Source organism: Peromyscus eremicus, chromosome 16_21, assembly GCF_949786415.1.
Source record: "Peromyscus eremicus chromosome 16_21, PerEre_H2_v1, whole genome shotgun sequence".
Lineage (NCBI taxonomy): Eukaryota > Metazoa > Chordata > Mammalia > Rodentia > Cricetidae > Peromyscus > Peromyscus eremicus.
The window spans coordinates 7,865,291-8,007,333 of NC_081432.1; the positions used below are offsets into that span (position 1 = coordinate 7,865,291).

The 142,043-nt window shown below is 50.5% G+C and overlaps 3 protein-coding genes and 1 long non-coding RNA gene across 5 annotated transcripts in view; 2 read left to right on the forward strand and 2 right to left on the reverse strand.

The window, feature by feature from the left end:
• The first annotated feature begins 1,112 nt into the window (after positions 1–1,112).
• Positions 1,113–91,664, forward strand: Pde9a (phosphodiesterase 9A). The gene is made up of 19 exons (XM_059244070.1): positions 1,113–1,252; positions 30,874–30,944; positions 33,005–33,082; positions 37,310–37,353; positions 62,481–62,535; positions 63,186–63,256; positions 68,345–68,429; positions 72,796–72,874; positions 74,195–74,269; positions 78,610–78,696; positions 79,500–79,604; positions 79,793–79,875; positions 81,114–81,270; positions 82,205–82,318; positions 85,952–86,056; positions 86,703–86,831; positions 87,794–87,889; positions 89,371–89,488; positions 91,432–91,664. The coding sequence occupies exons 1-18, from the start codon at positions 1,184–1,186 to the stop codon at positions 89,470–89,472; spliced, it is 1,605 nt and encodes a 534-aa protein (XP_059100053.1). The 5' UTR covers positions 1,113–1,183; the 3' UTR covers positions 89,473–89,488; positions 91,432–91,664.
• Positions 91,665–114,483: 22,819 nt separating this feature from the next.
• On the reverse strand, positions 114,484–131,817 carry Wdr4 (WD repeat domain 4). Of its 2 annotated transcripts, XM_059282233.1 has the most exons (11): positions 131,648–131,817; positions 130,308–130,373; positions 129,538–129,681; positions 122,777–122,933; positions 122,078–122,190; positions 119,882–119,942; positions 119,285–119,383; positions 118,439–118,503; positions 117,399–117,582; positions 116,757–116,826; positions 114,484–115,342 (listed from the first exon to the last, which is right to left on the reverse strand). In XM_059282233.1, the coding sequence occupies exons 1-11, from the start codon at positions 131,734–131,736 to the stop codon at positions 115,152–115,154; spliced, it is 1,239 nt and encodes a 412-aa protein (XP_059138216.1). In that variant the 5' UTR covers positions 131,737–131,817; the 3' UTR covers positions 114,484–115,151. The 2 variants fall into 2 exon arrangements, with proteins under 2 accessions (XP_059138216.1, XP_059138215.1); XM_059282232.1 differs by lacking the exon at positions 131,648–131,817 and having other exon boundaries at positions 129,590–129,681; positions 130,308–130,326.
• Positions 131,818–137,185: 5,368 nt separating this feature from the next.
• Ndufv3 (NADH:ubiquinone oxidoreductase subunit V3) overlaps positions 137,186–142,043 on the forward strand; it is an 11,191-nt gene continuing 6,333 nt past the window's right edge. The window contains exons 1-2 of the mRNA XM_059282037.1: positions 137,186–137,316; positions 138,563–138,683. Coding sequence (XP_059138020.1) covers positions 137,275–137,316; positions 138,563–138,683 — 163 coding nt within the window. The 5' untranslated portion in view covers positions 137,186–137,274. The remainder of the gene's footprint in view (positions 137,317–138,562; positions 138,684–142,043) is intronic.
• The window catches only part of LOC131926533 (uncharacterized), a 13,063-nt gene continuing 12,546 nt past the window's right edge, over positions 141,527–142,043 (reverse strand). Inside the window, exon 3 of the long non-coding RNA XR_009383510.1 lies at positions 141,527–142,043. This exon is cut by the window's right edge and continues 320 nt beyond it. This is a non-coding gene — a long non-coding RNA (uncharacterized LOC131926533).

Here is a 142,043-nt window from a genome sequence, read left to right on the forward strand (position 1 = left end):
ACTGGGCAATCTTCCCTCAGCTTAAAGGGGAGAATTTAGGCTCCACCTTCAACTCCAGGTGCCAGGGAAGCCGCCTTCCCGGCCCTTCCAGGAATGCACAGCCAGCTGGGGGAAGGAACTTTCCCCACTTCCGATTCAAATTAAGTGAGGGTGGCCGTTACCGCAGGGCGGGGAGGCTGGTTTCCCAGCACCATGGGTCCCGGTCACAGCTCTCAGCCCAAGGACTGTTGGGGACTGAGTGACCATGTGTGTAGGGGTGATCTCTGATTAAGCTAAAGGGTAACGTGGACATGTACGAAGAGGACACTTAGAAACAGGCTGTCACAGGGACAGGAATCAAAGGGAAGATGGGGCTTGCCTTCCCGTGGGAAAAGAGATGAAGGAGAGGGGAGGAGCAAGAGAAGATAGGGAGGGGAGGGGAGGGGAGGGGAGAGCAGGGGTGAGGAGAGGGAGACAGGATGCTCGGGCAGGGACAGGAGGTGGGAGAGAGACTGAAGGGGGAGAAGAGGGGAAGGAAGTGACCGGAATGAGTGAGGAGGGAGGAGAGGAGGAAAGGGGAGGGACAGAGATGAAAGCGGGGGAGGGCAGAGGGAGGTGGGGGAGTGAGAAGGGATGGTGAGTAAGGGGGAGGGGAACCTAGGTGAGGAAGGGTGAGTCTGGGATGAGGAAGAGGGAAGAGGAGAGGAGGGAGGGAGGAGGCAGGGGAAGAAAGAAGGGGGTGAGAAAGAGAGGTAGAGGAAGGTGGGCAGAGGGAGCAGGAGGGGGCGGAGTGGGGGGGGGGAGCGGAGAGCCGGGGAAACAGGAATAATGGGGGAAAGGCTGGGAGGGAGGAGGCAGAGATGAGAAGGGGAGGAGGAGAAAGGGAGTGGGAGAGGGGAAAGGAGACAGAGTGAGTGAGGAGGGGGAGAGGCGGGAGGGAGGAGCCCTGGTGAGAAAGGAGGAGGACGGACAAGGGGAGAGATTGAAGAAGGGACGGGAGGGGAGGGGAGGGGAGGGGAGGGGCTGGAAGGGCGGGGCGGGCCGGCGCCGTGGGAGGAGGGGCGTGCGGAGGCCGCGAGCGGCTGGCTCTGGTTGGCTGGCCGCCCCCGCCCCTCCCCCGCCCCTCCCCCCGCCCCCGCCCTCCCGGCGCGGTGGCCGCGGAGAGAAAGTAAGGTGAAAAAGTCCAAGTGCAGCTGCGGGCGCGATGGGGGCCGGCTCCTCAAGCTACCGGCCCAAGGCCATCTACCTGGACATCGATGGACGCATCCAGAAGGTACCCCGCCCCTCCTCTGCGGCCTCCGTGAGCCCTAGTAAGCGCAGGTGTCCCCACTGCGGGCTCCGAGCCCACGGACGGAGCTGATCCTGGCGGCCCGCCGTGCGCGCAGGGCCCCGGGAGGCTCGGCGGCCGGCCGGTGCAGACCCGCGGGGCAGGTCCCAGGTGGACGGCGACAGTCGCGGGGGGGGGGGGGGGATCCTGCCGCTGGGCTCTGTGGCCTCGCGGGGACTGAGAGACCCGCTTTCGGCTCTGCTGTACACTGCCCTCCCAACCAACTTGAGCCACGGAGAGGGGTTCGCCACGGACCCCTTTTGTCCGTGGCCCCTCCCCTTCTAAAGACCCTTCTTTGGGCACAGAGTGCCCTTGACTTCTATTGATATTGATAAAGGGACAATGGCTAAGCTCGGGGGTGGGGGGCGCACGGGGTGGGGGGGGGGGAAGGGTCTCATTAGCTCCCCCTAAAGTGCTTGTGGAAAAGCCCATTGTGGGGAAATTGCTCCCGGACCTCAGCTGGAAGCCAGGCAGCTTGCTGTAGACCTGGCCAAGGAAGGCAAGGAGGGATGCCTGGTGGATACGGGCCTCCGTTCTCAGGTGTGTCCTCTTGGCTGATTGGCTTCATCAGTAAGAGAAACCTGCCCTCCGCCCTCAGCCTGATGCTGGAAAAATGGGAAGTACCATCCCTCTCCTAGGTGGCCCCTTTGATTAGGCTGAGTGACTTGGAATGGGCTGGGAAGCAAGCGTCAGTGGTCGGCCTCTTGAGCAGGATGGGCAGGTGCAGGTTCAGATGCAGGACCAGATAGATCCCAGTTCCTGACTCCTGGAGCACAGCTCCTGAGATGTAACAACCTCCTCTTCCTCCCAGAGGAAGGAAGGGCTCTACTGGGTGCCTTCCTACTACAGCCCATTTGAGCACACAAACACGTGCACATAGGTACATGCAGGCATAAACTCCACACGGCCAAATGTGTGCATGCATGTGTATACAGTGTGTATACAAAGCACATATCTGTACACATGCATTTTTTCTCTACCCCACCAAATGAGAATTTTTGTTGTTGTTGTTGTTTTAGATTTTGGTGCAAAGGATGGGCTTTATGCATGCCAGGCAGACACTGTTATTAAGCTACATTGGTGGCCTTCTTTTATCCCTTTAAAGAGGAAAGATGAGGTGTCACCTGGCCAGCCGTGGCAGGTTCTTCCTCAAATCTTCCCACAGGTCCTCAAAGAGCAGCTAGCTTGGCAACTGGTGGAAAGTAGAAGAAAGGGTTAGGAGGGCCCAAGTAAGTTCTGGGTCTGCCAGGCTGGTCTGTCACTGTGGGTAAGGTGGGCTTTCCCAGTGGACATACCTGAAGTTGAGTGACCTCTAGAAAGGTCAGCCACAAGCCAACCCTGGAGTGGGTGGAGGCAGGCACCTGCACTAGGCTAGAAGGTCATGGCTTTGGGTGGAGGGAGACCTGACGTTGAGTGCTGGCTTGGCCACTCTGGGCTTCTCTGGCTGGCATCCTCGTCTGTGAAGGGATCACCAGATCTGCTTTATAGACTGTAATGAGAAGTAAATGAGAGATATAAACAGTGCCTGGAACATCGCAGAACACAAGAGGCATTATCCTCCCTGTCTCTGCCTGCTCATAAACATCCTTGCATTCACACCACGGGGCAGAGGCTGGTGGAGCAAGGGGGCCTCCACCCTGCCACTGCGGTCAGCCCATCACTGATCCTGGGCACCCTGTCATTAGCACCAGGTGCTGAGGTGAACCTTTAGCCTGGTGAGAACCAGGCCTTCGGGTTTCCTGGTGTGTGAGTGTTCACATCTCGGGCTCCACGCCCTGAAGCCCTGCACCCATCCACACTGCTGAGACCTGTACACTAGCCCAGAATATTTCCTCTTCCTAGACACTGGGCATATCTGAAAGTTCCCAGCGTGCAATCATTTCTGGTTTGCATTTACCCATTTAATCTCCTCTTCATAGGAGGTCAAGGAACAAACCACTATTACTTCCCAGGAAAAGGCTTGAGCCCTGGGGATGAGATAAGGCATTTGTCGATTTCTGCCACGGCAGTCATCACTCTTGGTGAGGGGCTTGCCCATGACTCCTGTGTTATCTCAGCCCTTTATCCCTCTTGCCACCAACTCCTGGCCATCTCAGCTTCAGGCAGACATGGGAGGGGACCACATTGCTAACACTGGCGTTTGCTGGTATTAGGGAGAAGAACCTCTTGTTCTTACCAGGGTGGGAGTCAAAGGCACTAGAGAAGCAGTGTGGCCGCTGCTCAGCGCTGCCTTTTGTGCATAGAGATGATCCCAAGTGCAGACAATTCCAAGTGTGCACAATACCCGGCTTTCTATAATGGGAATGCAGTGAGAATTTGGGGGAGTCTGGCTTCTATCTCTGGGACATTTCATGTAGAAGATCAGAGGGCTCAGGGGGGCTTGTCCTCCCAAACCCTATGCAAAATCTGTAGGGCCCCTGGTGGGACCCCACGTGTCCCCAAGGTCCCACTCTTCAGGACCTCCACTTCCCACCTCTGCTTTGGTTAGGTGCTTCAACCTGTGTCTGTTTGCTCAGCTTTTAAGTGGGAACAAGAGTGGGCTTGCTGTTGTGAGGGCTAGACAGATGAGGTAGATCAGGTAGCCAGTGAGCCATGCACTAAAGCTGGATGCTAGAGGCTAGGGGCCAGCATGACCAAGATGATACTGAGGCACGTCATTAGCCTGTGTGAGCAATCACAGCCCTTCTGGTCTGGGGATGGGAAACTCACCAATGGTAGGTACCCTAAGTTATTTCCAGCTGGCTGAGATGTTACAGAGGGACATGGTGGGGTCTGTGCTATTGGTGGAGCCTCAACCATTGGCTTCCTTCCTCTGTGACGGTAGGGAAGGCTCCCATCCTGCAGACCTGGAAGCCTTTAGGACAGACTGGGTTAGAATTTTCCCAATGGGCAGTGTTGCCTGTCCAGCCACGTCTCTATATTCCTGTCCCGTGGTTCCTCCACTTGCCAGGATGCACAGATGGGGACCAGGAGGTCCTCAAGTAGGCCATTAAAGAAGCAGGGAGTTGGGAGCCGGATCTGCTCTCTAGAAACTCAGCCCCCTCCATCTTTACTCTGAGGACCTTCCTATGTCCTTTCATAGCTTATTCACTGGGGCGGGGGGAGGGGGAGCGAGTCGTGCCCCCAGACTTCAGTCCTTGGTCCTTTATCTTATCTATGGGGGAGGAGAGCTCTGAGCTTACCCACTTAGGGATGACCAGCATGCGACATTCATATTGGGGAGCCAGAGGGTCCCTGCCTGGTAGCTCGGCCAGGCCTGGGTTTGCAGACTTGTAAGGAAAGCATAAAAAGCCTTCCAGGCCTCCGGTCAACCAGCCTTGGGTTGATTGAAAAGCCAGTAGCTGGGTAAAGGGGAAGCCTGGGAGCCTTTGTTGGAGCCTGGCCCTGGTCTAGTAAGTGCCTCCCCTCAGCCACTCTAAGCTGCCTGTGGCTTTGTTCCAGCCCATCTCCACAGCTGGAACCCAGGTCTTACTATGGAAACAGGCACTTGAGTTTTGCTGAGCTGTTTCTGTTCTAAATGGGAAAAGCCACAGGGCACAGCATCATGAGGAAGCTGGTCAGTGTCCCTGTTTGAAATGGTTTGTCTCTGTGGATGTGGCTGCCTGGCCTTGGTTCTGTTGGAACCCAGAGCTCAAGGTACCCAGGCCTGCTTGGGGCTTCTCACCACAGTCCTGGGCTCCACCTAGCCTGGTCCTATTGTGCCATTGTGGACCTGCCAGATTCTGACCTGCTGTCTCCACTTTGAGGATGTCCTCTCTGGTATAGCCCTCTGCACTGAGAGTCCTCAGCCCTGCATGCCCTGCTCGGTTGCTCACTGGGACTGAGGCTCCCTTCTCTCTGCTTCTCTGGTATCCTCTGCCCTGCCTGTGCCTTTTACAGCTGCCCAAGGCCCTCAAGAACTCCACCTTCTTTCCTAGCCTGTGCCTCCATCTCTTCAATGGTTCCACCTTCTACTGTTTGAAGAATGCTCCTGCCTCAGCTTTGTCCTATGATGAGGATAGGACCTCCTACAGTGTCCCCTGGTTCAATGGCCTTGTCCTGCCCTAGAATAGCCTGTCTTGCCCTTTCACTTTGGAACAGTTGGGCCTGCCCATCCAGGCACAGTGGCTATACTGCCTCTGTGGAGCCGCCTCCCACTCATACCCACATGCTTCTTATGGCCGGACGATCTGGTTCCGTCCTGTGGGTTCTGGCTTCACTGCCCTCTCCCTCCTCAGACCAGGTTCAGCGGCTCCCCTTGGCTATCTTCAGCAGTTCCAGAACAATCCATTTGTCTTCCTATGATAGGTTTATAACTTATACCCTTTAAATAAATATGGGCATGGCTCCCTGAGTGCAGTGAGCTAGAAGAAAGGGGTGTCCTCATCTTCCAGGAGCCCAGTGTGGAGCTAGGGAGGGGGAGGGATTGGGGGCAGGGGCCATTTGAATGCCAACTCTGTGTCCATCCTGACCAGTGGCCTGAGATAGCTCCTGGGGCTCTGCCAGGATCAGAGCTGGTTGTGAAGATAAGCAAGATCACCCCAACTTTCAGTTTCTTTCAAAATAAGCAAGCCACTGTTAAGGGCCTGATGGGACACCACAGTGGGAATATCCTAAGAGGACCTTAGAGGGTCGCTGAGGAATCAGGGAGCAGGCTTGATCCCAGCTTGACGCCGTCACGAAGTGACTGACTGCTGACAGTCTGCAGTCCTTTGGAAACATTGGTGCTGCCCCGAGGCACAGAGATGGCTCTGCTCTTGGAGGATGCAGAGCACTGTCCCTGGTCCCTTGCAGTGTTTGATTCTGCCCTTGCTGCCTGGAAGATGGTGGCCTCGCTTGGCTGCTGTTGCTGTGGTGAGCACCATGACCCAAAGCAGCCTGGGGAGGAAAGGGTTCATTTGGTTTCTGCTTTGGGTCCCAGTCCGTCAGGGAGGGAAGTTGTAGCGAGAACTGAAGCAGAAAACTAGGGAGAAATGCAGCTTTCTGGTTCACCTCCTCTGCCTCATGCTCTGCCTTCCGAGAGCCGGGATTAAAGGCATGCACCGTCACACACCGCTCTGCCACTTCCCTATACAAGCCAGACCCATCTGCCCCGGGGTCACTGCCCACGGTGGGCTGAGCCCTCCTCCCATGTCAATCAACAATCAGGACCATTCCCCAGAGACACAGCTGCAGGCCAGTACGATCTGGCTGTCCCTTGAGACTCCCTCTTCCCAGGTGACTCTTGGTTGTGTCAGGTTGACAGTCACTCACCAGGCAAGATGTGAAAGTCACTTCCTCCTCCAGAGAAGTAGGGAGGTGGTGGCATTCCCACAGAGGGACTCTGCAGAGGCTGGCGACTCGTGGGGCAACTGGGCACCTGGGAAACTCGGTGGTGTCCAGCTGCTCCTCAGGCCAGGGTGGCCTCGTTCCTCAATACCTTCCACACCCCAGACCTGACAGCTTTGTGGTCCCAGAAGAAGCCGTGGCAGGTGCCACCTTGCCACTCATCTTGTAGTTCTCCCACATCCACTGAGTCTGACCCAAAGCAGCCGTGAACAGGAAGACAGGACCATCTCTGACTTACAGGAGCTACACTTACTGGGACTAACTCATGCTCAGAGCCAAGGGGCTGGAGACCTCACCAGAGTGCATTGTGAGTGAGGGCCCGTCTGGCCTCAGAAATGTTTAGAACACAGCTCTCGTCATTGGGGGAGTCCAGCAAGGGCACAGGAAGGGCATGGAGTCCTGGCAGTTCCCTGGAACTGACATGCAAATGAGAGATGATGTGGGCATGGTCTCAGTGCCAACAATGGGAGCACCTCGGGGCATCCCAGCTGGACTCTGCTCATATGGTTTACTGCCTGAGTGAGTGGCAGGCATGCCCCATGGCCTCTCGTTTCACGGAAAAAGCCCCCTCCCATTCAGTCACCAGACTGCCAGTAACCTAGCAAGCCACACCCCTGATCGATGAAGTGGGGTGGGGGGGACGCATCTTTGATAAGGAGGACTGACTGAGTCACCAGGGAAGCACCTCCTTGCAGGGTCCTTGTCTGGACGGACTGCTTTGTATTGCCTCATTTCAAGGCCTGCCCTGAGTATAGGGCTCCAGCTTCATAGGAGTCCAGCTGCAGCCTGGTAATTCCATCCACAGAAAACATAGTCTGTGACCTGACTGATACAAGGGCCTGAAATGTGACTATGACTTCTGATAGCCCACAGCATTGTAGATTACCCTGAGTGCAGGCAGCTGGTGCTCACATTGGAGGCACAGGGAGTGTGCAGTAGCATGTAGCCCCTCTCTCTCACCCTGCACACCTCTACACCTCTTCTCCAGTCACACACTGGGAACATTTGTCCCAAACAGAAACTCCCTGTTACAAATTTTTTTTTTTTTTTTTGCCCTTTAGACTGGCCATCTAATTTTTAAAATTGTGATAAGCTATATATAACATGGTTAAATGCACGGCTCAGCAGCCCTAAGATAGCTCACAGTGCCATGTAGCCAGCACGTCCATTCTCTACTAGCACTTTCTCTAGCAAAAAGGAAGCTTGGTGGTCTCCGTTAAACACCGACTCTCCACCTTCTCCTGGCCTAGGTTCCCTCTTCAAACACCCAGTCTCCATGAATTTAGCTACAGTTGGGATCTCATCCAGGTGAATCTTGCAGTATGTGTTCTTTTCCTGACTTCTTTCACTTGGCACAGTGTCCTGCTGGGCTATGGTGGGTGTCAAGACTACTTCCTCTTTAGGGCTAAGTAGTAGCCACCACATAGATAGATCACAGCGTGCCAGTGTCCCCCATCGGAGGGGACAGTCAGGGACCCTACCTGGTGTTCTCCAGCCTCCTGTTAGATCCTCATTTGCTTCCTAGTACACACAGGGTCAGCCTGGGACTTACATATGGAGAAGGCCCTGCAGTGCGTCGGACGGGAGGGTAGATGCGGCTCTGAGGACACACGGCCCATCCCCTGGCACTCTGATGTCACAGTTGAGAGCACAGATGGAGATGTTCCTTTACCTTTTTTGCTGTGCGGCTTTGCTGGACACATTTTTGCCCTCTCGGTGTCTTAGAATCTCCATCAGTGAGGGAACAGGAGAAAAGGGAATATCTGTCCGTGCTTTGGGGACATTAGACTTGCTTGCTTGTGTTGCCTGTTCTCATGGCTGGCCCTCGGAAGGTGTGTCTAAGTGTCCCTATTTTTACTTGTTTATTATTTGTTTATCTGTGCCATACATTTAAGGAGATCCAATCTCCATGCCTGGTTGAGAGCAACCCCTGTCCGTCATCTCACTCTGGTTTGGTGAGTGGCTCCGGTATCCCTTTTGCCACGTGTCCAGGCTCACTCTGGGGAATGAAGGATCTTTCAATGCTGCTCTGCCAGGGGCTTTTGGTTCAGTAACGCCTGTCCTGGCTTAGGACAGTCCACTCTCCTCTACTCCATTGGTGGCCGGGTGGCCATAAGGGTCTCTTATTCTGCTTGAAGGGAGGACAGCTCGGCCATAGGCTCAGGTGGAACAAGACACACCATTGCGGCTCCCTGGCTGTGGGTTTCGGTTTCATTCCTTTGTGTCGCAGACTGAAAGCGTTGCCTGGGGCCTAGTGATGACTCCAAAGGCCAAGCCAGCCTGGCTGTGAAAGGGGCTGTGTGGAAAGTTTGGGAAAACAAGAGCCCACTTGTGGAGTGGGGGAGGTTGGAAGGTGTGTTTAGCCCAGGACTCTGACATGTGGACTGCCTGCTTGTTCCTCCAAGGTGGTTTGAGCTGACAGTCTAGAAGTCACCAGAACAAGTGTCCAGGTGTAGCCACCTGGGCCTGTTTGCAGTCAGGCAGCCAGATGCATATAGCTGTTTTATTTATTTATTTAATAAAGAGATCATTGATGGTAACTAGTCACTCAGGCTGTCTCCCATGCCGTCTTTCTCTGCAGAATCTTTTCAAACTTCTCTAGCCTCACACCCAGCCAGTAAGGTGGCCCTTGGCATTACTGCCTAGGGAGTTTCAGTCTCTCCACCTGGAACTCACATTCCTAATGAGCCATGGCCGGAAAGGCTGGATTTCAGGACACAGTTCCAGCCTGCTGCCTGGAGCGGTGTCGTGCGGGTCTTGCAGGGCTCCGTTAAGCTTAAGCTGTGCTTAAAGTCTCAACATCAGTGATTGTGTATGCTTGGACATATCTGAGACTGCTGTGAGAGCCGAGGGCGTCACTGCTGCTAACTGACAGGAAAGCTGCAGCTTCGAGCCGGTGACTGTGGAGCCAGCCAGCGACCACACTGCCACTGGGAGTCTGTACTAATTACCTTTCTGTTGCTTTGATAAAACACCATGACCAAGGCAACTTATACAAAGCAGAGTTTATTTGACTTACAGATCCAGGGAGCTGAGAGTCCATTATGGAGGAGAGGTGTAGAGGCAAGCGGCGGACACGGTGGCAGGAACCAGACGCTGAGCGCTCACACCTTGAACTGCGATCACAAAGGAGAGACACAAACTAGGAGTCGTGCAGGGCCCTGAACTTCAAAAGTCGTGCTGTTGACATAACTCCTCCAGCAAAGTCATACCCCCTAAGTCTCCCCACGCAGCTCCACTAACTGGGGACCAAGTGTTCCAACACCCAAGATTATGGATGACTATCTTATTTAAACCACCACAGAGTCTATGGGACAAGTTCTCCCCTGGCCCCCATGTCTAGGCTGAGCCGCATGAAGCCAGTGTGAGAGGTGATGTCTGTACCATCATGGTCAGGGCCGATGGAGTGGTTCGGGGACTCGGGTGCAGGGAGGGGACCCGAGAGGCAGCACAGGTGGATCAGTTCCTTATCGACTGCTGTGACAGAACACAGCAGCTTAGAGGAGAAGAGGGCTTGTCTTAGCTCACCGTTTCAGAGGGGTTACAGTTCATCGAGCTGGGGAAGTTGTGAGGCCGGCCTGGTGGTCAAGAGCAGAGACAGCACATTTCATCCACACACAGGAAGCAGAGACAGGAAATGGGGCCAAGCCACAAAACCTCAAAGCCCACCCTGGTGACACACTTCCTCCAGCAAGGCTCCGCCCCCTAATGGTTCCATAACCTTCCTAAACAGTACCACCCATCAAGGACCAAGTGTTCACATATGTGAGCCTGTGGGGATGTTTCTCATTCAGACCACCACAGTAGGGTGTTTGGGGCAGCACAGGCACGTGGGAGCAGGTAGACATGGTGGGCAGAGGCTCTGTACAGGTGACAGTCACAGCATGGGGAGCAGAGGCCAGCCCCTCATTGGATAAGTGCACTCACACATAACACACCACATACACCACACATCACATAAACACAAATGACATCTTCATACCTCATATGTGCACCACCACATAGGTGTATGCCACACACATCACATAAATACTCCTTTTTCATATATCATCTATACCACATACCATGAACATATACCATATATACCTTCCCATCACACATTGTGCACACACACAGGTCTCACACACACTCATACACTACCCAATACACATGTCACATAAATTATGTATGCTACATATGACATAAATACAGGCCTCATCTTAATACCTCATACAAACATACCTCACACAAATCACACATTACATACACACACATACATATACACATTGACACACATATGTACAGACTCACACTACATACATCCACATACAAATCACACACTCATGTACGCATACACACATAGTACATATACATACTTCCTCTCTGAGTGTCAGACTTCACTTCTGGAAGCAAACACTGTGGATCCATGGCTCCAATTGAGTGATGTAAGCTCTAGGCATGGGCTAGATTATGTCCCTCAGGGACATCTTTGGGCTCTTCACAGGCCATGTTGTCTTCACAGGCCATGTGATATGGGTGGACATGTCAGTGACCCTGGCCTCGGTAGGGCACAGGGCCATACCTGCAGGGGACAGTGCACCACTGAGTGGAAATCCTCCCTGGACAAGTGTTGAGGCAAGTGTAAGGTGAACTGAGCCACAGCAGCGAGCCCGGAGTGTGCATGGGCCAATTGCCCAAGTGAGGCCTGACCCGGCAGCTGGCTTTCCCTGCCAGGCCCTTCCCAGTTCCTTTCACTCAGCCCACACCCCACCTCTGCTCAACCCCAGGGTCCCCCCTCCTGGCTGCTTCCTCCAGCCATGACCCTAGGGCCCTTCCCTAGGCAGCCCTGTGGGTGGACATAGGCATACCCTATGTCCAGTCACCAGGTGCCATACTGGCCAGGTCACCTCACCCTTGGATGCGGTTCTCACTCACTTCCAAACGTACAGCTGCCAGAGTCAGGCACCAGGCACACCTAGAGATGTCTGCTGGGTTGATTCAGCTCACCTTTGAGAAAGCCATGCTCTTGGTGAGTAGTGAGAATTCTCCAACCGCCAGAAGCCATCAGACACCGCATGAGCTCCTCTTTCTATTGAGGGTAGGCAATGTAGATCTCAAGAAAAAGAGTCCCCAGTCCAGGGTGGTGCACATGGCCCAAGAGAAGTGCAGATAGCTTCCACAGGGTCCTCAGGCTCTGAGGTCTAAGCCATGTCTTTCCAAAGTGGGGAGAAAGTGAGAGGGAGGAGGGGAGACGGTGCTTGCGCCCCACAAGTGTGCTAACCACTCCTGTCATGGGGTGCCGTTTTTCCACCAGGACCCCAGTGGCAGCACAAGGTACACAGAGTTTCTGACCGCTCCCCATATGGGTGGGGGGGGGGGTGAGGGACCACAGACTAGTTTCCCCAGAACTCTCCCAACTCACAGACTGTGGAGGGGAGCATGCAGTACTGGCCCAGCAGGACTGTAAACCAGGTTCCAGGAAGCACAAGGATTGACCTAGATTGCCTTCAGCCTCCAGAGTCCCTTACTTAGAGTGCATCGCCATGTCAGCGCGTCCCCAACAGGGGGCTTCAGCATAGAAACTGAGTCCTGGAGGTTGAAGGTCCAAGGTCATAGTGTCTCGGGGCTGGTTCCTCCTGCGGCCTCTTTCCTTGGATTGTAAGCAGTATGTCCCTGTGTCCTTACATAGACATCCTTCTCTATGTGTGTATCTGTGTCCTGGTTGTCTCATAGAAGGGTACAGTTGTGTTAGATCTCCCCAACATTCTCACCATGACAGTTTTAATTCCATCATCTGTCTCTGGGTCATTGATCTAAAGTACTGGGAGTGCCAGAGTTTGAGGGGGACACAGTTCAGTCCCCAGTGTCTACTTAGAGAAATAGAAACAAACATTTACCTCTCCATCTTCCAGAGGCTGGAGTCATAAGTGACAAAGAGGAAGGAAAGGGCACAGGTCACCAGGGTCATTGTGGTCTGAGAGGTTCATGGTGTCTACAAGCCGCCCCTCCCCCGCCATCCATGATGGCTTCCCTGCTGTCCTGTGGCTCAGGCTGCCCATGTCTGTTTCTCCCTATATTGGGACCTATGCCTTCCTACCCAGGACCTCTCCCTATGTAGACTTGGTCTCTCTACCCTCTTGGCTCAGGGAGGGCCCGATAAGGAACATGCAAATACCTAGAATGTTTTGTAGCTTAGACAGGCCAAGAAAGTTCTGGGGAGCCCCCACCCCCCAGATACATACTAGCCTATGGGTCTATCTATTCAGATACCAAATCTGTAGTGAAGGGGGACCATCCTCTGGTGTCAAAAGGGACAGTTGTCATAGCTCCTGGTGGGTGGGATGGGAAAGAAAGGATGGACCAGTATGGACACTGTCCTTAGCTGGACAGATGGGTAGAGTACTTCAAGGGGGTTTTTAATTATTCTGAAAGCAATACACAGTAATGCCAGCTATATGGGCAAAGGGTGGCATGGGAGGAACCCACTCCACTCACAGCCATCACTGGAAGGAAAGCTCTGTCTGCTTCTCAGATATGTCTTGGGACCTCTGATCATGGGAGTTTCTGGTCTGAGGTCTTAGGCCCTCAGCTCCCAGCAAGTGTCCCTTACCAGCCACACAGCAGCCTTCTTCAGAGCCTCATGGCACCACCTCCCTGCATCCTCCTGGTTCCCCTTCTCTGACCATCTTCCGTGCTACTTGGCCTTCTCTCAACCCCAAGGGGATCATAAAGACTGTCTGCCTCTGCTCTGGGCTCATTGAGTTAACAGCCCTTCCCACTGTGGCTCTGATGGAATCTCTCTTCTAGATCATTCCCACTGGAGCTGGTAATGACAGAATCCATTGCTTCCCATCATCCCCAGCCTTCTATCGCAGTGACAGAATGCCTCAGAGCAGCTTCTAAGGAGGAAAGTTTCTGGAGGTTGCCGTGGTGATCACTGAGCCCCATCACTTTGAGCCTATGCAGAGGCAGGGCATGATGGTTGGGAGCATGTGGTAGGGTGGGGCAGAGCTGCTCGCCTCCTGGAGGGCAGGAGGCAGAGAACAGCCAGAGAAGAAGCTGGAGTCCCAGTGTCCCCATCAAGGGCATACCCCCCAATGACCTTCCACCAGTGAGGTCACATCTGCTGAAGGTTCTGCCACCTCCTGATGCCTTCGTCAGCTGGGGACAAGCCTTCAGCCAGTGGCCAACACTTCAAAGCCACAGCGTGTTCCGAGGTCTCAAAGCTCTCTGTTGACTGTCTGTTGGAGGAGGACCACACAGAGGAGTGTCTGCCCTTGTCAGACCTTCCATTTTCCATCCTCAGCCTTTCTCACTTTCTCATCTTCTTGCAGCTCCGTTCTTGGGTGCTGTCTTGAAGCCAGGATTATAGGGGACCCCTGGTGGGAGAAGGCCACCAGATTGTTATCAGAGGAGTCCCAGAAATGTCCCTCCACAAACCCATCCTATGCCTTGAGCTCTGCACAGCCTTTTTAAAAAAGTCTTTTGGTCTCTTTTTCTCTCTCTCCACTTAACTCCTATGATCCATTATTTATAGCTGTGACACATCGGCTTCAGACGAGAGAAGTGTTAAAAAAAAAAAAAAAAAGCAAAGCGACCCAGAGCTTTGACAGGAAAGATGAGTGTATCACACACCACAGACAAACCCAAGCCCAGGAGCCCGACACCGGCATGGATACAAGCAAGGACACAGATCATAGAGTCTGCCAGTGGTCAGGCAATCTGGGAAGCTAGAGGAGGTTCAAGGGGTCGGAGTACCCTTGCCCTGCTGCCCAAGGAGGGATTCCCATAGATGTCAGGCTCTTCTACCTCCTCTCTCTCACGCTGTTCCCACCAGGCTCATAACAGCCCTCACGGGGAGTGGCCAGCTCTGGCTCCTGAGCCTCTGCAGGCTCCCTGTGTATCCCTCTCATTGGCTCTGGTCTTTAGTGCACGCCTGTCTTATCCTCAGAACTTTGTCACCTGCAGAAAGGATTCCAGCCTTCTTAGAGTCAGGACTTGAAGTTAATCCGCATGGTCCTGGTTATGATCCCCTGGCTTTAACACAACAGAAATTCTCAATCTCCCTGGACCTGAGCCAAGGTATCACCAGGGCTGTGCTGCCTCTGAAATCCCTGCAAAAGCCTTTTGTACCTCACCAGCTCATGGAAGCCGCCAGTATCCCTCTGCAATAGCTTCATGCCTCCCATCTTCAAAGCCAGTATGTTCAAATGCCTGCTTCATATCATCATCTTTTCATGTCAGTCTCTGTCTACCTCTCTGTATAAGGACTCTTGGGATAACCCCCAAGTAATCCAGGACTGCCTCATTTCAGAAATACATCTGCAGAGACTTGGTCATGGAGGGAACGTTGTTGGATGCCAGGATTAGGAGGACATTAGTGCAGATGAGGGTGTGGCTCAGGCCTTGGGCATGTGGTTGTAAACACCGACCTCTGCTTGGCTCCTACCACTTCCAGTGACTCCGAGGGTTCCCGTTGTAGCCACGTAGATTCAAGCCCCCAAGAATCCACCCATTGTCTGAAGCTGAGGGCATGGGACCAGGAACCCTGATATTAGGCTCCTTTTGCAGTATAGTTGGGTCTTTCTAGGGTGAAGTATTCCCTCTGGGCCAGGTGGGAGTCCAACATCCTAGGCTCAGGGAAGAACTTGGAAGCAGGTGGAGTTGGCATCAGGAAGTCTTGGGATGCCACCTCAGAACTACGTCTTCCATCAGCTGGGTTAGTGAGCCTTGTGGTTTGGATATGAGTCTTCAAAGGCCCATGTGTTGGAGACTTGGTCCCCAGCCTGGGATATCCTCGAGAGGTGGAGGGGTCATGAGGAGGTGTAGTCTAATGGGGGGTATTTAGGTCATTGGGTGTGTGTGCTCTCAAAGGAGATGTTGGGAACCTAGTACCCCCGTCTTTCTTCCCTTCATGTGATAGCCACAAGGAGAGAGCAGTGACGAGCCTGTCTGTCCTGCGAGCATACCGCCTCACTGCTGGCCAGCTGCAGGCTAGAACCTCTAAACCGTGAGTCAAAGCATATGTCCCCTTTGTAAGCTGGCGGTCCTGGACCTTTGCTCCAGGAAGGGAAAGCTGGCTCACACAGTGGCCTTGCTAGATCTTTTATTTCCTGACCTCTCTGGGGATGGGGGTTTCTGGAGCAGGATGGGGCCACTACTCTTTGTATATGCAGAACATCAGCTCCTGATCTAGGCAACTCTGGACCTCGAAAGCACCATGGGGTTGCTTAGCTGTCATTGCAGGAGTCACTGGACAACATTTCTGCGGCACATCACTCAGTCTTGTAGATTGCCCTTCATTTCTTTCCCTAGCCCTTGCTGTGTGGCTCTGAGGAAGTAACTTAACTCTCTGAGCCTTAGAATCTGCAAAATTGGAGTATCCAGCCTGGAGGGGTACTTTAGGGATCAGAAGTAGCATGTGTGTTAGTAAATGGTAAGAAGAGGAGACCCCGGCCGCCCCCACCCACAATCCATCTCTTTGCACACTGGGACCTGACCAGGGGGACTGTCATGAATTTTCTTCTGTGCACTCATCACATTGTGTCTGTCTTAAGAGGCAGCCTTTATATTTAGAAATATACCATGAAACACGGGTAAAACTAATGTTGACTATGAGCATGGAAGCCAGGCTGGTGGGGAGCGGGCTGAGCAGAGATGGGGCCAGAGGGCAGGTGCTGGGAACCCTTAGGGCTAGGAGTGGTGAGCTAAGACTGCAGCTCACTGTCCATTCACTCCAGCACGTGTGTGATCATGCACCTAGAGCCAAGGTCCCCCTACCCTTCCTAAAGGTAATTTAGTAATAAGTCTGGAACACAGTAATAAATGGAAATTTCTGTTATTATTTCATACTCTTTTTCAAATGCAATGACCAGAAAAACATCTCCTACATTAGAAAGGGAAATGAGGACTAATACAGATTTTATTTTAGCAAACAAAACAGCATGATTGCCTGCTGGTGAGCTGTAACCATCTTGGATGTGACGTCATTGCTAAGCACTCCAAAGCAAGAGACAGATCAGAATGAGCAGTATGCTCAAATTTACATGTAAAATATTAATTGGGGGTGAAATTCAAATGTGGATGGGTGGTGGGTAGGTGGGTGGATGGATGGATGGATAGATGGATGGAAAGATGGAGGGGTGGATGGATAGATGTAAGGTGGCTGATGGGTAGGTGAATAGGTAGATGTTAGGCTAGATGATGGATGGCTGACTAGACAGATGATACACTGGATGGCTGGGTGATGGCTAAGTGGGTGGATGAGAGGTAGATAATAAGATGGGAGGTGGATGGAGATATATGTATTAGTATAGATAGTGAGTGGGTAGCATGGATAATAGGGGTAGATGAATGGATACGTGGATGGAGAGATAGATAAGATAGGTGATGGACAAAGAGGTAGGCATTAGGATAGATAATGGATAGATGGATAGGTGATATGTGGGTGGGTAGATGGATGATGGATGAGTAGATTATGGAGAGATAGGTGTTAAGACAGATAGTGGGTGGGCAGATGGATAGACAGACAATAATACATAAACAGCTTGAAGTGTTTTCTTAGGTGAACATGCCATTATGTGTTTTGGTCCCGGTCTCTTTTCCATATTAAATATTTTCATATTAAACACTTGTTTCATAGGCACTGAAAAGGCAGTAGAACTTCTCCCACCTTTTAACCCCTCCAAAAATGTGAAGGCGATGCCCCTGTTCTGGAATTGGCTGTTCGGGAAAGCGGTCCAGCTGGTTTTCACTCAGCCAGCAGCCGGCCTGAAAGGCTCTGGCAGCTTTGGGGATGGGCAGAGCCTGACAAGCCCACAGAGGCTTATGTAAAAGCTTAATAGCTGGAAAAGCTTTAGTAAATGAATCAGTCTATGATGGACAAAGTAAAAGGACCATGAATTGGTTTATTCTCCTTGGAGGAAGGAGCTAAATCAATACTCACTCTGAGGATGCAGCATTGGATACCAGCAGTTGGGAGCCAGGCAGACCTGAGCTGTTCATCCATCATGGGTGGGGCAACACAGCACAAATCTGAGAGACCCCCCCCTCCCCTGTGAAGAGCAGCTAAACCAGCTTCAGTCACAGCCCATGATCCGGCATCCTGAGCTCTGAGCCAGTTGAGTTGAGTTTACATCAGGACCAGTACCTAGGCCATCATTCCGTGCCTCTATCTGTGGGGCTGATGATGACACCAGACTCCTAAGGTCCACTTGCTCTGTCTCTGGCCTGAGGATTGGCTCTGCCCCTGATACCTGTTGATAATGGTAGTGGTAGAGATGGTGATACTGCATAAAACCATGTGGCACAAGATGTGCTCTAGTGGGACTCACTGAAAGTTGGGGGTTGGGGGCTCCCAGGACCTGTGCATGTGCCTAGGGGCTGGTTGCTCAGAGGAGCTGATCCAGGCCTGTGAGATGGCCCTCCCCATCTAGAAACTGCTTGCTGAACTAGAGGGGACCTCAGCCCTCCTAGAGGGAGCTCATACTGTTTGCTCACCTGCCGCAGTTGGGATTTTACTGATTCTGCATGATGGTTCTTAAGGAGTCCTTCTGCTCTCCAGTATCTGCTGTCCTTATGACACTAAGACACAATGACTTGTCAATAGAGGTCAGTGGGCCACTTTGAGCAAACACAGCCTTGTTAACAGAATTCTGGAGCTGGCCTCCGTTTGTCCCACACTGATGGAAACTTCCATAAATGCTGGCTGGCATGCTGAGGCTGCATATCCATGGTGTCTCTTGCTTGTGAAATGGTCTTTGAGGTGATAAGACCCCCTGGGTTCAAATGACCCATCCTGTAATCATAATTGCCACTCAGCCAAGCAGTTGATATGAAAAGCTCTCACTTGCTAGGGTGAATTCTCACAGCATGCCCGTAGCCAAGATGGGACTGTCTTCACTTTTCACGTGGAAAATCAGAGCCTCAGAAGAGCTAAGACCTCTGTGCTGGTCAAGCCGACCTGAACTCACGTTCCCAATCTCCCTGTACGTGCTTCTCTGCCATACATGTACCTGGACCAGTGCACAACCCCAGCACCTGGGCAGAGCCATTGTAGAGATAGATAGGCAGAAGAGCAAAGGTGTGGCCACCCCTGGGCCTTCTGAGGTGGGGCACAGCCAGCCACATGCACTCTGTCCCAGAAGTCTCTGCTAACAGACCACCCTTGCAGGCAGACCCCCCCACTCTTCTCAGCCCTAATGGCTGGGGAGTGTAAGGCAGAAGTCTGCACAGTCTTCACAACTGACCCGTTTTCTTCTCACAGATTTGTCCCCACCCTAATATTTAAAGCAGATATAGGCCATCAGGCACCGTGTCTGTAATATCATGTATTTTACAAACCACATTGATAGCGCTCGGTACAGTATTAATGGCAACCAAGAAGGGCACGTGTGACCTTTGCGTTTGGAATTGGGGCCCAGGTGACAGCTGCAGGTTTGTGTCAGCCTCAGGGCCACCTTGCCTCAGAGTATCATGGCCACTCTCAATAAAACTCCATAAAGCTACACGAAAAGGACCCTGGCTGCTTAGCTCTGTGAGCCAGGAGCCAACTGAACGCCTGGGCACTATGGTCTATGACTTGCCAGGAGTCTCACCTGGGACACTCAGGTCTCTGGCACATTGAACATGTGTGGATACCTTCCTAGTGAGCACCAGGGCATGGATCCACAGGGTTCCCTCTTTGAACTCAGCGTGACCATTAGGGACATCTTCTCTTTCCCTTTGGTCTGCACACCCTTGGGGTCATTAGGCATGTGGCTCTCTCAAGGCCCGTGGTCTCTGTAAAATCGCTCAGCCTCTGCTTGCCCTCCAGGAGGAACTGGCATTCCTGCTCTGGATTCCGTGCCTTCTACCCCAGAGCCTCTGTGAGACTCCTCTTCCCTTCTGATTTTCTCTGGGTCCTTCCTGCTCATACGGCCCCCATGCCCAGCCATATGCTATTTAAATTCCAACTTCTATCCTCTGGTTAACTGTTTAATTTTCTTTTGTTCTTGGCTTTATGCCAAAGAGTTTTCTTTCCCAATCAAAATGGAGAAGACCTTTTCTCCTCTCTTGAGACTTTCATATGTGCGGCACCCTTTGCTTGCACCTGGTCCTTTATCAGAGAAAAAGGACACTTTTTCTTGGGTTATAAAAGCCCCCACATATTCATTGGAGACGACTGGGACAATACAGTGTCACATCAGGAGGAAAGGAAAAGAATCCATTATCCTACCACCCAAGGAGCCGCTCTTGACACCCCATGGCCTCGTTGGCTGGGTTCTCATGCAAGTGTGCATGTGTGTGCACATGCGTGCATGCCTGTGTGTGTGCGCACTTGTGTGTGTGTGTGCCTATCCATCTTTTTCTCCTACAGTCATCCCTGATCATTTTTTTCTCCTCACAGCTCCCTCTCAGCAGCGTTCCCACTGTTGCATTAAATGGTCTCCAGAGGCGCTGTTTCGGCGCATTCGTAGTGCTCTGTCTGGGGATGTACTCAGCTGTAACCGTCTCATTGTTCATGAGACCCAGGATTTCATCCCATGTTTTCCCGGTAAACTACACAAGAGGAGCTTCCCCAGCTGTGAAACTGCTGGTGGGCTGCTGTGACCAGCAGTGGGGTGGGCATGAACCCAGGAGGTGACCCAGTTTGCTGTGACAATTGAATGAGCTAATCCACAGGCGGCACCCGAATGGTGTTGGGCGTCATCGGGCCAGCGTGTGGTCAAAGCTCTTGGTTGCTGTTACTTCCCTAGAGCAACCCCCTGGAAATGGAATTCCAAATCAAAGGACATAAGCCTTATCAAACTGCTCTCCTCTGACTGTGTGGAAACCCATTCCTTAGCTAACGTCTCCCACACCACCTCAGAACCCATCCCTAGTGTCATCCCCATTCTTGAGGATGATGGTGGCTTTGTTGGAGACTGTAGAGAGCACAGTGAGATCAAGATTCCCTGAGCCATTTCCCAGCACGATGTCTTACATACACCACCCATAGTAACACATCCTAGGCACTAACGGTGGCATGGTTCAGCTACCGGATTCAGGCCTTCATCATTCCTGGACCCATTTTGTTCTACACATAATCTCCCAAGCAGGTTCTGTTCCCAGTCACTATAACGTCCCATCACATCAGGGGTTCCCTATGATAACTACACCCACAGCTTACTGCGCTCACCCCACCCGATCCCATCCAAGACCTAAACAAATGTCTGCTCCCCCTAAGATAGGCACCGATGACAGGTGAAGGACCGATCCTGTGACTCTTATTCACATAGTGTGGGTGGGTGTTACTTTAGGCGTGTGGGTGACCCCCCTAAGGGAGCCACATAATTGAAAGTCTCACCCAGCGTGGATATGACAACTTCCCCATAACTGCAATGATGGAGTCCCCACCTCTGTACACTTTCCACCTCTGTACAGCTGGCCTGGGGTGGGAGGGGCAGGCTGATCTCTGAGTCTAAGGACATTCCCTCTCTCTCATTTCTACAAGAGAGTCTTAATAGGCCAGGTCTGCAGGGTTCCTGGTGACTACAGTTGCGCCGTGACATTCTTGGAGAATAGTGCTCTACAGCACAGGTTATGTAGTGACAGTCGCCCCAGAAAGCACTGGGGTTGTTCCCACATGGGGACTGCCTTTTATTTTTCATTGTTACCAGTTTGATTATCTTTAGTATTTGCTTTGGTGCCCTGGAGTCAGTAGAGCTGACTTCTGACCTCATTGCTCCTCGTCTCAGCTGGGAGGTTCCCAGGACTAGCTTGACATCGCTTCCTGGACGCCATCATCATGTTTAGAGAGTAAACAAAGATTCTTCAGATGGTTAATAGGAGATACAGGAGGAGTCTGGGGGTGGCTGAGGTAGAGGGGGCTGAGGGATCCAACAGCAGGAGGAAGGGAACATTGCGGGGGGGGGGGGGGGTCCCCCTACACTCTGGGCCTCTCCTCGGTCAACAGTAGCTGAGAAACTGTTGGGGAGGGCGGGCAAAGGCTATAGAATTCCTAGGAGGGAGCTCTTACTGGAGATTTGTTACTCTGAGTTCAAAGAGACTCCGTGAAAATTGTTGCTAAGGCAGTTAGTTGACTAAAAAATTCTACCGTCAGGGTAACGGTAGCTGTGAGACAGAAAACTGTGTGTTTTACAGCCGCCCGCTCCTCCTCGGAGAGATTTTTCCCAACATGGATTTTCTTTTAAATGATTTTGAAAGGTAACATGGGCCATCCCATGGGCCGGTTCCCAGCCTTGCGGGATGGTGTGTCTTGATGGAGCCGAGCTGGAGCACAGAGGAAGTTCCCAGGCATTGCATCTCCCCAGGGGGTGCTTGCTGGGATGCCGCTAAGACTAAGTTTGGTTTGGTTTGTTTCCCAGCCTATCAACTCAACCCAAACCTCAACTGCTGTTTGATTATCATCGTATTGGCCGAGGCCTGGGAGAATTCTGTTACTGTAGAACCACACGGGTCTGTGTTAGACACCCACAGTTTCTGATGGCCACTGGCTTAAGGCCAGTCTGTATAAACGGACATGACTGCCCCGTGGTGTGGTTAAGGGGAATGTTTTTATTGAGAGAGAGAGAGAGAGAGAGAGAGAGAGAGAGAGAGAGAGAGAGAGAGAGAGAGAGAACGAACAGCCACAGAGTGGAAGAGTCCAGAGCACAGAGAGAAAGAAGTAGACTGAACATGGCCAGCAGACTGGACATAGCCAGGGCTACCCGTAAGAGAAGGGAGAATAACGAGGGATCGAGGGAATAGAGAAAGAATAATGAGACCAGCAAGAGCGTCCCATAGTGGGAGTAACTGGGTCATAAGAAGGGTGAGTAGCTGTGGAGAGGGAAGGGCCAGGAGACTGGCGTAGGGGGCATTAAAATGTATAACAAGTACTCGCAAGTAGGGACTGAGGGAGCTGCCTGGAAGCTAGCCAGGACCTTGATATGCTGATAGGCACCACAGGTATATATTAATTGGAGAGCCATAAATCCCTTTTGCTGGAGGTAAGGGAAATGACTCCTTTTGGTCAATGGGAACCAGTTTCACAAGTTCCTGAGGAATGCTGGCTTTTATCTAACCACCAGAAATCCTCCTGTATGGGTTGAGCTCATTGCTGGATATTTGGACTGCCTTTTGGGGTGTGGGGAATTGGAGTTTCCTTTGGGCCTGACACATTTCAAAGGAGCGTCTCATAACCCCAGCAAGAACTGTGCACAGAGGCTGCGGGAAAGCGCTTCAGACAGACTGGAGATGAGCGGTTCGGCGCTCCCTCAGTGTGGGGAGTTCACAGCGGAAACACCGGCAGAAGTGTGCAGGGCCAGAGGCTGGCCGCTGGGCCCCAGACTCCTCTCTATGGGTTTCTGACTCTTCTGTACGGGCTCCTAATTGCCAGGAAGAGGGAACAACCATACCTGCCATTGCCAGCCATTATTTGAATGAATAGAACCCGAATATCGAGGGTAAATGGGACAGAGACCATGAGAAGTCACTTTGTGTCTGGAACCCAAATCCAAGGACACCATACTAAGCTTCCTCATACACGTGTGTGGCCCTCTTTTTATCAATGACCCAAATAGCTACATGTGAGCTGCCCTCCTTGGAAGCCAGGCTGGGTTCCAGAAGTCTCAGCTTAGGGCAGATTTCTGTCCAGCACTTACTGGTCAAACAGTCAGGTTAAAAGGGCCAGTTCGGGCTGTATAGTGATTTCCGGGCCAATGAGAGCTTACATAGCAAGACCCTGTTTCAAAAATTGAGGGTGGAGGGCAGGAATTAAAGCCAGCGCTTCATAAAACTTTTTAAAAAGTGTTTTCACATATGTGAATTTTTAGTGTGTGTGGAAGAAGATGTATCTTTACATGCATGCTCCAGAAATCCAAACTGAGCCAGGGAAAAATGGTACAACACACACATACTGCCCAGCCAGCTCCTCCTTGGCACACACCCTAGAACAAGGCTTGGCCTCCAACCCGACCACCATGGGCAGAGCACTGAATCTGATCATAGGTGCTTTGGACCAGGACACAGGTGAGGGTTGAGAGTGGGGTCTGGAAGCACTTTCAGTGAGGTGAGGGCTGGGAGGGTCAGAGTCGGAGCCTGACCTCTGATCCTTGGAACCCGGGCCTGTTGAGTCCACCAGTCCCCCAGGTGTGGCATGCTGCTTAGCTGCAGGATGGTAATAGTAACCTCACTGGATCAGCCCCTTCCAGCCTCCAAACGAATCTTCAGGCTTAACATTGCACCTCCAGATCTCTGCAGTACCACAGAGGTGAGCAGCGGCAGGGACAGGGTCATTCATGACCTCAGAGGCCAAGTTAGAAGACAGCCCAGCCCTGAATGGGGTATGGACACCAGCATAAGCTACCTCTTCCCATGACAGCTGAAAGAACCCTCCAGCCCAGGCCCCCACTGTGCTGGGGGAGGGCAGCCACTGCTCAGCACCCACACCAGGCTATAGCTGTGGCTGCATGGCGTTGGTCCTGTTTCCCACTCGGGAGATAAACCACTCAAGAACCTCCCAGCGCTCACCACTCTCTCGCTTCCTCCTCCTCCTCCTCCTCCTCCTCCTCCTCCTCCTCCTCCTCCTCCTCCTCCTCCTCCTCCATACCCCTCCAAGCCCTGCTTTGTACTGAAATTCACACGGTGTTAATGGGGTGGGAGGCCTGATGAGATGCCCTTCCTGATGAGATGCCCTTCCTGATGAGATGCCCTTCCTGGGTACTGGGAAGCCCTTTCATTCTGTGCTTTGGTTTTTCAGAAGATAGGCAGGTACCAGCACCACATGCAGCCAGGATCAGCATTGCTCCTCCAGGTCCCATGGGGCAGCTGGTCCTCTGGGGATCAGGCTTGGCGCTCTGAAATGCTCTCCTGACCTGTACAGACAGCACAATGTGGGATTTGAACCAAGAACCTGAGAGACCCCTCTTACCTCCTTCCTTCACCTCAGAGCGGGGCGTTCAGGGAAAAGGGAAACCCCAATCATTGTGACACTTAGACAGAGTCTTTCCAGCTTCAGAAGTCACCTTGCCCTTACTCTGGCCCAGAAGCCACTTGGGCCTGGTGTGGCCCCTCTCACTGATTCTGTCTCCTGACTTGTCCCTTCTGGTGTACCAGCTACCATGCTTGCAGGTACCAAACAGCAGCTGTCCTTTGTCCTTTCAGGGAGGGCTGAGATCTGTGGAGACCTTGGGTGAGCGTATGGCAGTTGTGAGGACACCTGAGTCCCCATCAGAAGCATCTAACCCTCCTGTCTCCAGCCCCTTTCCCCCACAGCACCCCACAGCCCTCTGTATACCAGGCCTGAGCATCCCCCTGGTGGTCCTGTGCTCCCGCCGAATTCGTCATCTATCGCTACAAGCTCCAGCTCTCTTAGGGAAACTTAGGTGAGGTGATGGGGCCCCTGGCTCAGCTCCATGGAGTGATGACGGGACAGGGTCAGTGGGTGCCAAGGCTGCCTGTCTTGGGCTCTAGGGAGCATGTTTAGAGAGTGCTTGTTGGAGGAACTCTGTGCCTTGGAGCTTTCGGGCTGGTTACAGTGACACCCTAAATCTTACTCCTCAAAGTTTTGGGAAGAAGGGGTACAGCAGGATGTTTATCAGAAAATCTCTACCCAACCAAGCTGACAGGGGCCATTGATTGCCAATTAGCCAGAGTCCTGCTCCCCGCCCTGCCCCCAACCTTGTGTTCCCACACCCCTGACAGAGACCATCTAGCCCAAGAATCGCAGAGCTGGGCCAGAACATCTATTCAAAGTCATGGGTGCTCCACCATATGCGGCTCTTCTTCTATCCTTGAGTGCTAGTTTGCCAAGTCAAGGGCAGCTCTCCCGCTTCCCCCGCACCCCAGGAAGCTGTGGGCACAGAGGAACTGCATCCCCTTTTATTTTTACCCCGGTCCTGGAAATCCTTCAGGGTGCGTACTGTCGTCTCACTGAAATACAACTGGTGTTGCACAGTTGTGGTTGGAAGATGCTCTGGTTGCATTTGGTAACTCAGAGCCCCCTGGGGACTTGAGTCAACATCTTGATAGGGCCGTGAGTCTCATGGGTGACCAACATGGTATGATACTCAACTTGGTGTTCAGCCAGCCATGCTTCGGTGGTTCCTTTCCAGTGGTTTCCTCTGCTTGTGGCTCACTACCCCCTGGAGAGGCCAGTGGTGCTCTGGTGTTATTGGCCCATTTACAAAATGGTAAGCTGAGGCTCCTGTGGCTACAGTCTCGCTTACAGAGGATAAGAGAATCTAGTGCAGAGAAAGGCTAAAGGTTCAGTCCCTAGATCCAGCCCTGTGTCTATATCAAGGTCCGAAGTGGGGCTGATTTGAATATAGACTAAGTAACCAGGGTCAGTAGTTGCCAGGGTGTACCCTCATGGTCGGGTAGCCTGAGATGAAACCTCAGCCCTGGCTGGGCCCATGGGAGCTCACACGTGTCTGAGTGCCTCTGTTTCTTTGGGTTGTGCTTGGCTTCCTCCGACTCTTGGCAAGTGTAAGTATTCTTTTCCGTGGGCGGTATGGAGACAGGATGGGGGACGGGCTCCCAGGCGAAGCCGCTCTGTGACATTCACAGGTCTCAGCTGAGAAAGAGAAGGACCAGTGCCCAGGGAAGAGAAGCATTCTCCTTTCTCATTTGTTCCTCCGGTCAGTGTTTGAATACCACAGTGCTGCCAATCAAGCCACATGAAAGACTTGGGGGCAATTTTCCATGCTTGCTTATGAGCCCCAGCCCCGATCTGCCTCCGAACGCTGGATGGCAGGATAAAATCCTGTGAATCTGCCTGCCTTGGCATCTTGTTGAAATTTCAACTTCTTTCTTGTGCTGTCTGTTTCTGGGTAATGGGCAAAGAATCTCCAAAATTATTCGCCATGTAGACAGACAGCCCTGTGCCCTTCCCGATGAGGCTGCCTGAGGGTCTCATGGCCACACATTGCAGCCAGTGACAGTTGGTCCAAGCTGGGTGTTTCGTGACTCCAGCCATCCCAGACCCTGTCCGCTGGCTTCTTGCTGCTTCCCACTTAGACTCTCCTGGCATTGGCTCTGCTGGAGACTAATTAGCAACGAAGAATCGTGACTCTCCTTTGCATGAGATGACACTGTGTCAAAGGTTTTTGCTCAATTAATGCTGCAGCCAGTTCAAAAGAGACCTCAGAAACGCTTACATAGCCACAGAGTGGAGGAATGTGGGTTCACAAGTGCTTTCTGCTGGAGGCACCCCGTGTAATCTTTTCTACTCATTTCAAGTTTCTGTACAGCCTCCCTAGACCATTTGTCAGAAGGGCAGTCAGGAGGTGGTTCTCAGCCCCAGAACAAAGGTACCATCCTGGCTCTGGCTCAGCTGTCTGCACAGGAGCAGCTAGGATGTCAGGTGCCACTGGGTCTTCCATTTGATGGGCTGGGAGGCTTACCCTTCCTTTTTAAAAAATTATTATTATTACTATTATTATTCATCTATTTCTTTTACATCCTGGTTGCAGCCCCCTCATTCTCCCCTTCTAGCACCTCTCCCCCACCTCCTCCCACCACACAACCCCCCCTCTTCCATCTCCATCCAGGGAAATGCAGATCTCTTATGAGTATCAATAAATTAATAAAACATCTACCTTTCCTTTTTTCTCTCTCTCTCTTTTGAGGCCAGGTCTCACATAGCCCAGGCAAGTCTCAGACTTACCGTGTAGCCCAGATTGGTCTCAAATTCATGATCCTCATGCCTCAGCCTCTCAAACGCTGGGTTTACAGGCATAGGCCACTATCTCTGGTTGAGACTTTTCCCTTCAGATTTGAAAAGCCTCAGTTTTTTTGCTGTCCTAGCTTTGGAAGCCCAAGCATTCACATTTCATCAGCAGTCCTTATAAATCTGGGTGAACACCCCTCTTCTCAAAAACACCAGGACAGTGCAAGCCTCTTGGTCTGCCAGAAACCACGGTGTTTCTTTTCCCTGGGATGACTGTGACCCCAAGAAGCAGGCCACTCCCCACCCCCAGAGGAAATTCAAAGCTTTGACCCCATAATGGTAGCCCGGGCTCACTGAGCATCGCCTACTGCTCTGGCGGAACCTCTGCAGATAACCCTGTTGCCATGGAAAGGAAAAACTATTTAATACAACTTCCTGAATCTGGGGAGGAGGCGGAGATGGCAGGAAAAACCAGATATTATTTTAAAATGGTTCATTTCAGTTAAAAAAAAAAAAAAGCAAAAACCCTGCCTGTTTGTTAAAAGGCTTAAGAAGAAATGAAAAGGCTTCTTGGTGGACTAGGAGCATGTGGGTGAAACATCCTTGGGGCTCACACTGTCCTTTGCGGCGAATACTGATGGGCGTGCTCGGTAGCCTCGCCATGCTGTTTCTCAGTGAACAGGAGTCCTGGGCATCCTGATTAGCCCTCCAGCCTGTGGAGGCAGGCATGGAGGCCTTCTGGACTCAACTCTTGGGTCTGTAGTTTGGTGCGGTCCTTCACTGTGGCCTCTGAACTTCTTCAGAATCACAAAACTTTGACAGTGGAACCTCAAGGAGTGTCCCTCAGGGCTAAGCCATCACTGGGTGACAGCTGCTGCCTTTGTGGGCCCATTCCACAGAACTTAAAATGGAGGCACAAAGAAATGGGTGAGGCCCCGAGAGATGGCTCATCAGGTAAAGGGGCTTGACTTTCAACCATGGCATACATGTGTATACACAACTAAATAAGTGTAAAATAAGAACAAAAGAAGTCAGGGAGTTTTTTTCCGACATACAGAAGCAGGAACTAGGAGAGCAGAGAGCCCCACTGGACACCACATGGGCCCTAAGAGGCCTGGTATCAGTGGCTCTTGGCTATAGAGAGGATGCAACTTTAGGATCAGCTCTGTGGGTTCTGGGGGTTCTGGAGCAGCCCCTCCCAGCCACATGGTACCTTCCGCGTTGATGCAGAGGAGATGGGGAGCTGGAGGGATAGCTGGCCGATAGCACCATATCCCACATCTTGTAGCCTTCCCCACCCCTCAGGACCCCCCTCTGAGCCCAGGAAAAGCAAAGTCCTCCTGCCTCACCCGGATGGATCCTCTGCATGGTGTTCCTGAGATGACCCAGGGACCATTGCGTCTCTGACTGCAGACACACTTTGAAAAGCCTCTTACCCCTCCCTCCACCCCTTTTTCAAAGTCTCCCAATAGATCTATCAAAGAAAGGGCCTTCATGCCTCCCTCCTCCCACTTCCAGCTCATAACGAGTGTAAGACCTCAAAAACCAAACTGAACAGGCAGAGTGAGCTATAAGAAAGACCCCATCTGCCTTGATGGGTAAATGGCTAGAACCCCAAGCTGACTTGGGACCCCAGGTTGGCTGTGCCAGAAAATTTGTGGGATAAAGCATGGCTCAGAGGCCTATACCAGAAGTGGTCATGGTAGAAACAAGGCTGGTACTGGGTAAGGGTGCATTCTGCTGACAGTAGGGACTGAGGATGCTGCTACTGTGTGTAAATAGCAGGATGAAGAGAGAGCAGGGGGGCTAGGAGAGGGGTATCCATGAGACCAGGACACAGGCTGGAAGGGGACAAGCCCTAGGACCTTACCTGCCCAGCAAAGAGTTGGATCTCTCCTGTGGGTGACAGACAGGAACTAACAGGGACTCTGCAAAGAAGTGACACCATGCAGGGGTATGGCATAGATAGGAACTGAGCCAGGGAGGAAGCTACTGCAAGAATCAGGGTGTGACCAGAGATGAGCTGCAATGGCATCCTCAGGAGGGAGCTGAGACATGGGGACAGCACCGATGGATGATGCGGGTCACAGCTAACAACTGTCACCCCTGGTACTGATACAAAGGGTAGAATCGGCGAGGCGTGAACAAATGGAGTTTTTGTATCATTGCTGGCCGGGCAGCATGCAGGAAATGGCCTAAGTCACGGAAAGGCCAAGTGCATGGGAGAGAGTCAGCTGTTTGCTGTATTTCACCGTTTCTAAGTAGAGCAAGAAGCAACTTAGCTAAAAAGGACTGTGCCAGGGCATCAAAAAGTAACAGCCTTCTTATCAGCCCTGGTCCTCCCCCACATTCAGGGCAGAGTACCGAAGGGCATTTACTGCGGTGAGGCCGGAAGAAGCATCCAAGGGAAGTGTCTATTGAGTGAAAGTGGGGTTAAGGGTGCCTGTGATCCCAGCAGTCCAGAGCTGGAGACCGGGGATTTCAATTCTGGGCCACACAGTGCAACATTGTCTCACAAAGGGGCTAGGGCTGTAGCTCAGTGGTAAAACCACTCTCCTCCATCAGGCAAGGCCCTAGGTTCGAACCCCAGGAGAGGAGAGGAAGGAAAGGAGAGAAGGAGGGGAAAAAGAAAGCTATGATAAAGTTTGAATTATTGGCAATTATTGATGAGAGAGTGATTACCAGTGAAGAAGAGCTGAGACCCACTCACGTCAGGGTTCTTGTACTGACCATGCCCACACAAGACAAGCTCTCTCTGTCCCACGGGGCCAGGGCTGGATGCTGGGTGGCATGCAGAGTCACAACACATGCAGTTTGTATTTTTCTGTGACACCAGTGGTTCACAGCTGTTGTCATTTGAGCCCCCTGTGACCTAGTCATTCAGCCCCAGATCCTCATCCACCAAAGACTAAAAAGGCCATCTTTTTTTTTTTCTTTTTTAAACCAGTAAACTTAAATTTGCTTTTCCCATCACAACTCTGAGGTGACTGAAGACGAGCCCTGCTGGGAGACCCTGAAACTCCATCCTCAGTTTTGTGCCCCACACAGCCATGGCCACTGCAGGCGTGGAGAAGCAGGAGAATGATTTATTTTTGCCTCACAGAGGAATGAAGCTTTTCCACAATCCATATACACTGATCCAATGAAAAGATGCCCATGTGACATCCTAGAGCCCACAGTTTTGAAAAGTAAACATCGGTTCTAAACAGCCAGGAAGTAGTACATGAAACCCAGCATCTCCATGGAAACCAAATGCCGCTCTGCTACCTCACTGTGTGGGTGATTTGTGCTTTTTTTGTGTGTGTAAATGGATTTGTGCACATGTGTGTTCATGCATTTGTAGATGCACATGTGTGCACTTGTGTGTGGGAAACCAGAGGTCAGCCTTAGCTGATACTCCTCAGTAGCCATACGTCTTGTTTTTTGAGGTAGCGTCTCTCACTGGCCCGGCGCTCACCATGTAGGTTAAGCTGGATAACCAGTGAGCCCTAGGGATCCTCCTGTCTCTGCCATCCTGGTGTTGGCATCTGAAGCATGTGACAACATTGGCTATGTACATGTGTTCTAGGGACTGAACTCGGGTCCTGATGCTTAGACAGTAGGCACATTCCTCACCGAGCCAACTCCCAAGCCTGCCTTCTGTGTTCTGCAGGTGGTCTTCAGCAAATACTGCAACTCTAGCGACATCATGGACCTGTTCTGTATCGCCACCGGCCTGCCTCGGTGAGTTTCCCCCGTGTGCCCTGTGATGAGGACTGTGTTATCCCTGCAATGGACCGGAGAAAGGTGAGGCGGCAAGTGGGGATCAGTGCCGAGGAGTCCCCCAGGCTTCTACCGTGGTTTCCCTCAAACCAGTGAGACATACCCCACGGGAAGCTTGGCCCCACCTCCCCAGCAGCAGTGTCCGGCCGCTGGGTTGAACGCAGCCGAGTCCCCTCTTGAGAGGTGGGTTTTTCCTTCCACGTGCTCACTCACTGTTGAGGAAGGAAAAACGGCTGCGTTCGGAGTTGCTCCAGCCTCAAATAACTAATGTAAGCGCCTTTGCTCTCAGGGTGCTGTCCCCAGCAGCATTCGACACGTGACTGGCTTCAAGAGATGCGTTCAAAGCAGTTGCCTGTCCTACAGAATCCTCAGACTCCCCCCACAGTTTCTTTCCTAAATCCAGTCTGTACTAGCATGGGAATTTTCTAATTACAGGCTGAACGTCCTTAGTCCCCAAACCCCAAGTGCTCCAAAATCTGAAACAGTTTTAGCACTGACCCAACACCAAAAGTGGAGAATGCCTTACTCGACTTAGTGTGATATGTCAATCAAAGCACTCTGTGAAAGACATGGATTGCATGTTTAGGCATGGGTCCGCTCCCATAATATCTCATGCCATATCTTCAGGTAGCCTAAGATCTGGAAAAAAAAAAAAAAAATCCCATACACTTCTGCTCCTGAGCATTTTGGTTAAGGCATACTCCGGCTCATCTTAACACCTAATTTCCCATTAGAAAGGGTGACCAAAGGCCAGGCATGATGATATGTGCCTGTGATGCCGGTATTTGGGAGGCTGAGGCAGGAGGATTGTGAGTTAAAGGTCAGCCCGCACTACACAGTGAGACCCTGTCTCAGAGACCACTAAAGAAGTAAATAAGAGAAAAGAAAGGTTGATTGGGTGTGGCGTTGGGTGCAGATCACTTTAAAGTTGGGGTCAGGGTCAGTGGAGGTGGAAGGGATGGAAAGGTGATAAAAGCTTTTCGCAAGCCAGCGAGGAAAAGGACCTACGGAGGACGTGATAAAGGCGACAATCTGGAGGCGACAGCAGATGACCCAGTGGAGTGAAAGCAGCCACCAGACCGGCAGCTTTAGGCAGCATGTATTAAGAACTGTAAAACCTAGGCAGTGTACACATCTACCTTGACTACACTGTGAGATTGGGGCCTCATTTCTAATTGTACTGATTTGAAGAATTCACAAGCCCCTGGGGAGCTGGCTCCATGGGTCAAGTCCTTGCTGCACAAGTGTGAGGACCTGAGTTTGATTCAATCTCAAACACTCACATAAAAAGCCAGGTGTGGTGGCACACACTTGTAATCCCAGTACTAAGGAGGCGGGTACAGCAGATCTGGAGGGTTCTCACTAGACAGCTAGGCTACCTGAATTGCAAGCCCTAGTCCCAGTAAGAGACCCTGTCTCAAAATTCAAGGTGGATGGCGCCTGAAGAATGCCATAGAGGTTGACCTCTGACCTCATGCACCCACACTTATCCTTAGACACACAAATTAAAATACTATAATAATAATAATAATAATAATAATAATAATAATAATTTACATTTACATGAGTTGAGGATCACAGCTCATCAGAAGCTCCAAAGATGAGAAGCTGGGGAGAAAATTGGTTTTGACCACTTAAGTCCGCTTGTGGAAAAGAGTTGGGACCGGCTCAGGGGACTCTCTCCCAGGGTCCAGAACAGCGGGATAAGCAAACAATGATTCCTGTCTCAGATCGATGTTAGTTTTGGGGGCACCACAGCTTCCTTAATCTCCCAACTCAATCAATTAGCCTTGCTCCAATTCCCACTTTAAATTATTTAAAACTTGGCAGGCTCTATGAATACACTTACCCTTTTCACTTGATTTGCTAAGGGAGGGTGGGGAACAGCCTGCTGCCCTTGCCCGCCCTTAGCCAAGGACACATGGTCCCCAGTTCTCAGAGCCTGGTTCCTCTGGGCTCTGCCCCGTGAGGCCCATATGCAAGTGAATAGAGGGGGCAGTACTGACATGAGTGTTTTGCAGGAACACCACCATCTCCCTCCTGACCACGGATGACGCCATGGTCTCCATCGACCCCACCATGCCTGCGAACTCAGAGCGGTAAGCATCTCTTCCTGGGGTGTCTTATGCTTCCATGCCATGTGCCAGGGAGTTTGCAATTTGGTTTTGTTTACTACTGCTGAAAAGTGTGAAGTTTCAGCAGAGAGGGGAAGAGGCAGATGGGAAGCAGGAGGAGGAGGCTTGGTTTGCTCCTTCCTTCTTGGGAAACCGTGCTCCGTTCTCCAGAGGGGCCCCATGAGAAGGCCGTGTGCAAATAGGAAAGCTGAAGAACGGGAACTAGGCTAGGAACATGGCTCCAGCCTGAGGGATTCTTCTGGGAGAACTAGGGCTTCCTGGGGACCCTGTCTCCCCACTTAAGCCCTTGCTGGAAAATTCTGTGCATAGGAGGAAGGAGGCTGAGGCACAGAAGGTCAAGGGTGGCCAGTGGCTACCTTTGAAATGAGTAGGAGAGCTGGAGCCAGTTATCTGTACCCTCAGGGAGGACATGGAACAGATCCTTTGAGTCAGTGATGCCACTTTCCCAGGTGGCCTAGAAAGTCCCTAGTAGTCTCCATGTCATATGGGCGAGTCAGCCAAACAGAGAACTTAAAATGCAGCTTCTGGGGTTGGCGGGGTGATCCAGCTGGTGAGGCGTTTAAGCCAAAGCCTAATGACATGAGTTCAAACCCAGAACCCGTTGCCCTCCGACTTCCACATATCACACACACACACACACACACACACACACACACACACACACACACACACAAATGCACGCACGCATGCACGCACACACATGTGCATCCAAATGTCCAGAAGAAACACTGCATTGTGCGATGCTGGAAACCACCTCTTCGATGCAGAGAGGGATGGAGATGCATGAGGTTGGACAGGTGTCTGGTGCTGTGTTGGGGTTACAGGGGTGTAGATGTGGAAGATGGAGCAAGGTATATAGAAGGCTGGGTGAGGCAGGGACGTGAACAATACATTTGTGGGCTTAGACCTAAATGACCTCGGTCTGGTGGTGGCCACACGCTGTGGGTTAGGTGTCCGGGGGGTGCCTGTGTGGATGGATGGATGGAGATGGGGAGGTAGCAGGCATAGGCATGGTGGACAGCACTTGATGAGGTGTAAGTGTGCTGTCTCCGGGGCCTCCACATTCTCCTACACTTCCGTCTCCCCCTTGCTTCTTCCCACTCCTCCACCAGAATGGACTCTTGACCTGAGCCTGTGTGCTGGGAAGGGATTGTCAGAGTCTCAGGTGGTTGCTGCAGGCTCCATGTGCATCATGACACGTGTGGTCTGGATATTCCCCATCCTGGTCTCCATGGGGGTGGCTGACCTAGAGGCATGCCTGTTTGTGCTTTGACATGCCTGTCTGTCCTGAAGACATGCATCCACTGGCCCACACTGGTGGCTCAGTAGAGACCAGGTCAGCTGAACAGTGGCTTTCAGCCCGTGCTGTGCATTAAGTCTAAACATCTTTTTGTTTGTTTGCTTGCTTGCTTGTTCTTTGAGACAGGGTTTCTCTGTGTAGTTTTGGAGCCTGTCCTGGAACTCTGTAGACCAGGCTGGCCTCAAACTCACAGAGGTCCGCCTGCCTCTGCCTCCCTAGTGCTGGGATTAAAGGTGTGCGTCACCATACCTGGCTTTAGCGACATCTTTTAAAGGGACCTGGTTGACTCACAGGCTCCTCTATGAGTGATTGATCCAGATCTTTGTAAAGTGTAGCCTGGGGTGAGACGCACCTGCCGAGGGGGACCACTGAAACTACTCTGGACCTAGGTTTGGGCTTGTGCCAGAACATTCTGTCCTCTGATCCCAGCTGGTACCATTCTCAGTGGGTACAGGATAGACTCTCTGGTCTGTGTGACACCCCCCCCCAATGCCTCACAAGCACAGTCCCACCCCCTCCCCGCCATTCCAGGTGGCCACATGTGCTGTCTGTGTCTATGTTTTAAACTTTCCCCACCTCTGAAGACCATGCAACTGTTCAGCTTGTGCATGGTCCCCTCCTCCAGTCTCAGCCTCCCACTGGTGGGAGGGATTGGGCTGAAGGGGCCAGGTCTCATCCACACATTTGGAGCCTTCCTGTGTCCTGTTCATAGGATGGATTTTCCATGACTCCCCAAGTCTCAGAGGTTTCTAACCAGCCACCTCCATCCTGGTCAAATGGGTGGCTGTCTCCATTTCCCACCGCTCATGCTTTCTTGCTGTTTTTTTCTGCACCTGTTTTAAACCCCAAATCACAGTGACAAGATGGAAGGTCAATCGGCCTCCACTCTCATTTGGAGCTGGCAAGACGTGATGAGTGAGTGGCCTGTTCCTCAGGACCAATAAGTGAGAACAGACGTGTTGGAATCTGTCCAAATGGAGCTACAGGTTTGCCCTCAGAGGGCCTTTTCCCATCTGGCTCCTTTCTCTGACCAAGGAATGTTCTAGGTTTGGCAGTGTCCAGCTCTCCATTGCTGCCTCTTAGACCCTGCCCTTACTCTCTTGCCGGGGAAGAGGAACAGATGCTTAGCTGGTGTGAGGAGAGGGGGGCATATGGCACAGCATATGGAGAGAGAGGAGGGACCCAGAACTGACACCGCACATTTCTGACATAACACAAACACATCTTTGGTTTCCGATTTTAGCCAAGTTGTGAGACATGCAGCTTTCTTCTGGGTAAAGAAACCAGGCCCCAGCAAGGAGTGCTGTATAGCCATCCCTCTGCTCAGCACACAGGCCCTCGATGGCCAGCTGGCGCCAGGCTGCTGCCTTCCCCAAGCGTCATAAAAGAAGGCCAGTGCCCAGGCCGCTAGACTGCAGAACAGACAGGCTGTGGAAGTCCAAGGCCATTTATCAGCTCCAGAGGGGGTAGGGGTTATGTCATTTACATTATATTAACAGCATCGAGGAAGGGAGTGAGGAAACGGTAACTCAATTCAGATGGAGCCAAGAGTTTATTCAGTCCCAGAAGATACGTCACTAGCTCTACAGAACTGAGCTGAGAGGATCTGAGAACCAGGAGGCAAGGCTAAGCGAGAGGCTGTGCAATGTAGCCAGGAAGCTCTGCGTGAGGTCTGAGTGTCTTGCACTCTCTGTCCGGTCCTCTCCTCATCTCTGGCCAGTGGCATTTGCTTGCAGGTTACATTCAGCCCCGAACACTGTGGATAACGAATGGGTCGCCCATCCTAAAGACAGACACTGTAACTATTTCTGTCACAGAATGCCTGTCCCTTCAGAAACCCACACTTGAACATGGGACATCATTGCCCACAAGAGGAGCATTTGGGCCTTGTTCACTGCCAGCTCCTACCACAGTGGGCTCTCAGCACAGCAGATCTGAGGGGCCCTGGACTCTGATGGCTCATCTTGACTCATGGCTTCCTAACTTTCACCTGTGTTGCTAGCACACAGCCAGCTAGCAGCACCTCTGAGGGCTGTCTCTCTCGCCTTCTAGCGCTCTTGCTAGCAAGTTATAACTTCTGCTAAACTGTTGGGTTAAAAAACCAACCAATCAACCAATCTCTCCTGAGGCTGGCTCTTAGCACTGGACCTTGCCCACCTTCGCCCAGTTTCCACTGGCCTTAGAAGCCTGTTCCTGCCCAAGCTAGAGGTCCTTACATCAGTGGAGAGCCTTTCCCTGCCTTCCAGATAGCCAGTGTCCTCTGCACAGCTTCCAACAGGCTGCTGAATAATGGGATGTGTTTCTGACAGGGTCAGTGGCTCCAGTACAGTCCTGTGAGCTCCAGGAGAAACAGGAGGGAGCCAGTTTGCACTGGTTTGGGGTAGGTTTAGGCAAGGAATGTCAGAGTCCTTTGGTCCCACTTGATACTGTATCTTTGGTTCGTATTGATGACAGAAGTTTGCTTCATTAATCAAATATGAACATTATAAAGGAACTTTTTAAACAATATGTTTTTTTTTTTTTTCCGACAGATTTTCTCTGTGTAGTTTTGGTGCCTGTCCTGGAACTCGCTCTGTAGACTAGGCTGGCTTTGAACTCACAGAGATCTGCCTGCCTCTGCCTCCCGAGTGTGGGATTAAAGGCATGTGCCGTCGCTGCCCGGCTGTGATATGATTTTTAAAATTAGATGCATCTGAGAGAAGTCAGAACAGCCAGGTTGGGGGGAAGGAGTGTTGGGGCGTATTTCAGTGGCCAAGCATGAGCTTAGAATGTTCCATCTTCAGCACCACAGCAGAAAAAGAAAACAAATCACCAAGCTGAATTGTTATGCACCTCAACGATCGCTTATTGCTGGCAGCAGCCACTCACTGCGGCCTTCTCTTCTCTTGCAGAACTCCCTACAAGGTGAGACCTGTGGCCGTCAAGCAACTATCTGGTAAGGCCCTGTTATCACATTTTAAGTAATGAGAGAGAGAGTCGGGGTGGGGAGGGAGAGAGAGAGAGACAGACAGACAGACAGACAGACAGACAAGGTTCCAGCCTTTCCCTGTGGTGGAATGCATGTTGGTTAAGTGTTCGATTCTGCAGACTGTTCCCACTGCAGAATCTGAAACCTCGTGTTCTTGTCCAGGTTCCCCCTCTTCCGAGTTCCCACCCTGACCCAGAGAACATGATAGATACTGGGTGTCATTCTACCTCAGTCTACGTCAGTTCCCAGGCCCACACCCGCTTCCATTCCTGTGAGCTGCCAAGTCAGGCCTCCAGCCCACCAGGTTTCCCAAGGTGCTTCAGCGGGCATGGGATTTTGTAAAAACCCTGTTTCCTTTTGGATTTTTAAAACCACTTCCATTTGTGTGGGATTTATGCATAATAAAGCGCTCCCATTTAAGCACACACCTGGATGCGTTTTGAAGACTCTGCACGCAGCTGTCAGCATCGATGACATCGAGGTTCCCATGAACATCCTCTCATGTTGCTTTGCCTCCGCCCACAGCTGGCTTACTTTTGGAGACCATCCAATAGATGTGTTTCCCAGAGTTCGGATGAGGTGTTAGGGTGAGGGATGTAAGTCTTTCTTATTCGTGATTATGTGCATACATACAGAAACCAGACATCAATCTCCTGTCATGTCCTTCCTCAGGAGTGTCCATCCTTTTTTCTTTTTTTTTTTTTTTTTTTTTTTTTTTTTTGAGACAGGATTTCTCTGTGTTGTTTTGGTGCCTGTCCTGGATCTCGCTCTATAGACCAGGCTGGCCTGGAACTAACAGAGATCCACCTGCCTCTGCGTCCCAAGTGCTAGGAGTACGCCACCAATGCCCGGCTCCATCTTGTTTCTTGAGACAGATCTGTCATTCTCCTGGGTCTTACTGACTAGGCTAGGCTGGCTGGCCAGTGAACCCCAGGGATCCTCCTGTCTCTGCCTCTCCAGCCCTGGATTGCATGCATGTGCCGTCACACCCAGCTCTTTTTGTGGGTTCTGGGAATGAGACTCGGGTCGTCAGGCCTCACAGCAAGCCATCTTCTCAGCCCCCTTCCAGAGTTTCACACAGGAAGAACACCTCTCTGGTCAGTTCTTGGGTAACTCTTAGTTGCTGCTCCTGCACTTATGGAGCTGTGAAGCTTTTTTGATGTGATGTAATGAAGATTCACAGTTAGAATCTATTCCTGTTGCCCTGATAAGCCACCCTGACAAAAGCAATTGCAGGAGAAAGGGTTTATTTCAGCTCACAGTTTAAGGTTACACAGTCCATCATGGTGGGGATGTCAAGGCAGCGGGAGCTTGAAGTAGCTGGTCACATCATATCCACAGCTGGGAATGGAGGGAGTGATGAATGCATGCTTGCCAGTGCCAGGCTCCGTTTCTCCAAGGTGCAGAATCTCCTGCCCACAATTGAAATGTGTCTTTCCACCTCTATTTATGTAATCAAGAGACCCATCTCCCAGGTGATCCTAGATTCTGTCAGCTTGGCAGTTCACACACCATCACACATACCCTTTGTCAGAAATACGCTAAATGCCTCCTTTGTCCAAAGCATCCTTTTCATCTCCTGATTGGTGGATTTCAGGGATCAGATGGGCTTGTTTGGTTTACTTGATTTTGTTGTTGTTACTTTTGGTGCTGAGAGTGAAACCCAGGGACTCATACAGGCTAAGCAAGCATCCCACAACTGAACCACGTTTCTGGATTTTGGTCTTTTGAGTCAGGGTCTCACTATGTCGTCCACAATGGCCTTGAACTCAGAGACTTGTTTTCCTCACTTCCCCAGTGCTGGAGTACACAGGCTTGCACCACATAAAAGTTTTAAATTTTGAAAAAGTCTTTTTTTTATATTTTTATTTATTTTTATTTTTTAAATGTGTATGTGTATGGGTGTCTTGCCTGTGTGCATGTATGTGTACCACATGCGTGCAGTGCCCTCAGAAGCCAGAAGAGGGCATCAGTCCCCTGGAACTGGGGTTACAGACAGTGTGAACCACTATGTGGGTTCTGGGAATTGAACCAGGGTCTAGCTCTTCCCCCTGCCCCTGATTTTACCTCCTGGCTGGGATGTTTGCTCGTATACTTTTTTCTAGAAGTTTTATAGTTTTAGTTTGTGTGTTTAATTCCACAGGGATTTGTTTTTGTTTGCTTGCTCTCTTGGTTTTTGTTGTTTTTCTGCAGCGTAGTGTGAAGCCCAGGCCTTGTGCATGCTAGGCAAGCATCCTGCAAGCATCCAAGCCCATGGGATAGATTTGGGGTTGATCTCGGTGTATGCATGAGATGGAGTTGAAGTCGGCTTGCTTTTGTGAAGTTCACTTTAGGTCTTGGGGAGACTGGTGCTACAGGGTGAATTTTGAAGTGCCCACAGAGAGTGAGTGGTATGTGCAACAGTGTGTCGGAGTCTCATTCCAGTCTGTGGCGTGACGTCACGGGGGCACCAGTTGTTTTTAGCACATTTTGTGTTTGAGGCGTTCCTCATATAAACTGTCACACAGTTCTCTGGACAGTAGATGTGATTCTAACTTCTTGTAGTATAAATATTTTTCTTATAAGAAATGAATCAGGCCTCCTCTGAGCAGAAAGCTATTTTACTTTTATATTACTAACTAAATCCCGTTCTCTGCGTGGATTTCAGCATGGCTTCCCCTGGTGTCCTTTATCTGTGCCAGGATCTAACCACTGTCCCACACTGCACTGAGGCCTGGGGACTCCCAATTCTCAGACGTCCATGGCAGGACTGTGAATCATCTGTTTAGTAATCCCTACCTGGTTACTCTGTGTGTGTGTGTGTGTGTGTGTGTGTGTAGTGTCTTTATTTACTTATTTATTATTTATTTTTGTTTGTTTGAGGCAGAGTCTCTATAGCCCAGGCTAGCCTGGAACTCACCACAGAGCATCAGGCTGGCCTCAAACTCATGGCAATCCTCCAGCCTCAGCTTCCCAAGTGCTAGGATTAGAAGTAGGAGCCAGCTCGCCTGACTCTGTCTGGTGTCTTTCTCATGATCAGCTGTTAACTGGGGGTTAGGAGAGGGATCGTGGGGCACTGTGTCCTCGTGACTCTTCTGCTTCACCACACAGTACTTCCTTCTCTCCTGAGGCAGTGGGATGCTTAGTCTAGTCTGCCAAGTAGGGAGCTGAGGCTTGTTTTTTTCCATATGGGGATTTCTTTGCTCCAGCACCATTAATGAAAAGATGGCTCTGTGCAGTCACCATGGCCCCTTTGTGCAAATCCAGCCAGCCACACATCTGTGTCTTTACATGGACCCAGCCTCCTGGTCCATCGGCACACACATCTGTCCTGACCATGAACATAGGCCAGTGACTGTGGGCTGTTGGCAGGTCTTGCGAACAGATGGGCACAGCCCTCTTTTTTTCTTTTGTCTTTTCCAAAATTGACACTGAGTTTATACTTTGAAATAATTTTTGGAGTAAATCTGTCAATTGCTGACAAAAAAAAAAAAAAACCAAAAGGCTACTCAGAATTTTATTAAATACACTGAATAATTTGGGAAGAATTAACATGTTACTAATGTTTCATGGTCTCTTTCATGCAGAATTTCTGCACTTACTGGGTTTTCTGGAGTGTCTCTCAGGGTTGTAGTTGCTAGTGAAAGCCTTTTGAATGTTGTTTGGTAACTTTATCACTATTTCCTCTTAGTGCTATAGAAGTGGATTTGCGTGTGTGACAGGTTGTAGTTTAGTGGACAGCATGCATGAGGTCCTGGGTTCAATTCCTACCACTATAAAAAAAATTTTTTAAATATCAGTTTTCAGGATCTTTTAGTTTGTAATAATGTAAATGGTTTTTGTGCTAGAAAAGCCAATCCTGATACTTACTGAGAAAATGGAATGTTTGTGTAACTTTGGAGCCAAACCAGGACTGGTGGGAGTTAGGTTCTGACTCATTAACAAAAGTTAGAGCTGAGTGTAAGCGAAATCCCTGGGATGTAAGAACCGAGCTCCCTGGAGGGTTTGTGGAGGGCTGGGATAGACGCACATGTGAGCAGCTGGGCCAGTGCTGCTGAAACGCTTCCCATATCTGGGGGCGTGAGAGTGGCAAAGGACTTTGAGAAATAGACAGTGCAGAGGACCAAGGCCTGTCTGTATACCGCAGCTTCGTAATGTCAGAGTGAACGCACAGTGAAAGATGCATCCTCCCAACGGGCCAGGGTAAGACAGAACCAGGTAATGCCTGCTGTACGCCATGAGCGTGAGCACTCTTGAAGTGAGAGAACATCCTAGGAGGGTGGCTTCCCCGAGAATGCCAGCAGGATCGGGGTGGCCAGCAGCAAGAATGCAACTGCAGGGCCGTGCCTAAACTTCTGCTCAACACAAAGGACAGGACTCTGCTCTTGGACAGAAGCAACCAGGGGAAATCGGGGCCACGTTTGGGTCTGCTCTGCCCCCCAGACCTGCCTGGGAGTGCCATGTGAACTCTGCAGGAAGAAGGTATCGGTTCTAAAGGCACTGACTGTCCCCTCCCCACAGAGGCATCAGCACCTCCCTCGTGGGTTGGTGTCCTCTCCTCAGTCATGTTCCTGGTCACACTGACAGACAGTGGGTGATAGGTACCCATTCTTTTCCAATGTATCCACATCCCACTTTCTCTTTGAGGGCAAAGCTGGTGTCCCAGAGACAGCTGAAGCCTAAGGGCAGAAAAGGGGCTCGGCAGACCCTTGGAGCTGGTTCTCAGGCATTCTTGATTCTTCTACTCCATCAACTCCCACCGCATCTCTACCCTGGACCCAGCCTTTGCCCAGGGCCAGTAGTTCATCCAGCCAGACAGCCTTGGGGCTGTGGCCTGTCAGCAGCTCCATTTGCCCCTCAACACACAAGCCACACTCACCACAGCGTAAGAACTCAGGATAGGAAGTGGAATTCTGGTTCAGGCTCTGGCCTGCAGCAGCGTGGCCCCTACCTGCCCTTCCTAGGGGGCCTTCCTGCCAAGTGTCAGAGAATGCCCCCCCCCCACTGGACCTGCAGGATTGTGCCTTGCAAAACGACACCAAGTTCTGCTGTTCAGTAATTAAATACCCAGGAGACAGCCCAGAGAGGAGCGTCCTCAAGAGCTACCATGACTTCAGAAGAAAGGACAGGCCAGTCTTGACCACAGGAGCCGCAGAGACTTCTTTAGAGCCATAAACAGCCCCTACTGGGTTGAGCCAGGGAAGCCAGGCTGGCTTCTCTGCAGATGTGGCAACCTCTGTGAACATGGAAGTTGGTGTTTACCCAGCTGCTCAGAATGCTGGAAAGGAGACGGCCTGAGCATGAGATTTCAAGACGAGGCTGGGCCACACAGACCTTCTGAAAAATAAAGGAAGGCAGGAAGAAGAGAGAAAGGGAGGAAATCCTTTCGCCTAGCCCCAGAGCACAGTCCTGCTTCTAGATGGCCTCTCCTTTTCTGAGGGAAATGAAGTTACTAGCTACAGCAGAAGCTGTGAGACAGTCTCTCATATGTCTGTTTTATATTGATGATGACCATTCTTTTGGAAGACCGTCCATTGTCAGTCAATTTTATTTTATTAAGCAGCTCAGACTCAGATGTTTCTAAATGGCTATATATATATAGCCTCATGTCAGTCCTGAGATGTCAGACCCATAGAGAAAGGACCACTAGGTGGTCCCATGAAAAGCAGCTCCCCGCTAGTCTGAGCTGCCCTCAGGTGAAGGCCAACGCTGTGGCTGCCACACCCACCGCACAGTAGTCACGTGGGGCCAAAGTCTTGCTTCACTTCTTGTCCAGGGCCAGATGCAAAGCAAAATGCGTCTGACTTTCCCAAGCTGATGGGTCCTGCAGTGGCCCTGTGTCCCCCTGGAAGGGCTGTGTGCCCGTGGCTTTCTCAAGACCCAGCAGCTGTTGACCATCAAGTCACATTGAACCTGGGGATGGTACCTTCAATTTCTGAACCAGAAATGGCCCTGCAGAGTGCTTGTGGGTTCTTCATGGCCTCCTCCGTTTCTCAGCATTCCCCTGGAGCCCAGGACAGGCCTGTGTAACCACACCCTGCCAGCCTGGTGTCCAGCTGGTTGAGGCAGGACCCATGGAGTCCTTTACTTCGGCACATGCCGCCAGCCCCACTGGGTATCGTTGGAATGCTCTGCCTCCAAGATAGAGTACAGGGGAGTCCAGGACCTTGTTTACAGCAGTTTATTGCCACCGCTGTTTCCAAAGGACAGAGGGCAGAGCGCAGGTGACAGGTGACCAGCAGTAGATAGTGCTCAGAATTCCCATTGGGGACAGGCAGCCTGTCCACAGGCACACACCTGCCCCCTTCTTTGTGGAAAGTAGACGGGGGTCTTTGCTGGAGATCCAGGGAGATGTGTGTCCATGTGTGCCTTGTCACGTGTGCTACTGGTGTCCATGAGAGTGAAACTTCACCCTGCATCTGCTCCCATATACTGTGTGCTTAGTGTCTGAGTGAACTTACAGAGGCCTCAGAGCCCCAGGAAGCACCGCTGAGTAGGTTTCTGGAGGGTCCGTGGAGCACCCGAGGAACCCCAGGCACTGCCACACGAAGCATTCTGCCAGGTCCATGTGGACCAAAGGAAGCAATCCTGCCAGCTCAGTGTGCATTACCTACCTGTCTTAGAAGACAGGGGATGAGGGAGATCCCTCAGGAATTTGCATTCGGCTTTTCTGTTTGCTGAAGGCATAATTTGCATGCTATTTCATCCACAATTCAGCGCGCAGTGGAGCCGTTTTGTCTGTGTGTATTTCATTGTGCATCCATTGCCACTGTTTATCGCCAAATGTTTCCATCACCCCAGATAGAAGCCCCACACCTGTGGGCCCGGAATCTCCATTTCCACACCCCTCCCTTCCCAGGCCCTGGCAGCCTCTAGTCCGCAATGCATGTGTAGATTTGCCTATTCCCAGTGTTTCAAATACGCCACTGTGGCATTTGGGGGCATGTCTTGCAGTGAGCATGGAGTCCACACATGTGGCATGAAGCTGCTTCCATCCCTTTGAAGGGATGAGTGACGCGGCCTCTTGTGAACTGGTCCACATTTTGACCCCATTCATCGGGGGACACACCTGAGGGTTGTATCTATTGTGAGCGATACTGCTCTGAATTTCTATGCATATTTTGTGTGTGGTTGCTGCATCGAACTGTTTGGAGATGCAGTGAGTATACCAGTCTCGGTCTTTTTAAATGTCTAATAACCCTGAAGGGAGGGGCCTGAGAACAGTACTGAAGGTTCACTTCAGAGTATCGGAGATGCCGTGGGTGCAACAGGCCGGCCTATCCTTCAGGTCCCCGGATCTCAGTGGGTGGTTCTCAACCCCACCAGGGGCACCCTTCTCCAGCCCTGTGTCCCTCCTCCCCGAGGACTTCTCCTGTTCAGTGAAGACCAGGAGTGCTGGAAGAGCCACCACCCCAGACAGCTGTCTCACAGGGGACAGTCTTCTGACGTCACCAGTGAACTTGCCCAAAGGGACCCCAGGGCACTGATCTTCACCTGTCCACAGTGGTCACTTCCTCATGAATATGCCTCAGTGCCCGCCACCCCACCCCCCTTCCCTTGGAGGACTCGCTGAATAACCTCCCTAAGTGATCTGTGGATCACTTTTGTGGAGCCCAGACTTAGAGCTTTGGGCTTGAAAATAGGAATCCAAGAATAAAGGGCCATCGGAAGCTGCGTTCATCTGCCAGCTGGCTGAAGTGGCCTTAGGAAAACTCTCTAGCTGCCCCGTGAGCTTCCATTTCCTGTGCAGAATACAAATTAAAATAGACACCTCAGCAGGGTTCTTCAGAGGGTAAATGATGTAATTTATGCAAAATGCTTAGCGAGGGCCTGCCACTTAGCAACCGCTCAATAAATGGTAGCTATCATTTTAAGTAACCCCAAGGGCATTGTCCAATGGGCAAAGCCTTGTCTCAACAAAGCTGCAGGATTTTAATGGCACAGGGATGCTCCCTCAGGGCCAAACTGACACACGTTGTGTGGGCTCTGATTTTGCTCAGAAGCCAAGCTAACTGCTCAAAATTTGAGCGCAGATGTGTTGTTTGTGAGCAATAATAATGCTTCTTAATAATATTTTCTATATTTAGTGCGGTTTCAGCCCAAAGCATTAAGGCTTTTAAGCTCCAGAAGCGGAGCCTTCGTCATCCTTGCCTGCATTATTTTTAAAAACAAACAGGGTGCAGTGTATAAAATGCAAAATAACTGTTCCTGGAATTGCAGGCTCACACTTCTCCTCGGGGCAGTCTAGCCAGCTAGGGCAGCGGTGTGCCCCTGCCGGAGATGTGGGTGGCGAGCAGCAGGGCAGAGGCCTCCAGAATGTGTGTGCTGACAGCAGAATCTCCTTTGGTTGAGAACATCACTAGCATCTGAACACTGCTCAGGGCTTTGGGGCGTGCATGGTCCAACTGCCCTCTGTACCAAGACCTTCCTGAGGTCCAGCAGAGCACAGCACTCAGCCAGCTCTAACCTGAATGCCCAGCTTCAAAGGGTACCTACCGTGTGAGGAGTTAGATAAAGGCTAGGTGGATAGCCATCCCGCAGTCAAGACAGGTATTTCCATCAATCTTGAAAACCTCCTGGGTGCTGCCTCCAAGCCCACCCGTAAGGATGCACCTCTCTCTGCCTGTGTCACCAGACTGCTTCGCCATCTTCCCAGTGCCACCAATAGAGTCCTACTATGTGCCGACCACCTTGATGTGGGGACACTCTGGCTCAGTGTCACAGTTTCCAATCCACCGGCCTTTGGCCACTCTGTGCTGCTGAGCATGCTTGCTCTCTAAGCCCTTGTGGGTGGTCATGGGGGTCACTTCTAATGTGGGGCTCAGCCACTATGATCGCTGTGAAGGTGTCACCGTGGACTTGCTTGCTGACATTGCATCCTGGGTACAGCCTGGGAGCAAGAGTGTGCTTCCTAAGCGGGTTAGCCTCCCATGTGCCTGGAGATGGAGCTACGCTCTCCCAGCGTTATTTGACGTGATCTCAGGAAGTCCTTGGAGGGAGGGGAAACTGAGGCAAAGAAGGGCGGTGAATGCATGAGGAAGTGACCGCTGTAGGCAGATGCAGCTCTGTTGTGCACGGTCACAGCGGCACCAATGGTCAGCCAACTCCTTTCACAGACACCCAGCCCTGGTCTGTGGGTCTCAGACTTTAAAACACTGAAGTAGGTATGAGATCCATCACATCTCAATGCAGTTTCCATTTGTACTTCCCAGGCTATTTGGCGATATAGGGGTTTTACATACTTACTGACGGTTTGGATATCTTATTTGGTGAAGCGTGTTCTAAGCATTTTGACCCCTTTCTAAACTGGCGTGTGCTGTGGCTTTATTATGGCTTGCTGTAGGAAACTGTAATCTGGGTGGTTTTCATTTGTCACACATAACTGGTTTTCTCAGATCCTGGCTTGTGTTTTGCACGCATGCACGCACACACGCATGCACGCATCTGCTGCGGCCACCACCTCCTTTTTCATGCTCTTAATGAGGTCATCAAAGGAACAGAGGCGGCAAACTGGATGACATTGGAAGTGACACGTTTTCTTTCATGTTTGGTACGTCCTTCATCTTCTCTCAGGACGCGTTTTCAGAAGGGGAACTCTCAGCTTTTGCTTTAAGCTGTGATCCATTTCGAATCAGTTTACATAGGGTCCACCGTCCATCCTTCTTCCTAAGTGCACCTGGGCTGTGACAGCCAGACTTGCTGCTGAGAGACTGTTCTTGCTCTGGACCTATTGGCACCTTTATGGAGACAGACTTCCACTCAGCACACATCTTCTAGACTCTGCCCTGTGCTTGCTCTGTCCGTCTGTCTGCTCTGACCATCAGTTAGGTCACGGACCTGTTGCTTTAAGACACTCAGGTATGGCGTCACCCCCATCCCTTGTGAGAAAGACCTGGCAAGCTCCTGCTGGCAGTGGTTCAGAGCACTCTGGTATTAGTGGGAAAAACAAGCCCAGGCTCTCTTCCCTTGTGATTGTAAGGTAAGTTTACCATCCTACCCAGTACCTCACCCTGGCCTTTGGTAATGGTGACTAGGCTTGGCTACATCACGGGATAGGGAACTTCCTGCCACTGACTGAAAACCTGCAAAAGTAAAGGATTTTCATTGTTTCTGGGGAACTTAAGGTTGCATTGCTCCCTTCAAGCTCTCTACCAGGCTATGATTGACAGCTGTCTCTCCCAATGCGACTCATCTCAGGCTCTGAAAGGAAGTCTCTTTCTTCTCCCTTAGCCCCATCATGAAGTCACGTCTGTGTCCCACCCCCGCCCCCATTGCTCTCCTACCCTGAGATTGTCAGATTTTACCCCTCCCCCTTAGTCATGAATCTCTCTCTCTCTCTCTCTCTCTCTCTCTCTCTCTCTCTCTCTCTCTCTCGTGATACGGCTCACTTCTGAAGCATAACTTCACATCTGCTCCTTTCTCAAGCTTTCTTTTCCCATCTGCCCCCCTGGTTCTTAGCATTGGCATCAGTACCAAGCTAGCTACATGGTATGGGTTCTTGACACCAGGCAGGGTGACTCTCATACATGTCTCCTTTCGGGTTGATTTAGGAGACTGAAATATTTTCTCCATTGTCAATTTCAAAAAAAAAATCTATGACATTGATTAGGAAGGCTCTCAGCCTTCTCATATTGGTAGATTTGGGGGGACACTGGCATCTCTACCATATTGAGGCTTCCCACTCATGACCCCACCCCTTGGGCAGTCTCACCAAGTTTTTCCAAGATAGGCATTCTGCATATCTTAAAAAAATAACACATTTATTCCTAAATATTTTTTTATTCCCAGGTTTTACTATAAATGATATTTCTAATTGGTTGCACACCCAATCAGAACATATGTATGTTGGCAATATCTTGTGAACACTGCTTTATTCTTTAGTAATGGTTCTGTAATAAAAGTCTAGGATTTGCCATGGAGACAAGTCATTGTTGGGAGATACAATTTTAGGCCCCGCATTCCAATCATTTTGGCCTCTTAACATCTGTCTTGTTGGGACTGGAGAGACAACTCAGTCGTTAAGACTACTGGCTACTCTTCCAGATGACCTGAGTACAATTCCCAGCATCCACCTGGCAGCTCTCAACCACCTGTAACTCCAGCCCCAGGGGATCTGGTGTCCTCTTCTGGTGGTACTGCATGCATTGGGTGCATAGATATACATGTAGGTAAAGCACCCATACATACAAAATTATAAAATAATTTTTAAATGTGTATCCTGGGAAGGTTACTTTGCTGACTGGCTGGTTGCCTGGCCATCTGGCTGTCTGTGGGTCTCACTTGTAGCCCCGATTGGCCTGGAGCTGGCTTTGTAGACCATGCTGTCCTTGAACACTCATTGAATGCTTCTATTGATGCAGCTAGGGTTGACTTTGTCCAGTCCAAAGGAAACGCCATTTCCCCATATTTTGGCAGTTAGATAAAAGCCAGCATTCCTTAGGAACTCGTGAAGCTCTTCCCTCTACCAAAGGAGCCAGTTCCCTTATCATCAGCAGAAGGGACAAATGGCTGTCTGTGGTCCTGTTAGCCCACCAAAGTGCACATTGGCTCCAGGCTCCCTCAATATCACAAGTACCTGTTACACATTTCGGAGTCCATGCTGGCATCCTGGCTTCTCTCAGTTCTTCTCACCCTGCCTCCTACCCTAAACTGCTCCAGTTCATGGACCTCCCTCCTGCCAGTGACTCAGTTCTCTTAGAACCCAGTTATTTCGGCTCTGCTCTCTGGTTATCTCTTTTGCCCTCACTATCTCTATCTCAGCTCCCCCTCCCCTCCTTCTGCCAGCCATGTTCAGTCTATAGCTTTCTCTCCCTGCTCTGGACTCTTCCAGATGCCTCCAACTCTCCCTCGTGTTTATAGTAAAAACCTTCCCATTAACCAGACCATGGAGTGGTCGTACCGTCAAGTTATACAGGCCTGGCCTTGAGAGCGCTTGCTTTTTGCTGATCTCAGGTTTGGTGGGTTTTTTCCCTTTTCTGCTGCTGTTCGTGTTGTCTGGACAGATGTCTACATTCTGTTTCATTCCTGCCCCCCGTCCTTCAGCATCGCTTTTAGCCGCAGCTCTAAGCCGTGCGGTTTCCACATTCAACTTACTTTAAACGAACAGACTTGATTTTTTCGGATGGATAGCAAAGCTGAAGGAAAAGCGCAGAGTTCCTACCCACTCCCTCCCTCCACACTCGGGGATGGACACGTCATACTCACTAGAGTCCACAGTTCACTACGGGCCACTCTTGGCTTTGTACATTCTCTGGTCTTTGTAAACACATGATACCGTGTGTCCCCCAGCGCAGCCTCATAAGGAATACCTTTAACCTCCTAGGCTTCCAGAAGTGGGATGGCACCTGTAGTCCCAGCTACTCAGGAAGCTGAGGGTGGGAGGATCATTGAGATGAGCATTTGAGACTCAAAGCCAGCCTGGCCAGCAGGGTGTTGTGGGGCAGAGGGGGGATGGTAGGGGGTTGGGGGTGAGCACAAGGGAAGTGAGGAGATCTTTTTCCACTGCTCCCCGCTCCCTCCCACAGCCTTCTTTCCTGTCTCCATGGTTTTTCCTTTTCTTTTTTTTAAATATTTTATTTATTTATTTTATTGCATATTTGTCTGTGTGAGAGTGTCGGATCCCCTGGAACTGGAGTTACAGACAGCTGTGAGCGCCCATGTGGGTGCTGGGACTTGAACCCGGATCCTCTGGAAGAGCAGCCAGTGCTCTTAGCTGCTGAGCCATTTCTCCAGCCCCCGGTTTTCCCTTTTCTAGAGTGTCCTGTAGTTGGAACCACGTAGAGCACAGCTGTTCAGTTGGGGCCCCTTCTCTGCCTTTCCCCGGCTCTTCGGCATCATCTGATGTCCACGGGTATCGATGTTTATTCCTCGGTTACCTGCTGCAAGCAGCCTGGTGGCTCTCAGCATTGGCAGTTACGAATGCTGACACTGTGTACACTTCTGCACAGGTTCTTCAGGAAGGGGAGCAGGGGAAGAAAGTGTGCTGTGCACCTGAAATCGGGCAGACCATGCAGAGCATGACAGACCCCCACCCCAAAGACAACGCTCTATGCACACCCCATGCCTGTGGATCTGAACCACCAAGACAGATGCCAGACACAGCAGTTCGGCTCGAGGACGTCAGAGTCCGTGGCGCCTTTGGCTTACTTATTACTGAAATGCCCTCTGCCAACCCTTCAGGTTGAGAGAGTGTGATTTCCCAGCAGGGCAACCCAGAGAACTTGTGACTTTAAGAAGCGCCAGGCAAGGTCACTGTTAATCATATAACTTTATTGTCCTCCTGGGTCATAAAGGAAGTGTGTCTTCCCCCCCCCCTTCTGAATGTCAGTTTTATGGTGCCCATAAACAATGAGTACCCAGTGACCCTTCCAGCCTTAGAACATCCCCGCATGCTGTTTTGAAGGCAGACTTGGTTGGAGGGCACCTGCCGGGGCTGGAAGAGAGCAAAAGTTGGACAGGAGGTGAGTCTGACCCTCTTGGTTCCTGGGGCAAGGGCAGGGTGTCGGAGCGTTGGTCAGGCAGTGCTGTGGCTCTCTCTGTTGTGGGTGGCGCGCTGAGAGAGGAATAGCTGTACCCTCTCGGAGGGTTGCCTCTTGGAGTTTAAGGAATGGGGCTTATTTTTTTCCCTAATGTGGTGATGATAGTGTCCGTGGCAGTGATAAAGATGATGCCACTGCCCAAAGGGGTAGACATTTTCATTGTTGTTTAGGTTTTTCTTAGTTTTGGTTTCGGTTGTTCAGAGCTTTGGGAAGTTTCTGTTGATTGTGTGCCGCTGGGCAAATGCTCAGAACCCCGTCTGCTGCCTCAGGTTGAGACGGTGACCCATGGCTCACTGCACGGTCTGAATAGAGTTGTGGCAAGCCCAGTGGAGTCATGAGCCATTGCTGGCCGCCCGGTGAGGCTTGGCGGTGTGTTCTTTGTTTTCTGTTTTTGGAAAGGCTCTCACTCGGTGATCCAGGCTGGCCTCCTGTTCTCCATCCTCCTGCCTCAGCCTCCCCAGTTGTAAGGATTACAGGTGTATGTCAGCACGCTTAGTGCCCCTGCAGCTCTTAATGCTGTTTCTGCAGGGTAAGAGAGCTAAGATGAGGTGCCCATACTGACACCTCAGGCCCTCCACCTCCGTGCAGGAGCCTGGGACGGGGAAGAGGGGTTATGTCCAAACCAGCTCAGGCATTAGGGGGTAGAAAAACGGACCAAGCTGTTGTCTCTTCAGCTCAGTATACAAAGAACTTCCAGTCACCAGCCTGCTGGCCCCGGACATGCAGTGTGCAATTGCTCCTTGCAACAGAATGACGGACTTTCCTGTCCATCCCTTTAACCAAATACTTGTATCCTTCTGCCACTGAATGACAGGAGTCCTGGGCGGGGTCAGGAATTGCCTGAAACATAAACAATTCCTGGAAGAAGTGGGCAGGGCGGGGACAGGTTCCCTGAACGCTCCCTGCAACCCAACTTGGAGTCAGCCTTCCGACTCTGCCATGGTCTGTTGGGTGGGGAAACCCCACGGGGCAGGGCACCCATCCCGCTTGCACCTATGTACCTATCGGCTGAATTCTGTCCAGGAACCTCGAGCTGACACCCCAGTAGCCTCCTCCAGCATTGGCAGAGGTTTGGGTTATCCCAGCCCCCTGTTCTAGCTGAGCTCACAGGAGCTGGGGTTTCTCTGCTCCCAGTCAGTGATGTGACCGTGCTGTGTTGTCCTAGCATCCTTGAAGCTGGGCCCCTGCCGGCCCTCTCAGATTGTCCTAAAATGAAACTCAGCTCTCCTGTGCTGCATGTGAGACCTCCAGCTCCCGCCAGCGTTTACTGTGGCTGCTTGCCTTGGGAAGTCTATGGACACAGCAGTCTGCAGGAGCTAAGGCTTCAACAAGCAAGAAGCCGCCTGGTACGCAGAGACTGCACGCACGCCTCCTAAGCCTGGAGGATGCTGCTCTTTGGAATATGCCAGGCACCTGCCTTTGCTGCAGTCAATAACTGGGAGTCCTCTACCTTGGCTATAGCCAGTACCTGGGAGTCCTCCCTGGAGTGCTCCCACCAGCTCTTCTACACTCACAGGGCCAGTGAATATTCCGCATAGCTTCTCAGCTCCTGGAGTTTCCCTAGAAAACAAAGGGCCCAGGAATGTTGGCTTGCTGTCGACATGCTTGCTGTCTGATCTGCATGGGTCAGATGCTCTCCTTTGCTTAAAACCTTGAGGTCCAGAGGGACCCCAAAGAGATGACAGTTGCCTAAAGCTATGGACTTACGAGCATTCTTGACTACTGCTGACTTTTCTCGGAGATACTAAGACGTTTTCGAAAACAAAACGCTTGTGTGTGCTTAAACTTCTTCAAGTCACTATGTGCCGTGCAGCCTAGAAAATGGTGATAGGTGTCATCTGTAGTAGTGAATTTTGCTGGCAGGGTATGGCTTTGTCACCAGGTTGGGAATGAGGGACACTTGGCAACTGAACACTGTTGCTCCCAAATCCAGCGGTTTTAGGCTCCCTAGGCGGGGATAAAGAGAAATAATTTAAAAAAATATGGTTTTTCTCCCATGGAAACCAAAAATCTTTTCAAAAGTTGACAGCGCAGTAAAAGAAAGGATTATTAGAGGAAACAGAAGGGGTGGGTGGAGGGGACGAGAGGATGAGCGGGTGTGACCCAAGCATGATGTGTGCAAATGTCGCAGTGAACACCCTTAAACTGTGCAGTTGAGCTGCACCTATAATTACGATGGAAAAGAGCACTTTGAAGACTTGGCAGGCAGACCCGGGCTGCCCAGGCTGATGGGGGGTTTCCTAAGCATCCCATTGTCCCGAAGATTGTGACCCACCAGAGGAGTGCAAGCCACGAGAGACGTTGGGGCAAACCTTGGCTTTCAGCCCGCCTTAGTGACCCTGGGATGGTAAGGCCCCAGCAGGGACAGGGGCGGAGGCAGCGGCTCTTGCCACAGGCCACACCCTCCCCTGAGGATTCTGCCCGTGTTCCCTGCTTGCTTCCCAGTTCTGCAGTCCACTGGGAAAAACCAGTGGCGGTGCAGAGACCCCTGTGATAGCAGACACCGTTTCCAGACCAGAGCTGTGTTGACAGGCATGTGGGTGGCTAGCTGTGCTACATGGGTTTTTTTTTTCCTCTTTTTTTTCTTGGAAAATTATTCATTCTTTGCACTCTGTATAAATGTCCCAGGGAGCTCTTTGTGCTGAGTTGTATGTACAGAGTGAATGCCACAGCCTGGCCGCGGCCCCAGCGGGTGTGCCTCTCTGTTTCTGAGGCATTTCTAGGAACCACGGAGACAGTGGGGCATGGTGGCACACGCCTTTAATCCCAGCACTCAGGAGGCAGAGGCAGGATCTCTTGAGTTCGAGGCCAGCCTGGTCTACAGAATGAGTTCAAGGACAGCCAAGGCTACACGGAGAAACTCTGTCTCGAAAAACCAAAAAAAAAAAAAAAAAAAAAAAAAAAAAAACCCATAGAGAAGCTGGTATGGGTTATACATGGGCTTAGTTAGCTTTAACATAGACCAGAATACCAGCATCTGCCTAAGCACCGAGTCCTGCTTCTCCTGAGAATCAAATTCAAGCATAAAAAAAATGCTGTGAGACCTGAGGGACGACGACATCCCCAAATCCAAAGGACAGCTCTTCCTTAAACTCTTTTCAGAGTTGCTTATTTTTATGTTGTGGGTATGACTGTCACCTGCATGTCTATCTATGTGCCACACGTGTGCCTTCTGCCCAAGAAGGCCAGAAGAGGGCCTCAGATCCCCCCGGAACTGGTGTTACTGTAGTGAGCGGCCGTGTGGTGCCGGGAACCAAATCCCCGACCATCGCGTGCTCTTTCTCTCTGAGCCATCTCTCCCGCCCTTCCTTGTTTTTTTATTCTGTTCTGAACTGACTGGGCGGTCAGTTCGGATCCAGACACTCATGAGAACAAATGGAGAGGCACCTTATGTAACTGCAGCCCAGTGACCCAGCCAGTGTGGACTCTGGCCCGCTCAGGGGCACACCACTCATTGTCCTCCATCCTACCTGCTGCCCTGTGGTAATCACTTCCCTTCTCAACTCACCCCTCCTTGACCCTCATCCATCACTAATCTGAGATCATCAGATTTCTAACGTTGTCACTTGGAACATTGAATAAATGCAATCATACAAGTAATTTAGGGGATTAACTGCTCCGCTCAGCACCAGAACTCATGGTCCGTCCAGGTTGTTCCTATAGAACTAGTTCTTTTTATGGCTGCCTTGCGCTCCCTGTCACTGGATGACACAGTTAGTCTGTCCATTCACGCTTGAGGGTGCCTGGCTTGTTTCCAGGCTGAGACCATTTCCAGTCATTGGCACACAGGTGATGATGGGAACCTGGACTTTGCCCCTCGTGCCTGGAAGGTCAGCTACTGTCCATCTCCATGGGCACGAGGGACCCAGGGTTAGTCCTCCCCAGCCCTGGGCATGGTCAGTCTTTTTGATCTTAGGATAAGCATTTTGATTTGCGTTTCCTAGTGACTGTGGATGCCTAAGAGTTCCCACGCTCACACCCATCTGCACACAGCTGTGTGTCACCTCTTGCCTGTTTTCTGCTGCCGAGTTTTGACAGCTTCTCACACACACTATATTCCAATCATTGTCGGGTACGCCGTTAGCAAACATTCCCTCCTGAGCTGCAGCTTGTCTCTTTTTGTGGGGTGGCATGATTTATTTATATTTACAATCATTATTTTTTATTTTTTTTAAACTTTTCATAAAATATATCTTGATCTTATTCTTTCCCCTACACCAGCTTCTTCCAGGTCCCCAGCTACCCACCCAGCTTATGTTCTTTCTCTCTCTTAAAACACACACACATACACACACACACACACACACACACACACACACACACACACACACACTCCAAAGCATGGAATCTGTTTTGTGTTAGCCAACTACCCCTAAGCATGTGGCTGCCTGGAGTGTAGCTTCAGGCTACCTCTTCAGCCCCCTAACACTGTTTTCCTTACAACAATGATTCATTTTGACAAGTGGCTTAGTGATCTCCCCCTGTGTGTTTGGACGTCATAGCTAGGGACTCTGACTCCTGGGCACTCTGAAGGTTTGGCCCCTGTGTGTTACGCTGTAGAGTCATGGGCCATTCAATCTGCATTAGTTTTTTGCCTGTGGATTAATCTTGTCTATGTCTACAAAAGAGATTGTGGACTGGGCAGTAGTGGTGCACGCCTTAAATCCCAGCACTTGGGAGGCCAGGAGGGAGAGCCAGGCGGATCTCTGTGAGTTCAAAGCCAAAAAACAAAAATAAAAAGAGAGAGAGAGAGATTGTGGTGATTTTGGACAGGAATGTCCTTAAGCCTGTATACCATTTAGGGTGAACTGGCATCGTCACTGTGTCCAGTTCATTAAGTCACCAGCATGAGTTACTTACTATTTCTTTACATACTTGTTTCAGTAACATGTTGGAGCTTTGAGCATACAAATTCTGCATATGTTTTTGTTAGGTTTATATCCAAGTTGTGGGACTTTTCTGAGTGACTATCAATGATATTGTTTTTTAATATGATTATTATATATTATTAATATTGTATGTGTTTCTTATGACTTTGGTAAATTCACTTGTTAGCTCTAGGAGAGGTGTTTATTTGTAGATTCCTTGGACTATTCTGTACAGTCTTGCCATAAACAGGGCTGCTAATTTATCTCTTCCTTTCTGACCTGTGTCCTTTTATTTCTTATTCTTGCCTTATTGCACTAGCTTGAACTTACAGCATTGTGTCAATGAGAAGTCTGTCCTGCCTTGTCGCACCTGTAGCTGAAGAGTTTTGTGAATGCTTTTATAATTGCTTTTCATTTTGTGTGTAAGGGTGTTGTAGCTGCATTCACATATATGCACCATGTGTATGCAGTGCCCACCAAGGCCAGAAGAGGGCATTAGATCCCATGGAACTAAAGTTACAGATGATTGTGAGCCACCATATGGGAATCAAACCCACATCCTTTGGAAGAACAGCCAGTGCTCTTAACTGCTGAGCCATCTCTCCAGCCCCTGTTAATGCTTTTTTTAAAAAATAAACTTAAAGCTGTTCCTCCCTATTTCTGTTTTTTTTTTTTTTTTTTTTTTTTTTTTTTTTTTTTTTTTGGTTTTTTCGAGACAGGGTTTCTCTGAGTAGCTTTGCGCCTTTTTCCTGGAACTCACTTGGTAGCCCAGGCTGGCCTCGAACTCACAGAGATCCGCCTGGCTCTGCCTCCCGAGTGCTGGGATTAAAGGCGTGCGCCACCACCGCCCGGCTATTTCTGTTTTTATGAGAATTTCATCTTCAATGTGTGTTGATTTTTGTCAGATGGTTTCTGTGACTTCATTGACAGGATCATGGGATTTTTCTTCTATATGCTTCCAGTGTATATAGATTACATTCATTGATGGTTTTGTTTGTTGTTGTTGTTGTTTTTTGTTTTGTTTTGTTTTTCAAGACAGGGTTTCTCTGTGTAGCTTTGCACCTTTTCCTGGAACTCACTTGGTAGCCCAGGCTGGCCTCAAACTCACAGAGATCCGCCCTGGCTCTGCCTCCCGAGTGCTGGGATTAAAGGCCATTGGTTGGTTTTTAAACACTGGACCAAACTTACATCCCTGGAGAAATCTCATTTGACCATAATATATTGTTCTCTTTTCTGTGTTGCTGGGTGTATTTTTAAATTTTTTTTCTTACTGAGTTTGTGTCTGTATTCATGGAGGACTCTGTTGCTGTTGCCTTTGTGGATTTGGTATCAGACTCTTTATAAAATGATAGAGAAGTGTTCCCTCCACTTCTGTTTTCAGGAAGAGATATTTAGAACTGTGTGAATTTTAAAACTACTTGATTGAATTCTGCAGGGAAACCATGCTGGGCCGGAGATTTCTGGGGGGTGAGGTTAAATTTTAAACCCACTTTCCTTTATAGTTCTAAGCTGTCCAAATGACTTCATCCAGGATGAGTTGTGGTTTCGTTTTTGTAGGAATTGGTCTACTTTCTCAAAGTTGTCAGATCTGTAGGTGGGAGTCATTTCAGGCGCCTCGTGGGCCCCATGTCTATAGAGGCTGGATGATAGCTCTTTTGTCCCTGGTGTCTATAGAGGCTGGATGATAGCTCTTTTGTCCCTGGTGTCTATAGAGGCTGGATGATAGCTCTTTTGTCCCTGGTGTCTATAGGAGCTGGGTGATAGCTCTTCCGTCCCTGGTGTCTATAGAGGCTAGGGTGATAGCTCTTTTGTCCCTGGTGTCTATAGAGGCTGGATGATAGCTCTTTTGTCCCTGGTGTCTATAGAGGCTGGATGATAGCTCTTTTGTCCCTGGTATCTATAGGGGCTGGGGTGATAGCTCTTTTGTCCCTGGTGTCTATAGGAGCTGGGTGATAGCTCTTTTGTCCCTGGTGTCTATAGGGGCTGGGGTGATAGCTCTTTTGTCCCTGGTATCTATAGGGACGGGGGTGATAGCTCTTCTGTCCCTGGTGTCTGTAGGGCTGGGGTGATAGCTCTTTCGTCCCTGGTGTCTGTAGGGCTGGATGATAGCTCTTTCGTCCCTGGTGGCGGTATCCTCTGTCTCTGGTAACCTGTCTTCATTTATTTGCTTACTTCTTTACTTACTTGTTGTTAATCTTGCTAGAAGTCTGTCAGTTTATTGGCCTTTTTGAAGAGCTCGGTCTTTTATGAATTTTTCTGTGTGGTTTGCTTTCTACCCCACTGCTTTCTCCTCTCTTTGCTTTTGTTTCCCGCTCTTGCCTGTCGTTCGGCTGTGGCTTTGCTTTGTCTGAGTTCTCACAGTGGGGTCCTGGGTTACCGTGCTGGGTTTTCCTTCTCACAGCGTGCAGGGCTCCATTCCCTTCTCGGCCTTACTGTGGCCATGTCCCACAGCAGAACTTTGAAGTGTGGTGTTTCCATTTTCATGAAATTCAAGATCTTTTTATTTATTTGTTTTTCTTGAAACTTCCTCTTTTGCTCAGGAATTGATCAGAAATGTGAAGAGTGGGTCAGGGAGATGGCTCAGCAGGTAAGAGCACTTGCTACCAGCCGGCCGCCTGAGTTTGAATCCCAGGACCCACGTAGTAGAAGGCAAGAACTAACTCCTGCAAGTTGTCCTCTAATCTACACAGGTGTAGTGTGGCATTCATGTGGATGCACACACACACACTAATACACATATACACACACACTCATACACACACACACACACACACATATATACACACAAACACACACACTCATACACACATTCATTCATTCATTCACACACATTCTCTCACACACATATATACACACTCACACATACACTTATACACACATACATGCATTCACACACATACACTCATATACACATACTCACACACACACACATATACTCACATTCACACATGTGCACTCACACATACACACACATACAATACTGATTGTTTGATGACTTCTGAATTGATATGAATACTTAGAGATCAGCAACTTGAGTTAATCCAAACTGTTACTTTTTCTAGAGATCTCACAATAAGTAATCTAAGACCACACTGCCCCAAGCTGAAAGCTCCCTGAGGCCCTGCCAGTGGAGGCCATGTCTCTTCCCTGGGAGGTGCAGGCCTTCGGTCCTTAGACCCACAAGCCACTCAACTGTGACTCGTCTGTGACTGACACGTTGAATTGGTCTTCTAAGACGTACCATGAAAAGTGACGTTTCCTCTTCCAGGATGTGAAGCCAGGCAGCCACGGGTTAGTTCCACCCACTTACTGGAAAGTGTTGTAGTTCAGGGTCTTAGGTAGAGTGCACCCTTTGAGTGATTAGGAGACACAAGCTTGAAATAAAGATGTCATCACTTATAGGTCTGGGGATAGCCAGGTGGCCTGCAGGCCACACGGAGAGGCCAGGAACACAAGGACAAAGACAGAAGATGACCTGCAGGTTAATGCCTTTATTGTGTCCTGAGAATTACCCCGTGAGGTTCGGGGGCGGGGGGGGGGGGGGCAGTTTTAACTGGTGAGTTAAGGCTAGCAGACACAGGTTCTGTAAGGTCACGGCGATGGTGAAATGGTTACTGTGGCACAGGTCTGCACAGTGTGCAGGGTGTGGGGACGGGAGGGTGAGTCAGGTAGGCTGGGTCGAGCTGTCCGTAGGGAGGTGGTCACCAGGAGGAAGTGGGTTAGGGCAGACATCTGGACTGACACCTGAGCGGGTGGGAAGCAGACAACCGGAAGCTGGGTTGGGGTGACTGAACTTGCCTGTGTGAACAGCCACACTCCCAGTGACCTTACAGTGAGTGTAAGGTCACGTGACACCAGAAGGGTTTTCTACAGGTAGTGAAGCATGAAGGGTTTGAGAGGTTGATCCAAATTCATTCTTTTCTATTGTTTTTTTTTTCTTTTTATTGTGTACAGTGAATAAACACTAACAAGTATATTTTAGGAAAGAGAGAGGAAAGGAAAAGAAAAAAAGGAAGGAAGGAAGGAAGGGGGTAGGCATGTGGGAGGCTTGAAGCATAAAGATAACCCAAGTTAGAGGCCAGCCTAGGCTATGTACAAAATCCTGCCAAAAGAAAGGGAGTAAGGAGCAGAGATGCCTGAAGTGGGCTGGACCAGGCTACTGTCCCTGCCTCATTGAACATCCGTAGGAAGGACTGTTGTTGAAGAAGCAGAGAGATGGAGTGCTGTGTCCGAACTTGAACACATCTTCCTGGGCTCCCACAGTGGGCTGCACCGCCCAGTCCCAACTGCAGAACTTCCTTAAGTGACCTGCGTGCCATCTGCCTGTGCCAGTACGGTGCCAGCTAGCCACGTGCTGCTTGAAATGGTACTCACACCGGTGATGAACTGCATTGCTACTTCTGAAGTTTTTAGTGGCTTTAGCCTGATAACGGTATCCTGGCATCACAGGTCCGTGGTATAGGCACCACTGGGACCCAGTCTTATCTGTAGACTATGGCAGGAGCTAGACACTGGAGGGCACACCCAGCACACCTGCATTCCTGTGAAGCTGGAAGCCTGTGAGCTGGCATCTGCTTAGAGCTCAGGTGGCCTGTGGAGGGAAAGGGGTTAAGGGAGGCCAAGGAGACTTCTGGGGTCCCAGCAATGCTCTGTTTCTTGGGCTGAGTACAAGTGACCAAGATATGAGGGGGAGAAACAACTTTTTTTTTCTCATTATGAAATTAAAATATGTTCATGGGGTGGGGTGAGGGGGCTGGAAAGCTAACTCAGTGGTCAAGAGCACCAGCTGCTCTCCCATAAGCCCTGAGTTCAAATTCCAGCAACCACATGGTGGCTCACAACCATCCATAGAGAGACCTGGTGCCTTCACATACATGCAACAAAACACTGTATACATAATAAATAAATCTTTTTAAAAAATATGTTCATGGTAGAAAATGAAGATTTTTCTGAGGAAGCAAAAATAGGAAAATGTAATCTTAGAAGCAAAAGATAACTGCTGTTAGTGTTCCCACAGGTTTCCTTCTGACATGTTTGAAAAATGGGATCATTCTAAGTTATTCTTTGAAACACCATTTAGAAAAAGTCTTTTAGATTTATTTATTTTATGAGTACGCGTGTTTGACTTAAACATATGGCTGTGTGCCATGTGCATACCTGATACCTATAGAGGTCAGAAGGGGCATTGGGTACACTGGAACTGCAGTTATAGATGGTTGGCTGTGAGGCTCCATGTGGGTGCTGGGAGTCAAACCCCGGTCCTCTGCAAGAGCAGCCAGTGTTCTTAACCTCCGAAAGATTTCTTCAGCCTCTCAAAAACCACGTTTTACGGCTAACAACAGATGTTAACTTTTCTGCTTGGTTTTTGCTTGGTTTTGGTTTTGAAGTTAGGATCTTGCTACGTAACTCTGGCTGGCTTGTCGTGTATTTGCTGGTCATCCTCCTACCTCTGCCTCCCAGACATGAACATTTTTAAAGGATTCTTCTTTTTTCCAGTTTAGACAGGATCTCATTGTGCAGTTTAAATCTGACTTTGAACTTGTTCTTCTCGCCCACCTGGCCCTCTAACTCCCGCCCCACCCTCCCACATACTGGGATTTAAAGGTGTGCTGAGCTGAAATTATTACCAATAGTAGAATGTGAGTCTACAATACAGATTCATCATATTTAATTTAACAAATCCTGAGGCCCACAAGATGGCTCAGCAGTTAAGGGTGCTTGCTGCCAAGCCTGGTGACCTGAGTTTGGTCCCCCAAATCCGCACAATGGAATGAGAGGCCTGACTCCCGCAAACTGTCCTTGGACCTCCATGTGCATGCTAAGCACCACACATGGACAGGCTGTGCTTGATTCTCACCCTGTTAAATGATGCTGTGGTGCACATTCTTTGTGTGTGTTCCTGACCATTGACCAGAAAGTGGACACTGGATGGAAACATAGGGACATGCTTAGCTTTTGAGTTCCATCACCGGACTAAATCACTGAAGTATTTTCTTGGCTCTGTTGGATTAGTTTGCTTTGTTTTGGTTGCCGGGGCGAATTAAGCACCAGGCCAATGTAGAAGAGTCTATGAATTCCTTTATAGGGTCTCTGAGTTTGGGGTCATGAATGAATGGTTAAGTGGGACCAAGAAGGTCTCCCCTTTCCCAAGAGCACAGAGGACAGTGGCATGGCCATCTGCACCTTCCCATAAGTCTCAGCATTGGGCTGGTCAGGAAATAGGAAGGAGGCAAGTTATGATCAGCTTGGGACCTGGACCTTGTAAAAGCAGACACCCAACCCAGTTTTACAGGGCAGGCAGCAAGAGGCCAGGTCTGCTCCACCCAGCCTGCTTCCTCTCTGCAGGCCCATCCTGAGAACACTTTGTTTTCACTCCAGCAGTGCATTGACCCCACTATGTCATAGTAATTGTCCCCATAAAATGAGCACTAAGAGAAAACCATCCATATTTAGAGCCCCTGGGCCAGCCTGCCTTATCTAGCTGTGGTGGTACCCCAAGAGCGTCAGCCTGGGTCACTGACAAGGGACCAGTAAGAGCAGGCAGCAGATAAGAGGGGAAACCTTCAGGGAGGCCCTGCTCCCCGTGACTGAGAGGCCAAGCATCCTTCACGGCAACACCCGCAGCTCACACAGGGATAGTGTGACCTGCCCGCCTCCGCGTCCTTCCTCCCAGCCTGTACTGCATCACTCTCTCTTCTTTGGTTTGTAGAGAGAGAAGAACTCATCCAGGGTGTGCTGGCCCAGGTGGCAGAGCAGTTCTCCAGGTACCGTATCCTCTGTGTACACACTTTCCAGGCTGGTGGGAGCTGGGCCTGGCCATAGCCAGCCCTCTAACTTCTGTAGCTAGCCTAGCCCGGCACATTCTAGCAAACCTTCATCTTCTCCCCAAAACCATGCCCAGTGACTGCTTGTAGGTGATGAGTTCTGGGGGTGATGAATCCACCCCCCCAACTCCGTTCTTCCAAGACTTGGAGTCACCTGCACGACACCCCTTTACAAACGAGTGTTTCCCACTGAGATGCTGTGTGGGTGGGGGGCTTCCTTTTTATTCACCAACACCCTACTAATTCCATGTCAGAATGGTCAGTTTCTCAAAGTGATTTCTGTATGGTATCGTAGGCCACTTTTGAGCCACCAGGGAGCAGGGCAGTACCCCATACCTGTCTATGCTGGGCAGGGCAGGGCAGGGTGCATGCTTGGGTCAACCCACCTTTAGTCTGTACAGAGAACCCAGTACAGAGTAGTAAAGATACCAGAATCAAGAACACCCAGGGACAGTATTCTTCTTTAAAAGCACCTCCTGCTGTCTTGGTCCCCTCTCCAGCCCCCTTAGAGACCTCACCTCAGGCAGGGACCCACACATGTTTGCTGTCTGGGTCATGTTTTATCTTTTCTCCCCACGTTTTCCCCCCAGAGCGTTTAAGATCAACGAGTTGAAAGCAGAAGTTGCAAATCACCTGGCCGTGCTGGAGAAACGGGTGGAACGTGAGTGGAGTTGTTTTTTTCCTTCCTTTCTTTCCGCTTATGCCTTTTAACCCCCTGTCAGAATTAGCCTCTGTGTGCCGCTTTAATTTTGACTAAGACCGGACAAGGACAGCTCTAAGCACACGTTTCCAAGAAGTGCGGCTTGTACAAAGCTTTGTCTGTGCACAGAATGCAAAGGAAAAACCCAAATGGCCTCCGTCTGGCCCAGCAGAACCTCTGCCAAGGCTCCAGCTCTGTGCCTCTCTGCATGGGGGGCGGGGGGGGGGGGATCCTCTCTTCACGCCTCTGTGCAGCTTGCTTCTGCAGAGTGTGGAATCTGTGACATATATGATGTCTGGATCTCAGGTTTTAGCCACTGCTAAAGGAAAGCAGAAACCCAGCCTGTGTGTGAGAGTCGAGTCCAGTCTCCATTAGGTTTCCAAAAAGCCAGATTTGGGGAGGGAAACAGCCTCGAGTCATCTTATTTGTAGTGAAGGAGGGATCCATGGAAGGATCGATGCTTACATTCCACAGGCCTGCAGATCCCACATTCCACCCTCTCAGCTCCACAGCCAAGCTCTCCGTCACTGTCAGGCTCAGCCTGGCAATACATGGGCACCTAATTTATTACCTTGGGCTGGGTAAACAAAATCCAAACAGGAAGCCATTAAGAGACAAACATCCCCAAAGAAGAACTCGTGGCAGATTCTGCTTGGAAGATTGAGTGGATGTCTTTTTTTTTTTTTTTAATTGCTTCTCATTTTTCAAGAAAATATTTCTATCATGCAAGACCTGTCTCCCTGGAATAAGCCGAAACATGTTCCCATCGTCTCGTGTGTCCTTCTCAAAGTGCAATGGCTTTTCCCAAGTCAACTGGTCTTTCAGTCCTCAGGACGGTCTTGTCTTGCCTAGGATGATGAGGAGCCACAGAGCAGTTAGTGACCACTCCAGTTCATTCAGCAAATGAGACAACAAAACAAAACAAAACAAAACAAACCAGGTCTGGAGTCCTTGCCACCTTCCCTTAGGGAGATGTCTTCCTCCTGCACACCTGTCTGCGGGTGGGGGTGGGGCAGCTCCCTGGAGCTGCTTCTTGCCACCGTGGCTGCTCTGAGCAGAAGAGGGTTGTTGTTTTTTTCTGGAGGTCTTGGGGAGCCCACCACTCCCCTGTAGGGTGTGATGCCTCATGACACTGCCCCCACCGTCACCATCCCTTAGAACTACTGGTCTCTCTGTCACCCCTCTGGCATCTCTCTCATTTGGATCCCCACTATCCCAATGCCATTGCCGCCACTGGCACCAGGTTCAAAGCCTGTGTGGAGCTGGTCCAAAGCCTCCCTGAAGGAGTAAGAGAGTGTGTATTCCTGTGGCCGCCTCAGCAAAGTTCCACAGCAGTGCCTTCTGGAAGCTGGACGCCCTGGCCCAGAAAGTGTGAGCAGGGCTGGCTTCTCTGGGTTCTGAGGATGAGTCAGTTCTAGGCTGACTCTGGTAGTCAGTAGTTACCAGCCACCCTTCCCGCTCCCTGGCTGGGACTACTCCATGGCTGCGGTCTGCCTCTGTCTTCGTGTGGTTCCCTCCTTCCGACTATCATATCTCAGAGTACCCCGACCGTTTCTTGTAAAGACATCTCTATTTGAATCAAGGATAGTCCCATCTCAAGTTCTCTCTCTAATGTCTGCCAAGGATCTTTCATCTAAATCAAGCGGCCTTCACAGGATCCAGGGTTTAGGATGCGGACACGTGCTCTGCAAGACACACTTCAGCCTACCACAGTGAGCGTTCATTGTTCCAGTCTTTGTCATGGGAGACCAGCTTAGTCTCCTGCCAAGATGTGCGGAGTATTGGACTCTCGGAACATATCGAAGGGCTTTAGTCACGGACCATGGAAGGAGTCTGCTGCCAGGGCACCATCCACACCAACAGATACGAAAAGCCACAGTCACCATTTGGCTTATGACTGCCACACACAGCAGATGCCTCCTCATCCTCCACTCATCTAGTACCATCCTCCTCTTCTGATGCCTCTTCGGTCCCAGGTCCCTAACTGTAGGCCTCACTTCCTGGCCTCCACGAGTCTTCTTGTACCTCCAGGAGTGGCCTTGTATGCACAGGCTCTCTGCCATTCAAACCCAGCTGGCTCTGGGCTCATCCGTCCCTGGCCCTCCTAGCCGACCACGTCCTAGTCTCCAGAAGCCAGAAATGTCACCCAGAGACTTGGAGTTTCAGAGAAACTCAGATACAGCTACTTAGTGCCTCATTCTGAAGATGCAAACCGGGGAGACAGGGTGACCTCCATCCTGAACAGGACACAAGGGAATTGTCCAACCCAGATGGTCCTGACCCTGTGTAGCTGAGAAGACTGCCAGGAACACAGCCCCAGTCACTGCTCCATATAACACACAACCATACGCAAACATGTACATAAAGACGTGGACAGACACACTCATGGGCATGTGTGCACATGAAGCTTCATCTGGCTGTCATTAGCTCTTATCTGTGTCCCAGGGTAAGAGACCTCCAGCTAGTGTGGACACCTGTAAACCCCACTCTGCGCTGACCTTGTCATGAGTGGAATTTCCTGCTTGCTCTTCGACCTGAAACCAAATACACGGTTCTGCTCCGTGACTTCCAGGGCTTTTCTCCCTTTCTGTGTAAATGTTTAGCCTTTAAGGAATCTGGGATTACTGGTGGGTCAAAGGTGATTTCATAACCATGGAACGGCGGGGCCCTCACCCCCTGTCCTCACCGGAGCCATCCACTTCCTTCCTGGTGTGCTGGGGGTTAGGGGGTGGTACAGGGCGGCCCTGCTCCGTCCACCCTTTGTACCCATGCCCTGGACCCGAACCAAGACCTAAACACCAGTGTGGACCACAGCTGTAGCTGACCCCCAGGGGCAGAGTTGGATACAAGGCATGCAAACAATCCAGAATTTCCATACTGAACTGAACCAAACCTGTCACTCAGGAAGTGTGCCTGAGGCAAACCTTCAGAGCAGCCCCAGGAAAAAAGCATTGAAAAGCAGCTCTCTGCTCCCTGCCTTTGAGTGGGGAGCCTTGGTTTTGCAGCCAGGAGAGAGCGTGCCCCCCCCCCGCCCCGCCCCCAGATTCTGTGGGTTCTTAATGTGGAAGAAGGTGAAAACTGCCTTAGCCGCCACTCTGGCCCTTTTCCACGGGGCCACCATCTCTCTTAGGAAGTCATTCTTAAATCTTTTCGTTGGGAGACAACGAGGTACAGAAGCCCACAGAAACCCCTTCTGAAGTCGGAGCTGGAGAGATGGCTCAGTGGTTAAGAACACTGGCTGTAATTCCCAAGGACCTGGGTTCGATTTCCAGCACCCACCCACGTGGCAGCTCACAACTATCTTTAACTCCAGTTCCAGGGGGATCCAGCGTCCTCTTCTGGCCTGCTCAGGCACTGCACTTAGGTGGTACATAGACACCCGTGTAGGCAAAACATTCCTACACATAATGTTTTCGGAAATCCCTTCCAAAGTCCGCATGCACTTCCTGAGGTTTCAAAGCAAGTTAACTCTGCATGCCAGCATGTCAGAAGGTCCATGTTGATTGTGTCTTCAGAGCCCTGCAAGGTTAAATGGTTCAGGGGGACCTCTACTTTAGCTTGGGGTGTTTGTGCCTACCTGTCTGTATGTCAAGCTTGAGAGAGGACAAGGGGGCCCTAATGGGTGAAACTTGGGTCAGGCCGTGAGTCCAGCAGCCTCCGGCCATTGTCTGTGAAGGCCTCTCAGTATGGAGCCCCGCCCCCTGGGGATAGGCTTCCTTCTCCATGATGTGCTGATGGAGGCATTGGAATGGGGCCTGTGACAAACTGTAGAGTATCTGGTGTAGGTCATATAATCCCAACTATGTACATACCAAGACAGGAGGATGGCACATTTGAGCTAGTCTGTGTTACACAGGCCAGCTTTGTCTCAAACCCACATGGCAAGTGGAACCATGGAGCATCTCTCCTTGGATCTATTTACTTTCCACCATGTTCTGCCTTCCATGTATCACTTGAGATTCAGCTGCACCTTGCTGTGGTTGTTGATTTACCACGTGTTCCGTCCATGTTCTAGAGGAATGCCTTCAGCCTGCAAAACCAGGAGGTCTACACAAGGCCGCAGCGGCCACATTGAACTCATCGCTAGGGAATCTCAGGGGTGCCTGGCACCTGTCCTCAGAAGAATGCCCCATGGCTTTCAACAACTTCTTTGGGTTACCAGTGTTACAAAAAAGTGTGAAGAACCTTACTCCAAAGGAGGGGTAACTGAGTGTGTGAACAAACATGCCCAGCCTCTTCATGCCTCACCACCCCCACAGCTGCTACCTGGACTTGTCCCCAGGCTTCCACCACCCTGAACCCAGCCACTGACACCCGAGGCCTTCATTTTGGTCTGCACAGCCTCCTACCAGCCTTCTTTGGGAGGGGCAGAAGTTTCTCTGGCCCAGAAGCAAGCCACCGGGACCAGAACTGACTGTGTTCCTTTATGCAGAAGAGGCAGTATCCCTATGGAGCCCTATCCCAGCTTGACTACTACCTTGGAAAGTTCTAGAAAGCCCAGAAAGAGCCTGGGTCATACCAGGCTGCCCGCACACGTGCACCTAGCTGCAGCTCCTCTTCTTGGGTGGGAGGCATTGTTAGGAACCCGCCAACTCCTGGAACTGCTGTCTTTCCTTTAGAAAGGGTCATGCTGTGTTTTTAGTAGCTATTCAGAGCCCAGCTCCATGACAAAGGGAATATACTAATACTATGGGCCCTGTCATTTGGCCAAAAGCTGACATGTGGTCATAAAGTAACAAGCATCATTTCTTTTCTTCCTTAAGAAGCCAGCTTCCGGCAGCATTTCCGAGGGAACGTCTTAGCTAGTAGCTAGTTGGCAGAAACACTCTCCAGTTAGCTGGGACCCCGGAGACTGTGACTGAGTCTCCCCCTGCTCCTCCTTGATGTTGCCTGTTGGTTCCTTGACTGGTGGGGAGGTGAGGGCACCGCACATATCCGCAGCATGGGAAGGTGTGGAAGCCTCTGCCGTGACTGGGATCCTCAGCTACCAGCCTCGCTAGATCTCTGCGATTGCTTCTGATGACCCCCTCTGTGTCTCTTTGTCGCCAGTGGAAGGACTTAAAGTGGTGGAGATTGAAAAATGCAAGAGTGACATTAAAAAGATGCGAGAGGAGCTGGCAGCCAGAAACAGCAGGTGAGTCTGTGCCCGGACCCTGCAGCGGCTGGGCCTCGGGAGGGCTCTGTGCGGAAACCGTGGGATGGGGAAAAGCTAATGTGACTTGGCTGTTCTGCTTCCAACACGGTTGACACAAGCTGGAGGAAGCCTGTTGTAACAACGTTACTCGATTCATTTTCTTTAAGTGTTTTGTCTTGTTTTTTTAAGATTTATTTTTATTTTACGTGTATGGGTGTTTGCCTGCATGTGCGTGTCTGGGCACCATTTGCATGTCTGGTGCCCATGGTGACCAAAAGAAGGTGTCAGATCCTCTGGAACTAGAGTTACAGGCAGTTATGAGCTGCCATGTGGGTGCTGGGAATAGAACCCAGGTCCTCTGCAAGAGCAGTAAGTGCTCATAACTGCTAAGCTATCTTTCCAGCCCCCTATGTTTTCTTAAAAAGGGGTTTTGTGGCAGGTATGAGCTGGAAAACGTCCACACATGAGAGGGAAATAACTCTCCTCTAGAGCTGTGTGAGGACACTTGAAGGAAGTTGATGATGTCTGTTTTTTGTTATTTTGTTTTGGGTTTTTGTTGTTGTTATTTGTTTGTTTAGTTCTGATTGTCTTGGAACTCCCGAATGCTGGGATTAAAGTCATATGCTACCATACCCAGCTATTAGCTATTTTTAAAGATACCAGTAAGAAGACAAAAGTTTATAGGGAACAAGCACCCAGTTTTCATCCCCAGGTCTCCCAGTTCCCATGGCGAGCCCCCTCCGGCAGAGTAGCACAGCGAGTATTCCCATTATCATGAACTTGGATCACACAGCCCGTCAGAGGTGATATCCTCAGAGGCCAGTGACCAGTAATCCAGGCAGACATTCTCCTGGATGGTTGGTCAGCAGGACTGTCCACTAAAGCAGGAGTGCACGGCTGTAGAGCAACCTCCTGAGCAAGGACCAGCCCCGAACAAATGACCTCAGTTGTCTTAGAATCCTAACCTCTACTGGAGACCACTGCCTGACTTCAACAAAGCCAGGCTGCCTGCTGAGGGCAGGGTGTGCCTCTTGCGTGCAGGTAGGAGGTACAGGGAAAGCTGGTGGTTCCCATGAAGTCCCACCGTGGTAGCCAGCCTGGTTGTCTCAGGGAGGGCACAGCACAGGGAAGAGAGGTAGACCATGGCGTCCTATGGGGACCATGTCACATTCAGTGTCACATGGACTGGCCAGCTGGTGTAGAGCTAGGGATCTCTAGTTCCATTGGATTTGGGTGAAGGCAGGGCAAAGAATTTTGCAGCTCTGGGAAACTGAGGGAACAGTTTGCCCTCATTGTCTTTGTGAAAGTAGCTCTTCAGGGGTCAAGAGAGTCCCTTATGTGTGGTCTCTAAGAAGACCCCAGGGTCAGATGGGGACAGATAGAAAGCTGAGGCTGGACAGCCTCTGACTCAAGGCCTCACTCAGCCTGTTATCACCCTAAAAGGCATAGCTCCCAGGACCAAGTAGGGGCAAGTGGCCTCTGTGCCAGCCCCCATCAGCAGTCTGCCTGTAGTGGGTCTTTGGCTTAGCTCAGTGACACGTGTACCTCTATACCCCACAGCTGGGAGCTCACAGAGACGTAAGCCAGAGCCCTCCAGTGTCCCAGCGGGCTTGCAGAGGTGGCATTCTCTGCAGACAGTGCTGGAAGCAGTCCTTGTAAGGGAGAGACGGGTCAGTGGGATGCTTCAGTCTCCACAAGTGGGTGAAATGCTCGGGCTTCATCTCCATGTGAGCACACAGATGCGGAGCACTGGACTGTGGTCTAGTCATGCCTGGTACTGGCTCAGGCACCTGCAGCCGCTTCCTACCGAACCCAGGGCTTTAGTGTTCAGGGTGCAGAATGGAGAGAGTGGTATGCATGCTGCCCTTCTGTCTTGTTGGTGGAAGGAGTCCATTTTAAGTACAGATGCACACCCAGAAATCAAGCCCTCCCCCATGAGGCTGTGCAGCCTCCCCTGGATTGTGAAGACAGGTGCCCTTGAGGGGTGCAAGTGCCACATTCTTGCCTTTCTTAGGGAGCAGAAAGAATAGGAGACGGGGGGGGGGGGGGAAGAGGGGACAGATAGCTCTACACCCATGAGCCTGAAGAACAGACCGACATTAGTCCACTTGTGAACACACCCTGATAGGTCTGAATCCACCAGAACCTACCTGGGGGCATCAGGGGCACACACACAGCCTGCTAGTACCCTGGGCAGAATGTCTTCTCCTTAGACCTCCCCGCCTCAGGTTCCTCTGTTAACCTGAAAGGAAAGAATTCCAATGTCCAGGTCACATTCAGGGCAGAAGCCAGTCCTACTGGGGAATGTGGTTACCGTGGTCTCTGGCACAGCACCATGCAAGGAGGGAAAAAGTAGGAAGTAATGCCAGGGTGGGGTAATGCAGAAGTATGGTGACTGAGACTTGGGGTCTGTAATCTCTGCCTTTGTCTCAAACAAACGGCCTTGACCATGAACTGAGCCCCAGAGGAGGGGAGGATGGGAAGCCCAGGAAATGAGGCAAAAATAAGCTGCAAACGGAACAAAAAGAAGAGGCACTATGCCAGTTGTTCAGCCAGCTGGAGGATGCTGGTTCCTGTGGCAACCGGGCCCAGAGTTAGAAGTGACTGGCCGAGGCCGGGTCAGCAAGCACCCGGCATCCTGGCCTGTCCCTCAAGGAAGGGGCTAGATTCCAGCAGTCAGCATCATGCCTGGTGAGGGCTTCCATATGGTCCAGGCTGGGAAGAGGGGGCGGCAGCAGGAGGGGCGGGGCAGGAGGAAACACACACACACACACACACACACACACACAGACAGAGAGAGAGACAGAGACATACAGAACAGTCCTCATGTGCGAATATTTATACAAACGAGGCTGAGGGAAACAATGTACCTTACGCAGCCAAGAACTAGGCTGATCTGAAATCGGAGAGGGTGGTGTATAGACAGGGCAGTGGTGGAATGGCTTCACTGGACTATTGATTGGTTCCTTCTGTTATACATGAGTTAAATCTATGTCTGGTACAGTGACTATCACAACAACCTGATAGTTTCTGGGAGGGAGACGACCAACGGCTGCGTTTCAAAAGGGATAGATTTATGATTCTGGGCTTGGAAACATCCCAGGCTCACAGAAGACTCCAGACAACCCAGATAGAGGCAAGCGGGGGTCCCTGGTAGTGACAACATGCAGGCATGCCTTTGGTCTAGATCCATTGGGAAGTCTCCCTCCCTGGTGCTTTCCTGGGTGTGTTCAACCCGTTTTGAAGAAGAAAAAAAACAAAACAAAAAAAACTCAAAAAGACTGTTTTATGATCTTTTTCACTTGTGATGTTATGAAAAGAATAAGTAGATTAAATTGTAACCATACATTCCCACAATCCCACCCTTTTTCTTAACCCAACACCAAGTACCATTGGAAAGCTCAGGTGTCTAGCCATGTCCTTCTGGACCTCCAAACCTTCTGAAAGGACACCCCAAACTGTTCTCAGAGTGGCTTCCAGGGTGTGGGGCTTAGGGAGAAAGTGGACGAGTGAGGACTTGAGGGTTTCTTTTTGTTTTTCTCCTGTGTTTGTTGGGTTTTCTACGTTTTAAGTCGGGATCTCCATCTATAGCCCAGGCTGGCTGCAAACGCAAGAGTCAGCCTTCAGCCCCATCACCTGGGCGCTGACGTCACAGGCGTGTTCCACCACACCCAGCTGAATCCTTGAGAATAAGAATGTTCGCTGTGTGTAGGATGCAGCTCAGTTGGTAGATCGCTTGCCTGATGCACATGAAGCCCTGGCTTCCGTCTCCAGCGCCACATAAACTAGGGATGCAAAGGCACCTCTTTAATCCTAGCAGGGGGCTCAGAAGTTCAAAGTCATCCTTGGTTACATAGCAAGTTTGAGGCCAGCCTGGGCTATGTGAGATCCTGTCTTCAAAAAAAAAAGGAAAGAAAGCAAAGGAAAAAAAAAATTAGTTTACTTGTGCCATTTTAAAAGATTTTGTAGAAATCTTTTAACTAATAAACTAATAAATTATAATAAGTTTATAATTTATTTCTAAATTATAAGTTTATTAATTGTAAATTAACAATAAATACATTTATAATTAATAAACTAAACTAAAAGTGAATGCTGGCTGCATTATCACCTGGCTTTCGGGGTGTCCCCTGTTTGCAGACTGAGAGCCAAGCATCTCACAGCCTCTGTGACAGATACTCCTTTGACAAATCCAGTGGGGTGGGCCTATGCATTCCAGGGTTAGGGCTATGCAGGTCCGGGGCTGAGGCTAAGGGTCCTGGGGCTGGGGCTGGGTGTTCCCTTTGCTCTGTTGCCCTGAGCAGTACACGGGGCGCCTCCCAGCCAGAGCTCACGGCCGTAACTAAATTCTTCCTCTGCCCTCCAGGACCAACTGTCCCTGTAAATACAGTTTTTTGGATAACAAGAAGTTGACACCTCGGCGTGATGTCCCCACTTATCCCAAGGTGAGACAGGTTTCTGGTTCAGGGACAATTCTAGTTCTATGCTGCCCCCACCCCAGACCCAGGACATGGAAACCCAGGCTGGCCCCTCACTCTGCGCAGTGATAACAGCCCCTCTCTATTCCTGTCACGGGTGCAGGAAGGGTGGAAAGTTGTTAGGCAGGATATTTTTCTCTTGGACATTTGTTTAGAGAAGCCATTCCAGAGCGGGGGAGGTAATAGCCCTTCTGGCTCCCTCCGGGGCCCACAACTGATAGTAAAAGACATCTGTGTACAAACATTCCACTAAGGAACTTTAACAAGGTTCTTAAAAATCGGCATCGCTGGCTCCCCTGTCCCTGAAGAGCACAGAGTTTTTATGGAAAGCTTTGCACAAAAGTTTTCTGTGTTTTAAAAGCAGCCAAGCCCTGAGTCAAGTAGCTATGAGCTGGAGTTAAGTTCTTTCAGATGCCTACAAAGAGCGCCACCTTCTCGGCGATGGCCTCCGCTTAAACCCTGGCTCGCACTTCTGCATTAAGGTTAGGCCGACCACCCACAGGTTCTCCTGGAAGCCCTCACAGGTCCCTGGTGCCCACTAGCCAGTGATTTGCTCCACGTCGGTCCAAGCCTTGCACTGAGTATCATCCAGGAGATGAACCTCTTTCCACATGGGAAAATATGTCCAACATCTTTTGCGATCCTGTCCAGGGATTACACAACCCAGACCTGGAAAAACTGAGCTAGTCTTCACAACAGTTCCTTCTTAAAAAATGAAGAAGGCTAACCCAAATGGCAGTCTAGAATATCGGCCTTGATTCTGACAGTTCACCCTAAACCTCAATGCCCAGTGGACCCAACCTCGGCTTGAGGCCTTCATGAGCCAGTGTGTGGCTTAACTTTCCAGGGTGGTTCTGCACAAGACAAACCCAGCAGAGCTTCCCAGCAGGGATTTGAACATACACCCAGTGGTTTATTTCCCTTCTCTTCGCTTTATATAGCTTTGACTGTTGAGGTCTGATTGACAGATGCGGAGCTCTTCTTAGACTCTGAACACTGTGAGCTTTGACACATGTAGTCATGAAATTACCGTCATGATAAACAGAGGGAACATTTCTATCACTCAAATGTTCCTAGGAGTCCCCGGTACTGGGAGTCCCTAGTAACCCAGGCCACTACAGATGGGAGTCCTTGGACAGTTTCCAGAGAAAGGCAGCCCTGAGTCTGTATGCTGTCTGTGAGGAGGACTGGAGAATGGAGAAAGTGTTCACGCGGACCTCTGCCACAGCTGCTCTCACTCACAGAAGCCCCACTGTCTGGCTAACATACCACTCCCATCCTTTCTAGTACCTGCTCTCCCCAGAGACCATCGAAGCCCTACGGAAGCCCACCTTCGATGTCTGGCTTTGGGAACCCAACGAGGTAGGTGAGGGACCTCCGGGTTCTCCAGTCACTGGGGACAGCTGCTCAGGACTGTAAATCCTGAATGGGGACCGTGTCCAGGCTATTCTTCCTGTGTATTTTTTTTCCTGTCTCTTTTTTTAAGTTAAACAACCCCTGAATTAAAACCCCAGAATTTAAATCAAAATGACACTCGATGTGCTCAAAGGGACACAAGAGACAGAGCCCAAGGCAAAGGGGCTTTACCTGAGCTAAAAAAAAAAAAAAAAAAAAGCAACCCTTGGCTTTCTGATGACACCAAGTGCCCCTGTGACAACCATCTGAACCCGGGCCCCAGGCTGGGTGCACCTATATCTGTAGGAGACATGGGAAGATGGAGCTGTGCAGAGGCCGAGCCGCTGCTTGGAAGAGTTATTTCCTGCAGAGAGGGGCCTCCTAAGGAGTATCCTGCTGAGAAGAGTGGCCAGTAGAGGCCCCCAAGCAGCTGGACACAAGACAGTGGCTATGTAAGATTTGCAGAGATAGGAGTCTCTTTTGGCAGGAAGATATTTCTTCAAAATTTCTCATTCGCTGAGAATTATCAACATGGAGAAAGAATAAGTCTCCTCCTCATGGAGAACTCACCAAAACCTGAGGACTCTTCCCAGCTTTTCCAAAGCACAGACTTGTGGAAATAGACAAAAAGAAAAAAAAGTTCCCTGTTCCCTTTAACAAGGTCAGATGTAGCAAATGGGATTTTGTGCCTTTAGACGAGAGGGTCCCCACATTTCCCAAATAAACCTCTTCCAGCATGTCCCTTCCCAGCCTAAGAAGTCCTTTGACTGAGGAATTTTGGCCAGAAAAGCAGAGACCAGGCTGGGAGATACTCAGTAGCTAAAGGAGCTTGCTGCACACAGTAAGGACTGGGGTTCGGATCTACAGCATCCATGTAAATGTCTGGTAAATGTCTGGTGGGTATGGCAACTACCTGTGATCTCAGCACAAGGGAGGCAGAGATGCCCGGAGCAGGCTAGTTAGATAGACTAGTCAGTCTAATTAGTGAGCTCTGTGTTCAAGAGAGATAGATCCTGCCTCAGTATAAGGTGGATAGCAATCAAGAAAGATACCCCATCACTGGGTGTTGGCGCACGCCTTTAGTCCCAGCACTTGGGAGACAGAGGCAGGCAAATCTCTGAGTTCAAGACCAGTCTGGTCTACAGAGTGAGTTCTAGGTCAGCCAGGGTTGTTACACAGAGAAACCCTGTCTCAACACCGCCCCCCCAAAAAAAAATAAAGGAAGAAATCAACCTCGGGCTTCCACACTCATGCACGCCCATGCCCGTGCACACGCACACACCCTCACACACGCCCCCACACATGCAACCTCCCAGCACATACACACTCAAACAACAACAACAAAACAGGAAAGCAGGCCCCAGCCCAGCTCACCCGGGAGAGCAGCCCATCAACAAACCACCAGAGGTACAGCTACCAAGGGCTCTGCACTCCGGCTCTGAGGGGCGGGGCTGGCACGCAGAAATCAAACGTTCAGGCAAGTGCCTTAGATGTGCAGCCCTCCCAGGTCCATGTGGGGTCACAGTCCCCAGAGCACAGATACCAGAAACAGAGACAAAGCTTTGAAGAGACGTGTCCGGGTGATTACCTCCTGGGCCTGGGCAGAGCGAGACCCTGACAAAGAAAGGGACAAGAGGTGGCTCAGAAGGTGGATCCTCCCACCAGGGGGTGGCCAGCCCTGCTTCTGGGACGGTCCCAATGCCCAGTCACTGACTTTAGCCAGCCAAAGTCTCTAGTGAGAGCAGCCGCATAGAAACCAATTCTTGAGTTATTTTCTACCGCTGCTACCCGCTCCGTGGAGTCTCCGAGCACAACGCTACCTGTGGTGGGAGGTGAAGGTTGTCCCCAAGGCTGAAGAATTCATGCATCCATAATAGAAGCACTGCCCATCACAGACCATGGTCACAGCCGCTCTCTGACTGGCAAGTGGGCAAGGTGAGTGGCTCTTACAGCTGGACCCAGCCATGTGACATCTTCCACTACCCAGAGCTTTGGCCAGAGAGACTAGCAGGATGCTTTGGGAGGTTCCTCGCTGCCTTCAGGTGGTAAGCCAGAAACATCCAAAATCAAGAGCCTTGGCCTCTGGAAAATTCAAGTGTGGACGGCAAAGATGCGTAACTGAACACACACGGAGGACCTGGGCAGCCACCCAGGCCTGAGATGGCAAGGAGCATCAGGGCCCTGTGGGCGGCTCACCTCCTTTTCCAATGGGGGCAGTGGCACATCAACCCACGGCTCTTACCCAGTGCTCTTCTCAAACCTAATCCAGGATGTGATCTCACGTTGTTCCGGTGCCTCTGGTGCCTTGGGGATTCATCCTGAGGCTGCAGACAGTAAGGTGGCTGCTCTGCCACACTGAAGGACCACCCGCTGTCACCTTGGAAGTCCTCCCCTCTTGATCAGTGCTCATCACCGTCTTCAGGTGCCACCGCTCACTCGCACACGTACTCAGCTGGGGTTGAGGACCGTCAAGGGAACAGACCTTCACTACTGCTCCGAAGCCACCATGTCCATCACAGAAGTGGCAGCAGATGGTTGTGTCTGGCGGCTCTCTCCATCTCTCAACTGTGATTTTACAAGCAAATATTTCATCTCTCCGGGCTTGCTCAGAACACTGTCTGGGCCTCTGGAGCAAAAACAGTGGTTTGGGGCTATAGCCCAAGGGGCCTGAGGGCTGGCATTCAGGAGGTGGGATGGCTGGTAGCTCTGGAGGGGTAGCGACTGCCAGCACCCGCGGAGCCAGACATCTGCAAGCCAGGGCCAAAACACCTGTCACTCTGCAGGAAGCGCCCTCTAGGGCCGTCATCTTCAAAGCCATTGGCTTCTCAAGGAAGATGAGTGCATGGCCAGCATGCTCTCAGGATGCTCTGTGACAGCCTGAGTCCCCCTAGGTCTGGGTTAGAGACTGTTTTCTGTTTCCCAAATGAACTCTTTGTGATAACTGTAGAATTCTCTGCTCCCAACAGAATTAACATATTGTAGTCACAAAACTTCACCTTAACTACAGCATTCCCAGCCCATACATATTATATAACAAAAAGACAGAACTTGGTGGCCTGCACACACTTCCTTTGACAGTCGGCCATGTCTAACACCAGAGTCTGGGCGGCTTCAACCACAGCAGTGCATTATTGTCTCATTGTCCTGGAGCCAGCAGGTCAAGGTCAAGGTGTCTTGGGGTGGTCATTCCTTCACTGTCCCCTTAGCATCTTCTCTCAGTCATCTCTGTGTGTCTGTGTCCTGATCTGTCCCTACAGTAGTGTCATGGTCAAATTGAATTGTGCCCCTCCTGATGACCACATTTATCTTAGTTGCCTCTGTAAAAGCCCCATCCCCAATATGGTCATGTTGGTGGGGGTGTTACAGTGGAGCCTCTACATTCTATGTTGATGGGACACAATTCAGTCCCTCACATGGATTTGCCACTTGGTGCCCGGATGCAAGGGAAACAGGCCAGGCTACAGCACTGACCACCATTGCCCTGTGCAGGTACCAGGACACTGGTGCCCAGGACCAGGCAGACACTGATGCGTGGTCTAGGGGAAGTGCTCTCTGCTGGGGTCATGCCGTGTGTCCACAGGGCTGTCCCATTCCTCTCTATATTGCAGATCTCCTGTCTCCGTGAGACCTGCTTCTCCCAGAGGCAGAGCCTCTCTAGCCAGGCTTAGTTACAGATTCCTTATCTATTCCTCGTGGGCTTAGTTAGTGTCAAAACTCTGGGAGATGTTTGCAGAGACCTGAAAAAAGGTGACAGCAGAATTAAACACCACATCTGTCTCACCCTACACCAAGTGTCCACAGATGACCAAATCCCTGGAAATCAGATTTGTCTGGACAAGAGGTCCACCCTCCAGATCAAGACATTAGAAAGCATCTCCAGTCCCAACAAGAGGAGGGGACTCCAGCTCATCAAAGCCCTTCCCATCTCTAGCCTTGAGCAAGCAAGAGGTGGCCCTCAGTGACAGCCCTTCCCACATGCATGGTGGATGAACTTCCTCTGAACTCTTAACACTCTACTCTGGTTATGATCATTTTGGTATCACCCCTTGAAGTCCTGTCTCCCTACACAGGGTTGTTATCAAGACTGGAATGCTCATGAGCTTTTCTGACCTTGTTATGTCACTCTCAGGGGGCATACAGGCTGTCACAGACCCCTACCCTGTCTGAGTGATCCTACAATTGACCCGTCCCACCCTTCCCCGGTCACCCTGGTGGTACTGTTCAGGACAATGCATGGGAAAGAGGGTCACTGGGCCTGCCTGCTCCCCTTGACCCCTGAACTCTGACCCCTGACCCTGTTCTCATAGATGCTGAGCTGCTTAGAGCATATGTACCATGACCTCGGCCTGGTCAGGGACTTCAACATCAACCCCATCACGCTCCGCAGGTGGCTGGTAAGTGACGGAACCCACATCTGGACCTGTCACCTCTTCCCCCTCACACTAGAATGGCCTACCCTGCATTTCCTAGTGGCAGTGGGCTTCTGCAGAGTGGGTATCTGTACCAGGGGAGGTCTGTGAGGTCCTTTGTCCCATCTGTCCTCCCATGCCCTCAGAGCGGTGAGGAACTGGTATAACCATCAGGGAGAGACCCACAAGGCAGCACACTAAAGCAGGGGTGTGTCTGGGGGTGTGGGTAAGGAGAGATGATACGAGTGTGTGTGGTTATGTCTATGAGTGTATAAATGTATGTGTGTGCATCTCTGGGAGTGTGCATGTGAGAATGTGTGTGGTTGTGAGAGTGTGTGTCTCTGTGGCCATGTGGATGTGAGAGCGTGTCTCTGGAAGTTTGTGAGAACGTGTGCATCAGGGTTGTGCATGGTGTGGGTGGCTGTATGTATATGGGGGTAGGCCTGGGTGCTTAGTAGCAGATCTTTTTCTAAGAGATAGAACGTTATTGTGAATCAAGAACTGAAAGCCTGTTAATTGTCCCATAGGCCTGGGAACCTAGAGCCCCTCCTGGAATGATCCCTGCCCCACTCCCAACTTTCTATCCCAGTGTGGCTCAGCAGACACCTGGGGGATACTTTAGTCCCTGCCCCCAGGTTGTACAGTGATGGGACATTGCAGGTCTTCTGGGCCACATTGTTCTGTGATGGTGAACTTGGGAACACCCAAGGGCCTTGGGCTTGAACATGCAAAGCTCTGGAAGCCTTATGGGAGCAGGGGGCGTGAGCTAACCCTCTCCTCCCCCACAGCTCTGCGTGCATGACAACTACAGGAACAACCCCTTCCACAACTTCCGGCACTGCTTCTGTGTGACGCAGATGATGTACAGCATGGTCTGGCTCTGTGGCCTCCAGGTGGGTCCTGCCAGCCTCCACCCTCCATCCCTAACCCTGTGGAGTGGCTGCGCCCTCCACTCCCCCAGCCCAGGGGGCCTACAAGCTCTGCAGGGACTGTGTCCTCCCCTGTCACTGCAGCCCAGTCTGTCCCCACCCCTCCTGCCCTCCCATGAGGAGGACAGACACCTGACTCTCACCTAATCCAGGAGAAGTTTTCCCAGATGGACATCTTGGTCCTGATGACCGCAGCCATCTGCCATGACCTGGACCACCCAGGGTACAACAACACGTACGTTTGGGGTTTCTTTCTCGTTTCTTCTTTGAAAAGTGCCCCTTCTCTCAGGGGAAACTCAGCTAACCCTTCAATGGCTCTCAGATGGAGCTGCCCACCTAGACCCCTAACCCTGCAGGATGCAGTTCTCAGCTTTGGACTTTATCCAGAGCCCTGGGCCTCCCCGGGAGGGTACCTCCAAGGTTACCAAACCATACAGGCAGCCACAAACCCTTTTTGTCAGCCCCAGGATCTAAAGGAGCATGGCAGTACCAGCCTGCCCCCTCCCCGAGGCGGGGGACAGTGGGACTCCACACCATTCTCTGCCAGGGTACTCCCTCTCCAGGCTACTTCCAAAGGCACAGGCAGAGGGTCAGGGCTAGAATGAGTGAGGGCAGGGCTGGGGGACTGCAGGTCTGGGGAAACTAAGCACCTCCTGTCTCCATTAGGTAGAATGCTACCCATGATACCGACAGAGTCCTCTGTCAGGGTGCGGGCTTGCATTCAGTGATACATGGGGTTTTCTTTTCTAACGTACCTTTGTGGCTATGCAGGGACATCAGATGTCCTTGGGGCCATGCCATCATTTGTCAGTACAGAATGGGTCCCAGGTCTAGCTGTGTCTACTCCTCAGAAGGACAGAATAGATGCCAAGTGTGGCCATGAGTACTCCTCAGAGGCATGCCCCATAACTCACTTATTACCTTTCTTTACATTTATTGGTCACCACAGTTGCCAACAACAGACTGGCAAAGAGTTAATTTTAGCATTAACCTCAAAATTCAACCCTTAGAATGGCACAGTAGGGCTCTTCCTGTAACCCCAGCTCTTAGAGGCTGAGTGAGGCAAAAAGATCCCAGGTTCCAGGCCACCCTGGGCTACAGAAAGAGATCCTGTTATATATGCGTATTTATACATACATGGGGAGGCGGATGAGAAAACAAACCTGTTTCCTCTTTCCTGAAATCTTGTCTTTGCATATACTGAAAATAGGACAGTTTCTGGAACCTCGATGCCTTCAAGGCATCACCCCAGAGAGAGAGCTGAGGTCACGGGTTAGACTTGAAGGCCGGGGATATCTAGTTATAGGAGCATGAGAGTCCGGGGTTCAAGTGAAGTGAGTTTCTGGTGTGAGCAGATGGCATCTGGTCATTAGCCCTTAGCCACTTCCAGCTTCTGCAGGAACCATGTACACCATGGCGTACAGATGCCAGTGGCGGGGTGCCTGAACTTCCTGCTCTCTCCACACATCCTAGGTACCAGATCAACGCCCGCACGGAACTGGCTGTGCGCTACAACGACATCTCGCCGCTGGAGAACCACCACTGCGCCATTGCCTTCCAGATCCTGGCCAGGCCCGAGTGCAACATCTTCTCCAGCGTGCCACCTGAGGGCTTCAGGCAGATCAGGCAGGTGTGTGCGGCCAGAGCTTTGCAGGGCCGGAGCAGAGCCCCACGCTTCGGAGGCTCTTGGTTACAGCAGTACCCACCAGGGACCCTGGAACCAGCCCACTTTACCTGCTTCCTCCAAGGCCCAAAGTGGTCCCCAAGGAGATGGGCCTTTGCCGCAGACACCTGATGTGTAACTACCTTAGTCTAGTTTCAGCTGCTATCATAAAATACCACAGACTGGGTAGTTTTAAAAGGGAAGAGGTTTATCTTCATTCATAGTTCTGGAGGCTGGGGAGTCTATAAGAGTTTGGCGTCCACATCTGCTCTGTTTCTGATGAAGGATGCGGGCAGACGGTCAAAGGGCAAGAGTGGGAATTCACTCCCTGTGGATTTAACCCAGTGCTGGGTGGGTGGGGGAGAATATGAATTGCTTCATGAGGGTAGAACCCAAGCATTCCTTAAAGATCCCACTTCTTCTTAGCACAGTCACTCTAGGGACCAGATTTCAACCTGAGTTTAGGAGGGCATCAGCCATGTTCAAGCCATAGCATAGCTACAGTTTACAAACCCATTAGATCCTCATTGATAAACTTGATAGTGGGAATGTTACCAAGTCTGTTCTGACTTAGATAATCTATATGAGACGATGGGAAAATTGCCCTGGAAACTCCACTATTGATAGCTGTCAGCGAGCTCTGCACAGGGCTAATTGCAGACCTAGATGCCTAAATCTAGGAGAGGAGACTTTGAGCCTTGGCTAAAATCTGCTTGGTTTTCTAAGTCAGTGTGACAACCCATCTGTTACCCTGTCAGCCTGTGATCTGCAGCTGTGGACATGGCACAGGGACAGACAGAGCACACATAGGGTCATGATCATATAGGAGCTCAGAGCACAGTGTGAGGAGCACCCGCTGAGGTCCTGGTATGTGGTGACACCATGTCCTCTTCCCATTCAGGGGATGATCACATTGATCTTGGCCACTGACATGGCAAGGCACGCTGAAATTATGGATTCTTTCAAAGAAAAGATGGAGAATTTTGACTACAGCAATGAGGAGCACCTGACCCTGGTAGGTTGTGTCTGTGGGGTCTTTAGAAAGCTGAGCCATAGCTGTTGGGAAAACCAGGAACCTGGGTGTCTCCCCTGCCCATGGAGTGCTGGGGTGACTGGATTTCAGTGTCACAACACCTCCTGGGCCAGCAGTAGACAAGGCTGCCTCCTGAAGAGTCCATGGGTCAAGGACAACCTTCTCCCTTAAGGAGGTGGTCTAAGTGTGCATGGTGTCTGTCCCTTCTGAAAAGCAAAATGCAAACCCAGCATGCTGGGTCATCCCTGTAATCCCAACACTAGAGAGGCTGAGGCAGAAAGACTGCAGCGACTTCAGAGCCACCTGGGCTACATACAATGAATTCCGAGCCAGCCTGGACTGTAGTGTAAGACCCTGTCTCAAAAATTAATTAATTTCAAAGTGAGCAAGATACATTAGCAAAATAATTAACAGTTAGCATCCCAGCATTCAGAGATTAATTGTTCTGTGCCTTACTTTCAAGACATGCACCGTAGTCTCTTTTAAAGTTGTTTGTCTCTTTAAAACATATCATGGGGCTAGAAAAATGGCTTGGCAGTTAAGAGGTCTTGCAGCTGTTGCAGAGGACCTGGGTTCAGTTCCCAGCTTCCATATGGTGGTTTACAACCACCTGTAATCCAGATCCAGGGGATCCGATGCCCTCTTCTGGCCTCTGCAGTCACTGCACACACATAGTACATACACATACATGGGGGGGGGACGATGCTCATTCACATAAAATAAAAATAAGTAAGTCTTTAAAACCAATAACATCACTTTGCCTCCTCCAGAGGAGCTAACAGACAGTAAATGAAGATGCCGTTCTTAGGTTGGGCTGAATTTGTGGCTTCCCATCCCATAACGCTGAGCCTTCTGGGGCCATTACTGCAAAAGACTGACTCCTAGTGAGCAGACAGAGGTACAGAGACAGAAGGGCCCTTGTGGCTAACACCCGAACAGTGGGAGGATGTGTCTTCCCCAAGTCAGGGCCTCCAAGAGCACCCCCATTCTAAGGAAAGAAGTTGTCTCCTTGTCCTTAGGGGATACCTCTCAAGATCCCAGTGAGTGCCTGAAGCCGTGGGGGGCGGGGGGCCGCAAACCTTGTGTATGTATACTGTGCTTTTTCCTCTTCACACACACATCTCTGCAACGAAGTTTAACTTAGAAATTAGGCCCTTAAGAGCCCAACACCAAAATAAGGCAGAATAACAAGAGGACCTCACCGTAGATAATGGGCAGACAATGTGTCCAAAATGGACCAGAGTCAGAAAGAAGACTCCCATCCTGGGTAGGACAAAGATGGCGGGAGATCTTTCTGTGTTGCTCAGAGCAGCATGGAGGTTAAAACCGATGGGCTATTTATTTCTGGAACTTTCTGCTTAATGTTTTTTTGGGGGGGAGGGTAACTAAAAGCATAAAATGCAAAAGCAGGGACAAAAAGGGGCTCCTGTACAGCCACATGGCATCCGTGGCAAGATCTGCTAAGGTCTGGGGAAAGACCAAAAGCATGAAGCCAAGGACGATCAGAAGTGGCTGAGGGAAGCAAGTAGGCTGTCCCCCGCACGCCTTATTTCCCTCTGTGAAGAAAGCTAGCTTCCGGACTGCGTGACAGGCTGGAGTTCAAAGGGTCTGCCCGGGGTGAAGGTGGGTAGATAGGACGATAAGCCAGACCACAGGCAGATTTGCCTACCTTGGTCTCTGCCCACTGATCAGGAGGTGTGGGAGGAACCGTCACCCAGGGCTCCACTTCTCCCTGGGACAGGATCAGGCTGACTGCACTTGCATCACGGCAGGGCCCCCAAAGGCTGGGGGAGGGACTGAGAGAGGACTGGGAGAAAAAGTCCATAGTCCAAGTCCAAGTCTCTGTGTGTGGTGGGGGGATGGGGAGGGTGGGGTGGAGGTGGGGCTCCTGGGCCAAGGAAGTAGAAGTACCCAGAATGCAGCCCGAAGACATATCAACATGCCTGACCCAGCCACTACCGAGGCCACAGTGTCTAGTCTGGGGCAGTTCTCCCATGAGGCCATCCAGACCGAGCTCGTAACTGCCTCTGGGCTGGAGCCAGTTCCAATACAGAGCAGCAAAGAAGGATCGTTGCCCAGGAACTAGAAATGGGGTTGCGCAGCAAATATCCACAGGTCCTTCAAGGCCCAGCCAGAGTGGAAGGGTCGGTCCACCCTGCTATGCAGACATAAGGCCTGTGCATAGCCAGGCCATGTTCCCTCTCCTACATGGAAAAGTCAACAAAGCAGGCAGGTCATGGCTTAAGGTTGTGTGCCTCAGATGGACGTTTCTGCTTGCTCACCCTCAGACCCTGGACAGTAGCCCCCACTTTTATCCAGAAAGGTCACAGTATTGAATGATGTTTGTGCCTGGCCCAAGGCCAGAGCACCAGGTACCAGCTCCCACAGCAGGCAGAGGTGATGGTCTAGCTAGCTCAGGAGAAACACTTGGGCAGAATCCTTTGACTGTCCTGCCCCAGCCCTGCTGGACTCCGGGGGAGTGGCTAGCCTCCTGCCTGGGAGGAAGTACACAGTCCTGGGAGACCACACCCAAGAGGATGCAGTGGGCAAGTGACAGTACTTCAAGGACATCTGCTCTGAGGTGGCATGGAGGCTGGAGGGAGTGTGACCCTGCAGTCACACGCTCACACTCCATTCATCACGGGATGGCTATCTGCAGCACATGAAGCCCCAGGCATAGAGACGGACTAGTACAGGAAAGCTCTGGAAACAATTTTGTGCAATCTTCCAATTCCATAATCAGGGTTCTGCCTGAGGGACATGCCCCTAGGCAAGCAGTGCTGGGCTGACCTCCCCCATCCCCACTGTTCTGGAACATGGGGTTGCAAGGCCTTTGACACCATTTCACCACCACTCAGGGGTCCCCCTTGGGCTCTCTTTCCAGTACCCTTCTTAACCATTGCCTCTTAATGATGTCCTTTCTATATCTTCGTCTTATATTTCTCACAGTCGTAAAATGATTTTACGTGTCAAGGTGATGGACTTCATGTACGATAGGCAAATACTGTACCGTAGCTCAGCCGTGTTCCCGGCCCTGTTTTCACTTGGGAGTTTGAGACCAGAGTCTCGTTGAGTTGTCCAGGCGGGCCATGAACTCAGTGTCGCCTAGGCAGACCTTGAATTTGCATCTTCTTATCTTGGCCCTCTGACGACATTGTTTTGAGAACCAGGCATGGTGACACATAACCTGTAACCCAGGCAGCTGGGAGGCAGGAAGAATAGGAGTTCAAGGCCAGCCTTGAGTTCTAAAGGCCAGCCTGAGCTGCAGAGTGAGACAGTTTCAGCATCGGGAAGCCTGAGCACGCACTCAATTTTTAACTTGATGGTTTACAGTTGGTGTTCTAAAAGCTTGTGATCTGATGCTCTGTGGGTGCGATGGGTCCCCATCATTCCTCAGGGAAACTGAGAAATCCAGACTGCAAGGGTCCCAGTGCAGAGTGCTGTAGCAGAGTACCCTTCCAGGTGGAAAAACTCCATGGTCATTGATGGCCAGCATCCCTCCCCAACCCCATCCCCTCCTTTTTTCCACCTATGGTGGCGAATCCAGTCGATCCACAGTAGTGGTGGGTGTGTGGGGTCTGCCATCAATGGTCCTCAATGCGGCGTCTCTTTCAGCTGAAGATGATTCTCATAAAATGCTGTGATATCTCCAACGAAGTCCGTCCCATGGAGGTGGCAGAACCATGGGTAGATTGTTTACTGGAAGAATATTTCATGCAGGTAAGAGACACCGAATTGTGAGCGCTCCTTCCAGCTCTGTGGGCGGGGCAGCATCGGAAAGAGCCGACCAGGGTGATTGACATATCCATCCCACACCCCAGCAGCCTCCACATCACTGTCTGTAGACATACAGCAGAAAAAACATAGGCTGTATTATAGATGTGAGACCATGGCCACCAGGGAAAAAAGGGGGGCAAGGGGTGATTAAACTGCCACCCATTGCCACTCACAGAGCCACTTTTAGAAGCAGACTCAAGAAATGTGGCTATGAGTCAAGAAGCAAGACTTGAGGGGAGGGAGGACCCCTGTGGAGGGGTGAATGCAAACAAGATGGTCTTCATAGGGTAGCTACAGGGAGATACAGGCATGAAATGATGCAGACAAGGAGCTGTCGAGAGCAGCCTTGTAAACCGCCTGTCTCTAGACTTGGTCCCTATGGCCCCGACCCGCTCACCTCGCCTTGGCTTGTACGCAGCCCATTCACCGCGGGCTCTCTGTGTCCTCGCCATGGTACTGCTTTTGTGTGACCGTGAGGATCACAGCTGGGCGGCATGTCCTGCTCTTCCTCTCAGAACAGGGCTGCCCTGTGTGCCCGAGTCCGTGGGCCTTTGTGCCTTGAATGTCACCGTCCCTGTGTTCCCTGCAGAGCGACCGTGAGAAATCAGAAGGCCTTCCAGTGGCCCCGTTCATGGACAGAGACAAAGTGACCAAAGCAACGGCCCAAATTGGGTTCATCAAGTTTGTCCTGATCCCAATGTTTGAGACAGTGACCAAGGTGAGTGGTCCTTCCGGTGGTACAGCAGCCGTCAACACACGGGTGCACACGTGCGTGTGTGCACACTTCGGGAGTATGCACTGTGTATGCATGTGCACACACGTGAACCCTCTACAGCTTCATCCTCTGCTGTCACGGTGACGGTTGCCTAGCAGCCATTCCTCCTGCTGTGTCCAGTGCCACCCCCTCCGGTGCTCTTCAAAGAGCTCCACGTGTGACTACCGTCAGGCCCTCGGTGCCCACTTTGCCCGCACCTGTCTCTGCCAGCCTTAAGACCCGGCCAGCTGTACCAGCTGTTGCCTCTCTTGTCCTTCCAGGCCTCACCTTAAAGGAGCACCTGGAATTGGTGCCCTGGGGCTGGGGAACCCTTTCAACCGAGTCCTAGTCTTCTCCCACCTCTGTGCCTCCATCTCCCCAGTCCCAGAGCTGCCTACACATCCTGCCTAAGGCCACCAATTCCAACCCCCAAGGTCCCAAACACACACTTATCTCTCGCCAACCCATTTGTCTCACCCCACCTCCTGCCCATCATTCTCCGGGTGTCTCAGAGACACCCACATCCTTTTCATTCCCATGTCCACCACCAGGAATTTTGTCAGGTCCGTCCCCTACATAAGATCCTCTGAGGCCATACCTACCCCTTGTCTTACTGGAAGGAATGGGGACAGGAGAAGTTAGTAGGCTTTCTGGGGTCCTCTGAGAAATTTTGGAGGGGGAAATCTGTGCCAGAGACGGATGGGAGATGGGTGGGTCTGTTGGGTCTATGCCAGGGTCTCCAGGACTTGGAACTGGCCAGGAGATTCACACCCCACCACCTTGGGTTTCTCTGAAGGCCTTGATTTGGGGCCACTGGGAAGTGAGATCCCAGGGGCTCCCAGGTACCCCAAGGGCCTGACAGCTGTCCTCCAGTGTTCTCTGCAGCTTAACAATGGCGGGCTGACCTTGGACCCTCTGCTCCCCAGCTCTTCCCCATTGTTGAGGAGACCATGCTACGGCCACTCTGGGAGTCTCGAGAACACTATGAGGAGCTGAAGCAGATGGACGACGCCATGAAGGAGGTAAAGGCAGTGCAGAGGACACAGGCAGGCGAGTCGGGGACTTGCGGCCAGGCTGTACAAAGGGCAGGCACCAGAGCCAAGCTCAGTGAGACAAGGGGTCTAGATGCTATGCTCTCGAAAAGCAGAGTCTCTTCCCAGGGAACGCAATGCTTTCCTCGGAGTCTGCTGACCAATGAGAGCCAGAACACAGCTGTGTGAGCCTGGAGAACCACCATGCATCAGAGCTTCTTCAGTGTCTCTTAGCACCTCCCTGGCCCCTGTCCTCCTCCAGGCCAGGATGCCTGCTCAGTGACGGCCTCATTGAAAAAGACGTAAGAACAAAGCAAGCGCCCGGGTCCGTGCTTTCAGACAGAGCACACAGGGCAGCTCAGCTACTCCTGTGGTCCAGGGGATGGAGAGGTTCTAGGGCACTGGGGATGCTGGATCTCAGGAGAGAGTAGGAGCCTCTCTAGTCTTGGCACAGATTCCCACGAGCAATTCAGCTTTTGTTGTTGTTGTTGTTGTTGGAGCCCATGTGAACATCTCTTCTTCCAGAAGCGCTGACACTAAGAACTCAGTCCATGTCTCCTGCCTGATGTGGCTGCTGGGTACAGTCTTTCTTTACCCACAATACCCCCTGCTCCTACCAGGACACCCATGCACCCAGAAAAGTTTCTCCACTTCTTATACACTCCAGACCTCTCCTTGACCACTGTGACCTCACCACCTGAGATGCCCCCCGTGCTCTCATTTCCTGCTCAGTACCCGTCCATCCAAGTTCCCCAGTAATGGAGGGGCCTGTATCCATCTTTTCTGCCTTCTTTCCCAGGTGTGGCCGGTATTGGTCACATCTCCCTCAGCCACATCTGCCAATGCACACCCCCAGTGTACAATGCCAGGCATGTCACAGACATATGTTGAAAGCATATAGGTTGACTGAAAGCACAGACCAGCAATCCTGAGTCCCCTGCCAGGAGGTCACAAGATGCCGGCTCTGAAAATCTAAAAGGCTAAGAGTGAAGCTGTACACACCGAAGGGCATTCCCAGTCCAGACTCCAATGGGAAGGCTGCAAGGGCCTCTGCCACCATGGCCATCCCATTAGCCATCGCTCTGGGGGACCTGAGTCTTCAATCTTACATTCTACTGCCCAATGGGAATGCCAGGTCTCTCCAGGATGCCATCTTGGCCCTAGAGAAGGAGGCATAAAAAAGATGTACTAGCGCTGAGCCTGAAACAGGAACTTGGCCCCCAGGCCTGGGGCTGTGGGCCATGGCCAGCTTGTCCAGACATTGCGGACCAGGATGATGTCGTGGGTTGTAAGCAGGTCACAAGCACCCAGGCTGTATCTGGAAAATCTGGAAAGCATGTGTATGTGTGGGCAGCCATCTTTTGCATCGGAGAGTGTCTGAGTGTCTTCAGGCAGCCGACGCCTCCTGAGACAAGAGGCTGCTTGAGCTGGCCCTCTGCCTCCAGGACTGACTTTGGCCTTTGCTCTCTTAGTTACAGAAGAAGACAGACAGCTTGACAACTGAGGGCAACGAAAACACCACAGAGAAGAACAGAGATACGAAAAACAGTGAAGGCCATTCTCCTCCAAACTGATGTCTCAATGTGTACAGTAAGTGGGCGGACTCTGGAGTACGTGTGTGCGTGCGTGCGTGCGTGTGTGTGTGTGTGTGTGTGTGTTTGTGTGTGTGTGTGTGTGTGTTTGTGTGTGTGTGTGTGTGTTCGGCCCCCTACCCTCTTCTTATAAAACACCAGAAACTCAGTTATGGATGTCCACCTTTGTCTGTCCTAATTGCTCCCACAGCCTGTCCCCAAACACCACAGTCAGGTGTTTTCACCTTTAACCTCAGAGTGGGGACTGAACATCAGCACCCGAACAGTCCAGGGACACTTGCAAACTATCATTTGAGAACAGAGTCAAACCACAGCATGCAGCCTGCTTTCCGAAAAGTGCAACTTGAATCCTGCATATCCCAGTTACAATCTGGGCTCTGATTTGGAAAGGTTCACACGTTGGTTATAGAAAGAATTAATTATTAAAATGTATGCCACTCATGAGATGAAATATCCTGTGAAGTGCATCCAGAGTACTAGAAACTTTTAAAGAGCATTTGCCCTCGACTCTGGCTGACACAGCACAGCCACTCAGCCAGCCAATGCTACAGCGCGTGCTACGGTGCATGCTACAGTGCATGCTATGGTGCATGCTAAACTCTAACTGAGCACATGGCTGTTGAGTGTCATGTTTGCTGAGGGTTTATGCATGGAGCTGGAGAAGCTGAGTTTGAAGGGGAAACAGAGAAGACTTCAGCCCAAGACATGCCTTTGGTAAAACCTTTGCAAGTGACAGCCATGTGTCCCCACCTCGGGGAACCCCCAGGCCTCTTGTCTGTAAGCCCAAGGTCATGGTGACATGACTGGGACTTGAGCAGCTGCTGTTCCATACTGAGGCAGCCAGTGAACCTTGAAGCCAGGTCATGGTCTTGAGAGGAAAGTGACATTGACATTGTCTAATTTGGGCTGCATGTGTTGTGTGGCTGACAACCTCATTTTTTTTTTTTTTAGATTTATTTTATTTGTGTGTGTGTGTGTGTGTGTGTGTGTGTGTGTGTGTGTGTGTGTTTGCCTGCATGAGTAGGTGCAGCACATGTGTGCTGGAATACACAGAGACCAGAAGAGGGCGTCAGATCCTCTGGAACTGGAGTTACAGATGGTTGTGAGCTTCCATGTGGGTACTGGAAAGTGAGCTCATGTCCTCTGCAAGAGCAGCCCGTGTTCTTAACTAGTGAGCCATCTCCCCAGCCCCCACCTCATTCTTTTATATTTTATTAAATTTTTAGATTAGTATACAAGGAAGGGTTTTCACCCTGGTGTCTTCATACGTATATGTCGTTATCGCTTCTCATCCATTCCTGCCCTTCCCCACATCCACCTGTCCTATCAGGCTTGGTCCCCTGTTATTCCCCAGTTAGCACCCCCTTTGGCTCTGTGTGTGTGTGTGTGTGTGTGTGTGTGTGTGTGTGTGTGTGTGTGTGTGTGTTTGCCTGCTTGTGTGTCTGTTCACCACTTGCATGTCTGGCGCCTGTGGAGGCCAGAAAAGGGCATCATAACTAAAGTCATAGACAGTTGTGAACCTCCATCTGGATACTGGAAATTGAACCTGGGTCCTCTGGAAGAGCAGCCAGTGCTCCTAACCACTGAATTACCTCTCTAGCCCTACTTCTGCTTAAAAAAATTTTTTTTTAATTTTAATTACATATATATGTGTGAGTGTGTGTGTGTGTGTGTGTGTGTGTGTGTGTGTGTGTATGGGTATATGCATATGAGTGCAGGTACCATAGAGAACAGAAAAGGGTACTGGATACACAGTTGGAGTTGCAGTTACAGGTGGTTGTGGATCCTGGGATTCGAACTTGGGTCCTCTGCAAGAGCAGTGCTGGCTCCACCACTCCAGGTCTTTCCGCATTCTGTTACCATCTCACTTCCCACATGATCCTGAGGCTGTGCCATCTCCAGTCCCCACAGAGACAACATGCCGTCTTCCTCTTTTTCCAGCAGACTGTACTGGTTAAAGCAGCCGAGCTGTGGCCTCTGAGCAGACAGGGCTCGGGGACTTCACAGGATCCTCCACGCAAGGACGGTCACGCCCAGACGACCCCTGATGACCTGCCACAGACCACGTTTTCTAAGAACCGTTTTGTTCACTGATACAAAAACAGGAATTCATGATGCTGTACAGAATTTTTATTTTTAAACTGTCTTTTAAATAATATATTCTTATACAGAAACGGGTCTGTACTTTTTCTTTGGGTTTGGCACTCGGGCTTCCAAGGACTCTGGTTTTCCCTGGGATGTGTCTTCAAATGGTTGAACAGTAATGTGACCCAGGGGTCCGTGTAAATTCCACATTAAACATCAGAATGGTGCCCGAGTGCAGGGCCGTGCACGTGTCCTGTGTTTATGAACAAAGCGGGAGGCACCTGGGGACGTGCGCATGGCCAGTGTTTATGAACAGAGGGGAGGCATCAGTGATGTGTACAGGAGCTAAGGAATGAGTCAGGCTGCATAAGAGGTGATGTGGGAGACAGATGCCCTCCTGACCACCAAGACAATGGCAGATGCTGCTGCTGCACAATTGCAGGGCATTGGAATCTACTACTCAAATCCTCAATGTATCTAAGGGACTCTTTCCCCAAAGAAGAGATGTCCTGTCCTTCATTTTTGGAGGACAGGCAGTGGGTATATACCAGGTGTCATGGTAACTGCCCAGGGAACGCAGCCCCCTCATGTCACAACACCCTGCTTACCCTTGTCTTCTCATGCACCTGGACTCTGAATTCTTGAGACAGGGTTTCTCTGTGTAACAGCCCTGGCTGCCCTGAAACTCATTTTGTAGACCAGGCTGGCTTCAAACTCACAGAGATCCACCTGCTTCTGCCTCCTGAGTGCTGCATGCGCCTGGTACCACCACCTGGCGATCAGTGCCCCTTGTAATTTTTATTTTTTAGTTGGAAAGCTTTTGATTCGCCCACTGGCCATACAGCTTTCCTGTTCTGTGGAATCAAACCTTTTTTCATTTTCCTCTTGGGACCACTTTTATCGGTCAGAGATGCTCTTTTTATTTTCTGAGCTCTGAACCCTGTGGTTATTGTGTATTTTCATAATTGGTAGTCTGGGATGCTGTGGTGTCCTGAACGTGGCACTAAGAGGCCATGGGTGTGGAGCCCAATGCCTGAGGCTAGTGGCCTAGCAAAAGGGACCCAGAGACCTGCTCGTTCTTCTCCCCAGGGGAGGACGGAGATGGTCCTATCCCTAAAGAGCCTGCTGGCCCAGACCAGCCAGATCTCTGGCTGCCTGCCTGGGGGTTGGGAGGAACCCTGTCTGTGGTGTGCTACCCCCACATGCTGTGCAGGGGCAGTGAGCACCTAGCCAAGGGCAGCGGGATTGTTCCCCTCACCTTCCCACCTCGGCTTGTCTCCCTCCCTGCAGCTGCAGCCCCCCATCTCCCCCACCCCCCAGAAAGTGCTCCCCCACAGTTCCAGACTCAAGTTTCATCCATCAAGGCTCCAGATGACAATTCCACCTCAGCCTTTTCTGAGTAGATCCAGACAACCGCTCCCCTGGGCTGCTTCTGCCTCCATCTGCCCCCCCCCTTCTCTCTTCCCCATCTCTCTGTCCCTCTCCCAAGCCTCATCCTCTGCCTTCTGGAACTGGAACTCAATGCCACATGAATAACCCAGGACACCCCCATCATAAGGTCCTAGCCTGGATCTCCTCACACCATCTCCTGGGCTGGATAAACAAATGCATCCATGGACACGGTCATCACCACCAGGGGATGTTCTGACTGAACTCTGCTCCAATACCTGTTGTCTGATGTTTCCTGACCTTTGACCCAGCCCCATCCCACCTCACTGGGCCCCTCTCCCTTTCCAGATTTTATTGTCCTTCCTTACACTCTAAAGTGACTAGCCAACCCCTGTCCCAGGTCTGAGGCCAGGAATTTTTCTGCCCAAGCTGTCCATCCCAGCCCTTCTGAAAGCCTCACACTACCAACAACACTGATTGGTCCACTCACTGTTGGTGCTGCTCCCCTAGAGCAGGATCCACCCATGAACGCTGTGTATGGGCAGCTTGGGCTACACCCTGGTACCTCCTTGGATGTACTAGGTCTCGTTGCCATGCCGAAAAGATACACCAAGTTGGCCAGGTCACTGGGCAAGGGTCCTACCTGGGCTCCTTCCTGCCTCTGTCTTTGGAGCTGTTCTATGACCGCACCTGAGTCAGCCAGGAACTCCAGGCCTGGGCCCCCACAGATGCCTGCACAGATGCCATTTGCCCCACACATTGTCTCCTGGACTCACAGGATGTGGGGCTCTCATCAGTGTGATATCCTGATTGTGGGGGGCCCAAATTGCTCATGTAGGCAGGTGCCCTGCAAAAACAACTTCCAGGAAACCGAGAAACAAATGACTTTACTCCCAGCACTCAGAAGGCAGAGGCAGATGGATCTCTGAGTTTGAGGCTAGCCTGGTCTACAGCGTGAGTTCCAGGACAGCCAGATCTACATAGAGAAACGGTGTCCTAAAATAAATAAACAAACAAACAAATAAACTTCCTAGGACCCTGAACACTCCAGGGTTGATTTTGATGAGTAAGACTTCCAAGGCACTAGTGGGGTGGTAGTGGCCCATGCGTTTAATCCCAGCACTTGGAAGGCAGAGGCAGGCGGATCTCTGTGAGTTTGAGGCCAGCCTGATCTACAGAGTGAGTTCCAGGACAGCCAGGGCTGTTACACAAAGAAACCCTGTCTTGAAAAACAAAAACATCCAAAAAAAAAAAAAACCAAAAAAAAAACTTCCTAGGCGCTCAGTAAACATCCGCTGAATGAATGAATGAATGAATACATCTGAGATTGCTCACCCACACAATCACATAAGAGACAAAAATCACAGTACAGGCCGGGCAGTGGTGGCGCACGCCTTTAATCCCAGCACTCGGGAGGCAGAGCCAGGCGGATCTCTGTGAGTTCAAGGCCAGCCTGGTCTCCAAAGCGAGTTCCAGGAAAGGCGCAAAGCTACACAGAGAAACCCTGTCTCGAAAAACCACACAAAAAAAAAAAAAAAAAAATCACAGTACAAATCTCTCTGGGCAGAAGAGACTCTTCCTGCAGGTATGTATCAAACATGTCCATGGGTGCACATGTATGGACGCTCATGAGAATGTGTGCACATATCACCCCTCTGGCCTTGCTCCCACCCGACAGCAAGGAAGCTAAGGGACGAAAGATGTCCAGCATTCAGCCGTTTTATAGACCGGGCAGCCAGCAAGGTGAAATAAAATAAGGGCGATTTGGGCTTCCTTCAGGAACAGGGGGACGGGTTCGGAGCGGGGCAGCAGAGGCAAACAGGGAGGCTGATCATAAAGCCTTGTGCAGTGTCTGATGAGGATCTGTGGTCATGAGAATTCAAGGCTTGCTGTTTGGGTTTGTTTGTTTTTCTCCTTTAAGATGATTTAACCACAAAAATCCAAAATGCGCCAGATGTGCCCATGAGCCTGCAGAAGGGGGATGTATTGAGCAGCAGCTGACGGCTGACCCGTTTGTGGAGCTGGCTGCTGCCACAGGATAGTGTGCAGGGACCCCTGTCACCAGCTGATGTCCAGCCCTGCAGCGCTAAGGAGATAGGAAGCACTCCAGACAGACAGAAAGACAGACAGCTCCGTCTGAGGAGGCTGCTGCTTGTAGGGGAGACAGAGTTCTGAGCAGAGTGTGCCGGCTGGGGAGAAGCCAGACAGGATATTGTGTGTATCACCCACCTACTGCCCATACACAAGCCATCATGTGCACCAGGAAGTTTACAGGGCCTGAGCGTCCTTAGCTCCCCTCTGACTCACACTGTGCTGCTCATACCTATGAGCCAGGCAAGCCCTGTTTTCAGGACAGAGAGTGACTAAAAGGCCACCTGCTCTACAAAGAGCCTGACAGGGCCAGGCTTGAACCCTCTCAAACTGTGGAGCACCTCGCTTTGTGCCCTAGACTGTGCTAATAGATGACCACATGCAATGGGCGCTCACATCAGCAGAAAAGAATTCTCGCTGCTCAGAGGCTTGTGAAGTTCAGGGCTGGGGGTCCAGGGTCTACAGAGCCTGCTCCCTGTGGAGGTTTCACTGAGAGGATCCTTCCAGCGTCTTTTAGCTCCAAAGAGGCTCCTGGACGTCTTTGGAGTTCCCCCATGTGCAGCAACGTTACATTAATCTCTGTCATTGCAAAGTCGGATTCCCTCAGTATGTGGCTGTGTCCTAACCTCCCTCTACTTAGAAGGACATCAGTCACTGGGTGAGCGTCCTCACATGCCGGGAGGCAGCTACAAAAGCATCTTCCCAGATAAGAAATGAGTAGCTGCTCTCTGTGCTTGTGTCCTCAGGAAAAACACATCCAACTGTTAAGAATGGATAAAAGGCTGGAGAGAGGGGGAGGGGACTGTGGATGCCTGCAGAACAAGGCATTCTTCTAGCTACGGGCACTGTGGGAAGATGGCAAGTTCACAGGGGACAGATAAACAGACAAACAGGACCCTGAGGATGGCAGCTTAAACAGGACCTGAAATACTAACATCCATTTACATCATAATGTGGATGGGGGAAGCTCACAGGGCCTACCCCTAAATGAAGAGCCACAAGCGATTAACAACTGCTGGGAGAGGAAGATGGGATGAGCCCCTGGGTTATCCAATACTAAGAAGCAGACACGCAGGCAACACTAAACAGACCTAGCTGTTTGTATTTGCATGTTTATTCCTTGTTATTGTATATGTAACAATAATGATTAAAAAAGAAGATGCCAGCCGGGCAGTTGGTGGCGCACGCCTTTAATCCCAGCACTCGGGAGGCAGAGCCAAGGTGGATCTCTGTGAGTTCGAGGCCAGCCTGAGCAACAGAGTGAGATCCAGGACAGGCACCAAAACTACACAGAGAAACCCTGTCTCAAAAAAAAAAAAAAAAAAAAAAGAGGCTGTCATATATTTGGGGAGTGGCAGACAGACATAGGAAGGGTAGGAGGGAGGGGGAAAGATATAACAATATTTTAATTATTTTTTTTCAATTATATTTTTAAAATGGTTTATTACCTACATTACCAAACATGCTCAAAAGCAGAACAATAAAGAAACAGAACCCAGAGGGATTAGCTCACCTTGATCTCCAGCCACCTCACCCTTCCCACTGCCCCCCACCCCAGACCACAGGGCTCTAGACCAGCTGCTTCTGTGGAGGAATAAGGGCTCAGGGTAGTCTGAATGAAAATGACCCCAGAGACTCATAGAGAGTGGCATTATTGGAGGAAGTGTGTCACTGGAGGGGGGGGGGCTTTGAAGTTTAAGAGGCTCAAGCCAGACCTAATGGCTCACTCCCTCTTCCTGCTGCCTGCGGATCCAGATGTGGAACTCTCAGCTACCTCTTCAGCACCATGTCTCCCTGCATGCCACCATGCTTCCCACCATGATGATGATGGACTAAACCTCTGGGCTGTAAGCCAGCCCCAATTTAATGCTTTCCTTTGTAAGAGGCGCTGTGGTCATGGTACCTCTTCACATCAAGAGAAGCCCTAACTAAGACAGGGCTCAAGTCAGAGGGCCTTTGAGGAGGACCTGGCAACCCTTAAATCCTCTTCTATGAGAGGTGGGATTTCCTCTGCCCAAAGACTAGTCAACCAGGAACCACAGAAGGCGCAGATAGCCTCCTTGCTCCCATGGTAATGCCCCAAGGCCAACAAGCATTAACACTTGAGGGAGGGGGAAGATCTCCAAACACTAAGTATGGGGGAGAAGTCAGGACTTCCAGAACCAGTGCAACTCTACACACCTCCATTGCCTCTTGGGAATCCTTGGGGGTTGCCAGGCTTCCAGGATGCCCAGGGACTCAGGGGAATATTTGGGCTAGCCTTCTGCACTCAGTATCCTTCTCACCCCACTCCACCGCACCCCAGGGGTTCGCCAAGGTTAACCAATCTGTCGCAGTCACTTTTCTTTTTGCTGGGACAAAATGCTTGACAAAAGCAATTTAAGGAGGGGTCACGTTTCGGTTCTCAGTTTGAGGGTGTGGTCCGTCATGACAGCAAAGGAACGGTGACAGGAACACAAGGCAGCTGGCCACCTTGCAGCCACAGCCAAGAAACAGGAAGAGAATGCTGGTGCTCAGCCTACTCTCTCCTTCGTATGTGGTCTGAGACCCCAGCCCCCAGGAAATGGTGGCACCCTCATTTAGGATGAGTTTTCCCACCCCAATTAAGCTAACCAAGATAATCCCTTATGGGGGGGCTGGAGAGATGGCTCAGAGGTTAAGAGCACTGACTGCTCTTCCAGAGCTCCTGAGTTCAATTCCCAGCAACCACATAGTGGCTCACAACCATCTGTAACGAGATCTGGTGCCCTCTTCTGGCCTGCAGTCATACATGCTGTATATGTAATAAATAAATAAATCTTTAAAAAAAAAAAAAAAAAAAAAAAAGAAGATAATCCCTTACACGGATGTCGGTGGTTTGTTCTCTGAAGATTCTAAATCTCACCAAGTTGACAAACGAGATTAACCATCATAGCTTTATCAAAAGCGTGTCCCTCCTCGCTGCCAAGCACAGGTACCCAGTGTGGATTGACCAGTTTGTGTACTGGGTTACTAGTGGGTTACTAGTAAACAGGCACCTGGGCTGGTCCATGGTTTGGGTAATTGTGAGTAATTAACCAGCAGGTGTTTATATGTCTATGAATCGATTTCTCTGGAAGCAATCAATGCCCAGGGAAGTGTGAGCTTTCTGTTAAGTTGATCTTCTTCTTCTTCTTCTTCTTCTTCTTCTTCTTCTTCTTCTTCTTCTTCTTCTCCTCCTCCTCCTCCTCCTCCTCCTCCTCCTCCTCCTCCTTCTCCTCCTCCTCCTCCTCCTCCTCCTCCTCCTCCTCCTTCTTGTGGGTGGGGACAGGGGGTATGCCCATGTACATGTACACTTCAGTGGTTTGAAAGGGGATGCCCCCCCAAGACTCATCTATTTGAATACTTGGTGAAACAGTTTGAGAATAATTAGGATGAGTGGATCTTGTTGGAGAAGGTATGTCACTGGGAGTGGGCTTTGAGGTTTCAGAAAAACCCTATACCATTCCCAGTTAGCTCTCTCTACCTCATGGATCAAGATATATTCAGCTACTGCCCCAGTGCCATGGACTCTAGCCCTCTGAAACTATGCACACAATTAAATGCTTTCTTTTGTAAGTTGCCTTGTTCATGGTGTTTTATCACAGCAATGGAATAGTAGCTAAGACATGCACCGATCCTGGGAGTCATTTCTCAGGAGCCTGTTCACCTTGTTTTTTGAGACAGTGTCTTTCATTGGCCTAGAACTTTCCAAGTAGGCTAGCCAGCAGGTTAGAGAGAGAGAGAGTCCCGGGCACCTGCCTGTCTCTGCCTCCTCGGAGCTGGGATTAGAAGTACAAGCCTCCACCCCAGCTTCTCTGTGTTCTGGGGATCGAACTCAGGCCTCTGTGCTTCTGTGGCAAGCACTGCTCCGCTGAGCCCTCCCTACCTTTGTTGTTAACCTTTAAAGTTCTTAGTCCTGCTTATCCTCTGCTGGCTGGAGCTGCCTTCCAACCTCAAAATAAATGAGTGAGTGTGTGATGCAGTGTGTGATCCTGTGTGGCGCTGGGGACAGCTTTTTGTCAGTTTGACACAAACTAGGATCATTTGGGAAGAAGAACCCTCAATTGAGAAAAAAACCAATCCATTAGCTTCGCCTGTGGGCAAAGCTGTAGGGCATTTTCTTGATTAATGACTGATGTGGGAGGGCCTAGCTCACTGTGGGCGGAGCCACCCCGGCAGATGGGCCTGGGTTGTATAATAAAGCAGGCTGAGCAAGCCAATGGGAACAAGCCAGTAAGCAGCACCCCTCCACAGCTTCTCCTTCAGCTCCTGCCTTCAGGTTCCTGCCCTGTCCTCCTTCAGTGATGAAGTGTGACCTGGAAGTGTAAGCCACATAAACCCTTTCCTCCCCAGATTGCCTGTGTTATCACAGCAGTAGGAAGCTAACGGGACAGGGATGGAACCCAGGGCATCACATATGCTGCTGGGCAAGACACCGTCTTCCTGGGTAGTGGTCCCAGCCTTCCTTTGGTCTTCTAAGCAGTCTTTTTCAAATAGCAGATTATTTTTGATGAAGCACAATTTCATCAGGTTTTCTTTCACCAAGCTTACTTTCTTTGTCAAGTTTGAACACTGTCTGCCTACCCTTTAATGCTGAGAATGTCTGTCTTTTTCCTAAGAGTTTGATGGTTTTAGATTTTAATCTATGATCCTTTGGAGTCAGCTTGTGCATAGATGTTGAGGTCCAGCTTGCATCTGATGTCGAGTCGTTCAGGCATCTTTCTTTGAAAAGCTATCTTGGCCCTTGGCGGGGTGGTGGTGGTGGTGGCAGCGGCAGCACACGCCTTTAATCCCAACACTCTGGAGGCAGAGGCAGGTGGATCTCTGACAGTTCGAGGCCAGCCTGTTCTACACAGTTAATTCCAGGACAGCCAGGTATACACAGAGAAATCTTGTCTTGAAAAACAAAAGAGAGAGAGAGAGAGAGAGAGAGAGAGAGAGAGAGAGAGAGAGAGAGAGGCGCTATCTTTCAGCCTTTAATCCCTGCAGAGACAGGTAGATCTCAGAATTCGAGGCCTGCTTGATCTACAGAGATAGTTCTAGGACAGCCAAGGGTACACAGAGAAACCGTGTGTGTGTGTGTGTGTGTGTGTGTGTGTGTGTGTGTGTGTATGTGTGTGTGTGTGTGAAGGGGGAGATAAGCTCTTCCTCTAGTAATTGCCTCTATACCTTTCTGAGAAGCTAGTGGAACATACCTGTGGTGTCTGTTTCTGGATTTTGGGGCTCTACTCTGTTGATCTGTCTACCCTTCTACCAGTATCACACGGCTTTAGTTATTACAGTGATATAATAGCTCTTTAAATTAGGCAGCCTAATTCCTCCCATGTTACTTTTGCAAAAAATATTTTTTCTATTTTGCCCTCTTTTTTTAAAAACAGTTTTTTATTTTATGTGTGTGGGTGTGTCCTGGCTAGTTTTATGTCAACTTGACACAAGCTAGAGTCATCAGAGAGGAGGGAGCCTCAATTGAGAAAATGCCTCCATAAGATCGGGCTGTAGGCAAAGCTGTAGAGCATTTTCTTAATTAGTGATTGATGGGGGAGGGCTCAGCTCACTGTGGGTGGTGCCATCCCTGGGCTGGTGGTCCTGGCTTGTATAAGAAAGCAGGTTGAGCCAAGTCATGGAAAGCAAGCCAGTAAGTAGTCCCTCTGTGTCCCCTGCATCAGCTCCTGTCTCCAGGTTCCTGCCTAGTTTGAGTTCCTGTCCTGACTTCTTCAGTGATGAACAATGATATAGAGGTGTAAGACAAATAAACCCTTTCCTCCCCAAATTGCTTTTGGTCACAGTGTTTCATCACAGCAGTAGTACTCCTAACTTAAGACAGGGTGTTTGGCCTGCATGTATATGAACCATATGAGTGCAGTACCTGAGAAGGCCAGAAGAGGGTGCTAGATCCTGTAGGACTGGAGTTAGAGATGGTTGTGAGCCACTAGGTGGGTGCTGGGCATCAAACCCAGATCCTACGGAATTGCTGCCAGTGCTCTTAACCTCCGAGCCATCTCTCCGGTCCCTATTCTAGCTTCTTTACCGTTGTCTCTGTGACAAAATGTTTTGACAAAGGCTACAGAAAGTTTCATGCTGACTACTCCATGGTGAGTTTTCTAATGACACAGTGAGGAGATCAGGGCAACAGAAACAGGAGGCAGCTGGCCACACTGCAGCTGCAGTCAGAGAGCAGAGAGTGACAGATGCTATTGTTCAGCTCACTTTCTCATAGTCATTCAGTCCAGGCCTTTTGCTCAGGGAATAACACCACCCACTTGTAGGATGGGTCTTCCCACCTCAAGAATATAATCAATATGATCCCTCACAGGCAAACCTAGAGGCTTGTCTCGTGGGTGATTCTAAACCCTATCAAGGTAACAGTCAGTATCGACCATTGCAATCTTCCTATATTTCAGAATCATCTTACCTGTGCTTATCAAATTTCGTTGTGTATTCATAGAAATTGAATTAAATGTACATTTCAATTTAGAATGAACTGACATCTTTGCAATACCGGATCTCCCCACCCAGGAACAAGGTATGTGTGTGCGTTTGTTTATTTCTTTTGTTTGTTTCTTTCGTGGATAGTTCTGGTCTCCAGTATTTGAGGCTTGCTTTGTTCATTTACACTCAAATACTTACTTTCCCCGACTGATGAGATATATTATACCTTTAAGGCAGTTGTCTGCATGTTTGTTGCTAGGAACATGACTGACGTGCGTGCATTTGTCTGGTGTCCTGTGACTTCCCCCAGCTGACTTGCTGGGGGAGGGGTGGAGTTTGCCTTGGTTGTGCTATCTTGTTTCACAGGGTTTGTAGATTCTTGGGGACTTTAACGCAGGCGAGCATGCCGCTGTGTTGGTTATTGTCTCACTGCTGTGATGAAATAACTTGGCAAAGCAGCTCAGAGAAGGTGGGGTGCCATGGGAACCCACGAGAGTCTGTCAAAGGATATCAAGAATTTATTGAGGGGGGCTGGAGAGATGGCTCAGAGGTTAAGAGCATTGGCTACTCTTCCAAAGATTCTGAGTACAATTCCCAGCAACCACATGGTGGCTCACAACCATCTATAATGAGATCTGGTGCCCTCTTCTGGCCTGCAGGCACACATGCAGGCAGAACATTGTATACACAATAAATAAATAAATCTTTTTTTAAAAAAAAGAATTTATTGAGATATAAAATGGGGACAATACACTTATGGATACAAAATAAACAGTCATCGTTGTCCTCTGTTCTGCCCAGGGGTGAAGGGAACCAACCGTCCGGTCTCCAACCACCCAAGAGAGAGCACAGGACTCCACTCTCTCCACTCTTAAGGGATCACACATGCAGACAAAAAGCCACACCTTTTGTACCCCAAAGCCATTGGCTGAATGGAACCAATTCCCACAATGGAAGGGTTTCCTTGGGCTCAAAGTTTTGAGGGCACAGTGTCATGGCAGGGAAGCAGGGCAGCGGGAGCCTGAGGCAGCTGGTCACAGTGCAGCCACAGTCAGGAAGCAGAGAGAGGTGAATGCTGCTGCTCAGCTCTCTCTCTCCAAATGGTACTGCCCACATTCAGGGTGGATCTTCCCAGCTCAGTCCAGCCTCCCTGGAAATGCCCTCAAAGACTCATTTGGAGTTTGTTTCCTGGGTGATTGGAAACCCTGTCAGGCTAGCAGTCAAGATGAACCTCATCCCTGACCCGTGTGCCTTCTGTGTCCATGTCCTGCTTGTACTTTCTCACACAGGCTCTCCCAGAACGGTGAGTAAAGGCTGAGAGAGCCGTGTTTCCCCTCTCCAGTGGTGATGGTGGGGATCCAGTCTTTATACATGAATGATAGATTTGCAGATGTTCTTTATCAAATTAAGGACGTTCCTTTCAATTGCTTTTTTTCAGGGCACCTGTGTCGTAACTGGATATATTTTGTCAAACACTCTTAGAGTGTTGATTGTTATGACTGTGATTTTTCCCCTTTTAACCACACAAATATGAGGAGCTGAGTTCAAGCCCCAGAATGCACATAAAAAGTAGGCTTGGTGGCACACGTTTAATTCCAGTGGTATGGAGACAGAGACAGGCAGATCCCTGGAGCTCCATTCAGCCTAGACAGCTTGGCAAAAATCTCAGCCAGTGGGAGACCCTGTCTCAAAAAAAAAAAAAACAAGGTAGAGGGAACATGATAAATAACACCCAAGGTTGACCTCTGACCTCCACCTATACATATGTACATACACACACAAACACAAAATAGAACCTTTGGCTAGGAAATTTCCTAGTGGCATCTCTGCTTTCAAAGTGATAGATTGTCTTGTCAGTTTTTAAAAACTGAACCATTCTTGCATCCCAAAATAAAATCCAGCTGATCATGATTGTCCATTCTTGTGATATATATGTACTGAATTCCACTTGTTAGTATTTTGTTAAGGATTTCTACATGGGCATTAATAAGTGATATTAATCTGAAGCTGCCTCTTTATTGTCTCTCTCTGACTTGGTGTCAGAGCAATACTACTTCGTGTAGTAATTGAGAAGGACTTCTGCTTCCTCGATTTTCTGCAAGAGGGGGTGTAAGTTGGTATCAAATGCCTGGAATAATTTTTAGTGGAACTCCTGAAGAATGGGCATGTAGGGGTGGGGGGATGGAGGGGTACTGTGAACTGAGAGTCCCAGAAAAAGTCACACTACAGGGCTGATTCACTCATTGGAACCTTTGTGATCTGGGGGAGCTGGAGTGTTGCAGGTCCATAGCCAAATTACCCTGGGCTATCTTCATAGCCATTTATTGGCCACCTTTCTGTATGATGTAATATCCTGTAAATTAGGTAAATCTTTTTGGAACGTACAAACAGACCCCTGCCTTCCACCCACTCAATGGCTGAGAGTATCCTCCAACACATCGCAGGCCATGGCAGAGGTTCCCTGCTTTGCAGAAACACACCTGCCTACCTGATGTTCCTACTAATGTGTTCTCAACATGCCTTGATTTATGGCTTTCTTTATTCTGTTACTATAAAAACATCATGGAACTGATACGATGCTGGAGCATAGTATTCGGGTAAACTGAGTCTGTGTTCCTGGACCACGGCCATTCACATTTAGCTCCAGAATAAATTGTCTCCTCTTCCCTTTGAGGTAAGAGCCATGTTCCTGTTGACAGTGCATTTTAATCACTGGTCCCATTTCCCTCGTAGTATACAGCGCTGTTCGAATGAGTATCTTGTGGTAGATGTGTTTGCTGTTCAAACAGTTGGTCCCTCTCTCATAAGCTGCCAGGGTTATGTGTGTGGATGCTTTGCAGTGTCCCTTGGTCACACCCTTGCTGCCACAGAGTCTGGTGACGTCCGCTCTTCCATTCCCACTGTTAGTAGTTGGTTCTCTCCTGTGACAAAGAGCTGACTTTCTGCACTGTTTTCAATTTCATCTTTTCTATTTCTTCCTTCCGATTTGTTTGGGTTTATTTGGCCCTTTTTATTGAGGTTGAAGTTAAGGGACTTGGTCTTTCTGTCTTTCTCCCAGCATTAGCATTGTAAATCTCCTTCCCAGGCAGGCTTTAGCTGTGCCGCAGGGCTAAATTTGATACATTGTATTTTCAAATTTCCCTTGAGACTCTGTCTTATCCATGGATCATTTAAAACTAGGTTACTTTGGCCCCATTTGTTTGAAGGGTTTCCTGCCGTCTTCCGGTTATTGATACCTAGTTTGATTTCACTGTGGACAAAGATCACATTGTAACATTTCAGTCCTGACCTTCAAGTGCCTTGAGCTTGGTTTGATGAATGTGACACATTTCTGTCTTGGTACACATTTCACTGCGCTGCAAAAGGGTGTGTCTGGTGCCGTGGGTAGCATTTCAATCCCTTCAAGTGCCTTCAGCTTGGTGTGATGAGTTGTGACACATTTCTGTCTTGGTACACATTTCACTGCGCTGGAAAAGGGTGTGTCTGGTGCCGTGGGTAACATTTCAATCCCTTCAAGTGCCTTCAGCTTGGTTTGATGGATTGTGAGCCACTTTGTCTTGGTATATATCTCATGGCCCTGGACAAGGGTATGCCTGCTGTTGTATAGACCAGGCTGGCTGGTAGTCACTGAGGTTCTCTGCATCCTTGCTTAGCTTGTCTTTACTGAGGGCCATGACTCCACTGGTCAGTCCTCTCCACAGCACAGCCCCCTGCTCTGAACTTAGTAAGTTCCTCTTTGGCCTTTGCATTAGAATACAGGGTTTTCTAACCTCCCCCATCTTCACAGCTAGACCCATTAGCCCTCCTGGGTGGCCCAGTATTCTGTACCGTCTCGTTTCTGCCTCGGTCTTATGGAATGATGTGTTGTACTGCCAATGCCCAGGACCCCTCAGGAGACGAGCTCACAGAGGGAGCTCGTTAGGATCTAGCTACAGTAAAACATAAAAGTGGTTTCTATCTCCTCTTAGAGCTTAGAAAGCCTCAAAGTACATCATTCCCACACAAACCATGAGAAGGGTCAGATCATCCTCAAAACCAGCGGAGAGCTGAGTCACAGGGAACAAAGAAACCAAGCGAGCATACAGGCGTTCCCTCTTCACAGTGTGAAAGGAAAAGTTATGGTGAGGCGGGGAGTGGGGGGTGTCAAAGTTCAACAAGGCAGACTCACTTCTCAACAACTCAGCAGGTGCAGGGACCAGGCAGAGAGCTTTGTAGTGGGGGAGAGACTGGTTCTCCATGCAGCCAGAGAGAGGATTTACAGCCCTGGAGAGGGGATGGATGGATGGATAATCACTATGAGGTGACATCGTGAAGGGAGATCTAGCTAGTTGACCTGACAGGCTTCCTACTTAAGGCCGGGCAGGGTCACCAGACACCTCCTGAGAACAAAGAGGACAAGAAATTCCTCAGAAATTAATAGTGATCAGGCTAAGTGTAGAGGCGCACACCTATAATCCCAGCACTTGGGATGTGGATGCAAAAGGATCAGGAGTTCAAGGCTAGCCTCAGCTACGAAACAAAGTTACTTCGGGAAGTAACTTTCTTCACAGGTTAAGCACAGACAGCCACTGACTCGGGTGGGCTGGAATCTCCGGGGTTTAGTAGATTTTTTTGGAACAGCCCATCTCAAAGTTTGAGTTACTGACTTGGCACCTAACCTGTGTGTCTCCTGGGCTGGGCTGGGCTGCTTTGCTGGGGCCCAGTGTAGAAAGTCGCTGCAAACTTGTGGCCTCCTAGAACTGCACTTAATTGGACTGTGCCGGCTCATTAATGAGCCCAGCTTTTTCCTTTAGGTGGTATCCATCTTGGTCCCTAGTGCTATCCTGGGATGGACATCAGCTGTGTCTGAGGCTAACAGTACACTCTAGATGTGTTCTGTGTGTTCATTCCTTCATTTGATGAGACACTATCTCACTAAGTTTTCCAGGCAGTCCCTGACCTTGAGGACATCTACCCGCCCCCCCCCCCCCCCAGCAGCCAGATTTCTCCAGCAGCTCTTGCAATTTGTATATGCACAATATATTTTATCTTACCAATTGACTTCAACCTGTTTTTTTGTTTGTTTGTTTTTGTTTTTTCGATACAGGGCTTCTCTGTGTAACAGCCCTGGCTGTCCTGGAACTCACTCTGTAGACCAGGCTGGTCTCAAACTCACAGAGATCTGCCTGCCTCTGCCTCCCTAGTGCTGGGATTAAAGGTGTGCGCTGCCACCTGGCTCTCAACCTGTGTTTTATAGTGAAAGCTGGCATATTTTGGTATATATAATATGCAGATTGGGGCACAGCTCGGTTGTAGAGCACTTGCCTATTATCTTAGCTTCTTTTTCTGCTGCTGTGATAAAATACTCTGACAAAAGCAACGTAAGGGAGAAAGGGTTTATTTTGGCTCACAGTTCAGGGTACACAGTCCATCACCCTGAAACCGAGGTGTCAGGAGCTTGAGCAGCTGGTCTGATTACTCCTGCAGTCAGAGAGAGCAAGGAATGCTGCTGCTGTTCAATTCATTTTCTCCACTCCAGGCAGTCCAGGATCCCCAGCAAAGGGAGCAGTCCTGCCTACAATAAAGATGGGTCTTCCTGCCAGGCATGATGGTGCACGCCTTTAATCCCAGCACTGCAAGGCGGAGGCAGGAGGATCTCTGAGTTTGAAGCCAGCCTGGTCTTCAGAGTGAGTTCCAGAACAACCAGGGTTACACCGAGAAATCCTGTCATGAGAACAAAAAAAAAAAAAAAAGATGAACCGTCCCATATCAATTAACATAATCAAGATAACCCCCCATGGGCCATGCCATTCTCCCAGGTCAAATTGACAACACCTTCATACCTATCACTGTGCTAAGGCCCTGAGTTCAAACCCCAGAAATATGCACTTGCGCGCACACACACACACACACACACACACACACACACACACACACGAGAGAGAGAGAGAGAGAGAGAGAGAGAGAGAGAGAGAGAGAGAGAGAGAGCACTTTCTTAAGCATAAGGATTGCACAGTAGATCACAGGGGGTGAAGAGAGAATTCATGAACTGGGATTGGTAGGTAGAGTGTCTGCCTAACACACACACAAAGCCCTGGGTTCAATCCCTAACACCACATAAACAGGGCATGGTGGCACACGCCTGGAATCCCAGCACTCGGGAAATGGACAATCAGATGCTAAAGCTCATTTTTGGATTGCTTAGCAAGTTCAAGGCCAGCCTGGGTTCCATGAGTCTCTGTCTCAAGACAAAATAAGTAAAATAAACAGAGGCTTCCTCTCCAGCTGACTCCCATTACAGAGACGTGTTTCTTTCCGTAAGGAACTGTCTGTTGCTGAAGAGTAAAGCAGGGGGAAGACAGAGGCAGAGTCGGTTCTAGTCTACACACAAAAACACCCAAGGGTGCCCTGGCTTCCTGAGAGACAGCAAGTCAACTTCAGGGGGCAGAGAAAGCTGCATGGTCCTCCCTGCCCAAACACCAGAAATGGGAGTGATTCAGGGGAGGAATATGATATTACCGGAAACTTTCTGATGGTTTAGAAAAAAAAACTACAAAGAGAAACAATAAGCCTGGTAGCTCATGTCTGTAATTCCAGCACCCAGGAGACTGAGGCAAGAGGCCAGCCTGGGCTACATAGAAAAACTCTTGTGTTTCAATAGGGGGTGGCCCTCGCCTTTAATCCCAGCACTTGGGAGGCAGAGGCAGGCGGATCTCTGTGAGTTTGAGGCCAGCCTGGGCTACAGAGTGAGTTCCAGGACAGCCTGGGATACACAGAGAAAACCTATGTGGTAGTTTGAATGTAATTGGTCCCCATAAACTCATAGGGAGTGGCACTATTAGTAGGTGTGGCCTTGTTAGAGTAGGTATGATCTTACTGGAGGAAGTATGTCACTGTGGGGGCGGGCTTTGAGGTCTCTTTTGCTCAAGCTTTGCTCAGTGTGACAGAGTCCACTTCCTGTGGCCTTCTGATCAAGATGTAGCCAACACATGTCTGCCTGTACACTGTCATGCTCCCTGCCATGATGATAATGGACTGGACCTCTGAACTGTAAGCTGCCACCTCAATGAAATGTTTTCCTTTATAAGAGTTGCCACCGGGTGGTGGTGGCGAATGCCTTTAATCCCAGCACTCAGGAGGCAGAGGCAGGCAATCTCTCAGTTCAAGGCCAGCCTGGTCTACAGAGCGAGATCCAGGACAGGCACCAAAACTACACAAAGAAACCCTGTCTCGGAAAAACCAAAAAAAAAAAAAAAAAAGAGTTGCCATGGCCAGGTGGAGGTGGCATTCACATTTAATCCCAGCACTAGGGAGTCAGAGGCAGGTAGATCTCTGAGTTTGAGGCCAGCCTGGTCTACAGAGCGAGATCCAGGACAACTAGGGCTGTTACACAGAGAAACCCTTTCTTGGAATTAAAAAAAAAAAAAAGAATTGCCATGGTCACATCTCTTCACAGCAATAGAAACCCTAAGATACCCTGTCTCAAACAAAAAACAAAACAAAAAACCCAGAACCACCCTGTTTCACGAACTCTTGCCCTGGGGGAACACAAATACCCTTCTGACCCTCCCCCGCCAGACAGGGCACCAGTGACTAGAGTCCAATTCCACCAAAGTCTAACTTGGGTACCGGTGAGCTTGCTGGGCTTTCCTACAGAGCATGGGTGACCCCAGAGCAGCCACAGGACCACAAAGTCTCACCTGGCATGGGTGACCACTTCCCCTTGGCAGAAACCCTTTCTCCCGCTATCCCGTCACTCTTCATGCATTCTAGCCCCTCTGGAGACCAGGAGGCTGTGTACAATGAGGGCAGTCACATACAGCTGGCTGGGAGGTACAGGGGAGGGTCCAATGTCACCCCCACCCCTCCTCCTACGGGGGAAGGTCAGTAATCAACACACCTGATCCTGACAGTTGCTTGCAAGTGGTCACAGGGGCTCTGATGAAGCCGACAGTCCTCATGCTCAGAGGATACTGTGCTCTACAACCCTGTCTTAAAAAAAGATCCATGTGTCATCCTGGGGACTCCGTTTATGTCCTCCGAGATGGTCTCTCAGTGACCTAAAGCCAATAAGGTTAGACTAGCTGCCAGACAGGCCCAGCGATCCTCCTGCCTCTGCCTCCCCAGCACTGGGACTACAAGTGGGCACCACCGTGCCCCTCTTTTCACCTGCTGGGAATCGAACTCAGGTCCCTCAGGCTTGCAGAGCAAGAACTTTACCCACTGAGCCATCCTCCCCCAGTCCTCCTGCGATCATATCTGATGGCAGCTGGCAGGAAAGGGTTGGATGTGGGAAAGAGATGAAGAGTGTCTGAGGCCAGGACCCACCTTTCCTTGCGTACCCTTGAGGTGATGCTAAATAAGGGAGCCCGTGGGTGAGGAGGGATGCTTGTAGGGACAGTGGCAAAGGGATCTGCAGGGCTCCTGCCATTTCCTGATGCCCTAGGCCTGCTCGTGTGGCAATAGCTCAAACTCTGCCTCAGGTACCAAGGATCTGGGTTCCCATCTGTTCCTTATGTCACTTGGAAATGTTTCCAAACACTGACATCACTGGCTGAGTGACAGATTTTTGCTGTGATATGACTGAAAGGGAAGTCTATCTCCCCTGAGAAAGGTTTCCTCACCTCAGCAGACCCCACAGGGATCAACTTGCTTCCAATACCGAACTCAGCACACATGAGCTGATGAGCTTTATAGACGCTTAGATTGTTGGTGGCAGGACCCACCCCAGTGGGGTTAGCTGACCCCAAAAGCTCCTACCCACACCCTGCCTCTCTCCACCATTTTAGGGTACCCCCTTGTCCTCTAGAATGTCCCCATCCAGTCTGACTTGACTTCTTGAAGAGGTTGCTCCATCCTGGCCCGGGATGGTAGAGCTCACTGGCTCCTCTGCTCTAGTAGTGTGTGAAAGTGTGCTGTCCCAGCAGGGGACAGATCAGGACACGTGTGGCTCCTACAGGCCTTAGGCACCCACTAAAGGTATGTCCCCAGGGGCTTCTAGACCAGATGTCACTGCCACTGAAGACCAGGGCTGCCTCGTGTTGGCCACTCCCTGTCAGTGCCTTGAGTCCTCTAGACATGGCCACCTGCAGCTAGAGGTCAATCATGTAGGAGGAAGTGTGCCTGTGTGTCAACATTTGTAGACGTAACACATTTAGCATTTTAACTATTTTAAGTGCAGTTTGTAGGCGGGACAAGAAGGAGAATAAAGCTGGGAAGTGGAAGGCTGAGTCAGAGAGACATTGCCAGCCACCACAATGACAAACAGCATGTCAAGATGCCGGTAAGCCACGAGCCATGTGGCAAGGTATAGATTAATGGAAATGGATTAATTGAAGCTGTAAGAACAATTAGCAAGAAGCCTGCCACGGCCATACAGTTTGTAATCAATATAAGTCTCTGTGTTTACTTGGTCGAGTCTGAGGCTATGGGACTGGCAGGTGAGAGAGATTTGCCCTGACTGTGGGCCAGGCAGGAAAACTCCAGCTACAGCAGTTCAGTAAGAGTTGTCTATACTGCTATGCAGCCATCACCAGCCTTCCAGAACATCTTCCCAAACAGCTCTGTGCCAGCAAACACGGATTCCCCAGCCTTCAGCACCCCCCACTCTGATTTTGCTCCTAAGAATTGGAAGGAGTGCTTGTTCCAGTTTCAATTCTGTTTTTCTGCTAGAACAACCCGTTCCTAGAGCAACTTAGGGGAAGAAGAGGTTAGGGACAACCAATACTCATAAGCAAAGTCTATGACCTTGGTTGCCTTCCAGATCCCTCAAGACCCCAGCCGTCTAGGCGCTCCCTTTCCCCAGGGCCACCCCATGCCTGCAGATCCTGTCTTCTCGTGCCCCCTGGTGGCAGTGCTAAGTCCTGTATTCTGTGTAACTGTGCAGCCACACCTTTGTGCCATCATTAGTTATGTGTCTGTCATCCAATTCCTTTGCGAAGGCGGCCAGGGCTGTTGTGTCACACAAGGCCCCAGAAAGAGCAGAAAGCCCAGCAGGTTTAATGCTCAGTATGACGATATAATGTAAAATATATTGTGAATTTTATATCAATTACATATTGAAACGATAGCACTTTGGCCATGTTGCTTTAGTTATAAAGGTTATAACTGAGCTTTTGCTGTTTAATATGGTTCTGAGAACATTTGGTCACATGGTGTTTGGCATGTGTGGCTCACAGCATGTGTCTATCAGGTAGTGCTACCAACACAGCCTGCAGTTTGACCCTGGGGGACTGGAACACAGGCCGGTTTAAACATGGGAAAGGGCAAAGTGAGGTAGAATGACCCCAGGCAGAAGATATGACCAGATGGGAGCAGATGTGGATGTGGCCCTCAGCTAGTCACATGGGATGACACACACTGAATGTCCACACATGCAGGCACATACCACAGAAGCCCAGAAAAGGCAGCACCTGGGAGCCGCAGCCCCCTCATCCCGGGCGGGCCTCTAGCTCCTCCTAGTGGCAGAACTCAGCACTACGCTTGCAAGAAACAAACCAGAGTAACAAAACACACCAGGACGGTGCCCAGGAGCTGAGGGAACACTGAGAGAACAAGGTCAGCAGAGATGACACCCACAGGCCAAAAGCGAGGCAGTGAAGCCTGAGAAAAGAGATGACCATAAACTCCCAATCACTGTATCTAAGAAGCCAAGAGCTGCAGAAGACATTCAACAACGGGATGTCCAAAGTCCAGACAGTAGAGTCTTGGAGCTCACACGTCTGATCAGAGTGGAATGTGGGCATAAAGGAGAAATGAGGCCAGAAGCCTTTTAGGAAAACCAGAGAAAATCCTCAGGCTCTAGGATTGGATGAAGACTTCTCACATTGTGCATCAAAAGCAAGGCCAGAGTGCTGGAGAGATGTCACACAGAGAGAGGTTCTACTGCAAAGTCCACTCACACAGGGACATGAGCACCTGCAGAATCTGGGGTATTTTGCTATCCTGGAAGTGCTGGAATCAATCTCCTGCAGACATTGATGGATAACTCTGTACCCCCCAGAAACTCTTCCCTGTGGACCAAACAGCAGGAACCTGAGTGCTCAGAACAGCGTTTTTTTCCCCATCCAGTGCCTGTGGATAGAGCATTTTCATAGTTGGATCACTCAAGTCATGTGCAGGGTGTACATCTCAGAGGCTTCAGCCAAGGCAGCTGAGTACGAGAGGGTAAGCGGAGGTCAGTCTGGCCACCAGTGTCTGTAGGCACAAGGGAATGTGGAGTCTCAGCAGCTGGCAAACGCCTACTCCTGAGGGCACCTTCATGTTTGTGAATCCAAGCAGTGAGATTCTAGCATGTACATACCTTCCACAGGGACTTCGGCTGTGCCCCACAGGATTCCATTATAATGAAATAGAACTATGAAAACCACCAGGTGTAATTATCAATAAGAGGTGGGGCAGAGGACAGGAATATCTCTCAAAGCAAAACTTAGAAACAGCAGTGGAAATAAGGAATGAAGGTAAGTTTTAACGGGCTGGGGGAGTGGAGGTCAGGTCTAAACTGACGGACGAGAGGCTCTGTGCAGTGGCTGGATGAGAAAGGCTTCCACAGGCTCATGCTCGAGTGCCTGGCCCAGGGAGTGGAAATGTCTGGGAAGGATTAAGACAAGTGGTCTTGTTGGAGGTGTGTCACTGGGTGCAGGCTTTGAGGTTTCAAAAGGCTTGTGCCATTCCCAGCAGGCTCTCTGCCTCCTGCTTGTGGATAGAGATGTGAACTCCAGCCACGCCTCCCCTCCGCCAGCATGGACCCCAACCCTCTGCAACTGCGAGCCCAATTCATCTCTTTCCTTATCAATCCCTAGTCAAGGTGTCCGTCTTATCACGAAAGAAAAGTAACTAATACACACTGTGGCCAGGAGGCCGCTGGATAGCCTCATAGAATAAGGCATCTCAGAGGAAGTGGGGTGCTGCTGCCAGAGGGGAAGACACCCAGGTTAACTTTATCAACTCAACACAACCTGGAACCATGATACCAACTGCCTTAGATCAGACTGGCCTGAAACAGGAGTTAAGGCACAAATCCTCTTAAATATAGTATGGGAGTCTATTCATCATGTAAGCATGTAGACTAGCCTAGCAGGGGCTTGCAAGAACAAAGCTATGTCCCCAGCCTAGGGGGATTAAGGGCCCTAAAAGTGGGACCAATTACAGGCTCAGAAGCGATTTTGGGTCTAGGAACACAACCCCCTGAAGGTTGCTTGCATCAAGCCACAGGCCATGGTGGCCCAGAGGACTGCTGCTTTGCAGGCACAGACTCTACCTGGCCCACAGGCAGCAAATGATAAAAGGGTTGCATGAATAGAGCTGTCTGGGCAAAGCTGTATTCCTTGACCCTCAGCCTTGAACTAAATAGCCATGTGATGCTTCTCTTTTGACTTCTTTCCAACTATTTAAAAACCACAAAATCCTCCTTAGGCCACAGGACCTAGCCCACCGCCCAGTTTGCAGATCCTTTTCTCTGGGACCAAGCACCTCAGTGCTCATGAGGCAGAACAAGTTAAGTTCCTGTTACAGGAGAGCATGCCCTGCTCCATGTGCACCGGCCCCGTCTCCAGACTGACCTTGAGGATGAAACAAAGCACTTGCATACAAGCAAGGCAGCATAGCTGCAGGTGCCCACATGGTGGCCCGAGAATGACATTGGGTGTCTTCCTCTAGTGCTCTCCATCTAGAGACAGACCTGAGGAGCCCAAAAGGTCACCCTTTAGGCTAGGCTGACTGGCCAGCAAGCTCCTGCGACCTGCCTTGGTCTGCAACTCCAGTACTAGGGTTACAGGTATGTTCTGTATGTATGGGTGGGTACTTGAACTTGGGTCTTCTGTTTTCACAGCTGCTCTTGCTCATCAAGCATCCCCCCAGGCCAGGACTGTTTCTGCTGGAGCTGGTCTGGAACATCTCGTGGAAAGTAGGCAGAGCTGGGTGACCCCTCTAATTACCATGAGCCATGTCATCTGAACAGCATACACAAGTCGAATGTCATAAGACCAGCTTTGGAGGCCGCCGCTGAACATTCCAGAAAACTGTGCAAAGTTTGTCTTTATTGATGCTGTGTTCAGTTGAGTCCCTGCTGTTCTGCAGTGTGTGCAGAGTTCAAATCAAAGCAATGGACCCACAACATCACCAGTCACTCCTGTAAAACAAGGCCTGGCCAAGGTCCCAGCCCATACGCTCTGAAGCAAGGTCTGCTCCAGCACCAATGCCATGCCTGCTTCCCTGGCATGTACACTGTACATGCAGCTCTGCTCGGCCCAGACTGAGCCCCTCACGGTGTGTGGCTCCGTGAGTACAGAGCACCAGCACCAGCTGAATATGCCCCACAACAGCAAGCAGCCACGTGTGAGCCCACAGCAATGGCGTGGAGGCAGGTCCTGTCCACAGGCCTCCCTGGGGAAGCTCTGCAGACAGCACTGTGGGCACTGACAGACGGACGTGGTGCTGCAGGTCAGTGTCTCCTTCAATGTGAAGGTGCTTCCACACCGCTATGGAGTAGAATCATTAGCTAGGCTAACACACCGCATGTCTCCCTGCAACCAGGAGGCACAGACAACCAGGAGGCTGTGACAGACCATTGTGGAGCTGGTGGTGGGGACTGAGCTGCCATGACCTCCCTCCTCATGGATGAGCCAGGCAGGAGAGAGAAGAGAGTGGCCCAGGAGGCCTCAGGGCTGAGAGCTGCTGCCAAGCCAAGGTCAGCAACTAAGGGCTGACTGCCCTGGGCACGCCTTCTTGGTCTGTTCTGGGGACGCGGGGAGGGGGCTCCTTTGTCGCTTCTTCTTCAGCTGCTGCTGTAGTCTCTCCTCCTTTTTCTTCAGATAGGAGGTCATGTTGTCAAAGGTGGCCTTATAAAGGCTGCGGAAGCCATCATCTGCACCAACAGAGCCTAGGACAAGGACAGATGCCAGATGAAGTGACTTGGAACATGGCCCAGCACTATTTCTTCACAGGATGGCCTTGAGGAGGCTCACGTGACCCTAACACCTGGGATCCATATTTGGGCTAGACCACAGACTGTGGTGAAGGGAAGGGGAGTAGGGACAAGGTCTTGGCTGACATCTTGTCGGCTCCTTCCTGTTCACTGACAAAGCCACCTGCAGGTCCTGAACAGGGGGTAGCACACAAGTAAGGCCTCAGTCCTCCAACCACCTACTGAACAGGGATGGAGCCTGCCCCAGGGGAACCTGAGACCAGGCAGTGTCGGTCAACATCAGTGGATGGGTAGGCAGCCTACAGGGCCCACAGGAACCGCAGCAGGGTGTGGCTCTGGGTGGTGACAGCATACAGACTTCCTTGTTAATCTAACGTGCTACTGTCACAGCCCCTCAGCCAGTCTTACCCTAATGAGGCACACCCCAAGGACAGTCAGCATGCATGCCAGAGAGTGTCCCTGTGTCATCCTACCTACAGGTGGGTGTGGTCCCCTGGCCTCTAGCAGCCAAGGCCACTGCTCAGGACACTCAGGCTAGTGTGGTTCTCCCTGCCTTACCAATATCTTAGAAGTGAGCCAGGCTCTGGCCTGAGCCTGCACCAAGTAACCCTCCACAGAAGCAGACTGAGCAAGGCCCCCCCCAGCCCAGAGGGCAGCCCAGGCTGAGAATGGGGAACTACAGTGGGAGGCCAGCAAGATGGCTCAGCAGGAAGGGGCCAGCCGCCGACCCTGACCACCTGAGTTTCATCCCACACGGAAAGATTCTGAAGAGGCTGTCTCCGAGACAACGATTACACTTGAAAAGCTAGTCAGGAGTTCCTAGGGTGACCAGCCCAGGTCCACCCTGAAGGACTACTGCAGAGGCCGACTGGGCCAGAGGACACAAACCTTTGCCCACTTCGCCCTGGCTTCTTTCATGTCAACTCCACAGAAACTGGAGTCGTTCTGAACGAAGGGACTCAACCGAGGCAGTGCCCACTAGACTGCCCTGTGGCGAGGGAGCCTGCGGGCTTCAGGGGTGTCTGGATCACAGCTGGCGCGAACAGCCCTGAAAGCGAGTTTCAAATCGGATCCTGTAGACTTTAGGAACCCTAACTTCTACAGAGAATTTTCCGAGTGATATTTGTTTCATAAAGGACCAGGTCTTTTATGGGTGTTCCTGCCTGGGTGAGCACTCTGTCCAGTAACTACAACAGCGGACACCTGGAAGCTCCACCCCAGCAGCGACGGAGCGCTGGACTTAGCATGTCACTGCTATAACCTCACGTCCTCAGTTGTTTCTCAGCTGCAGCAGCGCTCCTTCCTCTAAGCATGTTAACCAGCCTGCAGCTGCGTCTTATCTGCACTGCAGACCTAACAGAGTTCTCACCTTCCAGCATGGCCCAGCTTTCACGGAGATGGCTGCACAGTCTCTGGGTCACAGCACCTTCAGGAACAGCCTGCAGGTGACAAGCAAGCAGGATCAGGACCAAAGCCAGAGGCCAGAGATGGCAGGTAGAGGCCTGGCAAGGCTGTCCTCAGGCACAGGCTCCCTCTCTCTAAGGCTAGTCCTAGAAAAGCCTTCAGCCCAAGGAGCTGAGCACAGGAAGCCGAAGCTGGCCAAGAGCTCCTGGTGCTGTCCCACCTCACCCACTGCCTCAAGGGATGTCCCCACACTGCTGCTTCCACCCCACCAGTACTCAGCAAAGCCCCTGGCACAGGGCCTGCACACCGGAGAGCACACCCACACCAGGCCTCGTGCTGGCTTCAGCAGTATGGGATGGGCTCTCAGCTAAGGATCCATCACTAATGGCAAATGAACTCCCACAGGCACCAGGGAACCACTGCCCAAACCAGCAGGGACAAGTTGACCAGCACTCAGTCACAGCTGCCTCAGGGTACAGCCTTAGGACCTAGATGTGATCAAACTGGATGGTTCAAGGCTGTAAGAACATCACAGCTACCATTACCAAACCCTGCCACCCCCACCCAAACAGCAGGCTCAGAACATGGAGATGCTGCATACTCTCACCTGCCACTGGCCACCCACAGGCCTCCAGAGCACTAGGGGAGCATCACGACAGTCCTGCAGAACCCACAGCCCCTGAGTCTCCTCAAACACGACATCCCACACTCGATGAGGGAAAGTCAGCTTCTGTCTGAACCCCAGCTGCTGTCTGCTGGCATCAAGCTGGAAGATGAAGACCACAGGAACGCTTTCCAGGAGAGAGAGACTGGTCACCACTGCAACTGTGGGCTCCCGGCCGCATTCCACAAAACACAGCTTAACACCAGGCCTGCCTTGGCCACCCTGAAGACCCTACGCCAGCTGAGCCACCCAAACCCTGGGAGACGGCACGTGTTTGCTGGCTTGAGTTCTGGAGCAACTTGTTTTACAGCAAGACTAACCAATACAGGACAGAGTAAAACGGTCACTCCATCCTAAGTGTATAGACCAGCGGGGTTCTCAACCTATGTGGGTCATGACCCCTTCACAGGGGGTGCCTAAGACCAACGGAAAACAGATGTCTACTTACATTATGATTTGTAACAGTAGCAAAATTATAGTTATGAAGTAGTAATGAAAACAATTTTATGATGGGGGTGTCACCACAACATGACAAAGGGTCGCAGCATTAGGAAGGTTGAGAACCATTGGTCTAGAGAGGAGGCCAGCCTCTGAAGCGTTTCTCTCCCTTCTCCAAACCTATATTCCCACTTCTAAGGAGAGCTATCCTAGGAGAAAACGCAGAGCACCAGAGATCTGCCCTGGCACTGAGAAAGGGGAGAAGGACCCCCTCAATGACAGCCTGCCCTCAATCTGCCCCATGGCGTCAATTCTCAGGCAGCTTCCAGCAGGATCAGTTCTGAGTGGAATTGGCCTGTGGAACCTCCTGCATCTGTTCTGTCACACGCGAGCTCCCAGCTACCCTTTAAGCCAATTAAGTAGAAGGGGCTACGAGAGGACCCCAGCCCCTCCCCGAAGAGTACTCGGCAGAGTTAACGCCACCCACGTTTTCATCATTTGAAGACACAGCCACAGGCCACTGACGGTGAAACTTGTTGTCTTACCACTCACACAGAAGCACCACACAGCTCTCTCGTCCCCAGAATGCAATCCTGGATGCGGCCAACCCCTGCAAAAAAAAGCAGCTGCTTAATCAGGCTCTGCTGCCAGGTCACCTGTGCCCTTCTCAGGTCAGCAGAGGGGAAGGTAACAGGCACCACTGTTCCCTCAAGGCCAACGCAGGGCCAAGAGCACCCAGGAACACTCTGGAATCAGTAGGAGGGTTGCAGCTAACACCCCTGTCCTCACATGACAGAAGCGTGTGTGACTCTGGCTCTCCTTGCAGGCCTGTGATCTGCCTCCAAAGCAACAGAATAATTGGGGAAGAGGGACTGTAATCAAGAGACAACGGGCCTATGGGTTTCCATGCTTCCCAGGACAGGGGGTGATACACTAAGAAGCTTCTAGAAGTCCCAAGTTTCATGACGTGGAAAAAAGCACCTGCTGCTCTTTGGCTGGCCTGGCAAAGGGCAGACACCATGCCACCCACTTTTAAGACAGCTGAGCAACCTGGGAACATCCCTGATGCCAGAAAAAGCATGGGTACAGCAGGTGCCAAGAGGCACTCCATGGGCACAGAGGATGCTGGGGTGTCCCCCAACACTGAGGAAACACAGGTAAGGCCCTCTGCCAACATCATTTCTTCACATTCACGTATGCTTGGAGGCTCCTGTGAGTCAGCCTCTGTATACATACAAGGTGAGATGTGATCAGGCATCTTCAAAACTGGAGATCCTGGGTGTGCTTCTCCCAAGCTGGAAGAAGTCAGACACTGACACAGGACCTCCCCACAAGCAGAGCAGTGGGAGGGGCTTGGCAAGCGCTCCAGCACCAGAGATGAGCACGGTTACCTTGTGGCCTTGATGCCCTGCAGGCTCCTGCAGGCTGGCCAGGTCACAGCACTGCAGCTGGCGGCCACTTCTGTACTCCCAGAGTCGCAGGGTGCCATCCTATGCACAGACAGAAGGGTTAGCATGGGGGCTCGAGAGACCTGCCCCAGAAGCAAGAAAGGGGAGTGGAAACACAGGACACTGAGCATGGCTGGGTGTGGCCAGCATCCCCACTGACATCTGGCACTCCCTTATCTCCCTGTAAAGTACCGTGAGCTAACCAATTGTGCCATGGAGCACCAAGGAAAGCTTCTGTGAAGACAGGCCAATCAAGACACCCTGCCCATGGCACAGCGGACCAAAGAACCAAGATGGCCAGATTCCCCTGCTAAGCAAAGTCCACTTAGAACTCCCGCTGTGCTGGATCCAGGCAGTCGAAAACACGTGCACACACAAACTATATACACAGCTGTGGAGAAAGGGTCCATTCCAAGAGCCAGGAAGAAGCTCCCTCTAGTGGCCACCACGGACGGACATACTTGGTACCCTAGCGGGGGACAAGAGGCTGGTGGCTATTCTCCTCCCAGCAGTGACCACCCCAGCAAGCACAACACTTACCCCAGAGGAGGAAAGCAGCAGCTCAGGATGACTGGGCACAACAAAGATGCGGCTCACAAACCTGTGGGCAGCGAAGAGAAGTCACCGGAACATGAGAGGGAGTCTCACCCTGCTCAGGAAAGGCAAACACTGAAGACCCGACCCATCCCAGCAGGTCTGAGGACATGGCTGGGCACTTTTGAGTCTCCAACACTACATCTGGACCAAGGGGGGCAGGGCCCAGTTCTGCTGGAGTGCTTCAGGACACGCAGCTCTTCATGGGGTGCTACCTCACTCTGCCCACACACCTGCCTCCATCCAAGATGCCTACATTCAAGTCACCATGAGCCTTGGAGGCAGGGCACAGGGAGGAGGAAAACCACTGATCTGCAGTCAGAGCAGACCCCAAGGGACCTCTATGTGGCCAGTCCAGTACCGGTGCTCCAAGGAACACAGACTTTTTGTTTGTTTTTCGAGACAGGGTTTCTCTGTGTAGTTTTGGTGCCTGTCCTGGATCTCGCTCTGTAGACCAGGCTGGCCTCGAACTCGCAAAGATTCGCCTGCCTCTGCCTCCCCAGTGCTGGGATTAAAGGCGTGTGCTACTGCCACCCGGCCTAGGAACCCAGACTTCTATCCACCATTCTCAACCTATCACCATGGCCTCTGACTACACAGGACAAGGACGACCACTCTGCCACCCACACTGCCGCCAGAAGTGCACCTGAGCAAGCTGGCTCTCAAGGAATCCCACCCCTACCCTGCAGTCCTCTGGCCATGAACATGGCTCCAGCACCTGCCACGAAGCAAGGCTGCTCTTCTACCAGCTCTTAACAGAGACCAAGTCATCATTCACAAGACCCAGGACTCCTATGACATGTTGGCCTGGATGGCTCCCTTCATCCCCATCAACCACCACATCAATACCAAGCCACCACCCTACAGCTGGCCTTTGACCAACAGTTGGCATCTCTTAGGGTGCCTAGGTCTAGTCTTAGGTCACCCAAGAGGAATAACCTGTGAGCACTCTACAGGCCCAAGTCACCCCAAGTTCTCAGCAGGTAAGTGGGAACTAGTCCCCACAAGCCTGAACTGAACAGAACCGTCATATAAAAGGCCACAGAAGGGTTCCATCTCTGGCACTGCAGAATCCAAAAGGCTAACAGGAACTGTTCATACTGATGTCACGGTATTCAAGTGACAGATTCCGGTAAAGGGTAGAGGGGAAAGCCCCCAAGGAAGCAGGTAGTAGCATCAAGCAGAAAGCGAGGAAGAGGAGCAGAGGGCTGCCTCCCAAGCACCACTCCTGTCCCAAGAATCAACACCCGTCAGGATCCTAAGGCGGGAGTGTGCGCAGCTGGGCTGAGGCTCAGCGGAACTCACCGTGACAAGGACATGACTGAGGGCAACAAAACTCAAGGCCTGGAGGATGGGACAACTAGGAGCCCGACTACACTGTGGTAAGGTACAAGCTGAGTGACACCAGCCTTCTCTCCAGGGCAAACTTCTACATCCCACTCAAGGAACTAAGAACCATGGTTGCTCAGAACTGAATTTAAGTCCTTCAGGTTTCCCACTGTCTGCAATAACGCCCTTGCCGATCTGAACAGCATACCATTCATCAATGCCAGGAGAGCACAAGCGGAGACAAACCCTGGGGGTCCAGTCACTTAACTCCCAACAGCCCAAGTGCCTAAAGAACATTCCTCAGCCTCCTCCCACCTATTTGCAGTGACCAGGCCCTGTCACCAGGCCCAGAAAGAGTTTTCAGCTACCAGGCCCTAGTCACAGGGCCCAGAAAGAGTTTTCAGCTACTAGGCCCTGGTCACCGAGCCCAGAAAGAGTTTTCAGCTACCAGGCACTCTTCACAGGGCCCAGAAAGAGTTTTCAGCTACCAGGCACTCTTCACTGGGCCCAGAAAGAGTTTTCAGATACCAGGAGTCACCGGGCCCAGAAAGAGTTTTCAATGTGAGATTGTAGAAATGGGCTGAGGAGCAACAGCCCAGGAGATAAGTCCAGAGCAACTGCGTCACACAGCCTGCAGACCTAGGTGTCCGCAGCTGTCACAGCTGAGGGAGCCATGGGCCTGGTGGGGCCTTTGGAGTCTAAGGAACTCTTAGCATGGAGCTGCTACCACCCACCAACAGCCACCAGAGTCCTGACCCCCCTCATCCATTAGACCCAGACGTCCCTGACTGAGGGGGACAGGACTGCACTTACTCTGTGTGTCCCAGGCAGAAAGCCTCGATGCTGTGCGGAGCAGCAGCCCAGCTGACCCGGATCTTCTCATCCCGGTCCGCAGTGAGCACAAATTGGTCATCAGGACTCACGGCCTACATCACCAGGGGTCAGGAGAAGAACCACTCACTGGGTGGCCTTGCAAAACACCATGAGACTGCTTGGATTTTTGAAGGCCTCTTTCAGGGAGCTGCAGTACAGCTTGGAAGAGGAATGGGAACTAGCGGGGGACAGAGGGTCCCCAACAGTGCCCAGTTCACATTTCTCAGGTTAAAAGAGGGCCAGAGTCACACTTCTATACACTGAGACCAACCCCAATGCCACTCACCCATACCTGCTGCACACACCCCCCTCCATCCTCCACACTGTACAGCAGCAGCCAATCATGCCAAGCACTGCGCACAGCCCTCGGTTCCACCCCACCCCAGTCTATCCCAGTTCTACAGGCTGGAGGCCAGGGCCCTGACTAAACCCTAGGAGGTGAAAGAGGGGAGACTACCTTGTATCTTGTTATATACCTCCCTACACTGCCTGGAATGCACTCTACTTCACCTGTCAATGCCATTCCAAAGTCTCCTGCTCTGGAAGAGCCCCATGTTTCTTCCCTCTGTCCTTGACTCTACAGTGGCCCCTCTCAAGCCCTGGTTGGAGCGGACAGTGTTGTGTGTGTGTCCCACATACCACATCTAGCAGCATGGAGAGGTGCCCGAGTTCCAGCCTGCCACGTCCATCAGGCTCCAGCACTGAGAAGGAGTAGACATCTCCAGACTTGTCAGCCACCAAGACCCGTTCCTCCGAGGCTGTGAAAGTCAGGGCAGTGCACCTCCGTACCACAGTCCTGCAGAACCAGAGAGGTGAGCTGGTTACTGTCCAAAGTCGGCACAGGCCCTCCATAGACCCTCAAACCAGACAGACGGTCCCCAATTTCAGATGGCTTGACTTAAAATACTTTGACTTTACCATAGTACAACTTTACCACACCCCCAGCTCTCACTTGCAGTAATCACTTAACTCCAAGTAATCAGTGGGACTGTAAAGCAGGCCTTCTCTTACAAGGCTTTGCTCAGCTGTGGTTCTGGTCACATCTGAAAGGTGAGGCTTGTCTCAGCTGCTCCACAGTTCTGGGGTAGTCGATTGCATTTTTTTTTAAAGATTTCATTTTATTATTATGTGTATGAGTGTTTTACTTGCACATATGTCTGTGCCCACACATTCGTGGTGCCCTCAGAAGCCAGAAGTGGGTGTCAGATCTCCTGTTACTGGAGTTGCAGACTGTTGTGAGTCACCATGTGGGTGCTAGGAATTGAACCCAGGTCCTCTGGAAGAGCAGAGCCAGGCAGATCTCTAAGTTTGAGGTCAATGAGTTCCAGGACAGCCAGGGCTACACTGAGAAATCCTGTCTCAAAAAAAAAAAAAAAACAAACCCCAATGTAAAAATAAAGAGACAGGCAGGCATGCTGGCACCCCTGAGGCTGAGGAAGGGGACTGAGAATTCCGAGCCCGTCTCATGAGGACTTACTATAAAACACCTCCAGCTTGGCTGTACATTTGAAAAGCTCATAATAAAATGGTGGGGAAATTGTTCCCTACCCCAGGACCTTTGTTGCTCAGGTGAGACAAGGGTCAGCTACGCTACAAAGCACATGCTCTCTGGAGTCAAGCCCTTGAGTCTCCCCACCCTGCAGGACCTACCTAAACCACCACCCCCTGACCCATCCCACCGCCTGTGACTCTGCTGCCAGGCGTGTGCTAGAGTCAGGAAGCCCACAGGTACTATCAGGCTGTTGTGCCCCTCATACCCAGAGCAGTGTGGCCACAGGCAATACAGGGCAGCCACGGGACAACCTGAATCCCCAGTAGACGGTACAGGGACAGTGTGGTGCACCACCTTAGTCTGTCAAATTCAACCCACCCATAGCAATCTTGGCCCAGGTCCCCTAATAAGTGCCATCCACAAGCTGATTCAGTTAAGTGGCAGTAGTTACAGTTTACTCCTCTCCCATACTAGGGGATGGCACCCAGACCCACCCCTATAATTACATTCCATATCCTTCTGCACCCGCCATTCTCTACGAGACACGCTCTAACACTGCTCACTGCAGTGCATGTACCCTCCTCACAGAAGCTCCACTGCTGAGGAGCTGATGCTGGGGCAGAACAGGACCCACACACTCACAGCAGCAGGCTGGCCATATGTGGGCCTGAACCAGAACCTGAAGCGTGAGGATAGTGTTCCACACAGCCGAGAGAGGAAGGACTAGGCCGCAAGGCTGCTCCTCCTCCACACGGCAGTGCAGCTGCAGAGGGGTACAACGAAGAACAACAAGAGAAAGACAACCAGGTTCTGGGGCCAGTGACTCCAAACAAAGGCCTGAGCCACCTGACAACCGAGTCTGGGCTACCGGCTCAAGAAGCAACTGCAGCAAGCACAAGCTCTGCACAGCGGTCTAGACGAACCGCCAACGGCAGGTAATACTCGAGGACTCCAGGATCCCACAGCCGCACAACCAGATTCCTGCAGGAGTCCTCCCATGTCCACCGCTGCTACACAGCTCCAGGCAGAAACGTCCATGATGTCACCAGCCTCAGATTGTACACAGAGGCAACTCCAGGAGGGAAGGTGTCTGCTGTGGGTAGCGATCTTAGAATTCGGGCCCAAGTCAGGTCACCAGACAGGACGGTGTGCAGGGCAGGGCACTCCAGGAACTGAGGCAGTAGTCCCACCGACCCCTAGACTATGTCATGGCAGGTGTTGGGCACTTCCCTAATCTTCTGGTCTCAGGTTTGTAGTCAAGAGCCCCACAGAACAGTGAGTACTCTCCTCTCTGGTGGGTTCCAGGGGAGGGGGAACAAGCTGGTCTCTGCCAAAGCATCTCACTGCCGAACCCTAACGCTCCCATTTACATAGGGCACTGTCCCAAGCCAGCCTTCAGAGCCACGCTGCTCAGGTCCTGCCAGGTCCCAAGTGTCACAACTGTCTGGCCATGGCTGTGCCACACTCACATCCCCAGCAGCCCAAGCAGAGCAAACTCAGCCTCTTTCTGTGTGCTGCTACTGCTTTCTGCAGAGCATTTGCTGGAAGAGTGCGACTTCACATGCAAGATTTCCCATTCATAAAATCACACATCAAAACTAAAGGTTCCATCTGCCCCTCCCTCCACCTTCAGCTGGCAACCACGACCTCCGTACAAAAGGCAAAAAGGGCCTCTTAACCCACACAAGTGGTTTCTGTAGCCCTACCGCTCTGAACTACATCTGAAGAAGATTCAGTGTCACTCACAATTCTCCCACATTAAGACTGAAGGCAGAAGCCAGGCAGTGGTGGTGCTCGCCTTTAATCCCAGCACTTGGAGGTAGAGGCAGGCAGATCTCTGAGTTCGAGGCTAGCCTGGACTACAGATGAGTTCCAGGACAGCCAGGGCTACACAGAGAAGCCCGGGGTCTCCAGTGGTATGTGGTACACACAAACTCAAGTACATGCGACTGCTGGAGCGGGTTGCACGTCAGGGTATAAAAGGCGCTGCTCAAGGGAGCGGGTTCATCAGATCCCAAAGAGATCTGTGCCCACAAAGTAAAACCAGCCTATGAAGTGTGACAGCCTACAGTGTGAAAGGGAGTGAGCACCCCCAACTCCCATATGCCTCCTGCCATCTTGATCAAACTACCTCCCATACTCTTCTCTTCCTCACGCTCATCCCCCACAAACCCTGCTGTCAGATGTCCCACTGGACAGAAAAGGAAGGACTTTACCTTGCCCTACTAACTTCATGAACCCATAACTCCAAAGGAGTTGTTTCCTCAATTTTGATTTTTCTAAAGAGCTCTTATAACTCAGGAGAAAAATCTGGAAAGTCCTCCCACCGAAAAAATGAGATACAAAAGGAAGTCCACAAAACATAGGCAACTGTCCAGTGTGCAGAAAGCTGCATTGCACTGCCTTATAGGCAGTGAGATGAGTGGATGAGAGATCTGTCTATCAGACATCAAAGATTTAAGACTGTTATGGCATAATGAGAAAACATGGAAACATGGAAAACAGCTCAGCCATTAAAGAGAATTTGCTGCTCTTGCAGAGGACCTGGGTTCCCAGGACCCACATGGTAGCTCACAATCATTTGTACTCCAGTTCCAAGAGCTCTCACATCCTCTTTTGGCCTCTTCAGGCACCATGCATGCACTCAAAGTACAAATAGACAAGCAGGCACACACACATATACAAAAATAAAAAAAGTATTTTCAAAAAAAAATCTTACACTGGGGGAGATGAAATCCAACGCCTCACACATGCCAGTGAGGCACACATCAGCCCTAAGAGACACTTTTAAAGCAGGGGAACACAGATACAGCACCTTAGGAGGGCACTCTGGGACTGCAGGTCTAAATGACAAGTACAGCCCCTCTTACCTGCAAATACTTTGGTAACTTCTACACATTTACTCACAGATGCAAACATTACATCTGTCTGTCCACTGAGGTGCTTTGTGAAGTGGCAAAATGTAAGAGAAAAATGTTCATTAACAGAGGGACATTAGATGGGGCTGGAGAGATGGCTCAGCGGTTAAGAGCACTGGCTGTTCTTCCAGAGGTCCTGAGTTCAATTCCCAGCAACCACATGGTGGCTCACAACCATCCGTAATGAGATCTGGTCCCCTCTTCTGGCCTGCAAGCATGCATGTAGGCAGAACACTGTATACATAATAAATAAATAAATCTTAAAAAAAAAAACCCAGAGGGACATTAGGAACATTACTGTGGGCTCACCCAGTGCTCAATATAGCCACAGCAGCTCCCAGGATGCTACCTCTCCATGCCTGCAGCCTGCACTACCAGATGCCACCTTCTAGGCCACAGCGACTACATCTCATTCTCCCACCTTCATCCTAGAAGGCATCTGAGTCTCCCTGTCTCGTCCCCTAGCTGTGCTTTTGGCTGGCTGACACATCTAAAGGGGATGGTCAGCGGGCTATCTGAGCCTACACCTCCTGCTCCAAGTGCAGTACACAGCCCGGAAGCACCACAAGCATGTCAGACAGCTGAATCATACCCTAGGGACTGAGGGGACAGGCCAGCAGGGGAGCATGTTCTGAGCATGACGGGCTCACCCACAGCACCTAACAAACAGATCACAGATCACCCATCCAAGGCCGGCACATCAGAGCCTGTGCTGTCATGGTGACCAGAGTCGTTATTCTACAGAAGGGTCACCATTACACTCGTTCAAAATCTTGTGTGCATAAGTGTGGGTTCCTGCATGTGAATATAAGCATGTGTGTGTGTCACAGCAGACATGGGAAGGTCAGAGGACAACCTCAGGCAGCACTCCTTGTCTTCACATTGTTTGAACAGGATCCCCTGTTGTTTGCCACTGTGTATGAGGTTAGTTTGCCTGGACTTACCTCCATCTTGCTGGAGGAGTGCTGTGATTACAGATGAATGCTCTCTATATCCAGCCTTAAGTGGGTTCCAGGATAAAGGCACTTGTTGCCAAGCCAGATGACCTGAGTTCTATCCCAGGACCCCACGGCAGAAGGAGAAATAACCTAAGTACATATACATATAGGCATATACATGTAGGTACACATGCTCATGGGCACCACACACCAGCACACACAAATAAGTAAATTTAAAAAAGAAAGCCAAATTCCTGCTGGTGAATCACCTCCGTCTATGGGAGGGCCTGAGGAAGCCTGGCACAGGAGTGTCCTTTTGTTTAATTTGTTCTGCTCTGTTTCTAAACAGTGCACATCTACTATCCATCTGAGAAGCAAAAGCACACACACTGCCCTCTAAAGATAGGCAGTGATTCAGGCCTCTATTTTTAAGCCGACGGGAAGAGGGCAGAATGATGTTCCTGCTTTTTGTTTGTTTTGTTTTTTTGAGACAGGGTTTCTCAGTGCAGCCCTGACTATCCTGGGACTCACTATGTAGACCAGGCTGAGATCCACCTGCCTCTGCCTCCCAAGTGCTGGGAATAAAGTCATGGGCCACCACCACCTTGCATGTTCTTGCTTTTGAGGCCACCTAGAATTCAGTTTATTTCACTCATCTCTAAAAAATGGAATGAACTAAAAATGTAAACGCTCAGCTGAAGTCCCTGAACGTTGGTAGTTCAAATGCGGCTCCTGCAGCTTACTTGACTAGGTGAATGCACAGGTTCCCTCGGGCTCCCATGCTTGAGTACTTTATGCACAGCAATGGTGTGGCTCCAGAAGCTATGGAACCTTCAAGAGACAGGGCCTAGCTGGCAGACATAAGGCCGCAGGGCAGACCCTGAGAGACACTGTCCAGCCCTGCTTTCTAAATCCTAACATACCAGTAGGTGAGTAAACAATTCTGTGAGCTCTGCCCACCATGCTTTTCCTGTACCAGTCAACACATCCCCAACATTACCAGCACCATGCCTGTTATGATGGTGTGTCCCCAAAAAACCAGCCAGAATAAACCCTCCTTCCGTTGAGCTGTTCCTATTGGGCAATTTGAAACAGCAACTAGAAAACTAAGAAAGTCAAGCACAGATCCACCAGCAGCTGGGGGAATGGGGGGAGGGGACACACACAAGTGAGGCCTGGCTGACTCCACTCCATGTGCGGATGCCACAGAAGAACTGGAGATTCAGGAGACCCAGATCATCTGCATTAGAAGGTTTTCGGAGCCAACAAAAATGTAATATGCCCAGCACTGTGTGTGCCACAGTGACACCCACCTCCATTCGTGGGGACAAGGTGGCACTGGGAAGAGCAGCATCTCGAGGAAACACTGTCATACAGTCTCCTCCTCCTCCACATCATCACCAACATCGTCCCCCATAACCACGGGCCCATCTCTCTCCCTGCACCTTGCCTTCAGAAATGACGGTTACAGTTTGAGTGATGCAGAGTACTTATGGGACTGCTGGAGAGAGGACCGGAATGCCCACCTGCACTCCTGCCCAGTTGGTCATCTCACTCTACATCTAGCCTGTCCTTCATCTTCTCCTCAGACACATGAGGACATACCCCACCACCTAGCTTACAAATGTGCAACCCCACTTCCACTTCCCCAAAGCCCCGACACTCTCAGAGTGTGAGTTAACAGTCCTACTCCTGCTGGGCAGGAGGCTACACAACGTGGAGAGCAGGATGGCAGGATGGCACAGTATCACAGAGTACCCACACTGCAGCTAGGGGAGCATCTACACAGCCTGGCCCTGCCTTTCCCAGCTGAATGGCCTGAAACTGGCTCCTTACGCTCACACCCAATGTGAGAGAGCAGGCCCATGCCACCTTCACATGCTGTTAGCGTTCAGTCAGTCAACACACGTGACGCTCTGAAATCAGTGGCTCACACACAGCTGGGACTTCCTGTCAGCTGCTTGTTACAATGGTTACTGTCACTACTGATAATGACATGCAAGTACAAGGAGTCACAGGACATCTTAATGACCCAATGTTAGCATTTCATACCTGACACTCAGACATTGCCATGGTTTTGTACGGAAAAGAATCAGACGCTTACTGTCATCAGTTAAAGCAAAATAGCTGCCAGACTTGGAGAAGGTGGACGCCAGGATCGTGTCACTGCCCTTGTCTGTGGGCTGTCCGTCCTCCCTGCAGAAGGGCAGGGGACAGAGGAAAACGGTTAGGCCCCACCTGTGTTGCCAGGCTTGTCCAGTCTAACGCAGTAAGGGAGAAGATGATTGGTCAAGCGGTTCATGTAGCCAGAGCATAACGACAGAACAGGGGAAGTTCAGGGAACAGCTCTAATTTTACAAGCATGAAACCCAACTCAACTGGATCTCTCTGCAAACACGCTAACATCCCGTGGAGGCTGGAAGGACGCTCAGCGATCACATGGCCTAACCCTCATAGACGAGGACTAACCCAAGGCTAGAGGCAGGGACCAATAATATTAATAACAAACTGAGTCACAAGACCAAGCTACCACACAAAACCACACGCTGCTGCATATCCTTCAATTAGCTAATTTCCCACACCTGTCCTCAATGCATTTTTGAAATGGTCACTATTACTTTAAGGGGCCAGCGACAAAAATGATTACTGAAGACACTAAAAGTATTTGGGAAGGGCCTAAGTATTCTAAATTTAAAATTATTTCCATGTTTTTTTCTGAAATGGAACTTAGCCTAGCCCCACAACTAGGAAGCCGCAGTTCCTGCCTGGCTTCCTGGTCTCCCCATCAAACCACAAGCGAGCACGATTCCCCACCATCTCACCCTTTATCCTCTGGCGCAGACTTCTCTGCAGCGCTGCAGTCGTATGTGAAGATGCACTCATTGTCACTAAAGGGGAGACACAGGAGTGGGAACCTATTAACACACAGGATTGTTTCATCGTCACGGAATTATGGGTTTTCTCCATGACGGAAAGCCAAGGACTGCCATCTGCTTAACCTCCTAATTGGCTGCATCAGGAACAGTCAGCATGGTTCTGCTCCCAATCAGTTCAGCTGGGCATGGTGGTGCATGCCTGGAAACAAAGTACTACTCTCCTTTCAGGCACCAAGCTGTTGATTCTAAGAAATTATGTTCTGACGTTGTTTTCAACTGGGCTCTGCTCCCAAATTTAAAACAGCTGAGGCTGTCCTTACATGGTTCAGAAATATGTCTCACCTGCTGGGGAAAAAGCCCCCATGAGCCCCAGGAGATTAGATTCAGGGTTCTTATAGGACTCACCCACTTTCTCTATTATATATAACCTAAGCTGCCTTCTGCTGCTCTGACCCTGCACCCTAGGACACTAAAGCATCTTGTACTAGTGACAGCCTATAAAGTGGCTGCACCAAAGACTTTTCCAATTAAACACTAAACTGAAGAAAGAAAAGTCATTTTTTAAGTCTAAAATCTTGCTGGCCACTAGCATTCCCCCAAAGTCACAACAAACTGAGGAGCACTCGTATTTTTCAAATGTGAAAGTACCAAAACTAAATGGGGGAAAAAAAAGAAGCCAAAACGGACTGCCACTGATTCCTTGGGTTTCTGGGTCACAACTACTTGCTCAACACTCACTGATTTAAGACTCCTTTGACCGAGTACTACGGATACATAAAGAGAGAAATAACATAAAGCAAAATCAGTGGTGTGAAGGACCTCAAGGGAGATGCCCACTTCAGGCTGTGCGTGCATCCTGGGTTTGGGAGGTGTCGGGTTAGGAACCTAAAAATCCTGAAGAGCAACTAGAGCCTGGCTGCTGGACACAGACAAGAGAGAGGAAGCAAGTTCTGTGCTCAGTGAGAGCCAGCAGAGTTCGCCAATACATGACTCTCATCAGGAAGGTTCCAAGCAGGTCGGTCTCGAACACCAGGACCCGAAAAGTCTCGCCTACGGGACACCCACGTGACCCGGCCCTCCCGACGACGCGCAGGCGCCGCAGAGTCCGGAAGTGCTCCGACTCTGAACCGAGAGAGCGCCCCGGACCCGCCGTGCAGGTCGTGGGGAGCTGGGTCGGGGTGAGGGGACTCGGAGGACAGGGAATGATCCGGGAGGAGGCCTCACACGGGACAGCGGCGGTCCGACCCCGCGGTGGGCCAGCCGCTCTCAGCCCGGGCCTCTTTTACCTGCTCGCAGTGGAGATGGCCAGGAACCGGCTGCCGCCCCGCACCACCAACGTCTGGCCGCACAGAGCCAGCCCCGCCGAGCTCGCCATGGGCCCGCCCGCGGCCTCGGCACACGTGCGGCGGTGCACAGCGCCCTTCCTGCTGGCGCCGGCCTGTGACGTCACTCGGCACCGCGCGAAGGGCGTGCCGGCCAGGAGCATGCGCACAGGGAGGGGTCTCCTTCGATCTGAGAACTCGGGGGCGTTGCTGCTATTGAGATCGGGCGTCACGTGCCCCTATGTGCCTTTTGTATTGATTAGCTTTTCCGACCACCAGGTTAGGGGGTTCTAGGGCTTCCTCTCGGACAGGGCCTGGTACCCAGTGGGTGCCGGTAAAAAGCTGCTGAATGGCGTCAGCACTGGATGGCCAGGCCCAGTATGTGGCCGTGTGTGCGCGCGCGTGTGGCTGTCTCAGTTCAGTCAAGGCAGAGGTCGCTGGAAATGTGCTGCTTAGCCTCCTCGTGTCGGACAAAGACGCCTTGAACCACAAGTGTCAAACGTGTTTAACGGTGTGCCTCCTCCGATCCCCTAAAGACTCATTACATCCCAGTGGCTCTCAAGGTCCACAATGCTGTGGTCTCTTACAGGATGGATGTAGGCCCCCAGGCAGCTCCTAAAAAGATAGTTTATCTGCCCCACCTACCCATCACATCCTAGTGAAGGTAAAACTATTTGAGCGGGTCAGTCTGTGTCCTGCCTCCAAGTCAGACTCAATATACTGTGTAGAATTGCCATCTTCACGCTGCGCGATTCCCTGGGTGAGTCCATTTTATAAAGCAGTAGTTGGCTCCATTTTCACCTCAAATTGAGAAAGAATGACTCATTTTGCTTGGGCAAGTAAATACTCACCATCTGTCTAACTCAAAGTATAGACTGATTAAAAAAAAAATCACGTGTGCAAATGAAATCACCACCTACAAATGTAAGTTAAATCATGGGAGAAGCAAAATCTTATCAGAGAAGCCAAATCCTGAGCTTATCAAACACCAATGGATAATGCAAGTCCTTTGCCGGGGCCATAGTGAGAAAGTGGTACCTAATAAATACTAAGGTACCACAGAACCCACCTGTCATCAAGCCCTCCTGCACAGGGCTGACGGTGTGGAAAGGCACAAACATGTCCATTTATGTAACAGCTTACTCAAAGCAAACACATGTGAAGCCAGATAGGGACCCACAATGACAGGACCATTGGTCATCACAATTTTGAAGCCCACTGTATTCATAAGAGCAGGTTATGCCTTGACTGGGTCTGAGATCTACCTACCCTCTTAGGTGCCTCTCCCAGAACCTTCTTGGCTACTTTGATGAAAGTGCCCTTTGAGCAACTTTCTCCCCTTACTTCCTGCCCTTGGGAAATCTGGAACCCAGAGGCCTTTGTTCCTGTTAAACTACCCTTTTTACCTTGCACCAGTTGGTGGTGCTTCAGCCCAGCTTCCTGGAAAGCTGTTCAGTGTTAATGCCCCTATAAAAGATAGGTGGGCTCCAATTTAAACATAGCTGGAAGTTGCTGGCAATTGATGGCTGCTGGGAGAGGGGCAGTCAGCTTTTCTTCAACAACGTGGCCTCTGAGAAGCTATATAACCCGTGATCTAGTGGATGGTTCCACATCCATACATACTGGCAGCACCAAGAGGACTCAGTGAATTACACACACACACACACAATTGTAAGGGAATAGTGGTGGTGAGGAGAGGGAGGGAACGGAAGGTGGGCTTTATTAAAACACACATGTATGGAATTCTTAATAAAAAAATTAAAAGAGCAGAGCCAGGCCAGGCGGTGGTGGCGCCCACCTTTAGTCCCAGCACTTGGGAGGCACAGGCAAGGGGATCTCCCAGTTCAAGGCCAGCCTTGTCTACAATGTGAGTTACAAGACAGTCAGGACTACACAGAAAAACCCTGTCTCAAAAAACCAAAAATAGTTGGGTGGTGGCGGCACACGACTTTGATCCCAGCACTTGGGAGGCAGAGGCAGGCAGATCTCTGAGTTCAAGGCCAACCTGGGCAACAAACAGAGCAAGTTCCAGGACAGCCAGGGTTACACAGAGAAACCCTGTCTTGAAAAAAACCAATAATAAATAAATCCTGGCATGGTGGCAGTGCCTTTAATCCCAGAACTCAGGAGGCAGAGACAGGCAGATCTCTGGGAGTTCTGGTCTACATATCCATTTCCAGGCCAGTCAGGACTACACAGTGAGACCCTGACTCCAAAACAAAAGAAAGAAGCTAGAGAGATGACTCAGCAGTCAAGAGAGTGAGTGTACTGCTCTTCCAGAAGACCGCACCCAGGCAGCTCACAGCTGCTTCTAACTCCACTTACAGGGCATCTGATGCCCTCTTCTGGCTTCCACAGGCACTGAACTCACATGCACACACTCATGGTCACACACAATTTTAAAATAAAAATAAACAAATTTGGCTTCCTCCTGGACCCGGTTATGTGCTGTTGTCAACTATCTACCGCCTGAGCAAATGCTACCCCGAAATAATCAGTCTGGGAGCAGGTCCAGTTTTAGAATTTACTAGACAACCCACTTTGCTTCTGTGTCTCCTCCCTCCCTCTCTCTCCTTTCTCCTACCCTTCCCCTCCCCTTCCTCCCTCACTGCTAGCTACTCAGCTTCCTTCTCCCCACTTCAAATAATTGTTACAATTAAATTGTCAAATTCCCCCCAGGACCCTGCTGGGATACTGATTAGGAAATAATTGAATGTATTAGACTGTTTGGAAGGAAATTAGCATGTTTACAGTGTGTACAAACACCTTTTCTCTTCCTCTAATAGCTTCTCTTAGCTTATAGTATTATCTGACACTATCCTTTAAGGGCATAGACAAACTATTTTTAAATATATTCTTAACAAAATATATGGGGTTCTGCTAACATAATGAGATCTTTTTAAAATATATTTGATATTTGTTCCTGCTGACTAGAGATGCAGTTTGTATTATTTATAAATTGCTCTTTCACCCAGCAGTTTTTCTGAATTCTCTACTGAATTCTTGTCATGTTTCTCACTGTCTCATGAGACTTGCTGGCAGACACTGCCAGCTATCCTGGCATGTGGCCATCTGCCCTTGCAGAGGGAGGGGCCATTGCAGGCTGCCTAGGTCTTCAGGTCAGCTGTGCCAGGTTTAGCCAGAAGGCCCAGACAGAGACACAAAAATATGTTCTCCCCAACAGCTCCTGCCACTACTGTTGGACAAGCTCATGGTGGTCCCTGGATCCCACAAGTGACCCTGCACCAGTTTTGTGGCACCACCTAATCTCCATCCCAAAGGAGATGGTGGCTTCCTGCTGAGGTGAATCTCTGCAGCACTTACATCATGGTGCACTGTGCTTAGATGTCCCCTGCCAAAATTCACATTGAAATTCAGCCTTGGAGACCAGAAAGATAGTGCAGGGGTTAAGAGCATTAGCTGCTCTTTCAGAGAACCCAAGTGCAATTCCCAGGACCCATGTGGTGGCTCACAACCATCTGCAACTCCAGTTCCAGGGGATCTATCACTCTCTTCTGGCCTTGGCAGGTACTGTATGCACATGGTGCATGGTCATACATTCAGGAAATACACCCATATAGATAAAAAAAAAAAATAGCCGGGCAGCGGTGGCGCACGCCTTTAATCACAGCACTTGGGAGGCAGAGCCAGGTGGATCTCTGTGAGTTCGAGGCCAGCCTGGCCTACAGAGCGAGATCCAGGACAGGCACCAAAACTACACAGAGAAACCCTGTCTTGAAAAACCAAAAAAAAAAAAAAACCACCAAAAAACCCAAAACCCACAGCCTGGTGTAGTAGCACACATCTTTAATCCTAGCACTCAAAAGGCAGAGGCAAGCAGATCTCTGTGAGTTCAAAGCCAGCCTGGTCTACATAGTGAGTTCCAGGACAGCCAGGGCTATGTAAATAAAATAATTTTTGAAGATTTATTATTTATGTATTTTATGTATATGAGTGCTTTTTCTTCATGTATGTATGTCTGCAGACCAGAAGAGGGCATCAGATTGTGAGCTGCCATGTGGGTGCTGGGAATTGAACTCAGGACCTCTGGAAGAGCAGCTAGTGCTCTTAACCACTGAGCATCTCTCCAGTCCCCAAATAAGTCTTACTTTTTGTGTGTGCATTATTTTGCTTAGTTTACATGGGTGCTGGAGATTTGAACTCAGGTCCTCATGACTGCACAGCAAGTACCCTTCCTTACCCACAGAGCCATCTTCCCTGATAAATAATTGGTTTTTATATAAAAAAGAATTCAGTCTCCACTTTGAGGTATTAAGCAATCAGACCAAGTGGGATAACTCAGAGTAACTAGGTCACAGGAGACAGACACATCCACGCATCAACAAAGAGCTCTCTCAGGAGTGGGTCTGTTAGGAAGGCTAGGTTGGATGGGCCCCTCTCAGTCATGTGGTGCTCTGCACTGCCTAAAGCCTTGCAGAGAGTCCCCTACCTCCAGAACCTTAAACTAATGAACCTTTATTCTTTATGAATTAGCCAGCGTTTGGTAGTCAGTTACAGCAACAGAAAATGGGAGTTAAGTGTCAGGCTACGGACCCAAATAATCCTCCAATACTCTTTAAGTGAAGTTTACTTAACCTTGAGGAGACAGAGATCCTAGCAGCTCACACAGAATTCTGTGTGACCCAAATGAAAGCCGCCACCACCACCACTCCATCTGCAACCCTGGTCTAAAGCTGCTAGTTGCTGCTTCCTAGAGGCAGAGGGCATGCGCCGTGGAACCTTGGCTAGAGCTAACAATGGAGGAGCAGCTTCTACTTCCAGCACAATCTGGGCCACAGCACTTCGCTGACTGGGACATGTCAGAGCAATCCTCTCTACAGATACTCCTGAATCCAAGATCTGCTCTCTGTCTTCTACTTCATTTTCAGCAGCACTGTAAACTTAACCTCTTGCAGAGCTAGAGAGGTGGCTCAGGGGTAGGCGTGCACTCCGCTGTTTAAGAAGACCAAACTTTGGTTTCCAGCACCAACCAACATTGACCTTTATGGGATTACGATTACCTGTAACTCCAGCTCCAGGGGGATCTGCAGTCATCTTCTGTTCTACACAGGCACAAACACACCCTCGGAAACATACAAAAACTAAATCTTAGCCAGGTGTGGTGGTGCACAACTTTAATCCTAACACTTGGAAAGACACGCCCCTACGGGGCAAGCGCACTATCACCGAGCTGTATCTCCAACAAGCAACAAACTCACAAAAACCCCACCAAACACGGAAGACTCTCAAGTCGAACCAGAAACGCTAAGGGCATGATTCTAACTATACAACATTGGTAGGTTGCAGAGCTAAGGGTGAGATCAGGGCAAGGTGGGTAGACCCTAAACGGAGGAGCGGGACTTCCAGCAGGACCGGCCCAGGGGCGGACCCCAAGCGCTCCCACCTAGGATTGGTGAATTCCTTTAGGGGCGTGGCCTCAGAAGGCCTCCCTGAATGCGCGCTCAGACGCTTGTACCCACCCTGGCCTGTGATTGGCAAACGTGAACGCAGGGCGGAGCCTCGGGTGGTGCGTGTGCGCGCGCAGGTCACGTACGGACCGAGGTGCGACCTCAGCGAGCTGCGTCTGTACCATGGCTCTCCTGCTTCGAGGAGGACGAATCCGGGCACTGAAGGTAAAGGGCGAACGGGCGCGACCTCCCCGGCCCGCAGCCTGACCCTCAGCTGTACCCATGGGCTTGGTGCCACGGTGAGGGGTCCTGTGTTCACCAGACCCGGAGAGGTCTTTCTCTGCAGGAGCAAAGCTGAGGCTCTTTGGCTGTTTTAAAAACTAAACCTGGCTTTCTCTGCAAGACCAGTGTTGGGGTTTGTTGGGTTTGGGTTCTGGGGATGGAATCCAGGGCCCTGGGCTTGCTTGTCAAATGCTGTCATTGAACCAGCCTCAAAGCAGGAAGTGCTCACAGCAATATAAAATACAGGTGACAGAGGGGTCCCCGTCGCCAGATGGGCACTATTTAATTACTCCTTCAGGTATCTTGTTCCCAGCGATTTTTTTCTTCAGCGTGTAGCAGTACACATAATTTGTACACACGCGGAGAATCAAATATAAAAAGAAGTTTTCCTCATTTTTTTTCTGGGCCCGGCATGAAACATCCTAGGATCTAGCACATACTTGAGTGGTTGCCTGGGGAATTACAGTTAAGATTCTTCCCATTTACACTGTAACTTTCTGAGGCAATTATTTACATTGTGTTTCCTAGCAGATCGTGCTACTAAGTGTAGGGAGATAATTTTGCAGAAAGAAACATAGTATTTTGTAGAGTAACAAAATAAACGGTGTCATAAACTGCCTGCCCTGTCTAGCTAGACCCAAGAGTCTGGACTCGGCAGGGCCTTGCATCCAGGATCCTGGCAGTGAGGGGTGCAGCTAGCCATCAGAGGCCCAGAGGCCAGCACCTCACTCCTCTCCCCAATGTCAGTACAGATCTGCATAACTGGGACTTTGCAGGACAGGTGGAGGCAAGGGCTTCTCCCAGCAGCAACACCTGCCTCTCGTCAGCGTCCTACCCCCTGAGCCCCAGGTTTCTGCAGGACCAGGCTCTTCACCAGGACGCCCTGAAGCTTTGTATAAAGAAGCTGGCAAAGTTTTCCTTTTTAATAAAAATTTTCCAAGTTTCCATTTTGGGAAATTTTTGCAGAGAATGGGGAAACTAAGATGTTTTCCTTTACCCAGATGCTAATGGTGGTTGCCCTGGAACTTGGGTTTATTTTTCTTGCAGCTTTTTTTTTTTTGTACTTTTCATACATCTCATATGTTGTGAAAGTTGTAATAAATGTGCCGCATGGTGAATATTAACATATATATTAACATATAGCACTCACGTTATACTGGCTGTCATCCTTCCTGTTGACTCTCCCCAGGCTGTGTTCCTGGAGGCAAGGGTGTTCCGAGAACTGCCTTCTACGGTGCCCCTCTCTACAGAGTCAGGGAAGAGTGAAGGGGGAATACAACCAAATCCCAAGAATCAAGGTGCACCCACAGGTGAGATTTTAAAGATGGTCTGGGAGGGGCCAAGAATGCCAAGTCATTAGCATGAAATGAGTTTGACCAGCCACATAACCTCAGGTCCTTAATCTTCCCAGTGTCTGTATTATAATCAGATATAAGATCGGCAACAACACATCAGTGGTATCAAAGTCTTCTGCTCTGTTTGCTCTAGATCAGTGGTTCTCAGTCTTCCTAATGCTTTGACCCTCTAATACAGTCCTCCCAACCATAAAATTATTTTCGTTGCTACTACATAACTGTAATTTTGCTACTGTTAGGAATCATAATGTAAAAATATCTGTGTTTTCTGATGGTCTTAGGTACATCGGTGAAAGGGTCATTCAATCCCCCCAAAGGGGTCGTGACCCACAGTTAGAGAACTACTCCTCTAGATGGAGAGTGCTGCTTTCTAAATGCTCAGCTCAACAGGGAGAGCAGAGGAGCTTGGGCATTTCCCAGCTCTCCGGGTCCATGCTTGTGGGAACTGGTGGGAACCTACCCTGCTTTCCTTTCCCTGGTTTCTGGCTTTCCCCGTCTCTCCAAGACTAGTGAGGTTTTCCTGGTGTGCCCCATCACCATCTGGGGACACCATCAGGACCCCGGGAGGGGACTAGGAGCCAGTGTTTCTGCTGGGCTGCATTCAGCTGGTGCCTGGCCGGCTTCCAGCTCTTTTTGAAATCATTTTGATTTCTGGCACAAGTTTTAACCTTTTCCCCTCTCTGGGCCAGTATAGGATAGCCTCCCACCAAGCCAGCAGGAAGTGCAGTGCGTTTGAAATCTTTCGCTTCTGAGAGTAACTTTATTTCCTATGCCTTGCTCATTGTTGACAATGGGTCATGAACTAGGTAGGACCATTGAATTTAGTTTCTTGGTTCACAGAGTCCTGATCTACCCTTGAATGGCTATGCAGAACTGCCTCTTGGCAAGTCTTCCATCCTAACTCGGGACTGTGGAGTGCTAATTGAGTTGGGTCTGAGTTTCACTAGAACAGCATTTGCTTGACTTAGGTATGTGAAACTATAGAGATTCCATTATTTTCTCCTTGTCTGGGTACTGACCACCAGTAGGTGCTAAATGTTTGTACTTTTAGAGAGTGCCTGCCCACAGCCTTTCATGCTCTCTACACACATGCATCCCCAAATCTCCATCAGCCCCACAGCACCCAGAGACATAGCAAAGGTGTCCTGGCCTGAATTCCAGAGGGACGTGATTCAGCCCTGCCCAAACCTGCCTGGTTTTAAAATACTCTTTTCCTCTTGGGTGCATTGAAAAACAGAAGTCTTAAACATGAGGACTTTTTAAAATAGCAATAACAAAACATAGAATCCCAGTATACTTAAGAAATGTCTGCAACAAGAATGTCTGTTAAGTTGTGGACCGCATGTGGCATGGTCTGTTGTTTATTTTCGCATGCTGTAGATCCAGCCCAGGGCTTTGCATAGCCTGGAATGCTTATGACCAGTTACTGGTGAGTGACTTAGATGTCAATATTAACCATGTCCTCTTCTCTGGTGGAGTTTTGAATTATGTCTATAATCCTGTCTTCTAGATACATGATTTTAGACTAAATGGGTGTTAGGACCCAAGAACCTTCTCTGTAAGAACAAGTGTCTGTCCGTGTGAGTGGGAATGGTGTCATCCTGGGAAGGTTTGTGAAGGGAGACTTGGCCTGAGAGTTGGCCTTGGATTCCCATGGAGCTCCTGCTGCGGGCCTTGCTGCCATCTGAGCTGGCAGCTCTGCCACCTCCCTGGGTGCTGTGGGGCTGGTGGAGATGTGGTCTGTCCGTCTGTCCATCTGTCCGTCTGTCTGTCTGTCCACTCGTGCACCTTGGGAATGGCAGTGTACTTTGGGGTTGAAGATGGTCTTCAGAAGTAAATTGTCTTTGCATATTATGCTTATATAACTTAGAATGATTTCTGTAAAGAGAAAAAGAAATAATGCTTCTAATAGCCACATGTAGGCCTATGTTTTTCCTTAAAGTGCCAGGGATTAAAAACCATCAGAACCAGAGTAGCTTTGGGAGCCCCTGGGGCTCACTGCATCTGCTCTTGGTCTCCAGCCCAAAGGTCAGGAACCACCCTTGAGGAAAATTTTCTGCCCTATCCCAGAGGCTCCCACCACATAGTAGCATGTTCTTCCTTCCTAAGGAAAGCTGCCAGCACACGTCAGTCCCAAGGTGCTCCCACAGGCCCTTCTGGGAGACATGCCTGACTTCTCTTTGCTGTTCATTGAATCAGTCACAGGCCATGTTGTACAGATCCATAAGTTCCTGGCTGAGCCACTTCCATGTTACTTTCTTTCAGGTTTTTTTTTTTTTTCTTCTGCAAGGTCTCTCTATGTAGTATGTGTTGGTCTTGAACTCTGATCCTCCCGAGTGCTGGAATTACAGGTGTCTGCCATAACACCTTGCTTTTGTGTACCTCTTTAAGGAGTATAAAGCCAAAGTTAGTTCTCCATTCAGGCTCCAGTCCAGGCTTAAACGTGCATTGTTTCTAAAACTAGAGGCTAGACATGTTAACTACAGCCATGGTGTTGAGAGAATGCTGTTCTGAGCACTTCCTGTCTGTCACCTGCACGTCACCTCTCACTGATGAGTAGCTGAGGGGTCACACCAGAGCGGTCTGCTTTGGACTTTGACATTCTGGCCACGGTCTATATTCCAATCACTGTACTGTCTTACTTTGGGGGCAAAAAAAATCAGGATTCTCCTGCTGCCTTTTTTTTTTTTTTTTTTTTTTTTTTTAATCTTTACACACAAGTAATCCTAAGCCTATGAAATCAAAGTGACTTTATTCTACAGGCCTTGTTTAAAGTACCTTTGTAAGTATGCCTTGTTTTCTGCTTTAGTTTTATAAACCATCGACACTACATAGGAGTATTTTAGGCTTGCTAATTCATTTTATTACGTATATACACGTTTATTTGTGTGGCTATGTGGCTATAAGTAGAGCACCCACAGGGGGGCAGAAGAGGGCACTGGTTCCCCTGGAGCTGGAGTTGCCAGCTGTTGTGAGCCGCTCAGCGTGGGAGCAGGGAACGGAAGTGGGTCTTCTGCAAGAGCAGTAGGTGCTCTGAACTGCCCGCCATCTCTCCAGCCCTGCTAACGCACAGCAGCCATCTTTTCTTTGACAGAAAGCTTGAAGATTGTGGTCTCCGTTTTCAGCCAAACGGAAACGAGATTCAGAAACTTGACTTGTGCCTCGAGAGGAGATGGGGAGGCAGCAGGGAGCACTGGTTGGCGTTGTTAGATAGTATTTGTAGACCTGGCTGTGTGGAGGCTGCTGTGTCTCTGCAGAACTAGCGGCCCCTGCATGTCCCCTTCTGTGCTCTGAGAGGAGCCTGCATAGGAGTCC

What these genes read in the sequence shown, in the direction of transcription:
- Wdr4 (XM_059282233.1), bottom strand. Translation starts at nt 131,736, where the DNA reads ATGGCGAGCTCGGCGGGGCTGGCTCTGTGCGGCCAGACGTTGGTGGTG. An exon ending in GCCATCTCCACTGCGAGCAG is followed by an intron (nt 130,374 to 131,647) that starts GTAAAAGAGGCC and finishes TCTCCCCTTTAG; the next exon opens with TGACAATGAGTGCATCTTCA. An exon ending in TTCTGCCTGGGACACACAGA is followed by an intron (nt 119,943 to 122,077) that starts GTAAGTGCAGTC and finishes CGCTGCCCACAG; the next exon opens with GTTTGTGAGCCGCATCTTTG.
- Pde9a (XM_059244070.1), top strand. Translation starts at nt 1,184, where the DNA reads ATGGGGGCCGGCTCCTCAAGCTACCGGCCCAAGGCCATCTACCTGGAC. An exon ending in GGCTTTGGGAACCCAACGAG is followed by an intron (nt 74,270 to 78,609) that starts GTAGGTGAGGGA and finishes CTGTTCTCATAG; the next exon opens with ATGCTGAGCTGCTTAGAGCA. An exon ending in TCTGGCTCTGTGGCCTCCAG is followed by an intron (nt 79,605 to 79,792) that starts GTGGGTCCTGCC and finishes CACCTAATCCAG; the next exon opens with GAGAAGTTTTCCCAGATGGA.